This window comes from Falco cherrug, chromosome 2 (genome assembly GCF_023634085.1).
Source record: "Falco cherrug isolate bFalChe1 chromosome 2, bFalChe1.pri, whole genome shotgun sequence".
In the NCBI taxonomy this organism is placed as follows: Eukaryota; Metazoa; Chordata; class Aves; order Falconiformes; family Falconidae; genus Falco; species Falco cherrug.
The window spans coordinates 19,791,343-19,918,476 of record NC_073698.1 but is presented as its reverse complement, the minus strand read 5'-3'; the positions used below and the strand labels follow the sequence as shown (position 1 = coordinate 19,918,476).

Genomic DNA, 127,134 nt, shown 5'->3' with positions numbered 1-127,134 from the left:
TGTTGCAGTTTGGACCCATTACCCCTTGTCCTGTTGCTGGGCACCACCAAAAAGAGCCTGGTCCTGTCCTCCTGACACCCACCCTTCAGATGTTTTATGCATTGATAAGATCCCTCACAGTCTTCCCCAGGCTAACCAGGCCCAGCTCTCTCAGCCTTTCCCCATAAGGGAGATGCTCCAGCCCCTTCATCAGCTTTGTAGACCTCCACTGGGCCCTCTCCAGTAGTTCCCTGTCTCCCTTGAACTGGGGAGCCCAGAACTGGGCACAGCACTCCAGATGGGGCCTCACCAGGGCAGAGGGGAGGACCATCTCCCTCCACCTGATGGCCACACTCCTCCTGATGCACGCCAGGATCGCATTGGCCTTCTTGGCTGCATGGGCACACTGCTGGCTCATGGGCAACTTGCTCCCCATAAGACATTCTGCTGGGATATACCTCTTAAAAATTTACATTTTCCAGTTCATATACTTTCTAAAATTTTCTTAGAAAACTATTTTACTACCCAAGTCATGAAGATTTTTTGCCGCTTTATGTCTAAATCAACGCATTTCAAACCTGTGAAATTAATAATGCCCTGTTGCTGAGGCTCCAGTGATACACAGGGCCATGGGGAGTGGTTTACAGCTGGTCTCTGGGACATCCGTGACATACAGCTTTATAGTATTTTTCAGTTCTAATTTGATGCTTAGGGAGCAGGGTGATGAGCTGAGTAGTGCCGCTACCTGCTCCAGAAAGCTGTGGTGCATTGCGGACGGGAGGCACAACAAAGTCTGGTTTAGGATGGCAGAAGACAGTGGAAGTCAACGTAACTCCTTTGTACTTCCAACCAGGACTTCCAAGCCATTTAAAAGGCCGCCCAGAGAGATTGTGCGCCCAATTTTATTATCAAACAAGTTTACCTGGCTGCTGGCAACTGAAGTGAGTGCTTCCCACTGACATTCTCACTACGCCCTACCAGGAATTACTGCCATTTCCTAGTCCTGTGAATTAAACTAAGTAAGAAATGAACTAGATTAGTCATATAAGGCAGAATATAGTCAAGTCAGCTCTAGGATCTGGAGCAACGGGGGCGGTTGGGCTGACTGGCCCCCATGTTGGTGTCAGTGTTGTAACCACAATTTCTGAGTGATGTTATGGCACTGGAATGTCTCTCCACACACCTTCCCTTCAGATACAATACTTTTTGACTGTCTTAAACAGTAGAAACATTTTGGAATATACGTAACTAGAAGATTGGATGGAGAGTTGAAGACGTGTCAAAATTGACAGTAGTATTTTCAGACTTTTCCTCCTATATATTGGCATAAAACAAAGTCTATAGCTTAAGAAAGTTAAAATTAAATAACCACTAGAAATAATTTTAGAAAAGAATTAGAGTTGAACTTTTTGTATTTACAATTTTAATAACACATTTTGAATTCACTATTTAAATTTTTGCTATTTTTTTTTAGCAAAATAACCAGGTTTAGTTTTCACATGAGTTTAGAGATGGAGGTGGATACTGACTGCACGTCCCGTTTTCAGGGGATGAAGCCTCATGCCCTGAAAAGACACTTGTTCTAAATGAAACCAGCTGGAAATACTTGCACTTATTTTAACTTCAGTTTTTCCTGGTTATCTAAAAAGATCACACTGTACTTGCTTAAACAAAACATTTTAAAATGCACTTGTCAGCCATTCTATTCCTCCTGTAGCTGAACACTTTGTTGTTTTATAATAAATGGTGACATTAGTTCATATCATGTGATTAAAAAGGATTCATCACACATTAGAGCCCATAATCGCAGCCTATAGTCTCATTTTAACATTTCTCACTGGCATATCCTACTTGACCCTGCTTACTGCAGCACTTCTATTATGCTGTCTAAAAGGACAAGAGGACTGAACAGAAACAAAAATGCAGGGGTGAACATTGCTTTCACACTCACAGCTATGTGTTCAGTACTATTATAGCTCTAGATGAATAGAAGAAATCTGGAGTCTGGCCAACACCACTCGACAGAAATCTCCATCTTCCAAAAAAAATGTCCTGATGTGTTTAAAATACACTGAACAACTAAACCAGCGAGCAAGAACCTTCTTTCCCAGAAATACAGGACACCCTTCAAGACAACCTGATCTAACACAGTATCAGCTTCATACTTTACACACTGTCACTGTTTAGTGGTGTTTATGTTCTTTCTTGGCATGCTGGTAATATATGATGAGGATAAATATCAAAAGGTTGAAGGCTACCAATTAGATCTTTCTGTCTAGGTTTGTAATAGGTAATGCAGTGCTGACATATTGCTTAGGAAAGAAACGAAGCTGTAATGAAGCAAAAGTGCACCTTTATGGTTCAGCTTCGTTGATAACATCTGGAACATAGTTTTCATGTCTCTATTGAGTGACACAACCAACCAAACCAGATCTTTCCTGGTTTAGTTCTTTCTTTTTTCCTCTGTTTCTTTTAAGAGATCTGCATATCAAAACAACGTGAAAACATAAGGTAGCGAGGTGCTGCCTGAAGCTGAGCAAAACAAGCTTTGCTAGAGCTGAACTGCTGGCAGGTTTGTGCCATGGGCTCCCAGGGCCGGCGGAGGGGCAGGGAGGCTGCTGCCTAGCTTGGGGTGCTGGGGGGCGGGAGGGGGGCAGGCAGCCCTGCTGCAGGCGAGGGAAGGGGGCTTCGCCGCCAGCCTGTGGGGATCTGGCACCGTGTGCTGGTGCCACAGCCTGTTCGTCTTGTGTTTTGCCCCAAAAGCTTTCAGGTGGAGATATGGTAAGGAAGCCCAAGCTCCAAAGAAACCTCAGCCTGAGGTTTATCACAGATATTTCTGTTTCTCTGCTACTCACACTTAGTTATCAGTACTCATCATTACTCATTTAACTCCTAATCAGTCTTAACATTTGCACCTATCAGTTTTCTTCACTGTTGCCTTCTTTTACTCACTAAAAAAAGCCTATCTAGGAGCCTGCATTACCCTTTTCACATTGCCATCGTTTATGCTTGCTTTTCCCCTTGTGGCCTGTCTGATGGGTGTCACCTCCTGACAGAACTGAAGTGGCAGACTGTGACTGTGAGGGCCAGCATCTGATGTCCATGCTGCTTCCTTCCAGGCTCTGCCACCCACCTGTCCATTGCAGACCTGCTTGAGCCAGGGCTGGCTCGGAGCACGGCGGGTGCTGTCTGCCTGGTGCCTCAAGGCTGGGGATTTGGTCTGGGCTTTATTTTATTTACCAGTTTTAGAATCGCCATAGAGAGTAGCAGGTCTGAATTAAAGCTGTTGGGCAGGTGCATGGTGTGGTTGCGGTGAGGCAGTAAATGTCCCTCTGTCCTTGTAACCCTGCTTCTGGGCCCCAAGCGTGGCCACCTGCAAGCTGCCATGTGACACCTTTGGCTGAGGCAATGATCTAATTCATCTTGTGAACCAAATCTTCTCCAGCTTTGCTGAAATCCAGGTGCTCAATAACGGCCTGTGTCTACCTAAGAGCAGTTCCCCTTCCTGAGGAAAAAAATCCTGATCCATCTGAATCACAAGACCTCAGTTTCTTCATTTTAAAACCCTACTCTACAGGGCTTATCGCTCCTCTCTCAGTTGCTCATGTTTTCTTCTGGGATGAGGAGACAATCTGTTCCAGTGGCCTCTTTTTACTTTGTAAAATCAAGCTAGACTCAGGCTTTAACCAAGCCTCTCATAGTCTTCAAAAACTGATGTGTACAAACTCTGCGCACAGAAGAACCACGAGACATTCCAACATATTTTACACCTCCCCTGGGGGACTTTGCTTAGGTTTTCAAAATTAAACAAAATCTTCCCTGCTAATTTTGAAGAAGGTAGTTATTCTGGCTGGGACTTTTTTCACATTAACGTATTTTTTGTTATATCTTCAAAAGTCGAGGTTCCAGGGCTGCCTTACAGTGGATCTCTTTTATTTGTCCAGTGTGGCTGATGATATCCTTACCTTTCCATAGCTTTCACAGTTCTGTTGCATCATGGCTCTCTTCCTACCTGGCTCCAGCCCCATGGGCATCAGTCAGCCACCATCCCTTTTGGTTTGCACTTAATCCACAGAGCTTTAACATGTGAAGAGACTGGTGTGGGAATCAGTGTGACCATTCCTGCAGCTGTCGGAGGCTTCCTCCCCACAGAAAGGGAGCCCTTTCTCATCTCCTGCCCACCAAACCCAGATCCTTGTGCTGGCTATCACAAAGATCTTCCATTTCTTCCAGAATCCATACCCTGCTGGTGTAATTTTACCATTGCATCAGCATTTATTCAGTAGAAGTGATAGTTAAACGATCATTTCAAGCAGTATCTAAGTACTTATGTGATGGTAGTCATGGCAGCATCCAACCTCCTCCTACTCTGTAGCACCCAGGCAAGGAAGGGAAACTTCAGTCCTTTGGTTTTCCAGGGGGGTTTCTTTGTTTGTTTGCTCATAGCCATACAGAAAAGCCATAGTGCAGCCAGCTCAGGACACCCACGTTCACATGGTCTATGAAAACACCAGATGTGATATGGCTATTAACACGGAAATATTCCTCTAACACCCCTCCACAACAGCTTCTTGATTTTGACAGGTCAGAATATTACATATTTACATCTATTACCTTTAGAAAAAGAAGTAGAGAAGATAAAAGAAATAGAGACCCTGAGAATTATTTGGGTCATTTAAACACATTTGTGATGGGATTCAGCTTGTCTGCGAGGAGAAACAGGCACTTCTGCAGTGTGATTCATCTGATTTGCTTCAGCTGTCTGCACTGGGATTTGCAAAAGAGAGCGCTGTGCCCCAAAACTGCCTGTCCTCTTACTGAATTTGGAGGGAGCCAAGGGGGTGAGCTGTGATGGAGACCCCAGCATCGCAGGAGGGGACTTCTCTCCTCACAGCCCTTAATCACTGCTCTGTTAATGGAGCGTGGTGGTGATATAAAACACTGACTGATGTTCAACCTCTCTCATTCCAAGAGCCATCACCGTGCTGCGTTCTGGTCTGAAAAGCCACAATGTTTTTTCTGTGTATCTTCAAGTCACGAAAGGTATCTGTTATCCAAGTATCCCCCATCTGAGCCTGCAGAGAGCCTAGAGCAGGTCAGGCTGAACCCATGAGGTGGCTGCCAGCAGGCAGCAGAGCACTGGCTTTCAGAGTGATTTTTTCCTTTCATTCCTTTAGAATGATTTTCTTTAGATTTGGTTCTTCAGCTTTCTGCTTCAGTCACCAGTGTCACGAGCGCTGGATAGGCACCCCCAGCCTGAGACCCCATTCCCTCCCCAGCCTCCCCCACATCCTTTTCCCCAGTCAGTGGTTTGGGTGGCTCCAGACCACACTATTCCTTACTGCTGCTGTCCTGAGTCACCTGGGTCTCTCATCTTCGGTTAGGAGTTATACATTCCATTATAACTTCTTCCTGCACCTTTGCCTGAAAGACCCTGTTCCTCAGTTGTGATGGGTGTCTGTGGGGCTTGAGCAGAGACAACTGAAGGCCACAAACACAACGCTGCTCCAACAGTGATCCCAGAAGTGTGCACCTTCTTTTTATTGTGATAAAGTTCCTCTTCCCTGATGAAAAGCATTCCCAGCCAAGACATGCTCTCCATAAAACACAGAAGGAAACGTGGCTAAGGCTTCCTCTGGCCTGCAGACTCTACCTGCTCTGGGCTCCAGGGCCATGAGCATGGCCAGTCTAGGCCAGCAATTTCTCTTTGCAAGAGTACAATCGCCTTGCATGCAAGGGAGGAGGTGGTGATGCTGAGTGCGAGTCATCCCAATTCACCTCTGAACATTTCCCAAAACCGCCACAGACAAAAACTGCAATCACCATCCAAACCTGTTCACAGCGTTGTGCTCCCATATATGCTCCTGTGTGCATGTTGCTCCAACGTGTGGTGCGTGGTCCTCAGCGTGGTGCTCCTGTGTACAGGGTGCATGGTCCTCAGCATGGTGCTCGGGTGTACATGGCGCATAGTCCTTAGTGTGGTGCTCTTGTGTAAGCTGTCCATTGTCCTTATCATGGTGCCTCTGCAGTGTGGTCATGGCCCCTGGTGCAGCGCTCCTGTATCCGTGGCACATGGTCCTCAGCCTGGTGCTGCTGGGCCTCTGCACGTGGAGGGAGCTCGGCCCCTGTGTGGCTGCTCACAAAGGAAGGGTTGGGAAAACTGCGCTAACTTTCACACGAGATGGCAGAGCATTCCCATCAGGCTGGAACCTTTCCTATCTCAGACCCAGCCACCTCTCCCAGGCCACCAGGACTTGGTGCTGTCTCCCAGCACCTCTACTTCCATGCCGAGGGAGTCAGATGTCAAATCATCATTGCCCAGGTCATTCTCCTCCAGGCCAGGTGCCCCCATGGCCCATGGCTGGGGGGGGTGCTGCAGGTCTCCTGCAGGACTCCTTTGCTTTGCTTCACTTCTTCCTAGTCTGTCAAATATGAAAGAAAAATGTGCAGTGTAAAATTCCCACCACCCTTGCCCCAACTGCTTTTTAATTGTACATTTTTGTTTGAATTCGTCTGGTCAACACGGGCTGTGTCTTGTCCCGCTTTACTGTAGCACAACTGTATGCCTGGAAAACAGCAGCACTGCAACAGAAGTTCAGGAAAAGAAGGGAGCTGAAATTAGATTACTGTTTTCTCGCTCATTCTTAAATCAAATTGATTTTTTGAGATCTTTTGGTTGTTAACAGTACTATGTAATTAGTGTATCTCATTTCACTTTAATATGAAACCCTCTGAGAACTGCATTGTTCATGTTCCTGAGTTTTCACGGAGTTAACAAAAATGTGGTTACATCAAGCTTTCATTGTGTGTGGTGTCGACTATGCACCGCGGGCTTTGTTAGGCACTGGCTGTGCGTGCACCCACGTGACCATCTCAGACACTTCACACAATGGCATAAAAAGGCTCTCGTCTTGTCAGCAACACCAAATTTGTTGAAAAAAAAGAAAGAAAAAGATTTCAAACAATTGCCTCCTGTTGCAAGAGCATATACTTTAGTAGATAGCTCTGATGCATCATTTATCTTTTAATGCAATTGACACAGTATCATTTTAGGTGCTGACAGCATCACATATTATTTAAGAAACTGATTTTCATTACCTAAATTCATATATGAAAATAAAATCATCACCAACTGCCACGGACTTGTGTAATTCTGAAATTTTCCCAATCTGTTCTTGATCATGCTTGTCTGCCTCGCTGAGAAACGCATGATGGCCACACTGTGGTCTGCCTTCCCTTGTACATCACAACCTATTTTGCCTGGCACTGCCAGTGAGATTCCTGTTTAGCAAAAATCTCTTTTAAAACACTTGGAAGATTGAACAGCTGAAAATTATGTTAACAATGAGGAGAAATTACGAGTAGCATTATATGTAAGGTACTTGCCTGCTGACACACACTGTTTCTTCTGTGAAGATGACTGTTGAACTTCTTCTGACCTAAGTCAAATCTGGCAGAGACTGCAGCAACATATAGTAAACAGAGTTAATGTTCCCATAATACAGAAAAAATCTAACTGATTTAAGTCTCACTGTAACCAAGAAACATAATGACCATAATATGACCACTGAGCTATGTCCAAAGCTCATGGAAACCAATGTTACTGCTTTCCTTTCCTACAATCACCACTGGATCAGGACCTCCTGGCAGCAGGCAATGCAGCTGCTATGAGATGAGCTTCTTACAAAGGTTAAAAGACGTGTAGTATTTTTGTATTAAAGAAGTACAGTTTGATACTGGAGAGAAATATAATTATTTTGCCAAATGCTCAGTACTAAAAGAACATTTTCTGTTAAAAGAAAAAGTCTATTTGTCTCAGGTGTGTTATAGTTGCTGAGAGATTGCTAATGAACATGATCCTGGTGGGAGAATCACAGAATCATTGAATAGTTGGAGACCTTTAAAGATCATCTAGTCCAAACCCCCCTGCAATGAGCAGGGACATCTTCAACTACATCCTGTCCAACCTGACCTTGACAATTTCCAGGGATGGGGCACCTACCACCTCTCTGGGCAACCTGTTCCAGTGATCATTTCTGTGGCCCTCCTCTGGGCTTACTCCAACAGGTTAATGTCCTTCTTATGCTCAGGGATCCAGGGCTGAATGCAATACTCCAGGTGGAGTCTCACAAGAGTGTAGTAGAGGAGCAGAATCACATCTCTTGACCTGCTGGCCACACTTCTTTTAATACAGCCCAGGACACGGTTGGCTTTCTGGGCTCCAAGCACACATTGCCTGGTCACGTCCAGCTTTTCATCCACCGGTACCCCCAGGTCCTTCTCTGCAGAGCTGCTCTCAAGCCCTTCATCCCCAGCCTGTGTTGATACCAGGGGTTGACCCAGCCCAGGACCCTGCACTTGGCCTGGTTGAACTTCATGAGGTTCACATGGGCCCACTTCTTGAGCTTGTGCAGGTCCCTCTAGATGACACCCCATTCCTCAGGTGTCTCAACTGCACCACTCAGCTTGGTGTTGTCTGCAGGCTTGCTGTGGGTGCACTCGATCCCACTGTCTATGTCACTGATGAAGATATTAAACAGTACTGGTCCCAATATGGACCCCTGAGGGACACCACTTCTCACCGATGTCCATCCAGATGTCAAGCTGTAGACCACTACCCTCTGGATGGGACTGTCCAACCAATTCCTCATCCACCGAACAGTCCATCCATCAAATCTGTATCGCTCCAAATTGGAGAGAAGGATGTTGTGGGGAACAGTGTCCAAGGCCTCACAGAAGCCCAAACAGATGACATCCATAGCTCTTCCATTGTCTACTGCTGCAGTCACTCCATCGTAGAAGGTCATGAAGTTGGTCAGGCAGGGTTTGTCCTTGGTGAAACCATGCTGGCTGTCTTGAATCACCTCCCTGTCCTCCATGTGCCTCAGCATAGCTTCTAGGGGGATCTGATCCATGATCTTCCCACGCACAGAGGCGAGGCTGACAGGTCAGTAGTTCCCAGGGTCCTACTCTACCCTTTATAAAGATGACTGCAATGTTTTCCCTTTTCCCATTGCCAGGGGCTTCACCTGACTGCTGTGAATTTTCAAGTATTACGGAGAGCGGCTTGGCAACTACATCAGCCAGTTCCCTCAGGACTCTGGGATGCATCTCATCAGGTCCTATAGACTTAAGTATGCTCAGGTTCCTCAGGTGGTCATGAACCTGATCTTCTCTTACAGTGGGAAAGACTTTGCTCCCCTGATCCCCATCTTGTGGTCAATCCACTTAAGAGGTGTGGGAAGAGAGATTGCCAGTGAAGACTAAAGCAAAAAAAGTTGTTGACTACCTCAGCCTTCTCCTCCTCCATTGTTACCAGTTTGCCAGTCTTGCTGATTAGAGGCATACGCTTTCCCTGACCTTTTCTGGCTGACACACCTGTAGAAGCCCTTACTATTCTTTGCATCCCTTGCCAAATTCAGCTCCAGCTGTACCTTGCCCTTCCGGACTCCATCCCTACACAACTAGGCAATGTCCCTATACTCTTCCCAGGATACCCATCCCTGCTTCCACTGCCTGCGTGTTTCCTTCTCGCCCTTTAGTTTGACCAGTTGGTCTTGACCCAGCCATGCTGGTCTCTTGCCTTCCTCGTGTGGCAGTTTCCCACTGTGCCGTTCTCTGGTTTCACATGGTCAATCACCACCAGGCTCTCTCGCAACCAGCAAACAGGCGATGCTGTGGCAGGTACAGACCTCTGTTCCCCCTGGCTTGGAAATACTTCCTAGCTTGCCAAAGAGTGCTGGTTTTGGCTGGGATAGAGCCAGTTGTCTTCATAGTAGCTAGTATGGGTCTACGTTTTGGATTTGTGCTGGGAACAGTGTTGATAATGCAGAAATGTTTTTGTTACTGCTGAGCAGCACTTACACTGAGCCAAGGCTTCTTCTGCCTCTCACACTACCCCACCAGCGAGTGGGCTGGGGGGGCACAAGGCATAGGGAGGGGACCCAGCTGGGACAGCTGACCCCAACTGACCAAAGGGGTGTTCCATACCACGTGACATCGTGCTCAGCATATGAAGCTGAGGGAAGAAGGAAGGGGGAATGTTTGGAATGATGGCATTTGTCTTCTCAAGTAACCATTAGGCATTACCCAAGTAATGGAGCCCTGCTTTCCTGGGGATGGCTGAGCACCGGCCTGCTGATGGGAAGTGGTGAATGAATTCTTTGTTCTGCTTTGCTTGGGCATATGGCTTTTGCTTTACCTATTAAACTGTCTTTATCTCAACCCGAGAGCTCTCACTTCCACCCTTCTGATTCTCTCCCCCATCCCACCGGGGGAGGTGAGAAAGTAGCTCCGTGGGGCTTCGTTGCCAGCTGGGGTTAAACCACAACACAAAGAAGCAAAGGCAATTTGAGGAATTTGCACTGCAGTTCAAGTAAAAGCTCCCTGCCTCTCCCTTGTGAAACGCCTTCTTTTATCAGGTTTCCAGTGCTTGTATCATGCATCTGGTAACTAGCAGAAGGAATGGACCTGTTTTGTATTCCCAGTGTTCATGGGTCTCACTATCAGGGCCAAAGGAGGGTTGTCTCACTATATTCCCACTAGCAGAGGGGAGTATTAGCTCTTAGAAACCCACAGTGATGAAGGTGGGAGGTGGGTGGGTGACACAGGGGTTGGCCCCAGGAGCAGCTGTTTGGTGGTGGCCTGTGCTTGTATCAACACGGTGAGAGTAACATGGCAACTCCCAAAATCCCTGACTTGGTGCAGAAAGGTTTGTGGTTTGATGAGTGGGTTTGGCGGGTTGCTCTAGGCAAGTTTAGAGGAATTTCATATGCCTGGAAGAACACATGAAAAGAAACCAGAGCAGCCCTGCAAACGGTCAGGCAGTTGTGAAAAGGGAGACTATTTGGGAAAATAGTTTTGCTAGCAGTCACTTCACAGACTCCTTTTCTCCATGAGCTCAGGGTGAGCTCTTGGGAGTAGAGAAAATATGCTGAGGTCCCTGCTCTGTGGCAGCCAGAAAACGCCTCTGTAAAAAGGTGCTGACAAGTTTCTGTCCTCCCTCCCTTCCACTTTGGCCACCCAGGCTTATACCATACAGTAAAGCTGGTGGCAAAAAATGCTGATGCACCAGTCAGCAACTAGTCTAGTCCTAAAGGGCACGTCCAGGTGCACCTCGGCTTGGTTGGTAGTCACCAGCCAGTCAATTTTCTTTCAGGCCACATGGGTCTACAGCAAGGATGGACCTTCTCCGATTGATGGGGCTCCACCCAGTCTGTCAGAGCAGTCATGTTTTGGCATAGCGCAGGCAAAGTCTCTAGGACAGATAAAGTGTAAAATGAGCACAGCTGGGGGTCATAGCATGAAAATAAAGGAAAGGAAACCTGTGCTTTCTTCCCTATCATGGCCACCACTTACGTGTTGTATTCAGTAACAGTTTCACATACAAATTCCATAAGCCTTAAATCAGTTGTGTAATAATTTAGAAAAATTTAGGTATTTCTTTTGTTTGTTGGCTATTGGGTCCACACCACTGATAAGTCATGTAGATGCCTTCTCACAGAGAAGCTCAGTTCCAAGGAGTGATGTAAACTACCATGGGAACAACTCCGAGATGAGATTCCTCACTTGATGAAGGATGCACTTGTACTTCCCTCTGAGCATCAAACATCAAGCAGCCCAGGTAGCATTTCCTCTTTTTCTATGATACTGCAAATTACCTGCGGGGTGGGGGGTGCAGGGTAGGGGAGTGGGTGGGCAGGAAATGAAAAAGGGTAAAGAAAAAAAAAAATAGAGTTCCTCTTTCAAGATCAGCATTCCTTAGCCAGGCTTTTTTTCCCATTCACATAAGACATACCTCAGTTTGGGGTAAGCATAAAGGGCTGCCTTCTAAAAACATCATAAATATGATTATTTTTTTAACCAACGCCACATACCAGCTGAAGAAATCTGCTGCCTCTTATCCCTGTTAGAGGTACAGTTTAGGATGAATTGCTGCAAGACAGCAGCACTTCTGGTATTTCTATTGAAAATGAGGAGGTGGGGAGTCTGGGTTGCCTGGTGGGCAGCAGAACATCTCCAGAAGTGTGCAGGGGGCAAAATAGCAATCATGACTTCGTTCAACAAGTTTGACACTCGAGGCAAACAAAACAGCCCAAGTTCTCCATCTCAAAGATCTGCTGTGTGCTGGCCAGAAAAATACCAAGAGCCATAACTGTTTCTGACATTGCCTCCTGTCACATATTCCTTGCCCTGACCACAGAAGTTTCCTTCTGAGAAAATATATCTTAGTGAAACTGATAGCAAACATGCATGCTACATGTGTCTGCCATTGGGTGACACTTGCCCTCACAATGATATTTATCACCTGGTACGTCCATAGGAAATCAGCTTTTACTTGGGAATTCTGTATGACCAAACCCAGTTGCTCGTGCATGGAAAATGATTCATGAAAAGATGAGGTTCCTGTGCTTGATCTCCCCTCCTGTACCAAAGAGAGATTTTTCTCAGAAGTTAAAACATTGTGATGACAACATTGGGGTTTCTTGAATCGGACCAAATTAGTCTGGTACCTTGCTGGGCATTCTGGGATAAACCCTCCCTTTTGACTCTGGCAATATTGCCTTTCTTAACCACAGACAAACGGACCATTTATAGAGTCCAAGCCATGACTTGGTATAGTCATGATCTCAATTTGCAAAGCACTAAAGCCGTTTTGAAGGCCTTCACTACTGTGTTAGTTCCCTTTCTGAAACAAGAAGCTTGGATCTATTGATTCCTCTAGCAATAATTGAGCAAAATGACTGTCATGAACTAGAAACAACGGACTACAAATGCTCATCTTCAAAATGCCCTTAAAGGATTCCTAGCACTCTCCTTGGTACCTGTGTTTTCTGTAAGATACAGTTTGGGAAGCTGAATGCCAATTTCCCCCAGAAGTTGAGAATCACACAATCCCAGGCTGTGGCAGAGCTTTCAGAGCTGCATTCGAATGACCCAGCTCATGCCAAATTCCTTATCCCTCACAGGCACTCCTGAGGTCTGCCAGGGGCACTGCCGTTAGGGCAGGCTTCTCTGGGAGATGTAAAAAAAGACTAGAAGAGAGGTTCTCAGGCACGGCTGGTGCATGTGGCTACCCACTGCCAGAGACACCCATAAACACATTTTGCTTTTAGTATTTTGCTCTTTTTAACATTACGACACAACTCTAACAGGCACCATGATGCAAGTGAGAAATCACAGCAGGTTCTGGATGGATATAACCTTCAGGCTCTGCTGGCACAAAACATCAAAACCCTGCCAGGACCAGTATGCCCCAGGACTGCAATGTTAAGGCAGATCACCTCCTGCAAATGATATATAGGAGAGCAACACATCGACACTACAGCTCGCTGTCTTCAGCTCCCACCCTGAAATCCATTAACATCTGGGGCATCTTGAGATGAATCTGGACTAATGCCCAAATCTACCCTGGAGATTTTGGAAGGAGGTCTCACACCATTCACCCTCCTGGCCTTGCAGGCTCATGTGATTCCTACCACAAGCCCTGCAAGATCTGTGATGTCCCAAGTCTCCTGATGGCTGCTTCCACCACTGGAAGCCTGTAGGCAGGGTACACTGGTCACCCTGTGGCACCAGCGTGGAGCTGTCACTGCTTTGCCCCTTGTGAGTGGGAATCTCTTCCAGCAGGACATGGGAATTACTCCATTAGTGAGAAGGAACTAATGGACAGGAGCAGCCAAACACAAGAGAACACAACAGTGGGCTGGAGAGGCACTTTCCAGGATGGGCACCTGCAATCCTGCCGGCCAGCAGCATGGTGCTGCAGCTCCCAGCCTCTTCCACCAGCCCAAATGCAGCCCCTGTCAGTGCACCTCTAGTCCATGGTGGCAGTGAGGATGCCGATGGCACCAAGGAATCTTTTTCCTCCTAGTAACTCTCATCTTGGAAGACTACAGCAGCGCGAGACAGCTCCCCTTTGATGCAGGAACCTCCTTCCCTGTGCTGGGAATGGCTGAGCCCTTGGGAAGGCAGAGCATCAAACAACTCAATAGATGGTCTGGCTCCTCTGAGACCCTTTTGCACACCTGTTTCTCTCTGCACTACAGAAATCTGTCCCAGGGTGCTGCTGGAGGAGTAGAAGGAGCCGAGTTACTTGCTTAAAAAAGAAAACAACCATGGGCGTGCATTTAAAAAATACATAGTGATAAAAAACTACATTGTTTCTGTGATTTTTCTCCTGATGCAAAAAAACTATCCACCCTTACCTACAAGACTTAGCACTGCTCCCCTCCAGGGATCACATCCCAATGGATTTCTGTGGAGTAGCAAAACATGCTGTGAAGGGGGGGATTGCTTTTTTCTTGTTAATTTTGAATTCTTTCACTTCAACAGTTGTAGTAACACCCTTGTAACTCATTTCCTCCCTACTGAGCTTAAACAGTCTAAATTGCTCAGTCTTTCTTCCAGAAAATCCTTTTCACATCTTTGCTAGGCTCTGATCCTTAGAAAGTTCAATAACTGCAGCACAAAGGCCAATCTCTTGTTAAGCTGACTGCAGAGCTACCAAGGAATTTTATAGGATTCTCTCTTACTCTGGCAACGTACTGAAACTTAACTCACCTAACTATTGCCTGTGGTTCTTGGGATTTAGTTGATGTGAGGAGTTACGTGCTGATTGGAACCTCCTCCTCTCTTCCTTTGTGGGACTCTCCAGTTGAAGCTGAAGGAGAAATCACATTATTTCATGATGAGACACCAATGACACAGACATGAATGTCCACGCCTGGGGATGAGCAAACCTTTTTTTTTTTAAGCATGTAAAAATAAACGTTGGGCTTCACCTAAGAAGTACTTTTTGCCTGATGGTCAGCAGAGATTACTGCTTCAGCGTAATAGGGTCATCTTTCTGAATGAACAGTCATACATATATGAATACCTAGTGCAATCTATAGGTATTTAAGTATATCACTTCAAGTACATTGTCTACAGGAGCTGTCCCAGATACAAGAACATGCGTATGAACAAGCCTGTACATTGCAAAAGATACCTGGGCTCCCGTCCTCCAGCCAACCTGAACTCAATGGACACGCTGGTGGAAATTCAGATTATTTCCTTTTCAGTTCCTGCAGCCGACGTGAAGCCCATCAAAGACTGCCCTTCTTCCTGTTCTCTTTCAAAACTTGTCTTTTTTCATTTATTATTTTTTAAAACCTCCAACTTCAATCCCGATAAGATCACTGATACAGCCAGTACTCATCAGGAAGTTTTATTTCTTAAGTTAATGAATAATCAGACTGTAAATCTTTTGATACTTATTCTTTTGATTACCACCATAGAGTTGTTACATATTAATGTGGATGTCATGTCTGGGGCTAAAGAAAAAGACAAAAAGAACATGTTTTTAGATGTAATGAGGAGGGAAGACTTCTGGGATCTTTTTTTTTTTTTTTTTCCCCAGAGATACAAAGGCTGATGATTTTGCAATAATGGTGGGCCCCTTCTTCTGCCTTAGTCAAACCGCTTTATCCTAAGCTGAAAAGCTTTCTCTTCACTTCCAGGTAGGGTATTCAAAACAGTATGAATTAAAGATTAGAAATGCAAATACTACACTTATATTGCCTTGCATAATACCTGCTGAAAGCAGAAATCATTCTTTGTGACTGGAGGAAGCATACCACTTAATCAGAAAACATACTAAGAAATAAATAACATTTCATATTTTAAACCAGTAAAGCACTTTTAGTGGTTTGGCACAAATGAAATGTCAGCAATTTAAATTACACAGATGACAAGGATGTTCCTGTTCATTTCCCAAAAAGGACACAGAGGTTGCATGTTTTACGAACCAGAGCTTTAGTGTAAAACCAAAATATAGAACTTACAAGTATGTAGGTGGATTGTATGTGACACAACCCACTAATGCTCTGACCACTTCCCACCCCCCACGCCCACCCCACTGACTGTGAACCAGGAATGATTATTTAAATAAATACATACATACAGAAATAGAGGAAGAAGATGCTAATACATGTAACTCTCCTCGTACTGGAGAGAAGACCTATCCTTGAGTTCTTCTGAGAGGAATCTAAACAGCCTGCTTGTGTTTGGGAAGAACTAGCCATCAAAGCATTTTTTTTATGATTTTTTTTTAAGTGTACAAACTCAAACTCCGCAAACAACCGCAGCTCAAGAAAGGAGCTAGTTTAATGCTAGGTTTTGTTCTTTCCAGACCTCTCAAGCCCAAGGTGCTGGCTCCCCTGCTCAGCACCAGCAGGCCTGAATGTCCAAAGCTTTCACCCCCGCACAGCTGTAAGCACTGGGAAACAGAGGGACACACGTTTGCAAGTATCTCCCCTTTTGTCAAATTCTCACCATTTTGGGTCAAAGCAGGTAAAAACAGTACAATAAAGATTTAAACTTGGGAAGCAATTCTGGGACGCTTTCAGCACTTGTGTCAGGAAGGCAGACTGCAGCTTTGCTGCTGCCTTGAGATCACCCCCTGCCCCAAGGCACAGTGGTAGCCAGAAATGGCCCTCACCAAGTGCCACATGCCACTCCTCCAAGAAACACCACATCGCAGAGAGAGAAAAACTCAGGTCATGTTCAAGTCCCATTCATATTCACATGCTTGGAGGTTGAAAAATTATTTGAACAAGGAATCGAAATTGAGCTTGATCTTCCAATTTTCTTTATTTGCTTTTTGTGAACATCTGCAGAAATTGTTCTGCGTAACAGTGTTTCCAGGACTGCCACCAGCACTGGTTTGCCTGGGTAAACCCACACGTCATGAGGGAGCAAGAGAGTCCATGCAGCTCTTCCCAGCCATGACAAACAGGAGGGCTACCCTGTGGCTCCTTGCCCGTAGCCAGCTCTCACATCCTCCTGCGAGCAACAGAGGAAACAACCGATGGCGTCCTTGAAGGATTTTTCCAAGGACTCTGCTACCTTCAGAAATTTTCTTTCATTTCACAAAAAAAAAAAGAAGAAAAGAAAAGAAAAAAAAAAGGACACTGGAGATAGAAAAACATTTGATTGAACAACTTGTTGAAGTGCTGTGATGCCCAGCAGTATTGGTACCTGGGACGCAATACAGTGATTTAACTGTACCCTTCCCTACCTGAATTATACACTTGCAAATGTGCCATGACTGCTGCATCGGTGGCTTTGCTCCATAAAGACAACTAGTTCTTGGGTAAGGAAATAAAAATATTTCCCAGATATATGTGTTTAGAAACACCAACATATAGATATCCTGAAAATACAACTAGCCAGGCTAAGCCCTTTTAAATATATACCGCATCTCCATGTCCACTGACAGCATACAGCAGCCACCGAGTGAAATTCTTCAAGCCAGGCTACACGGCAAAAGTTGGAACAGGTGACAGAAGCTCAAAAGGCACCATCAGTGTGTGAATTAAACCTGCACTTCTAAACCTCATTATTGTTCAAAATGGATACAATCAATCTTTTCTGTTCCTTCCCGCATATGTGCTTACTCCCCCTGCCCACCAACATTCCTCACCACCACAGGTCTCTCCCCTTCCTCCCCACCCCAAGCTCTTCACCATACTAGCATCTCACTCAAATCTTTTCTGTTGTTTTTTTTTGTTGTTTTTATATTTATTTATTTTTTTGCCTGGGAGAAGGGAGGTTTTTGTAAAGGTAACATTAAGGTGCAATTATGCCTTACTAAGGGATAAGGAAGAGGTGAAATTGTCACTTCAGCTCCTTCCAAGTCCAAGACTCCTTTCGCACCCACTCACAAACTCTGCTCACGTTGCAGACACACATTTTCCATCACAGACCAACATCTAGAAACTCCGAAGCGCCCAGGAGCTCCCTGGCAGCACAGGGCAGAGCAGGGGAGACAGCAGCAGGCGCGGCGTGGGTCCTGCCCTGCCTGCGGGCAGCAGAGGGGCAGCGCTGCCCACCGGTGCCCGGGGCCCTGCCAGGGCTCAGCCGCTTGCCAGGGGCTGCTGGCTCCCACCGGGGCAGCACAACGAGCAGGCACTAATCCCCGCGTCATCTCTGCGCATCTGCAAGATGCCTGCTCTGTGCTCACGGGTGTCCAAAGAGATGGCTAATTAGCGTTGCAGGCGCTAACGCCAGCTTAAGCTTTGAAGCACATTCCCCATTACACGCTGGTTTCAAGCATCCATGCCATGGCTTTTCAGGTTTCAACATTTCAAATTTAAAAGCTGCCAGAGGAAATATTTTTTTGTCACCCAAGAAACTGGAAATGGCCACACTTCACCAAGCCCCTGGGGACAGCGTGTCCTGCCCTGCGGCCACACTCACAGCCCTCAGGAGACACAGACAAACCCTACGCCGTAACGCAAACGTTAATGGTTCCAAAACGTCGTTCGCGTTTGCTGTTACAGCCCAGAGACTCTTGTTTCACATACGATGACAGAACAGCCTCTTAAATCTTGATGACTTCTTGGACTTAGAAGCTTTCAATTTCAGTTTCATTGGAAGCCCCCCCAGTCCTCGGTGCAAGAGAAACCAAGAAGCTCCCACTCTGCATCATGCTCAGTCCTACACGTAACACATACCACATGATGCACAGCAGGAGTGTAACGAACTGAGAAGTGAATGTTTTCAGAACTGGAAATGAAAATATTTAACTGCAATTCCTAACAGTAACAGACAAAAATGGGAAAGCGTAAAAGAAAAACCCCAAGCTTCTATACAATAAACAAGGTCAGCAAAAATGGAAATGGGCTGAGTGCCCACCACCACTCATGCTTTTTCTCTTCCACTCCACACACCACCTCCTTTTGGGACCACAAGGTTTATGGGCCACCCGTTTTCCCCACCTATTCACACAGCCTCTCACAGCAGAGTCACACATACTAGGATTTTTTTTGCTTCATTATAGTCACACTGTGAGCATTTTAAAGATAATTGATACTGCAGCACTCTGAACTACTCCACAACCACCACCTTTTGTTGAATAAAATTTAACTGCCATAATTTATGCTTAGTTTAATAATTACAAAAAGCAGCACTTTCCTCAGTGACTGTACATAATTATTTATAGAAAAAAAAAAGATGACTAACAAAGCAAATTTATTTCCTGACAATGGCACGGATTTTCCACGATTTCTCACACTGAACTATATTTTCTATGTAATTTGCCTGCTGCTGCCACCTGATTTCCTTCGCGTCTTAAGGCTACCATTTCACCTGTGAACCGCTCAGTATTGTATCACAAACTGAAGGGACACAGAGCACATGCTGGCATGATTTGAGAAGTTTGGGAACTCCTGCCTGGACTGGACTGCACCGCCAGCACCACCTGCAGGGCTCTGTGCGGACACAGCAGCACGGTCCCCGTGCCACGTTTTTCAGGTGAGCCCTGCCAGAGCTGACAGGAATGGCCCAAACTGCCAGGATGCCACTTCACACCCTCCGAAGGCTGAAAGCAAGGCCAGGTTCCCGACACGTATATACTACCTTGGAAGCTCTGTGTAGAAACACGGGGCATCACGTTTCCCTGCACAGTAACCTGCAGGTAACTCCTTGATACCAACCTGAATCTAGACCAGCTGCTGACAGTTTTACAAAGAAAATGTATTTGCCCTGAACTCTTACTATAAAATTGCATGTCTTTGCTTTTTCAGAACTAAGGCCTTCTACTGCTTTTTGCATCACCATTCAAATTTAGGAACAAGATGCATACAGTGAACCATGATGCATTCTTGACTGTAATACCTCCACAGTTTACAACATCCCATCTAAATGCACCAACTGCTTGAAAAACATTATTGCTGATGATGGAATAGCTCCATCTTCTGGGATAGAAGTTATTTTCTTGACAACCACCTTCGTATTTCCAACACAGATATATATGCAAAACTTTCCCTTTCAAAACCTAACAAATATTGTTACTGATGGAAGGTGGAATCTTGGGTAGAAAATGGGAGGAATTTAGGATAATAATGTGATTTCTGATAAACTTTGGGAAGCATTATTTTCTAACGACATTCAAAACACATGTTCATCGTTCAACCTGCCATATTAAAAACTGACATTACTTAAGAATAGCTGTAATCTGATTATGAGAACAAGAATTCAACTCAATGTTTAAGACAAAACACTCAACACACTTTAGTTTTGATTTAGCGTGCTTTAAAGCTTCACATTAAAAGTTTGTAGTTTTACAAAAGTGTGTTTGTGGTTAAACATGGTCATGATCAGGGAATGACTGACACCCTGCTGAAGTACTCGAACTCCAAGCTACAGGGAAGGGGGTGCAAGTGATCCTTATTGCTATTTATCAAAACACTTAAACATGTGTTTAAATAAAATATTTCAAGTTAAGGACACTATGTGTTTCAGGCAGGTAATCAGTAACAATGATTCCCATATGTAAAATTTAACTTATGGTCAAGTCAGGTGTTCAAGTGGACAGACCAGAACAAAACTATGATTACAATTCCTGATTTCATACTTTTATGTATTATGGGCACATTCTGTGGCTGTTGCTTGAAAAAAAGCAAGTGTTAATGAAGTTAGTTTTGTGTTTTCACTCCCAAAGGGAAAAGGGCATTGAAACCATTAGTGATCTGCTCACTGCTGCTGTGCAGTATTTCTTGTTTTCACAGGAAGGGTAGAGCCACCAGAAAAAAAATGAAAAATTAAACATATACATCTCAATCTACTTTTGGAATAGTGGTATATCTAAAGTTAATACACACTCACGGACACATAAGATTAGCAGAAATTTAAATAAAATTGCTTAACCAAACAAAGCAACTGAAGCTTTATTTCTCTATATAGAAAGATGCATCCCTATGTGTGTTCTTTTAAGCTAAGGAAAATGAAAAAGCCATGCAGCCCTTGCAAGAAATAAATCCTCAGGTGGTAATATATATACATAGAAAGTTTCCCCTTTAGTAGATGATTCCTCTCAACAGATGCTTAATGCCATTTAGGAGAGCCAAACTTATGACTACTTTAGAGTGGAATATTCTACTACATTTTTTTCAGTACAACAGCAAACCATTGCATGAACCACCATACTGCTCGCATCAGTTAAACCAGACCAAGTAACAAAACTTAAGCAGCTAAACGTGTATCCGGAAATCAGACTCCTTATGCAAAGTAAGCACAATGAAAGGATATAGAACAAATGAAAGGACTTTTCTTCAAAAAAAATCATCTTTCCATTTTCTGCAACTTCACATCTCATATGGCTTTTGAACGGAGGCATTGGGTAAAAGAATTTTCCCACCCATAGTCAAGTACTGACTGTATTTACATATAACAATGCAAGGACAAACAACAAAAGTTAAAAATTTAGCATACTGTATTACTTTACATAATACAGCATAAAATCCCTTCTAAGGCTACAAAGGACAGATTTACAGTAATATGAGGTACTGGTATTTATGGTCAGAAAAGTAAAGATGGAAAAGAATTATGTAGCATTGTCATCAGACATTTCTTTTTCTTTTTTTTTTTTTCTTTTGGTTTTTTTGAAGGGTTTTTGGTTTTGTTTTTCTTTTTTACAAAATACATGTCTTGATGACCACATGCTTTAAGCTTATATTCATTTATTTTTTTATATATATATATGTTTATTTATTATTTGTAGGGGCAATTGAGAGAGAGTCACAAATAAGGAAAGGACACTAAGGTTTTAATAAGGGCAACAAAAAAAAAAAAAATGTTTTCACCAGAATAGATTCACATTACAGTACACCAATATCAACAGCATTCTCTTTTGTCTATTTTTGGTACATAAGATGGAATCTCTCTACATAACCTTATAAGGCTTCAGTAACTAAAAAGTAAAAAACCTATTAGTTTACAATTCATTTAAAAATTCTGAAAGACACAGCAAGTTCTAAACTTTAGTAGTGCTACCCATACACAACCATCCGGTTTAAGAACCCATTAAAAGAGCCTCCTTTCAAGGGAGCTTCCAACAGCAGATCTGTGCAATATGAATGTCTCTTACTACAAGGGAAAAAAAAAAAAAAAGACATGGAACATTCTCATTCATATTTTGCAATGTAAAAAGTTACAAACATATCTAATCAAATAAATAATAAAAAAAAGAATCTGAAATGTGTTTGTTATGTATCCTAAAACCACTATGCAGAATAATGGAAACTTTCACTCACGGACTATTTACATGGTAATACCCAGCTGAGGGTACACACTGCTACAAAACTCATAAAACAAAGGGTAAACTTGAAATATTTTCCATAGTAAAGGTCTAGCAGCATGACTATATCTAATGCTGTTTGTTTTCTTGATGGTTTTTGGAAGTTTGTTTTAATCTATGTCTTCATCCAGTTCATAATTGTCTTTATCATAAATATCTTTTACTAAAAGAACCCGTACAAGCATATTTTCCAAAGTGTTGCGGTCCAGTGAAGTCGCAGTGTACCAGATGGGACTCTCTGCAGAGACAGAGCACTCTGGCTGCAGATAGAACATGTCTGTCCTCTGATTCAGATTCTGTGGGCTACAAGGGGGAAAATACAGGGGGTTAGAAAAACACCCTCACAAGATAAAACAGTATTAGCAGTTTCAATATCCTGCAAAACCAAAACTCTTAACTGTACCTCAGCAAGTTACCAAAAAAAATTAACATGGAGAAATGTGGTCTCGTCCATAGAAGGAGCCCTGCTGGGTCTGGCCCAAGCCCAGCCAGTCCCACCTCCTCAGAGCAGCCAAAAGCAGGTGCCTGGGACTTAACAAGCACACAGGAGACCACAGACTCTTCCAGCTTTCAAAAATTTGCAGATCCAGGACTCGCTAAACCAGACAGTACTTGCTATCTATGCAAGAACCACTGATCGACATATTTTGATATCAGTAATTACTTGCACCACTGCCTGATATGGCTATCTCTGCATGTGGAGCCTGGGGTTCCCTCGAAAATCAAGGGCAGCAGTTCTGCACAAAAACACAAGAAGGTGGTAAAATCCATCCTTTTATTTTCCTTGAAAGGCTGGTCATTTTAAGTCTTAAAATCCCTTAATTCCTGATGCACTATACTTCCAGTTTGATCCAGCTCAGACACATAATCTAACCCACTACACAAGACTCCTTTAAGGAAATTCTAGTATTTTGTCCATTTAGGCAAGTTTCAGAAAATAATTTGGAACCCTGCCTGTGGAAGTGTTCATTCATGCTCCCTCCTTCATAAATACTGCAAACGTCAGGAGTCAACTCCATTTCATGTGTCTTTGGTAAAATTTTTACCAGCTCATCTTCCCAAACTGGCTGGTAAGGTATCGGGTGCTCTTCTTCACCTGCTAGGGAAAGTGTTGGCTTGTTCTGTTCCCACGTAAATCAGATTAAGAATCAGGTAAGAAGCAAAATATGACTGTTCAAAATATTCTAATAATTCAAATATTTTAACCTCCTTCCTACATTTTTGACAAGCCAGTATTTTTGTAGGAACAAGCAATGATACAGTCTCGATAGCTGTGAATGAGAGGATCTGGAAATCTCAGCTGCAGCTGTCCACTAGTTGCCAAGTATATGTCAAACAGCTAGCATTACCTTAAATTTTACAATAGCTTTACAGTATTACCTTAAATTACAACATCAGTTTAAATTTTGCAATAGCTTTTAAATTGTAAAATATTAAAATTATTTCATGAAAGGTGGGAGGTGTATGTTATTAGTAGTGGAACCAGGAAAAGCAGTCTGCTGCTCTAGTTAGCAATGGTGACCAATATCTGTAAGACAGCAGGACTTGAAACCGCTCCATAAACGATACTGCAAGTGAGCTTAAGTGCCTTCTTCTCCCCAATGTTGAGATGTTTCTAAAAATAAAAAAAAAATATTTGTTCTCTCCCCACTACTGGCTGTGTAAGTCAGTTCAAAAATCCAGCTTCAACTTTTTAACGATATACCCTCTCTGAACCATGACCTTTTGTGTGAAGGCAAAAAACCCCTCCCTGCAACAGTCAGAACTGAGTTTATGAAAAGCAGGTCCTTGCATTAACGGACCACAAGCTTCTCTTTAATTGCTTCTTTCTATAACATCACATGCTTGCACTTCTACCTACACTGTGTGCAACTTCTTCACCTTTAAGAGTAAGATGCTGTTTCCTAACACACATTGGGTCACACTTCATTTGATTTCCTGTGTTGTATACACAATGTGATTTTATTCCTTTGGTATCACTTGCCTGTATTTATGTAACTTAGAGTTACATAAAATCTACATTAAAATCAGTCGCTTGAATGGCTGTTCTAATTAAAGAAAAGTATTTCCCCTGAAATCCTGTTTTCAAACACTACTGAATTATTGGTTTTAAGAGTTGCCAAAGCTTTTCTTTTTAATGTATTAATTTCTGTGCAGATTGGAAAGTAACAAGCCATTCTAAATGCTGGGCTACTGTCAGTAGTATTTTTTCTACTACAAAATATTTTTAGCATGCTTTCAAGCTCGGTATCTCAAAAGCATCTAAATTTCAGATTCCTGATGACTTAAAATGAAGCAAATGCATTGTCTCAATCCAATTTTTACTGAAGAGACAAGGACCTCACAAATGTAACCCTCAGCAGTAAAACCTACCAGATCCCTTGCTGGTAATGCTCTGCAGAGACACTTGGTGTTTCCGGGTAAGAAAACTGAATGATACTATCACTGCCAGATGAAGTCCTTGACAACTTACACTGAAGTACTCTGCTGCTTCCACACCTTCTGCATGCCTTGTCCAGATACAGAACAGGAGATTTCAATGCTTTCATTTAGGTATTTTTCAGAAGATTTCAATCCATTCCCTTTACTTGGGCATCTTTCATGTTGCATAAAAATATTTGCCTTTTGTACCCAGGTCTCCCCCAGACCACTTGCACATCACCCTGTAGCATGCTTACCTTTTAGACAGATAGCACTCAAACATTTTCACAGGGCATCTAGCTGGATCAGACGTGTTTTCAATTTGTTCAAATACTGGTTCATCATCTTCGTGTTTCCTTTTTCCAGTAGTAATTTTATCTTTAAGAAGAAAATCAAGATCTAAGCTATAACTTGAAGTTACTTTACATTTTCAGTAAACTTCCCAGAGTGGGCAGCCCACCAAGTATATCGCAATGCGGTTGCCACAACTATGCATATCTGCACACTGGAAATGCAACCCACCGCCACAACAAAGTCACAGTATTTAGCATGGAGACCAGTGGGCTCAGGGGGATCATTTAACAGAGACCCTGCTGTCTCCATGGACCACGCACTCTGATTATAAAGATCGGGGAGCTGAGCTGCTCAACTTTACGCAAAGGCAGACCTCTGGCTCCTGGCAAGGTGCTCAGGTGTCCCTCACAGGAGCACAACGTGGATGCTCCTGCAATACTAATTTTCAACTGCCATAGTACCTTCACTATCAGCTCTGCACAGGGAAGACACTTGGTATCGAAGACAAGCTTTGCTTTCCATTGTTAGAGGATTTTTTTTCCACTGTCTAAAAACAGTGCCAAAAGAAAGTCTTAAGTGCTGCTCCACTGTCTTCAGGCCAAAGTATTTAGTGTTAAAGTAGAACAGAGTATTCAGAAGAGCAACTGGTGAATGTGATCCTAGCTGTTTAATCCTCCAAAGGTAATCTTCTTCAACTCGAGAGAATATCGATCCTTTAAAAAAAGAATATTAGAGAGAATACAATGGATTAGCACACCAACTGTCCAGGTGCAAGAGAATCAAGTTTCTGTTTACCATAATATTTAACAGAAGGATCATGAAAAGCCTCTAATAAGCATATTTAATTGTATGTTCACAGCCCCAAAACCACCTCTTAAAGACAGACACTCACTGTTTCAGTAAGAGACAGGTAATGGGAAATACGAGTATAGGCCATTTCACACGGAACGTATTTCTGTTTAATTACAACAGCATCGCTTACATGCAGCTCCATCATGTTACTACATAAAACCAAATGTTCAAGGGGCTAATCTTAAGCCCTTCATAAACAGCATATTTTTTAGTTCATTTTATTCTGCTCAGGCAAGGTGTTTGAATAGCTATACCTTCTTTCTTACTACTAATGGATATTTCACTTGGAAAGCGCTTCTGGACCATATCAGGGTATAGGGAGGACCCTATACAAAGGCGCTCTAGAGCTATACAGAGAAAAGACAGTGCCAAGGAGAGAGAGGAAAGGGGCTGTTAAGGACATGCCCTGAAAAGAGAATTGTGAGAAAGATGGAAGAACAGTGGATCCTGCAGTTCAGCACCAACACTGATCTGCTGGGGAAAATTCCTGTTTTCTCCATGAACTAATGATCCTTCTGAGCAGAAGCTCCATAGAAGAGAGTCCTCCCAACCAGCTAAGAAAGGCTAAAATACACAACTCGTTAGCCCTACCCACACACAGCCCAGCACCTGCCTGCCTACCTGCTTCCCATTTGGGAAAGGAATTGGAAAAAAAGTAAATTCTGCTCAGGTTTGAAGTACAGGTCAAAGAGCAGCTGTTTATCCTAACTTTCTTTCCTAAAAATAGATAGCCAATTTAAGCTTAACAGGTGGTGGCAGACTCAACTCTTGCAGTATGGATTACCAAGAAACAGGACAGTAAGAACATGTGCAGTCTTAAATGAACTCTTAGATGGTATCTTTATGATTTTTAATCAAATACTATTGCAATGCATAAAATGTTTGTATGTATCTACATGCTTAAGAATACAGAACTATTAAGAGATGAAAAACATACATGACCAAAAAGAAAATTACCATCTGGAAGTATGCTTGGTTGCCAACTTCTAAGGATTTTATTTAATTCCTGTTCAAACGTCTGGTAGATTGGATCAATAAATATGTTGTCTTTTCGATTACTTCCATATAAATACTACAGAAAAGAGAGAGACACAATATTTACACTTCCAGATTAAAACAGTTCCTGTGCTATAAGGTTCTTCTTCAGTGCAATGCTTGCACTTTTGTAAAAAAACCACACACAGTTAGCTATAAAAATAAAGCAATGACATTTTTCCAATATTTAGCAGTTAAAAGTTACCTCCAATATATGTTGTAAATTTCTGACTGAATACAAATAAAAAATTAATTACAACTTGACCATTGTTCTCTAAAATTTCCTAAGTGCAACACTGAGTCAGTGAATAGGGAGTTATTAAAAAAAAAAAAACAAACAACAAAAGAACCAACCAAAACCCACAAACCCCAAATCCATAACTATTTTATCTTTTCCTCCACCTAGATCTTCAATGAAAAAAACCCAACCATTTAGCAACAATCTGCCACTTTAAACGGGAACTCTGGACACTGACAAAAGCACCTTCAACACACAAGTGAAAGCAAAAAACCACCCGTGTATTTGTGGTAATGATATACAGCAGTGCAAGAAAAATGATAGGATGGTGCAAGGCACCCGCCTATTCTACAATCAAATTATCCTAACCCGCTTGATCTTACAGAAACTCTTTTGAACCTTTACCAAGAATTAATGGCTGAGGGATACACTAGTATTTGATGCTATCCTCTCTGGAGACATTTGTAAGAAACTGAGGATTGGCTCCTTAAATTTTCCACTTCCGTGTTATCTGTGCATGAACAAGCCTGTTAGTGAATACAATAAAAATGACAGACAAAAAATGTACTCACTTCTGGAAATGGCATCTATTTCTGTACATGTACTTGAAGAAACATTAAACACAGCACTTGTTTATACTAGGCTGCTCAGCATACCTTGACTTTCTTATCTTTGCATTTAGTTTTATAATAAGGAAAAACGAGTAAATACACTTTCCTACAAGTCTCTAACACATCTTCATTTAGATAAATATATATAATAAGTTTAACTAACTCTTCAAAGCGCAATATTCCCCAAGATGTGCTTGCCTCTACATACCTCAGTTTTGATTTTCATAAAGCAATTCTAAACCAGACAATACAACTCACTAAAAGCTTCACTAGGTTTGCCTCTCTGTTACCTGGCACATTTTTCCTCTATGAATTTTCTTTTTCTCTGGTTTGCATTAAAGACACTGAATGCTGGCAGTGAAACTGAAATTAAGACTGAAATTTGGTTCAAAAGTAATTCCCACACAAGCTTGTGAGAACTCAACTAAAAATATTTCCGTTTCCTGGTTCAGAATAAGTGTTTGGCTAAACCTCAACATCCCCAGCAGAAACCTGTGAAGCATCCTGGACCATTAGCACTGCAGAATCTACAAAAGAACGATGGCATGTTGCAGTCTTCCCTGGTACACAACACCTGACATGCATCCACAAACCTTCTTTACCACACCATAACGTTGTGCTCTGCTCTCTACAGACACTAGCGGACCCAGGATCAGCCTTAGTTGTTGCCACCTGAGATGAGTTCTGTGGAAACCGCAGACACCTTCAGGCAAACATCTGCCAAGCTCCATCAGCCTGAATTTTGCCCAGACAACCCCATTATTATGGGTGGGTGGGGGTGGGTGGGAACAGGGAACGAACAAAAAACCAAAAACCACCAAAGCCTCCCAATCTGTACTGGGATAAAGAACGAAGGCCACGATGCAGCAGGGGAGCAAGGCAGGCTAACGCCTTCTGCCAGAGGAATCCTCTCCACTAGATGCCCACCTGACCATGCAACAACCTTTTTCATTTTAAGTGTGCTGTTTTTTCAGGATCAGTACTTCAAAGTTACCAAAACCATTACTGAACCATTTCTGGCCGGAAGCAGAACAATTTCAGCTGCAAACGAACCTGAACTGAGAAAATGTATCATTTGAGTCAGGGACCAGTTTGCTGGAATAGATTTTCCAAGTGCTTCCCTTAAGAAAAAGTTATTTTACGAAGTCAAAAAGCCAACTGGAGATTTAAGACTCCTGAGCACCTCCCCTGCGCTCAAACCGTATTACTGCCATGAGGAAAAGCTCCAGCCTGAGCCTGTACTGGGCCACAGCAAGTGCAGTAATTCTGGCGGAGAGGGAAAGTGCTCTTTTTCTAAGGGCTTCCGCATTCTCTTCCTTCAAAGAGAAACTTACTCTAAGTCAGCAAAATATTGATGAACTTTGGCACAACTTTAACCTTAAATGGCATCACTTAAACTCCTCTGAGCCCCTTTGAGTTAAACAGAGCCAGTACCTTTTATGCAGTAGCAGACAATTTATTCTCTTTCAGGAGAGTACCCACGTCAGGGTTGTCAAGATGGAAAGAAGTACTAAGAAAATACCAGAAGGCAATGGACTTTTGTTGCACACTGCAACAACTGTGTTGCATTTAGTGTACCATTAACTGGTTTAAACCTGTTTCTTTGAGAAGGGTAACGCATAGGCATATACATCATACAATTTGCCATTCACACACAGATGTTGGCTGCAACCCTTGACAGCTCACATGCTTGCACGTTTCTGTCCCTCCCTCACTGCCTGCCCTTGTGAAATGCAAACTCCTCAGAACAGGGCACATCTTCCTACCAGTCTGAATAGCAGTGGCACAACTGGGCTGAATAAATGGGGCTGTTAACATCGCCTGAATTAAATACTGGACACTAAGAATAAGCATAAATTACAGTGAAACAACTGCAAGTTATTCCTCTAATGTTCCAGTGTTGTGTATGTGTATTACGGCACATGAATATTGTGTTGTGCTACAGGAACTTTGGTTCTGATGCGCTAGAAAAAAACAAAAGTTGTAAAAATAACTAGCTTTCACAGTAGACAAAACAGACTATGTCAAAGGCACAAAGAGAAAGGTGAAAAAAGAGAAAATACTAATTTAATTCCATTTTATAAACATGTACCTCACACTGTGTATTGTTTATCAGCTTAATAAGAGTATTTCCAATTCGACAGAAAGATACAGAGACACAGTTTGTCATGCAAGTGCAGAAGCAGAAAGCTAGTTGAATTTGAAACATGCCTTGTAGCAATATTGACTAAAATGCCAAACAATTGGTCGCTGCTCAAATTTCAATCATGAGGTAAAGGTATCAAGTAATTCCCTAATTTTGGATACTCGGGATATGGAAAAATTAGTATAGGTACTATTTATTTTAAAAATATTTTGATTAAAAAAAATTGTTATTTGATTCAAGTTCTCTGCCTTAAGTATGAAGCACTTTAAGCAGGACTGCAAAGCCTGTGAGCAGCTTGCTTTCCACATCATATGCAATTTTTAATGCCTTTTAACATGAATGAAATGTTGTGTTCTCAGTCCTGAACACTGCTTATTTTATCTATGATTTGCCTTACGTACCAAAAATTAAAGACACACTCTGCTTAAAAGATAAGTTGCAGAATAGCTTTTCTAATTATCTAGTGATATGTTATTGCCTTCACAAATGATAACTCTAAATTGACTCCCTTTATCTTTGAAATACAATGTAATTACAATTTGCGGGCAGGGTGTATGTCTAAGACAGTCAATGTAGCAGAGTCTCCTGCACTCTACAAAGTAAAGCCTGACTGCCCACAATCTGCAATATTCAGTACATTACTCTGCCAAAAAGACACTTCAAATAGCTCATTTCCACTATGTGCTAAGTATCTGAATTAGTAAAACATTTACAGATCATGCCTTGTTTCATTCTGTTTTTACGTTAAGCCATCTTTAGCAACCAAAATGAAGCACAGTATTCAGAAAACCTGTCATTTTAAACTGCAAATTCCTTGCTTTAACCCAGCAAGAAGCTTAAAATTATTACAGCATACCAGTTTGCATTTGAGTTTTCAGGATGGGTCTGCAATCCCATTCTCTATACAGACAGCTTTCTACAATGTGATTTACACAGCAGCCTCTCTGTGTTCCAGATCATAGCCATTATATTAAGAATAGCTCCTAGCCAATAAATCCACATTATCTCCATTCTTCCACTGAAATGGGTTAGTCAAATCAGTAGGTCTGCTTCCCAGCCTCTACTAACCTCCTGAATCCCAAGACACAGATAATAGATGCTGTCAGGTGCATAGTTCTCTCCATTTGGCCTTCGAATTTCATTGACAAAATGTGTCAAACCATAGTTTAACTCAGCTGAAGTATGTGATAATAGATCTTCCTTTAATTTCACAGACTTTACTGTAAAATAGAGAAAAAATGCTACATTACACAACAGAATGATTACATGGTGAGGGTAGGATGGGGTATTTTTGGACTGGAAAGTGGGAAACTGGCTTGTTGTCCTCTCCACTAACCAATGGACAAGTCTAAGAGCACCAAGTACTTGAAGCACTAGGTCTGTATTAAAATAAACAAGGCTACCAGAGTAAAGTCTAGTTAACCAAATGCAGTTATCACCCACTGACGAACGCACTGTCATGCTGACATGCACTTCTCTGAAAAAGCTGAGTGCAGAAGTGGCCCAAGACTCCGAAGCGAAGACAGTGCTGTAGAGGGAGACCTTCAGGGGAAATGGCAGTTTCCAAAGATCCAACAGTGTAATGCAAAGGTTCTAAGACGCATGTGGGAGCTGAAGAACAGCAGGAGTAGCAGCAATCCAGCAATCCCCTTTTCCCTCACGGTGCCAATGTACACACAGAGGAGCACTGCAGAAAGAGCAGCGAAGCTCCACAGGAGCAAAGGCCACCTCGTGCCAGAGCTCCACAGCCAGATAATGCCAGCCTCAGATGCTCTCTTTCCAGCACAAAGAACAGAAGAATAGGATGCCCCTCCCTTGCAATTCAGAAGTCCAGAAAAGCTGTGAACTCCAAGGCAAGTTAAAATATGAGGAAAAACAGGATACAAACAAACAAAATAATCAAAACGGTCCTAGAAAGTCAGAAGAGGCAGAAAGGTGCTGTCCTGGCTTGCATGAGAAGCATGAGACCCAGCACACTGAACCAAGTAGGGAATAGTAGTTAAACAACATAAAAACCCCAGACAAACCGAAACGAAACAAAACAAAGAGTTTGGCAACTCTGTGATAAAATAATCCCAGTCACTGTGGGAACATTAGGCACATGTGAAAACTTACATTAGAAATTCCAGCTGAAAATCAGACGAGTACAACAATTCTCCCTACCAAGTAAGAATTGGGATGCCAGATTTTTGGGAATACTTACTTGATTTCAGTTCCTCTAATTCTGGAAGCTCTTCATCTAAATACCGAGACTTTACCCAGTGCTTCCATGCATTTACACCATAGGCATATTTGAATGGAAAACTACACTCCGAGTTTTCAGAGCTGTCATCGTGAGACTGGTATTCTGACACTGCTTTCCTCTTCACCCCCTGCCATGGAAACACAGCGGTTAACACCACTGGCAGCAATAACACAGAAGCCGGGCAGAATAAGCAAGCTGCATGCAAAATTACAAAATGTTCAGTGCAAAGAAACACATGCTTCATTCTGTAGGTAGTTTCTGTGTTGAACATACTTCCAAGGACAGTGTTTACTTAAGCTGACAAATGTTTCTAATTCACCTTTAACACTGGTTCCTAATGCAGACAGAATAATTTTTGATAATGGAGCTGCTGCATTGGTTAGATCATATTAAGCAACAACCACATGATGCACCAAATAATTCAGTGTATTTATAGGATTTCATTGTGTTAATGTGCAGGAAGATAAAAGTGCTACAAATCTGTGTCAGAAAGTCAACATTTAGGTTCAACTGAAGCCATCAATGTAAAACCCAGCACTGGTCCCAAGTTAAAAGTATGTCCAGGAGTGGACATGTGGATAATGTCCAGTGGATAATACCAACAGTTTAGACTCCAAGTTTAAAACCAGAAAGATATATTTTTTTCTTAGAAGTTGGATGGGTCTTTTTTTAAAGCTGTGATACCCGCTGTAGTTACTGCAACAAAACTGTTTCTACTTTGTGCCAGGCACCAGAAACTTTATTTCTTGTTAGTTTCCTTCTAAATAAAAGAGTACGGCTTATTTATTTGCAGTATCTAAAATAAGTTTTTTGACTGAAAATAGTATCTGGGAAAATCACAAGCAACTAAAAAAGTGGGGGGTTTAAACTAATTTATACAGGAGATGCTACAGTTCCCATTATAAGCCATGGTAATGCAAACATTCTTCCATTTTACTATCAAATTAAACCAAGACTGTTTTGTTCAAACCAGAAGAGAGAAATGCATTACTAAGAATACAGAAATTATATACACACTAGCACATCACGTCAACAGTTCTACAATGTGAAGCAAAAATGGGATCACAATTTAGAAATGACACTCCTATTTAATCAAACAGTTAACTGCAACAGACAGGACTGAAATAACTTTATTATCTGAAACGTATCAACTTATATCATAAAGATAGGGTATCAGGTATGAATAGGCAGTAACACATTTTAGATCAGTATGAGAACTAAAAACCGAAACCCCAGCATATTATTGCCCTCTTAAATTTTGTGGGGTTTTTAAATTTTTTTATTAGCATGACAAAATTACCTTCTTTTTAGACCGAGGCCTTGGCTGTTCCTCATATTCTTCCCCAAAAACGGGAGGTAACAAAAACTCATTTTCTGTATCAAGCTCCTCAGTTGCTGAAAATACATTAACAGAAACTTATTTCTAAACATCTTTTGAATAATATTGGTTTGGAAAAAAAACCCCAATGAACTATATCAGTGTTCATTAACATAAGGGGTCCACAAAAGCACATCTGTAAACATCACCAAAGATCGGATTTCAGTAAGAGGAAACAAACCTATTCTTCTTTTGAAAGTAAGGCAAAGCTATCAAAATGTTTACTTCTAAACAAACTGTAAAGGACACAATGCTCAACATTTCCAAGCACTATCTCAAGTCTTGATGGCAGCATTTCTTACTACGGACTTTAAACAATTTTTCCTGCCTAGGCAGTCTTCAGTATTAAGAAGTTGAAGTTGTAGTGAGAATGAACTATTATAGAGAGAAATAAGTGGAAAAAATACACATTAACTTTTACTACAGGCACTTTTGTTCATTTCTTTCCATAATTTCTACTCATGTTTTGTATTTTATATAGCACTTTATACTTGGTTAAAAACTTTCAGGCAACACAGTGGAATGAGACAACACATGAATGGATTTAATGTTGCAAGTTTCACCTTTATTTACTTTACTCAAGATGGTTCATCCCTCATTTAGCCATCAAACAATGTCTTCATTCAAAACTGAATGCTCTTCTAACTGGCTGACTTCACTACCTTACTAAAGACACCATTCAAACCGGCCCAGAGGAAATAAACAGCACTCGCGTGCAAAGTTTTGAGAAATCCGCCCCAGACTAAACACCAGTCCTTCTCCTGCTACCACAAAGAATCGTATCTTGGAAGCACTTCAGTGCAATTAATATCTATTACAAACTGCTATTATTTAGTATTCAACTTTTTTTTTTCTTCCATGGCTTTTTTTTTCCTCATGTATTGAGCCTCACTTATATAGAAAGTTAAAAGTCTAGTATACATCTGGCTAATAAACTCCCTAAGACTAAGGTCAGACTAAGTCCTAGACTTGGCCTTTAAATTAGACATACAGCAAACTGGGAAACCCAGTCTGGGCATCTAGTGCAGATATCCACAGCACAAGGCAAAAGGAGCCTTTCAACATCAGCTAGAGAAGCTATCCAGGGGAGGTATGAGAGATACATGTCCAAGAGAAGCTATGTTGACGGAGACACGAGCTGCAGCCAGGAGCTTTCTCAGATCTTGGATTGATTAGAACATGGTATAAGGAAACAGTCACTGTTGCCTGCATTCGATAGAGTGGTAGAAATTGTAATACATAAACCCAAGACCTTCTTTCAAGAAAGATCTCAAAGTATTGATGTTCCTGCTAATTCAAATAAGGCTACCTTTTTCAAATACAGGTACAAATGTTAACAAGATACTAAAAGGCGACACCAATGATGTGCAGCACACCAGCTCACAATTTTCTACCAAACTTGAGTGGGAAATTTGCCCTTTCGCCATTTCTGCTCTAAAACACCACTTTCCATGGAAATACCTAGTGACCGAAGAATGCATTCGTTACTGTTACATGCCATCCGAGTCTTTGAGCCTTCAAAATAGCTTTGTTAAATCCACGTCCAAAACCAAGTGGTGCAGTCAAGTTCATCTGTGAAAGGTTAACTCCCCTTTTTCTTTGAATTCTGTTTCAAATACTGTATTTTAAATGATGGAGGAACTAATTCAGGAGTCTCCAGTCTTGCAAAGACATTGCAAAGCTTTACTTAACAGTCAGGTGGATCTTGCAATCAAATAAAGCTCCTCTGAAAGGATGATGAAACAAGGTACAATAGTTACCCACAATGTCTACTTCACAATATTTATTAAAATGACAGAAAAAATACCTCTTGGAAAGTCTATTTCAATATCAAGGTCTGGCTCATATGGAACATCAGGCAAGCTTGTCCGTGCCTCTGCTTCTGAGTTCAGAAGATCCGACTCTACTATTACACCTGTTTAAAACAAAACAAAAAAAAAACCACCACAAAACTCTTGTTATTTTAACCAACACATGCAATCCATGTGTTGGTTATTTTTCTACATGATTCTGCCTGCAACAGGACAGACTTTCAAGTCTGTGAAAGAGATCCTACAAAAGTAAACAAGGCAGGCAGAGGGAATCAAAAGCTTGACCTCTTTCCAACATCTGGCAAAGACAGATTTCTCCAAATTCAGTTCCCTGCAAATGAGCAAGCTCTGATCCCATAAATCTACTCATTTAGCTAGCTTGTACTTAACCAAAAGAGAACAAGGAACTGCTAATGGCAACCTTGTAACACTACCAGAAAAGCCCAGCTTTAGTGGGGGAATGGCAACAGTGTGGAAGAGGATGTGGCTCCTGGAACTGCAGCACCACTAGCCTCCTATACACCAGGCTCAAAGTGTAAGTTCATGTCATTTATCAGCATCCTTTGACACACATTTAGAAAGAGCTTAAAATAAACAAAAAAAAAGAACAACCCACCATACATCAAAATTTCCCCTGAGTCAAGCAAAAATCTTAAAATCTAGTTTTTGGAAGAGAAGGCAAATTCTCCTGGGAAGATACAGAAGAGACTTGAGGATTTTGGCAGGCAGAGACGGGGAAGAGAGGCAGAGGTACGTGCACTGCAAAAACAGCATTACAGATGTGCAGGATTTTTTGATATTCAGCTGTAAAGTTGTCTCAGACAGTTCTGTCCTTTTAGGTGACCTGGTTGGATGACAAGCCATTTCAGCATCACAACTCAAATGATGTATCAGCTGAAGCATTGCTATCGAGAAAGAGATGATCCTTGCAGGTCAGGATCAATCAAGAGCAAAAGCTTCACCAGGTCACCTGGTTTTGTTGATCACAGTTCCACTTGTGCAATTTATGTTTCTCTTAGTTTTAACAGTCCATGCTTCCCCATACCTAACAAAAAACGTGCCTAGTAATGTATTACTACAAAGGGGCGAGACCTCTGTACAGAGAAGTTGGGTTCACACCTGTAAGCCACAGCTACAGAGATCACTTTCCCTAAACTTCTGAGTTGAGTTTTTCTGGGAGGATAAACACAGTGGTTTTGGTTTGTTTTGAGTTATGCTGGGAAGAAAAATGTGTTTGTGATCCTGGATAAGTGCCTGTCATCAGCCATGGAGCTGGCCCAAGCAAAGGGAATGCCTGTGTTTTTAAAGACAAAGGTCTGGTACAGCACACCAAAGCCACACAACATACTTCGGAGAGTTTTCTGTATTTCAAATGCGCTAAAATTATCTTTTACAATATTTAAATAATTAAGATTTCCACTTAATATAACAACTCAATTAGGGCACAGTAACAATCAGAATCTTTCAGTAAAATAAAAAAAAACCCAGCTCCTCTCTTGATTCACACCCACACATACACCTCAATGCTCCAAAAAATCAAGAACTCAGCAGGAAACTCACTGGTCACATCAGAAGCTTCAGTTTTTCCATCATGTTCAGGTGCCATCTCTGACAAGTTCAGTAGCTCAGTTTCCAGAGGATTTGGGGGCACTTTTCCCCTCAGCTCTTCTATTGCTGCAAGGATTTGCTCACTGCTATCCAGAGTAGTGGGTAAAAAAACTGGAACTGGCACCTATGCAGACAGGGAAGAAGAGATTAATTCAAAAAGAAAAAAATGCGGCAGCAAAGCATCAACAGCAGTCAACAAACTCTACATCCCTCTTCTAAAAGACACTGTTAATACAGAGAACCATATTTCTTCAGTGTGGGCTAACAAAAGAATGTTCACAGGTTAAAAAATTCAATATGAATTATTGATAACACAAGTGAAAGCAGGAAAGGATAAAGTTAAGCATGACAAAATACAGTGGGTCAAAATAAGAACAGAAGGGACTTTGGAAATTCAAACCTGCCTGACTATAACTTCAGACTAACAGTTTGGACAAGTCAACATCCTATTTTAGTGGCTTGCTGGTAGAACACAGAATTTTAGGAATTCAAGGTTTTTTCCACCATGTGGATGAGATTTGGCACTTAAGTGCTAACAAATTTAATTTACTTTCTTTTGCTGGCACAAGTTTCTTTTTTTTACTTTTCTTCCTTCTGTTTATCCCCCTCTACCATCCCTTCCCAAGACAATCTTTCAGTTTCCCCTTTACCAGAACAAATCTTGCTATTTAATGCTTATTGAGCAAACTCAAAAGCATCACTCAGAATTGTTCCTAAAAATCTCAGCAGCACAAGATTTTCACACTGAAAGCAGGCAGATTATTTCCTCAATTTTAGTACTTAAGTGCCACTGTCACACTTCTAATGCCTTCCCACTGAACAGTGCTGCAGCACCCTGCAATCCTTTAGATGGAACAGAATGAGAACAGTCAAGAATACAAAGTGGTCCCACACAAGCATGTGGATGGATGCCGATCTAAACATGAAGCTGAAGTCTCACTTACAGGAACAGGAAGCGTCGTAGGAACAGGAACATTTTGACTATACATATTCATAGGCACCGGAACATAGACAGGTACAGGAATAGGCACTGGGACATACTCTTTTTTCCAATCATCTTCTATTAAAAGAAAAAAGAAAAAGGCAAACACTGCCAGGTACTTAAATATATTTTACACCTGCAGTTTAGGGAAAAAAAATTAGAATATTTGCCGTGTGTTCCAAGACAGTGACAGTTAAAAAATAAAAATCTGCAATGAAGAAATTAGTAGTTCCAGTACAGTTCAAGAGTTACCTGTCTGACAAGACTTCGTCTGCATATGAGGTTTACAGTATGTGGCTTTCGTCATTGTCAAAGGCTTGCAGAGAACTGCCTTGTTCTTCATTTCTCTGTTAGGTGTTGGAGAAGGTGGTGGTGCTGAGCCCTACAGACAAGCAAATAAGACAATGTGCTGCTGCACTACACTGATTCCAACACAACGTTCTTGATTTAATGTATCAGTTGATACTTTTCATATGAGATACTGAAGAGGAAGCTCACAACAGCATGAAACACCAGCACCAACTATTATTATTTAATTGCAAGCTACTCTACATTTCTAGTAACGAGCTGTAGCTACCAGGAATGTAACATAGCTGTATCTTGCTGTCAGGCCTAGCACTTTGACAACTTCTGGCTCATTTTCTTTTTTTTTTTTTTTTTTTTTAAAGTTTAAGATATTATTTTTTTATATTCTTGTTTAAATGGAATTGCAATTTAAGCTGTTTTATAACTTCAAATTTCATTTTAGCTGTAAAAAGAATTCACTATAAGTAGCATAACAAATTCCTGGCTCAAAGACTAACCTCCTTGAACTATGCTATAATCCAAAGATTGCATTTTTTTTTTTAAAAAAAAAGCGTTTCTGAAAATAGGTCCGATTTTTTAATCCTGAAGTATGAGCTTCGAGCTCCCCCTGCTGGCTCTACAATAGTGACAACAAATACTTGGGAATATCCCATAATGCTCAAACTGCATCCTTACAGTCAACTAGTAAAAAAACCCACATCTCGGTCCAGACATGTTTTTTGTCACCTAGCACCTGTTTTAGAACCTGATTTACGCAGCACGACTGTCACTTATTTGGTCATATGCAGTAAGACTAGCCCCACATATCCTTTTAAACACAGAAGGGAAGTCAAGTCACAAGAACAGCAGCAGGCTTTATTTAACAGGCGTACATTTTCTAAAATAAAAAAAAAATTACTGTATCACACATAGCTTTTATATGATCTTTAAAAATTTAGGGAATGAATTAACATCATTAAATACTATATGTTTGTAACAAGACAAGTTTAGCTTGTCTCATGTCTCTAGTTACCTAAGCAATCTTGTTTTGTCTTTCATTAATCTGTTTTATAATGCCATCAAAATACTTCCACTTAAATCTAAAATTCAGCTTATAGCAGCCTATCTGCATTAAAGAAACTAGTCCATTTTTTCATGGAAATACAGGCAGTTCCAAGATCTTCCATCTGATAAACTGAGTTTCAAACAAAATACACTAAACTAACTGAAAAAAATTATTAGTAGTAATACTTCCGACAAGCTGATAAAAACTGAAACGCAAAAACGAAGGCCGCTGCTCCACTGATGATTCCCACCCTCCCAGACAGTGATCCTGCAAAAGGTTATGCTTCCCTACTCTATCACCTGCAGCAAAGTCAATCAGACCTTGAGCACCAATTATTCTGCTCTTGGGAATTGTAATTTAAGATCTGAAGCTTTATTTTCAGCCTTTCATAGCTGAGATACAACCTTAATATTCTAACTGACCAGTGAAACTCTATTCCCTTTCCACACTCCATATTCACATATTTAGACTGATTAGGTGTGTTTAAGATACGCATAGTCGTGAATCAAGTTTTAAGCAACACTTCCATGCACTACAGATGTAAAATACATGGCTGATATTTTGGTTTTCCAAAGTGTCCAGAAGACACTGACAAGACAAAATATGAATATTTAAAAATGTAATTTCAACTAGTGATGTGAAAAAGACTAAAAGCCTCCATAAATTTAGCTTAGTATCATTCAAATATAATAACTTTTTTTTAATAGCATCGTTTAAGCCATCAGGATCTCACATTTTAAATACATCTGATTGTATTATATATATGTTAAATATATGTACTTACTGTTATTTTTGTTCGGGGGGTTTGACAGCCCTGATCTAAAAATATAAGAAAACATTTTTAGAAAATTTTTCCCCTTTTTCAGAATCAAAGTAAATTTCAGTTAAGCAACTCAGACAACTTCTATCATCAGGATAACATCAAATTAACAGCAGTGATTAGTACTGTATCACAGGCAAGAGCTGCATGGGAGACTTCTCATTCACAGGCACCTCACCACTACACAAAGACAAATGCTCATCAGTGCTCCATCCAGATGTGAATACAGCCTCATTCAAAAAAGTAAACACCGAAATGTTCAAATATGAAAATGGCTGTAGAAAGAAGTTGCATTGCTACAATTGCATTAATTAAAAAGCTGATTTATTTGAACTTTGCCTCACTTGCCATTTAAACCACGTAAACATGCATTCAGCCCCATCAGCAAATTTACATGGTACCTATTGCCAACAAAAATAAAGCAATGTATTCCTCTTATATAGATAATTTAATTCCATTCCCATTTAGTTCCATTTCATTTATTTCCTCTTAATTCAATTTATTTCTTTTTTCATTCCTGGTGCATTTGTATGCTCTCTGTGATCAAAACACATTTTGAAAATAAGTGCTTCCACAGAGCAAGTAATGACAAACCAGAGCACGACGAGAGGAAAACATTTTCTGTCCCCATGATAATACAACAGTAAAATTACACTTAACCTAAAAAGATGCTTCTTAAAAAGCGATTACAAAACTGTTTGATTACCTGACAACGTTTCAGTTCTTGAAAAAGCAATAAAATAAAGAGCTAAGATAAAAAATAGCAAGCAGCTCAATGATGCCTCTGATGCTAAAATAAAAAAGGGTAATCTCTAACACAGTTTATTACAACAAATAAATAATTCATACAGCTTTAAATTTTTCATTTAAAGGAAGCATCTTGTTTGCCATTTAGCATCCATAAAGCAGCACATACCATAGTGTAAGTTCTCGGGTCCTTTTTGGGTTGCCAGATTTGGTTCGTTTTGTTGACAGTAGAAACGGAGCAAGCAGTGCTGGTCACAAAAGTGTTTCATTTCACCACGCCACTGCACTTTCTCTTTGAGAGTTCCTTGAGACTTACAACAGTCACATCGTGCAGCCTTAATGCAAAGGAAGATTTTGACATTTTTAAACAAGCCTCCAAAAAAATTATTTCTACATTTTAAAAGGTTTTGTTTTTAAGAATACTGAAGAATCATTACTGCCACACAGTCAAGTTCCGCTCAAGCAAGCTCTATGATAGTTACACTACCTTCTAACCGGTGTACACAGGCACATCTGCCACTTTATTTTCAATTGTTTGCTGGGGGTTAACACCCAGAATGAATCATTAAATCTTAAAAAATTGCTCACCTCTAGACAGTCAGCCAAAAGTGAATTTTATGCATCAATTTTAATTAATTCTACTTAAGCATTCTCCAAAACAAGAGCAGAAAGTGACTGAGACTCCTTAATGGCTCTCTTGAACGGACAAGTAGAACTGGGTTTTATCCCCCCGAAGTCTGGTGGTTTCTTTGTTTTAAGTGGCAAACAGAATCACTTCTCTGGGTATCAAATTGAAGCACTTTCATGTAAGTAACTTTTATATTTTCATTCTTTTAATAGTTTGGCAACATGTAGATTCCAATTATTTAGTTCATCACAGTTTCTCTATGATTTATAAACAATAGCTTTCACACTGAAGAGGTTTCCACAAAAATCGTTAGCACATAACTTGAAACTCAAAACTTTGTTCATATGTATCCCTAGCTAAACATTTAAATAAAATATCTTTCACCAGCCTACACGATAATTTCATGACGCATCACTCAGACATTGCTTTTCTCCAAAATAGATTCCACTGAATTTTATCAGCCATGCTGTAAGTAATTATCTGAACAGCAGTAGCCCCAGTTTCAGACCTTCAAGTAAGCAAAGAATTGTTTGAACTACTGCTCCCCCTGATATTGCCTGCAACCTCCATCCTAAAGCAGTCCTTAAAAAAAATCCAAAAAGCTTTACGGAATCTCAGGAATCTAAAATAAGTCAACCTAATAATATAGCCAGGAGAGAAAGAGGGAAGTTATGATAATATGCAACATAAAACATTCATACGTAAAAGCATACACAACATTGCAGTTATGCACAAGGCTCTGATGGCTAAAAAAAGCCACGAAGTTCCAACTGTAGTTCTCATTACTCCAAAAAAGTACGAACAGGCCAATTAGTTCCAATTTAAAAGGTAATTAAGTGTTGAGTTCCTTCTCAACCTGATCAGTCTGGCACCATGCTCTGGCAACGCAGAAAATTCAGCTCTCAGTTGTAATCTTCCAATACTTAAGACGATACACCGAGAGACTTGATTCTAACAGTACAACCAGTTCTAAATTGGGAGCAACTGAAGCTGTAACTTCAGGATCAACTCACACTAAGTGCCAGGTGCCCCTGGAAGGGCAGGTATTTCTTCCCCGCTCCTCCGTGCAGGTGTCAGCAGTAGTGCTTATGCACCTGTAGGTTACACAAGGGCAGGGACCTTCCAGCACGGCATTTCCCTCATCCTCCCTCAATTTTTATTACATTTGTCACTGTGACTTTCTGCTGATGCTGACCCACAGTTCATTTTGCAGCAGAGATATTCTCAGTGGGATAAAAGAGCAAGTAGGTTGTATTCTTGGAAGGGAGCGGGGAAGAAGATGAAGTGTAAAGTGTTGCCAAAATAGCCTAGATTATCAGTTCAGGGAAACTGTGAATTCACACCTTTAATGCAAATGCATCTTTCAAAGCCACCAAAAGGCTGAAATACCAGTAGAAAAAAAAGATAATGTATAATTCACTCTAACTTTAAATCTCAAGCCCACCTAACCCTGATTAAGAATGACAGCTGACCTGTGTAGAGAAAAGCCCACATATTCTAACCTGCTACGCGCTGCTTGACTATCAAAGCACCACTATCTGCTCAACTTTCTCATTCAAAGAAAAAAAAAGGTGACAAATTTTGTCAAATGCAGCAACTACAGCCCTCCTGCAATTCTTTTCTCCCTCTCCTGTTCTGCTTTTTTGTTTAGATATTTGAATAAGTATTACTGTCTCTCCTAGGCTGCTACTAAGGTATTTATGTGAAAAATATTTTTGTTTGCTTCCACACAGAAATTACTCTTCCTTAGCAAGACCAAGATTCTTTTATAAGGATGCTTCACTTCGCATCCCTGCACCTGCTACACTGGAGTTCTACCACTTCCATAATCATGCTAGCAGTCAATACCATACATCCTTCCATGCAATGAACCTTCCTACAATCTGCCTGCTCTCCCCAATTTCCCTGACCATGAAAGTTAACTGAAAGCAGAAGTGTGAATTCATGATCTTTCTGCTTTTTCCTTCCTTCCTTCCCCTTTCCCTCTGGGTAACTAGCACTACATGTTAATTGAATCTCCAAAATACCTGCCTTCAGGTATTTTGCTCTATTTCTGTGTTGCCAGAAGTCCACCCATACTCTCTGTGATTCAATTACACATAATTTCTTTGCCACTCATGACTGCTTTTTAGCCCAAGACTTTTCCCCAGTCCAACTTCAACACATTCAAATGGGCATGGTGTTTAGTATAAATCACTAATGTTTTCCCCAAACTTGGTTTAAAAACAAGTTTTTCACATGTGGGGCTTTTATTGACATTTTTAATCCCCCCCTGACCTGTTCCTAAATGTTCTCCAATGGTTTGGATGGCTACTAATTTGACCTAATCTTAGCTGTCTACAGTAAATAAGCAGCAGGAGATGTTTCCAGAGAGTGACTGACTATAGAAGAAGGGAGATCAGCTGTACCGAAACAGTGCCTACTTGAAATTGAGATGCCTAGATATACAATGCCTAAACTTGGACAAGGTAAATTCCACAAGGTTGTCTTGCTACCTTTACCATTTAGATCAATGCTGGCTCCACAGTTTCAAATTGTACCCCTGCTGACAATCACTGCCATCTGAGCTCACCAGCCACAATGATTTTTCTATGCCTCAGACTAATTCCCCACCTCCTACTTGGTCTTTGCTGAAGACACCTGACCTCTGCTGGATACACAGTCATTGCTGCACATGCTCAGTCCAATCAATACTCCACTGTAGCCTGGAATGACCTGTAAGCGCACTTCAGCTGTGCTATTTTCAGCAATGTTTCACAATGTATATTTAAAGAAACATGTTTCTGCACTGATCTCGGAACTGTATACTTTTTCAAGTTACTTTCAATGCTCTAGTATAAGTAACATCAAATGATTGAAATTCTCATCAAACATGAGGCTACTAAAATATTTATATAGACATTTCCTAGACATTTTTCAGATTAACATCCAAACCATGGCATGCAATTGAAGTTTACAGGAGGAGCTCCAATAACTTGGGGAACTAACCTCAAGACACCAAAAATGTTACCTCTTGTTTTAAAAGATGCATGGACACCATACAGCAGAAACTTCCTTAGAACTTGGCACCAACTGATAACTGTAGCTGCCACCCAACAGACGATTAGGACTAAGCTATTCTTTTACATTTCAATCCCTCAAATTAGGTTTGGAGAACACTTCTAGGTAAGTTTGATATACTTATAAATAACCGTCTTCTACCACTGCTACCTTCTTCTGGCTTTTTGAGAATAGAATTTTGGCATTCAGGGATGTTCTCCCATAATACTTAATTATTTTTAAAAGTTAAGATGTTTTCCAGATACTATTACATGAGAAAGATGTGCCCATAAAAAAAGAGAGTAGACAAGGAAGATGAAGAAAACACTTGCTTAATGAACACAATGATGGTGTTAAAACATTACTACAGTATTGCTACTTATTTCTCTTCATGTATACATTCATTGGAACTCCAGAGTAACACTGGACATAGTATAGATTAGACAAAGCTCATACATATGTAATTTTATTCTTTTAAAAAGCTCACAGACAAAACAGCAAATGAAGTACAAGTTCAGGGAGTGGTTCGTATCTGTTCTGTCTTCCTATACTTTGATCATTATCTATTTATAGCTAGATAAGAACACCAGTTAACAATGCACTACCAAACCTAAGGTATATGGAGTGTCTTATAGAAGAGGGAGAAGTTACCAGCAAGGATGTGGAGGGGAAAAAAAGACAATTTTAGCAAAACATGCAACTTCCCAAAACCTATTACATGCCTTCCCCATGTAATAAATCCCAAACTTTTATAACCAGAACTGAATTAGGCAAAGGCCTTAAGAAGTATTTGAAAAAAAAATACTATCAAGAATTCATCATCACGTAACACTAGTCCCTCTAGCAAGTACAAGATTAAAGAAGTAAAAATACCTAACACTTCAGTATCATCAAAAGTATCAAAAGTCGTTACTCATCAGCACATCTCTTCAGATTAAACTGCCATCTCATAGCATCATGTCTAACTTTCCTCTACCACAGTACCAACAGCAGTACCTTAAGCAGACTTAATGGGCCAATTATGTTATTGCTTTATCCCACAGATCAGAGGGATAACCTGAAGTCAAGAGTTTTCAAGTGGTTCTCAAATCTGAATCAGAAATCAAAGCTTCCACAGAAGTTTATGTACATGAAACTAGTTTGGTAGGCACACTTCCAGACTGTATTAGATTTCTAAAGCACACCAACGCGTTATTCAGTTCCCTATCAGAAGGCACTTTTTAACCACACCCCAAATTTTAAGACATATAGATTAAATATTATTATATGAAGTTAACATTTTAGTAGGTTTAAGAACTTTGCAGCCAAGCTTTATCACCCTATTTTCACATGACACAGGAGAAACACATTCTGGTCTTCAGTAGTTTTCTTTCAGGAATGTCTAACAGGACCCTACATGTTATTCAAAATGAAGACTTTATAATGTTTGGCTGTAGCATTTCCAGAACCAGCCATTCTAAAATAACAGTATGTCTTCAGATTCTCTTCTTTTATGGTAGGCAAATCATCTTGAATTACAGGACTTCTATCCAGCCCTCTAACACTGCAACCTTCCAAGCTGTCTACAGAGTTTTAGTAAGATGATTAATTTTGTACTGCATTTTTTGCAATTGCATCCACAAGTGTAGTTCTTGTTTTAATATTAGTGTAGCTTTCAGGGATGTTCACACCAGAGATCAAATATTTTATCCATGACACTAATCGCAGGTTAAACCCAGTTCAATTTCACCCTTATTTCTTTCAAAAAATAAACCCAAAAAACCTCTTAACATGAACTCTTTGCTGGTTGAGCTTCACAAGGTAGTTAAGTTTCCAGAGGTTTAGAAATACCTGCCATCTGTTTGATTTAAACTTTTATTAGAAATCCATTTGGTCTTGCTTTTCCCTTTGGCATCCTTTCCACTGGGAAATACTGAACAATCAAAGCCTCTGCACTTCAAACTGAGAGAAGGGAAAAGGCAAAAAAGGAGGCAAAAACAGGAACAAGAAAAACTAACCTAGTTTATCGTCAGTCAACTCAAGGTATCATCCAGCTCCTATTAACAGTGTTTTCAACATTCTGAATACACATTTAAGAAGGTCTGACAAGAAAACTATGGTATCATTTGAGAAGAAAAAATTGGAATTGTAAAGAAACAAATATACATAGTAGTTTCTTGGTTTTCTGTAACTCAAGACTTCCTTGCCAAACGAATTAATAAAATCAGATGATAGAAACGCTGCTCTAAGATTTAAGAAAACTCAAGCCATGAAATTAATACATTTGCTTATTGTATAGCAAATGCTTTGCTGAAGTAATCCATTTGCTGCACAGTTCTTGAGATATCCTCATATGTGCTTTTTTTTTTTAACTGCAGAGCTCTCATCAAAAATTCTGAGTTACTTGCCTTGTAGTACCAGTCCTGAAATTTTTTACAGCACTCTTCACTGCAGAAATCTCTCACTACACCATCAAGTTCCTTAGTTGCTCCCTTTTTGCACAGCTGTGAGCAGTAATTACAAGAAACACATCTCAGTCCTAACCGTCTTGCAAAGTCTTGTTTATATAGCAGCTTGCAGCCTGGAAACAGATTTTAAATATTAGGAACAAAGGAATTTTTACAGAGAGATATCACAGTTAAGAATTAAAAATATTGAAAAGTAAATGAATACAACAACAGCTAACAATTGGGGCTTCAGACAAATTCAGGTTGCATAACACACTGTATTTCAAGACATTTTTACCTGAATACCTTTCCTGCACAAATCTATGGTTTCATGTGGCGTCCATATCTTTTTCAAAACACTACGCTTGAATCTGTGCTTATCAAACCCCAAATAAACAGTCAGAAAAAATACATACTTTTCTTTTCATGTAGATCCATGCAAAAGCATTGACTTGGAATTACATTGCTCAGTTACACATTCTCAGAATGCTAGATATCCAGAAAATGACAAGCAGAAATTTTAAGCCAAACACCACCATCCACTAAAACAATACCCTATCTTCAAGGACCAACTTATTTCTATTACTACTTTCATTCATATCAATACAACAAACCACTTAAGACCACTTCATTTTTAAGAACGCTAATAGGTACAAGATGACCTAAGAACCGAGGCATTTATTAAAAATTAGAACTATAAAGTAAGCAATGATCAGTACTGAGAATAATTATGCAATCACGGGATTTTACATATTAAATTTGTTTAGGATTTCTATGCAATTAATGTCTTATATTTTCTTTTCACATCAGGTGTTTGGTTTTGGCTTTTTGGTTTGGGTTGGTTTTTTTGGGGGGTTGGTTTTTTGTTTTGTTCTGGTTTAGATTTTGCATTTGCTATGCAATCATAATTTTATGGTTGCCATAATGAGAGCCATATTCTTCAATAATGTGATCCTCCCTCAAACAAATTAGAAAAGATATTCTAAGATATTAAATGCACTGAAAGATGAATACTGTAGCTATTGCATAGGCAATTTTGAGAATATAATGTATTTAAACTACCTCAAATCTAGCGTCTATTCAGCTGACGCCTGTATCATCCACTCTGTATCTCTTTAATTGTGCTAATTTTACAGAAGAAAACAGTATGAGAAGATGAAATAGCTGTTTATATTAAACACTGGAGGGATGAGAAAACATCTACACAGACCTCCAACCTAAGTACTGCACCTTTTTTTATGATCTCTCAAATACCACAGTACCACCAAAGACCAGAACTCAAGTCTTCCAAGTGCCCATTCTGCTATGGCATATCATCTAACACATGCAGACTTCTCTACTTCTGTTATGAAACTCAATATGTAACATACATGCTGCACCTCCTCTGGCATACAGAATATAAAAATACTATTTTTACAATGTATTCAGTAATTTCAAAGAAATTACTTGTACCGTTGCCTATTAGGATAGAATTGCCTATGTGTGCAACTGAGATACAATTTTTAAAATCACTAAAAGCACAAGAAAACAAATGGAAGCTGCAGCAGGCAGTTATCTTCCAAAAACAGGTTACTAAGGAATTTTAACTTGCAATGCTAAAAACTTTACTAACAAATTAGATTTGCTAGCAATGTCAGAACAACTATAGAATATCGTACAAATAAGACACTATAGGTAATAAGTATGTTATAAACTGGTGGGGTTTTTTTAGTTATGTATCTGATTCTTTAACAACAATATAAACACACAAAACAGGCAGTGCAGATTTCAAGTGCCAAATCAAGCAATCATCCTCACAGTGCAACAAATTTGGATGTTAAATGCGCCATTCTGAAGGAAATAATAATCCTGAAGATAGTAGTGTATGCAAACTATGAAAAGCACCCCTTAAAGCACTGAAAATTTCTTGCCAGTATTTTTTTCTGATAGCTGTATCCCTCATTATTGTACGGGGCACCAGATTCTTTTCAGTTCTCTACAGTTCGAGATAGCTCAGCACGGCAATGTACCCTCCTCTTCAGCTTTGTCTTAGAAGAGCCATTCAGTGCTGCACCAACCTTTCAAGACTATAGATTCGTAGTACTCTACCATCAATGAGGTGAGCTATGTGCACCCGGCTAAATAGTCTACAAAAAGGAATTGACCTTTTTCTTGGCCGCTAGACCACAGGGAATAAAACTGAAGATGATACCACTGTTAGATTAAAAGAAAAAAAGAAAAAGCAACAGGTAAGAAATTTTCCATCTGAGAGTCAAATATCTTCCACATCTCCATGACTCATGGAAAATAATGAGCAGTGAATATTAAATAAGGGGAAACAAAATGTCCAGAATTCCAGCCCTTAAGACTAAATGCCTGAAAGCCATGGGGCTCTTTATAGACTGGTGACTGCAGGGCTTCTTGCTGAAGGAAGCCTCTACAGAAGACAGAAAATCCATCTTCAAAAAACTTCATGTTGACAGAAGATTGTTACAACCCTGAAGACCTCCAAATTGGGTACAGGCCTTTCCTTCTGCGACATCATGAGCAAAATTCTTCATATTTGTCTGATATTATTTTATTTCTTTGTAATAGGTAACTTAATCCACCTGATCACAGAACATTTGGTTGCTTCAAAATCTTGCCACTTCAGACAAAGGGAAAACAAAATGCCTTTATTTTTATAGCATGTACTTTAATTAGGTCCTTGGTGCTCTGTGCATACCTAGGATGTAACTTTTTACTATAATGCTATGGTTTTGATTAGAATAGTAAGACGTTCTTTGAAGTATGGAAAAAGGTATCCATCTTTGGCAAAACAGATTCTAAGCTTAAACAACTTGGTCTTCATGGTACACAATGTAAATCCTGAATTAACAGAGCAGCAACATCCATGCTGCCTTTGCAGATGTGACCAAGAAGTGGGCTTTGGCTGATAGTAAGTTGAGGACGAGCAATATCAAAAGCACCAGTTTTCTGACCTTGCCAATATCAACACCAAAATCCTGAGGGTTTGGTGAGCCTAACCCCCCTGGTGACTTGAGTTTTGTGAGTATAAACACTGCCTAAGACAAACAGGTCACAGCCCCAACATTTTGAACAAAAAGAAGTAAAAGCCTAAGTTCCTCAGGATTTCTGCTATAACACCAGACACAAGTTACAGTGTGACCACATGGAAATCTCTAGTGCTTTACAGTGACACTAGGAGAAAACAGCTCTTATCTGGAACAAAAATGTAACTGCAGGTCATTTCATTCAAGCTACACAGGTAATCAATTATGTTCTTTAGCAACATTCTAACAGACCACCACCCTGCAGGTCAATTGTCTCAGACAGAACAATAAGGAGCATTTTCAGATAAAGTATTTCCAACTCAAATCTGAACAAAAAACCAAGCAGCTGAGTACCTGCTAAATCAACATAACACATCCTTAATTGTGCTATTAGAATTCTGCCTTCCAAGCAAAACTCACCTCAAAACCTACCCCTTCCAACAGCCCTGAACTTTGGCTCCCCACATCAGCTCTAGAGAGAGGGTAAGGACTGGAGCACATGCAACAGAAGCTTACTGACAGGACAACACACGAGAAGTTCCTCCAAACCTTTTCTTCAAGTGTGTTCCAGGTCAAGAGAGCATCCCTTCTCTTGGCAGACCCAAGAACTGTCAGGTCCAGTCCTGCAGAGCTACCCACAGTAGGAAACCTGCTTCACTTGACTGTCTGCAGACTCAGAGCAAACAAGCTACTAACAACCTGACCCTACTCTACCAGCAGCAACTACCTGGATGAGGGAAGTTCTGTACATTCACACATCAAACAGCTGTGAAAAAGGAATGCTGAACTAAAAACATCTCCCGAGTCCTCAACACCAGTTTCTTTTTAGAAGATGTTCTTCTCTGTACTATAGAAAGCAACTGTTCCATCCTAAAAGCAATTAATTTTTTACCTTGGAAAGGCTGTACTACCAGACTCCCTTCTTCTCCTTCAAGCGACATACAAGACTTGCTGCTCTCTCATCTTGGAATAACTTCAACTGTTACCCTTTAGCAACTTCATCTAGAGAAGAATAACAACAGGCCTGTTGTATGCCAAACCACCTGTAGTATCAAGCAGCCTGTAGCATCACAGGCTAGGTCTGGAAGATTTCCGGAGCTATGTTCCATCCACATCTTTATGCTGCCTCCATCTGCATTGATTTGAATGCAATAGCCCCCTCTTCCATACCCACATTCCTATCACCTGCTGTCTGTGGCTTCATGATAAACATCACTATCCTTAGGAAAACAGATGCAGTGCCACCAATTTCAGGTCCTGCTTGGTTTACCGTTAAAAGAGACTCCATCTTCTCTGAATAACAGAAAGGCCGTGTATCCCACTTCCTTCCTCGTCTTCTGCTTAAGAATATTACTTTATTGTTCAACTCAACTTTTATACATCCTCAGTTTATCCTACTATTTTCTGATGTTAGATACTAGCTCCTTCCTTTCTCCTCCCTCCTACTCCCCTCCAGTTAATGAGTTTTTGCTTGTTCCTAAGTCTTTTCAAGTTGATTATCCTTTCAGGTTAATAAGAAATATCTTTATAAGCTTTCTTCTTCGTGTGCTTATAATCTCAGCACCTTAAAATGCCATCAGTCCTTATCTGCAATATTGCATATTCTCTTAAGTAACTGTCTCAAACCTCTTCAAAGACTTAGTGGAGTTGACACTGAAGAACACCAATATAACAAGAACTCCTGCAGTCAAACAATGCACAGGATTTCACTTTATATTCTTTACCATGTTAGAAATTAGCTCTCCATCTCAAGATTCAGCACAGCTTGTACTCAAAATTTAGGTGACATGACATTAACAGTATCAACATTCTCCCTCTACAGACAGAGGCAAGATAAACAATCTCTTCCTCAGCATAGTTCTGCCTTTTGACTTTTTAAACCACAAGAATGCTGTCAAAAGTATCAAAATCCAGGTTAACAAGTTAAAATTTTCAAGTAATTCCAGAAGATATGCATCCAACAAGCACTCATTGGAAACTACATCCACACAATCAGACTCTTCCGTAAGTGAAACACCACAAGAACCAGCTCTTTCACATGTGCTTGTCTGGAAGGTGTAGACCTCTGCTCCCCTTCAGCACAGCCAAGGGCCTTCACTTGGTGCTTCTGCAGCAAGGGAGCCTGTTAAATGTTTCATAAAGGACTCTTCCCATTTGAATATGCTGTCTTTTTTTGTTGGTTTTTTTTTTTTTTCTTCAGTAACTCATTTTCATCAGCAGAAAAGTAACTTTGAGCTTTTACAGTAACACAATTTGTTCAGAATAGTCACCTGCAGCTCAACAAATTAATACCAGGCTACTAAGACTACATGGCCTGAACAATGCACTGTGCGAGAGCTCTCCAACAAAAACTGCCGCAGCTCAAACAGAAGTCAGAGATTTCCTGTTGTAACTGTTGTCCATAGCAGACAAAGGAGATCACAGTCTCTCAGAATAACTCAAGAACCTCAAAATCCTTCCAAAGTTGACTCCCACTTATCTACTAACCTGATTTGTGGGAAAGGAATACCCTCCCTCAGTAACAACAAGACTCCTGCAGTTGTGAAGAGCATTTTTATGGATCATACATTTTACAGTATTTAACATGTTTTGCTTTTCACTTGTCTCCTTTTGCCAGGATATTCCAACTCAGCAACAAATAAACCTTCAAAAGAAAGCCACAAGGAAGCTGATACTTCAGGTTAGAATTTATCTCAAGAGGGACACCGCCAAAGAACGCGGTCAGCAGCAGAATAAAACTGCCCAACACAGGAGGCTACAGTTGAAAAGGCACCACAGCAAGCACAGGAGTTTTTTAACATGGTAGGCCAAGATCAGAGCTGCAGAGAGGTAGGTAATAACAGGTCTGTGAAGCACAAACCCAAGAGCTTGTAACAGAAGATTTTCATTATGTAAAACACTTAACTGTGATATGAAATTTTACATATACTAAATAGAATTTCTTTTCCCTCTAACTACATTCTATACTATTTATCAAACCTCAATCGCTTTATGAGGTCCTATTACAAAGTAGCATGCAGTTAGGGAGTAGTAATTACGCCATAAGATTTTTCATAAAAATGGATGCTTTACTACAGTCTTCAGAAAGTTCTAACTTCAGAAAGTATGCTAACCCAAATTCTGCACATTTTACTTTTATAAGGTTTGTCAGTGTCTCTAAAAAGAGGTAAGTTGATAATGTAAACTACAAAAAAAGCTGTGTTTAAACAATTTCTGTTGCTCTCACATTTAACAATAACTAAACCAAGAAACAGGAATTAAGAGGTTCAAGCAGGCTTGATGGCAACCCCTTCACGCAGGGGAACGCAGGAGCTCAGCACAGCCCAGCATATCAACTTTTCCTCAGTGCTGTTGTTTCTCCACCTACTGGAGAAGCCCAGCAACCAAGTTTTAACAACACTTCATATCACACATCAGTTTTGAAACCAGTTTGTTTATGTTTCTAGAGACAGCAGGAACTGCTATAAATTTCAGGTTATTTCTTAACTGGTTATGAAACATGACCCATAAGCATCTGTATAAAATTTAATGTGCTTGTGTTTAGGCTCTTTCCAGTATCTGTAGTGTTTTCATATACATCCAACAATTAAAACCTAAAAATTTAATAGCATACTTTACCAAACAACCCACTGTGTAGCCATGGTTGGAAAAACGCCACTGAAATCTACACTGCTTTAACTATATATACACCTTTCCTAGACATACTCATTTCTGAAGTCACTTAATTTCCTAGATTTCTTTTTCTGCTTGTCAGCTCTACAGTGTTTCAAAAGGGATTATCTCTAATTAGATGAAACATCGGAATAGTCTACATTGAGTTTCACTTGCAGAATCCCTAATTCTATACTACCAAGATGACAGTACAGTGCTAGTTTCATAGCTGCCTTATCTGTATTATCCATTTGAAAGGAACTCCCAAGGATCAGATAACCGAGTTACTCCATAGCTCACTGCCTTCAAGCAGCAGACTACTGGATATAGTGTTATTAAAATTCACATTATAAAATTATTACAAAGCCTGTGTTATTTAAATCATAATACTTAGTTCTATTCAAAAGACTGACGAAATGCAAAATCAGTCTACAAAAAAGTTATGGTGATACTCACCATGAAATAGTTGCATTGCTGGACTGCCAAAGACTGACCTATTCTAGAGCCTAGACCCTCAGAAGGGATATATATTAAAAAAAACCAACACTCAGTAACTTTAAGAATTCCCCAGGATTAAAAAGTTGCAGAGCCAGTCCTCAACTGTCACTCATGCACCTATACGTACATACATAAAAACCCACAAGCAACTTTATCTTCTTGCTTTAGCATATACAACATACACCTTATTTATTTAGATACTGGTATTTTGGAATGAGGCATTCTAGTGGCAAAACACCAGGGCAGTTTAACTTCCAAAGCCTCAGCACCAGGGGAACAGATTGAACTCTTTCACCTATTCCATTCAGGTTATTCTACCTCCATGTAGCATCTCAGTTTTGGACAGAAAAAGCATAGTTTACCCCACTGAAGAATTAATAATCCTCTTCAGTACAAATGACAGGTCAGTTCTAATTACACCTCACTGCAATGGAAGTTTCAGCTGGTCACTGCACATGTTTTTAAATATCTGAAGAGAAACATATAAAGAAACGGAGTTGAAATGAAACTGCACAGAAACACTGACCCCAGAGACTTTAATGTGGGTGCCAGGGGTTTTGTGTAAATATATACATATTTGCATGTGTAAAAAAAACCCAGGTATGAAGAATGCGAGCAGAGGAATAATGACATCTTCCGTACCCCAGCTAGTCCAGCTAGGGAATCATAAGCAGTCAAGGGGTCTTTGTGGCTGATCTTAATACGCTTCCCCATCAATCTGCTTGGAGACCAACAAATAAGCACTCTTACAGAAACTTCCAACACCTGTTTAACTTCTGTGGATTTCATCTAGGAGCCTTCTTCTAAAAACACATACCTGAAATTTTCCAGTATTTTCCCTTTAGAGTCCAATTTCTTCCAAAAAATGCCAACAACTTTTGTGACTAAACACAAGATTATTTCTTCTCCAATTGTAATATTTTTGTCTTCTGGGGTGAAGAATAATTCCATGCTCAACAAAATAATCTATGTTGGTAAAGTTTCTTAAACACTTCACAATTATCAAAACCAGCATGGCTTCCATATCCAACAAGTTTATTTGTTACGTCTACTAGTTTTTCTACTTTACACAGTTGTATATATTTTTGGAAAAAGGTTATGACATCAAGGAAGAACAGTGGTATTTGGGTGCCTGGAAAAAGGGGAAGAGAAATTTATCACCTCTGATGATGGAACTTCTATTTGTTGACATCCACTCAGTCCACCTAAAGACCTGGCCCTCTCCTCCCCACATCAGATCTAAACACTGTTACCTCTTGGATCCCACTATTTCTGCAGCAATCAATGACAGCTCTTGGTTTTCCCTTAAAATACAGGGCCTAGGCTGTTTGTACAGAGTTTCTGTCCAGGTCAGCAGTTTACCTTCCTTGGATAACACAGCAAACTTTTTTTTCATATGCATCATAAAAAAGTAGACCTAAGCTACAGCTAGCAGATGTGTGCCGTATTTATTCAAGTTACATTCTATTTCATGGTGCTTTTGACTACCTTCTCTCTACTATTCAGTGGTTCAGATCATCACAGTAAGCTGATAAAACTTTGTTTTAATGGTAACATTTGGTGTATTCATCCTCACAGAGACCATCTCTGCTCTCAAGGTGGCAATCCAACAGATGCAAACTCAGGATTTGCACTAAGACATCCAGCAACAGATTCCTCCATTTAGTAAATGTATTTACGCAGGAGAGAGTGTTTTTATTTCTTTCCTTCCTCAAATCTTTGAATAGGAAATACAAGTCCTCACTTATTTCTAGTCTCCTCATACAAAAATATATCTATGGAAGTAGCAATATGGCATAGCTCACATTATGAATCTTACTGATTTCACAGCCTCCAGGCTTTAAAACAAAGGAGTTACAAGTATTCACACTCATACTGGCATATACTTGTAATCTCCAGACCAAAAAGGTTTGCTCTTGTCATATAATATATTCTGTGAAATTGTTTTATTCATAGAAACAATTTCTAGCTAGATGCTACTGAGCACTGCAATGATAGACTGTAAAACCAGAAGACCTGGCTTTGTCCTTTCTTCCTCTCCAGATCTCACTTTGCAGTCCATAACGCAAGAAGAAAGTAATGATGGCAAGAAAACTAAGCCACCACACTCCATTGAACAGAAATACAAGACTGCAGAATCCATCGCTATACGGAGAAGGCACAGAGGGAAGGCTACCTCCAGCCCTGCATCCTACCTCTCCAGTTTAACAGGATCCTGCTACAAGTAAATTGGCACATGCAGCATTTAATCTGCTTGAAAGCAGAGATCTTCAGCAAGGTTTATCAAATGATAGTGAAAGCACTGTTATTATAACTAAAGAAAAAAAATATTCACTATTATCCTCCAGAGATAGGTCATCCAAACTTGCAGGTAAACTTCTAAGATCAGGATTAAATACCATTATTTAAAGACAGCTCATCAGAAGTGGAAAAGATAGGTTCTTGTCAAGACTGTATTTTGCTGTTTCTATTAACACAACATTTTAATGCAACTTAATAGAATCTTATGCCCATATACCTCCTTTTTAGTTTGGTTTCTCTTTAAAAATCCAAATCATTAGTCAGGAAAATTATAACAACAGTAACCAACATACACCAACAGGCATCACTGGAGTTATTGCTTAAATAACCATTCTAAGCCACACAGAATTTCCACTGTTGTATCAGATTTTGAAAATACTAATCAAAGAAAAAGCTTGGCATTCCTCAATGCATTTAGTGTTGGTATAGCTCCTGCATAAATTTCAAAAAAAGAATTTCTGTATAATTTTTTTGTGCATATTTATATATGCATGTACACACACGCACTTAAAAGTCTTGCCCACTCTTCCTTAACCTGGAGTAAGTGGTGAAAAACTCAACAAAAGACCACAGAAGCAGATCAGATAAATTAATGGGAACATGCACACCACTAGTAATAATGAAGAAATTTCTGCTTCAACCTCAAGTACAACAGAGTTTTTTACCTTGAATTTTAACGTTAAATATTAACATAGTAAGTCAACTGCAATAAAGCTACAATGACCAATACCTTAGAAAAAAAAATACATACATACCTTCGCTACAAAAGGGCCTTTTAATGCCAGAGAAATTCACCGTCTCATGCAGCGTTTTCTCTTCTTGACAGTATTCACAGTATGTAACTATGCAGTGCAGTTTCTTATAATCATCACAACATGCTCTGCTGCAGAACTGATATACTTTGTTCTAAATGCAAAGTTGCAAAGCATCACAAATAGGGTTAATGATAAAATCTTAAGGTCTGGATAGTGCAACTCTAAATCATTAAGACATGACTTGAACAAGCAAAGTAAACAGAAGTGCAACCACACAATTAGGGTATGATTTCTAATGCTAAAAATTAACAGCTCTCACTCAAGCTGGCAGCGAGTGCTTCAAATACTTACCATTCCATATGAAAATTCTCAACAGAAAATATGCCAATCTTAGCATATCCTCTTCAGATACTTCTCTCAGTTCATGGAGAAGTGTAACAATGGTCTATTATATCTACAGTCATACAATAACTGAAGATGAAAGCAGATTCCAAACTTATAGCTGATCTGAGAAATTACATTCTTCTTTAAATTCCACAGATGCATTTTTATTTTTTATTTATGAACAAAGACTTCTGCTTTTATCCATACTGAAGTTAAGTGGTATTCTACAGAACCAGGTAGATTTTATTAAGTTAACTTTTTAAGCTTCAATAACTTATAAAATAGCTATCTAGAGAAACTGTATTTGAGTTAAAGGTTTAAACTTTTAAACACTTCATCATTCTAAAAACACCAAAAGCCCCCTTACCTCCCATTCCAGTACTTCTGGCTTTGAACAAAAAGAACTTTTGCAATAATTACATTTCAACTGAATATCAGTGGGAGAAACAAACTGACCATTTGTTGAAGACTGCACACTGAGAGTCTGAAAGACATAAATATATATACACATCACTAAAAAAGTTACTTTTAAAATGTGTTTTTTCAATGAAGCCTATAGCGTTTGAGAATTTGACAGGTTATAAATAAATTTGGAAGCGTTTCTGGCAAAAGCCCAGCAGGTTAGTCTTCTCCCTTGTCATCTTAGGTTTTCCAAGCTCGAATCTTTACCCTTGCTTCCACCATAATTACTTTAGGTCTTCCTTCTTCTACCTTACTTTTCTAATGGCTGTTATTTAAGGGTAATGACAAACAACAAATGCCAAAAAAAGTCTCCCAAAACTGAACACTTGTTAATCACAAAACATGTATTTGCAGATAAATGCATTTCACTTGCCTTGTTTTGGTCACAGAAGTTCAAAGACCAACAAACAAGTATTTTCTAATCCAAACTTCACCAAGGTAGATCATCTACACCTTACTTAAGCATATCACTTAAAAATACAAATGCCAAAGTAAAATGCCTTCAGTGAGAAACCCTGCATTTACTCAGATTAAGAGAAAACTAGCTCACAGTCCTAGCTGATCTCAATCACTAAGGCAGGAAGATGCAATCATTAAAGAGCCAGCCCCTACAAGATTAAGGGTTTTCAGACTGAGAAAAATACTATAGATTGCATTTGTAGTAGGCATAAGAATTTAATTCTGGACCTAATTCACTTATGTATTTTTGAGGCAATCGGTAGATAGAGAACTCAGTTTTACAGTATCTGTAGCCTTCCTGTAGGTCTTACGTGCCTATAGAACATTGTCTTTTGGACATTCCTTAAATCAAGCAACAACTATTGGTGTATCACACATACAATGTTCAAGACAAAATCTGAATCACTAGTTATCACAGTCACTTCAAGCATCTAGAGGACAAATTTCTTACATTCGCCATCTCAACAAACTTTCCCACATCATTTGCAACAAGACAAATATATTTAAAGACAAGTTCTCTTCAGACAAGATTTGTTACCACCTCTCCAACTCGTAACAGTGAAAATGTACAACACTCCTGTTACAGGATACTTTTCTTCAGACTCTCATGTTACTAAGGGTTCACCTACACTAAAGAAAAAAACAGTATTGCGATAGCACTGATTACTCACACAAACCCTCATGTAAGTGGGCCGGTACAGCTAAGTGCTAGCTAGCAGTGCGGAGTACCATTTTATGCAGATGCACTAATTCTGTACCAGGGGGTTGCAGGTATTAAGCAGGCATGCACATTTCCCAATCACAGACAGGACCCGAGAACAAAATGCCATATACAGCAGAAAAGATGCCACCTTTATCCCAACAGCCCATTGTCCCATAATAACTTTAACACAGTCTGATGCCCACATACAGTATTGCCATATTTTCCCCACGATAACCAGCAAATGTCCCTGTGTTTGAGAGAGGTTTGCTAGACTCTGGCTGCTCTAAACAGGCAGCTGAAAACTTGTACTAACAGGGGAGCCACAAAGGCATTTTAAGTTCAAGGTCCAACCTGATTTTTGCAAGGTTCTTCCCAGAGCAAGCACCATGCTCAACACGTGCTGCCATGTGGGTTATGAAAGCACAATGTGAGTCCTAGGAGTTCTGGCTGAAAACAAGAAGAAATCAAGAAGCAAGTATACCCACCACCCCCAGTTCAGGAATGATTAAAGAACTAGCAGATGTGACAACTTGTACAAAACACTGAAGACAGAGGGAGGAACAAAGACTAAATGCATCAAATGCTCATCAACTGAGGAGCAACCATATTTTCTGACGTCTGTAACCACCTTTAAATATGGGACAAAAACAGCCTATTGTGAGGGCTAGAAGTTAAAAGCTACATGTGGTTTTTTTTGTTGTTTTCTGATATATGACACTGTTGGCTGCTTTTATTTCTTTTCCCAACTGTTTGCTGTGGTAGCATTTCAGCCCTTATGTAGTTTGGGGGTTAGTAACTGAACAATAACTAAAGCTAGTGATGAGAGAACAACAGGACTTGAGACTGTTTAAAACTTGTTTTGAAGAATATTTACATCTAAAGTAGACCCAGAAAATCTCAACAATTAAGCATTACTATTTCTAAAACAAAACCATTTTATCATAAACTCCTAAGCTCAACTAAATATTTTCCCACAGAAATTAGTAAAGAACTGAATTCATATTACTGAAATCTCTAAACCAAGTAAAAGACGGCTGTAAAACCTAGTTAATCACAAGATGATTCTGTATACCTCCTTAAAGTTCCATTATACTGCTTACAATTCAGAACTGCTTCTGTATAGTATTTTAATGAGTCAAAATGACATGCACACTATTTTCATCATCTTTGCCTCTAACTTACAAGGTGCTTAAAGAGTATCTCTAGGAATTATTTGGGAGCATTACTACACACAGTAACACAGCAAGAACATCATAAATTCATAAAAATATTTCACAGGTCACCCCACACAGCAAGGTTTTATCAATGTTGTGCTTTATCAAAAATATCTGTGAAATATATGTATGTGTGTGTACATGTGTCTTTTGTGTATCTTAAATTCAATCAAAAACCAGTTGTTTAATCTGACTTTTTGAGTCTGCCCTGAACAAGAGCATGGGAAGTGCCAAGCAAAGGGAAAAATTGTAAAGCCCTTTTCAGCCTTTAATACAACCACCTCAAACTGCTCTCGGCTGCCAAATTACTAATGAACAGTAGGCAGGCACAGCCTAGGACTCGGCTGAGAAAGCCAGTGTAGCAGCACGGCTTCTGGCCTGCCCCTGTCCCCACAGCACAAGCGACTGAGGGGCTATCCTTGCTCACAGCAACACAAAATCAAATTGTGGAAACATTTCTGTACATAAATGTATACGTGGGTAGTAGGTAACCAGTCTGGTTTGGTTATTTCTAGTTGAGAAAAAATAACTTTGAAAGAATAAAGTAATTCTTAGTGTAAAAAGAGAAGCAACTACATACAAGGTATTTTTACACGTGGTGATCCGCTATGACTGTTCCACAGGCAAAATCAAGGGCACTAAATTAAGCAGGGAAGGAACCAAACACTTCCCCTAATGCGTTCACACACAGAGACCACCTTCCAGCCTCAGTGTGGGAGCCTCCATTATTTTTATTATGATCAAATTTGGAAAAGTATTTCTGTGACAAGAACGACAAGCTTCCTCCATGCTCCCTGCTGCAAGATACTCCTTTTTTAAAATACATGTATGTGTGTGTGCAAGAAAGATAGAAGGTATGTAACAAAGAACACTTACAGATACCATAATGATGGTGAAAGATAACACAATATTAGTGAATAACTAGAGTGAGTAACTTGTTAAAACCCGCTGTACTTAAAATTCTTACACATATTGGTCCTACAACACTCTAGATACACCCATAAATTGAAGGGGGATGGGGGTGGGAATCAAATCTTTAGCACACGTTATCTGAAAAATTTTGCATAGACTTGTGTTTTGCAAGATAGCTTGACTTTTAAGACATTTACACAGTTGCCAACTTTGGGAAGACACTCGTAGTACAGCCTCCATGTTTACAATAAAAAAGTGAGTAGTTTATTTTTTCTTAAGAGACAAGTTCAGAGCAAGATCTTCAACTAACCCAGTAAAGGTACTGATGCTGGCTTAAAACAATACAACTTTGGAACAGTTCTGTCCTTAACTCTGCTATATCATCCCCCAATACAAAGCATGAAAGACAAGAAGATAGTCACACTATTCTACCACCAACTACCAAAGAAAAACCACATCAAGCAGGCTATTCTCCCTATTTTACCCTTCTTTCTTACAAGGATGAATGCTCTTGCAAGCTGTCCACACAAAGGAGAATATAGGTATGGATGCAAGTTGCACAACAAGCAGTTCAACTGAATCTTTCAAACATTTTAGTACGTTAAAACAACAGTTAGCTAGAAACAGAAAAGGTTTTTCCTAAGATAAAATGACAATCAACCCTAAAGTATTGCGAACAAATTGGGAATTTAAACATTCCAACTCATTTGTAAACCAAAAGGACTAAAATTTTTGCAGAAGGGAAGAGACAGACCTAAAATAGCAGTTACTCTGTTCTGAGAAGGTAATCCCTAACAAAAAGAATTGTCATTCATAACATATAGGAAGAACAGGCCCAGAAAGAAAAAAGGATTAATATAATGCCATAAAATTAAAACAAAAGTTACCTGCATTAGTAAACAGTGAAAAATATGGAGCACCACAGCAAATCAGCCATTCCTCAAAAGACCATTACAGAAAGCATTGCAATTGACCAAATGGATTAAACCATTTTCTCAATTTAGGTTCAATCTCTTAACATGTCACTTAAGATATAAAAAAAGCCTCAAGGAAACACTTACAGTCCAATGCTCACATTGTGGTATACTGTCCTTTCCACCTAAATACTAAATGAACGGAACAAAGAAGCTGTTGTCATACAATCAATTCTTATCTAATTGTTAATACATTTTATTCTTCTAGACAGTGAATATATGAAAACTATCAAAAGTTAGAATCTGGTAGAATCGTTTGAGCAAACTAAGCAAGCAAGCGACCACCCCATCCATTCTTGGTCTTTACTGAGAACTCACAGACTGTATGGCTGCTCTAATTAAACTCCACTACAACACGGAAGAGACAGATCTACATGTAGCACTGAAACCGCAACAGAAGCATCAGAAAGGTCTCAGTAAGATCAGAAATCCATGATCAGCACCAACTGATCTAGCAGTTATATTCAAAAGTGTTGTTTATCTGCAAATCCAAGAAGAGCCAGGCTGTATTTGTCACTCATTAGCTTTATTTTTCTCACTCAATTAACAGAAAGGTTTTGTTCTGAGAGTTCTCAGGGCTGCAATCAATAGTAAAACCACGTGGAATAAAATAAACGCTGAATGAGTTTGCAAGAAGTATTACAGATTTTTCATTACATACCAACAATCTCCATCCATTTTTATAATCAGATGCACTGACAGACATCTAGTCAATTACTTAGGATGGAAACAGGGAACAGGGCTACATGCTGGACATCCTATCCAGAGTATATTAAAAAGAAGTGATTAAGAGATTGCTTTGCTTTCCAGTTAAGAGAAAACAGTGAAGTTTAACGACAAATGGGAAAACCCTGTGTGGGTGTAACTGTTCCTCAACAACACGTGAGGTAATCACCAATTACATAGTGCACATCTGGGAAAACTGTTTTTACATACAAAAACTGAAACATTTTCTTTAAAAATGTTCTTTGAGCACCTAATCACTGTAATACATGTTACATGTGTTTTGACCTTAAGTCATATTAAAAATATGACATCTTCAAGAAGCATAGTAGCCTCCTCCATTGTGCCTATCATCAGGCTTACAATGCTCTGGTTTCTGGATGTACTTTAAAGGGCTAGCTTCACCCACAAATGTTCTAATAGCTTAGGCTGTAACTTCTTATTTTGGATACAGTCACTATTCCGCACGACACACCTTTGTTAGTGTAATGTTCAACATGAGAATGTTATTGTGTTCAGTGTAGAAGAGATTGAATTTGTTCATTTTCAATGCAAACCAGCAAGGCTCATCTCCATAGGGAGGCAGGGGAGGTAAAAATAAGATGAGCAGTGATATTGCTTTATGTTTACTTATGATATCAAGGAGAAATGGACTGTTATTATCCAATTTTATAAGTTTAAGACAGCAGCTAATATTATTATGAAACAGGACTTTGATCAAAGAAACTGTTATGAGCCAGAAGCATTTATGTTAATTGTAGCTCATAGACATGTATATACAAACAAGTTAGTTTAATATTCAAATACTTAACACAAACACAGGTACACAAATATTTAGGGAGGAAAAGATTTAACACAACAGCTAACCTGAAATTTAGCTACACAACTGGAACTGCAAAAGTTGTACAGTTTTCCATCAGGCACTGTGGCTTGATATTGAGGTAAAGAGTTTCGATTACAAAAGTGGCAAATAATTCCCATACCTAAAAGAAAAATGTAGTTTACAAACAAAATAAACACAAAATAGTAGCAAAAAAAAAAGGGGGGGAAATATGAAATTGCACCTTCATCTATAAAATTCACTAGAGCATGTTCAACTTTAAGTTTGTTGAACTGATCTATGCCTGCTTTGTATATTGAAGAACACACGTTTTGAGTTATATACCAGATCCTTTCACCCAGATTAAAAATTTTACCTAGAGAATATCATATACGTTGTAACTACCTCTATCCTCGCACAATTTTTGCTTGAGGAGACAAAATGGGGCAGGTTTGGAGCACAGACAAGAGAATATTAATCCATATGCATGAAAATTGCACTACCATTCTGTGACACATCACAGCACATTATGTCTCAATATTTTTTCCTAGGGTGCCTTAAGACAGTCGAAAACTGCTTCTGACATCAAGCAAAAAAGCCAGTGGTTAAAGTGACCCCCTACGGGGCCATTTACTAGTGCTGAATAAAAGATGATATTTTTTTTTTAAGTAAGTTTAAAAACCCTATGAAGTGACACCTGCATAGATGAATTCTAAAACAAAACCACCCCTCCCCCAGTGTTCAAACTTCAAAAAAGTCTACTCTTGTTGATGATGAAAAGCCATCATCCTTTTCACTTACTTTGTGGTTTTGCATATTTTGATTTGTGTGTGTTCATGCATACAGTTGAGCAGTATGGCTCCATATATCCATTAGGTCCTATGCACTGAGTCATGTCAAAAAACCTGCACTGAGCTCTGCAGCCAGTACAAGATGTTAATTTGCCATATTTCTAAAACATAAAACAAAGCAAAACAATCAGTTAAAACTATATTTGGCTTTTGGTTTTAAATTATGGCATAACGAACACAGAGGAAGATGTGCTTATTTACTTCTGCAATTTGCTCCCCCAACAGAAACTTCCTACACCTCCCTCCCTCCCCAACTAACCTTCATGATCATCTTCTGAAGAGTATTCAGCACTATGGTGGGGTCTCTTACTCCTGAGGGGAAGCTGGCTAAACCTGAACTTCCACGTAAAGACAAAAAACAAATACACACACCCCCAAAAAAATACCCAGCCAACCAACCAACCAGAAAACCCATACCAAACCACCATATGCAAACTCTGAACTGTGGTACGAGTACACAGCGAGTTGTGCTGAGCTGCAGAGTTTGAAACAAGTCTGCCTTTCTCCTTGTTGATGGGACAATGGTTGTAAGAAACGGAACAGGGAATCTGGCACAGCAAAGTTGAAGAATAAATAGCAGTGCTAAACTTTTTTAAAAAAGGGTACTCTCTAAATGATACCATCTTTAATATTATCAAGTATGAGTCAGACATAGCAGTTTCTTGCTAACAGCACTGTTGGGAGAACCTCTAACTTCTCAACTCTCCTAGTTCCAGTCCTCCAGGCAGGAGGAATGCTGAAGAGTTCCTATGCTCCTCATCAGATCCAATGAGGAACTGTGATTCCATGAACCCAGTAACACACTCAATTTTGACATCTCTCAATACAGCTGTCAGTCAACCAACAGTTCTCCACAGGAGGGAACAAGTGTTCTATAAAAAGCACAGAAAAGCTGCATCAAACAAATACCAATACCACAGTCGACACACAAAATCAATAGCTCAGATTTCCTATTTGTATTACATACTTCAGTGTTAAGGAAGTATATCATGCACCACAAAGCAAGGGGAGGGTGGATAAAAATAAAAATGCCTATGTGCCTTCCCTTCCCATAGAAATAGTATCATGGTTTTGACAGTGATCACACAGAATTCCTCATTTGAACAGTGATGAGTGTCCTGTCAGACAGACTCTCCTCCTATGGAGTATTAAAAAATAACCTGTTGAGACTTAGGCACTTAAGATTTCTTCCCTTCTGTTGAGGAATGATTTTGGCACTACCTCTCCTTCTTTCCCTTTTCTCAAGGGCTGAAAGAAGAAAGAAAGTTAAAGCATGTTTCATAGGTGCTTTACTTTGTTCAGAGTAACAGAAGCTTCAGTGGTTATCTTTGCTCTTCCTATTTTTAGCCACTTACATTTCAGAACCAGCTACACCCACAGTCTTACAGCCAGCCAGAGAAGAAACTTAGGGTTCTATAACATGGATCATCTTCCCTATATTAAAAACATGTATATAAAAACATAGAAATACACATGTCCCTGCCACAAATTGGGTGTAGCACCTTACAGAGACCAGCAAAATTTGAAAATACCACACAACTTCACAATTTTCACATGGTGCTTTGAGGAAACCTTTTCTGTGGAGTTCCTCCAAAAAGGAGTATCTGGCAACTTAACAAGCTCCTACCTAGAGAAAGGCATTGTATACAACTCCAAGATCCTTCCTTCCCATCTTACTTCATTTTTTATGTTTGCCTTTAAAAATGTTACCCCCAGCACCTAATAATCCTCCTAATCAGCCACAATATTGACAAAATTCACGCTAAGTTCCAGGACCAAAACGCAGCAATTACACTGTTCTGTGACCTGGAGCTATTCTACCACTAAACATTCATCTCCTCTGTCAGGCTAATAGACAAAAGCAGGAACCAAGATTACTTCAAATTATATTACCAGTGAGAATACAGAAGCTCACAATTTACAAAGGACTTGACTTCTTGGAACAAGCTCAATGGACAACAAACACCAAAAAAAATCTCTGTGCACAAATAGCCCTAGTACCTCTAGAATAAACTAAATGTAAATCTAGAAGCCCTGATGCAAATATGCTGACAAACAGCTTAACAAAGAGCATTCAGGGATAAAATCAAAAACAATGCACAGGTAAGTGAAGCTTTCACAAGCTCTATGTCTAGAAGAAAAAGCAAACCGAGGCCATGATGACTTTGAGAGACTGCAAGATGAAAATACAGGCTAGAAGAGATTAATTAATAATACACTGATCAGAACATAATTGGAAAAGATTCACTGTGTCAACAGACTACATGTTTTGAAAAAAATCCCTTGAAAGCAGGAACAGCTTTTGCTAACCAGCATCTCAAGTATCTCATTATTTAACTGATGGCCAGAAAGGACCATGCACACAAAGTACAGCACAGAAGCACGCTCATCACTTCTGAATTTCAAATATCCTTACAATACTGGACTTGTTCACCGATTTCACCCTAGATCTTTCAGACTCACAAGCAACACGAAGAACCTTTATTAATATCTAGTAATAATCTAGCAAACTTAGACCTAAGTTATCAAGACTACAAAGCACATGAATTTCAAAAAAAAAAAAACCATCATCAAGGATACAGAAGATTCTGTGGGTAGAAACAAAAGCAACAGCAAAGTTCTCACTTTACTCTTGTTACAGCAACTGACAAGTTTGAGCATTTCTGCATTATTAGAAGTTGCACAAATGAAGGAGCTAGGATGCCAGTGAATGAAAAGCCAACAAATTAGAAGGCCCAAAACCTCTTCAAACTTATTACTGCTCCCAAAACCTCATAATCATTATCTTCAAGCTGAACTGTCTTCCTGCATTTTTATTACTCTTGCCAGCCCTCCGCAATCTTACAAGTTTGAATATTAAAACCATTCAAAAAGTGAGTACAAGACTATTTTTAAAAAAAGATTAGTCCATACCTGAAAGTTTTCATCAATCAGCATCATACAGGTGTCTCAAATATTTATTTTTTTAATAGTCTAACTCAAAGGCTTCCTCCATTGACAACATCAGAGAACTTTGTACTGTACCATTCCGTATGTTTTTAGATAGCCACAATGCAAACCAAGAATTTTCTCTTGTTCTAAAGTGTCAAATTTCCAGATGAATCTCTCTCTTCTCAAGATTCTCGGGTAACTTACATTTCTACTCTCACATTCATCACAACATGTTACCTTTCATCTCTAAGAATCTGCAGTATTAATTTCATTCCGTAGAAAAACTAACATTTGAGAATCCTTTCCCTAGAAGTACCCTTCTAGCTGCAATAAACAAAACTGAAGAGTCACTAAAACTAAGGAGAAGTACAGTAATACATGGGGTCAAAGAGCATTCTTATGAGGCAGAGGGGGGTTGGCCTGGAAACAAGATGGTTTAAGAGGGTAAGGACAGAACCAAAAATGGCATAACACAGGGCACTATGGAACGATTGTTCATTGCCTTTTCTAGTATTAACAGCTATGGGAAATCACATGATTATCAACAGAAGACATTTCAAAAGAAGTAACAGGAGGCAGCTCTTCACATAACAGAGCAGGTCAGCAGAACTTCTTACCAAAGAGCATCATGGATGGAAAAAACGCTTCTATGTGTTCACAAGGAGATTGGGCAAGCACTTTTAAAGAGATTTGCTGAACGTAGCATACAGGAACACTGTGTAAAGTTCAAGACATCTCATAATCTCTACAGACTCTTAAGCTAAAAGAATGCTCAGGGGGAAATATCTTAAGTACCTGCCCTGTTGTTACTCTGCCCTGCATGCCCACTGACTTACACTGCAGGAGTCTCAAACTCTGCTTGGAACCAGATCAGCTGAGGCATGTTCTTACTACAGAAACCCTCAAGGAAAAGCAGGTGTTCAGAAAAGAAATTAAGGAAAACATAAAGATCTATCGACATTGTTGGTATTTCATGGCAGGAGACAAAAGAAAAGAACTTCATTGGTAGAGATAAGCAAAACAGAGAGTACCAAAATCTCCTTTCTGGTTAAGTAAAAAGGGAACAACAATCCCTTTTTAAAAAAAAACCCCAACAAACAAAACTTCCTGACTCTTTTAAAAATCACTGCTTCATTCTTCATTTTGGAGGTACAGAATCACAGAATCATGTAGACTGGAGGGGACCTTCCAGAAGTCAAGTGCAACCTCCTGCTCAAAGCAGGTCCAGACCTGGCTGCTCAGGATCTTCTCCGGTCAAATCTAGGCATCTCCAAGGATGAGCATTCCAAAACCTCTCTGGAGGATTTCACTGCCCTCGCAGAAAAAAAAAATATCCTTCTAATTAAATCAAGTTTCTCCTTGTTTTCAAGTCGTGTCTGTTGCCTCTCCTCCTTCCACTGTGCATCTCTTCTAAGAAGAGTCCAACTTTGCCCTCTCTATACCCTTCTCCCATCAGATAACTAATCCCCCTTTAGCCTTTTCAAGGTTGAACAAAGGTCTCCCAAGCCTGTCCTCCTATGTCATGTGCTCCTGCTCTCTAAACGTCTTGGTAGCTCTCCAATGAATTCCATCAGTATGTCAACACAGAATCAGTATGTCATCCCACAGAATCCAAAAGAGGACTCAGTGTTCCAGATGCAGTTTCCTAAGTGCAGAAGGATGGCGGGGGACAGGGCATGGAAATCACTTCCCTTGACCTGCTGGCTATACTCACTAATATATCAATAGGTTGCCCAGAGAGGCTGTGGAGTCCCCATCCTTAGAGATATTCAAAACTTTGATCAACACAGTCCTAGACAATCCATTCCAGGTGACCCTGCTTGAGCAGGAGGGCAGACAAGATGACCACCAGAGGCCCCTCCCAACCTCAAGCATTCTGCAATACAACTTAGGATGCAGTTGGCCATCTTTGTTGCAAGGGAACACTGCTAACTCCTGTTCAACTCATCACCCACCAGGACACCTGAGTCTTTCTCCAAAACTGCTTTCTTGCCATTATCTTCCATTTCAGATTAAGTACTGGCTTCATCTTGTGCTCCCCATGATACTTCAAATGGCAGGGAAAAGTGATTATAAACAACCTACACATTCAAACTAATCTCAGTTCCAAGGTTCCTTCAAAAACAGAATTAACTCAGAATAAAGCCACAAGAGAAAGTACCAGGCATTTTCCTTCTATGCACCATTTGCGGGAAATTCAAGTTTACAGTGTCCTATGAAAATACATGCGTTTTTAAGGACTGCAATTTTAAGGGAAAATTTAAGTAAGAACACTGCTATCAAATTAGTAAAGAAAACTATATCAATTTCTAAGTAAAAAAAAAAGAAAAAAGTTAATGCAGAGGCAAAATTTGCACCTAGATTCTGCACTGAGATGACCTAATTTTAGCTAGATCATATTGCATTTTTGACCTCTTCCAAAACATAAAGTCTAAGGTAAATGCATTAGCCTGAATATTCCTCCAGTCTTACATTAGATTCTAAACTCACTCACTCTTTCACAATTTGTTTGTATACCCTACAGTTCTAGAAATCGGGTCTACTGCATTGCAGAAATCTCATGATATATAACTGAGAAGAGATACATTATACAATGCTTCAGGAAATTTGAAAATTCTTACAAGTTAGTAGTTCTATATACATTTCAAATCTTCACAGGACAGTGTTGAACTCAAACTGGCAACTACAGAAGTGGCTATCAAGATGCAAGACAAAACAGATGAATGCGATGTATTCCAGAAATACAAGCACTGTTGCAACAGAAATCCAAATTCCTGGAAATAGAAAATTCACTTGGAGAGTTTCTGACAAGATTTTATTCTTGGCATTATCAGCAACAATCATTTTAGAAGGAATCCTGATCTTCCTTTACATCTTACCGAAAGGATCATGAAAGCTGAAGTCTAGAGCTCTTCTTGCACATACCCGACCAAGAAGATCAAGCCTCAAAATAAGTATTAGACAATACTGTAACTCCATAGTATTTTAGTAGTAAGCCTCACTTCTGTTTGCAACTGACACTAATGAAAGTCTCTGTTCCTGAACCTTCTGGCTGCAGGAGTATTTCAATAAAGCTATTAGTGCCTTGAATGTAGGCATCTGTGCTACAGACTTATTTTGATTGAAAAAAGCAGTATGATCTGCTTCACATTCCTTACAAAGAATAGCGAGCAGGATGAAGACCGTGCCTGCAGTATAAGAGAGCATTCTGGCTACAACTTCTCCCATGCAAGGGCCAGTCGACAGAGGACACCAGAATACCAGTTGATTGCTGCAACACTATGTAGCAGCCCAAAGATCTGTTTCAAGCTGAAGGAAATGCTTTGCAGTTAAACTCATGTGGTCCATTGTAAAACAGATCAGTACATACTTCTCGATCCAGGCAAACTGCTCTCTGGTAGCTTTACAGAATAACAATTTCTGATTAGAAGTAAGATAAATACTGGAAAAGATTCTAGAAAAGAATGTTCAGGGACTGAAACACAGTCAACCTGTGTTCAAACAGAAAGGTAAAGGAGAAAGATGATGGAAATTTTCTGTAAGTAGAAAAGCAAAGATATTCACTACATGGAATTCTACAATGACAGAGATCCAAGTAAGGCAATCAAGAAAACAGCAGCAAGACTACTTCAGATTTATTTGAAATAAGGAAGGTCCGGATGGATCCAGCAGCAACACACAAGTCTAAGAAAAGAACCAGATGTCAGCAGAATCTGTAACAGCAAAGAAAGAAGAAACCTTATTATTTATTCAGTTTTTTGAAATACCGCACCCAAAGCATCTCTCCTCCAAGAATAACCGTAAAACCATAAACTCCGGTCTGCACCAACAAGAGATTAAGATTTGTAACACCTCAAGAGCATTTGCCCAAGTCTTAAGAGCAAAAGCTGAAGTAATTGCTTCAAGAGATTGCCAAGAGATTTGTGTTAACATTCTATCAGCTGAACTCTGCAAAAAGCCAAACCAGTAACTTGTCCAGTAACTTTTCTCTAGCATCTCCAAATTACCAGTGTTCCCTGTTTTTGCCACTTTTGTTCCAGCTCTTAAGACACTTGCCTTCACGCCTTCAAGAAAAGCAGAGCTGAAAACTCCTGCCTCAAAAAGCAAGTTACTTTTACATTTACTGAATGTTCCTGTCATTTCTGTTTTGCCTTTTCTCCCTTTATCCTCAACCCTGTCCAATTATTCTAGGTACAGCAGTGCACGGATGTGGTTATATCCATCCTAACTCTGATGTCACATCACCTCCTTGCTTCCTCTTCCTAAGTATTTCCTGTGCTCCCAACACAGATGACACTTCACAGTTTTGACCACCATAAGCACTTGTCTTCAGAACTACAAAGCTGTTTTAACATCTCTGATGTACCTACCTCACTTTATCTTCAAAAATACAGACAAAATTACATCCTGAACACTTACTATGAATGATATCCAAGTGCCTAAGGAAGTTGATTATATAGTTTTTATTGAAAAGCAGCAAATTCTACAGTTGAAGGCAGACAGCTGAAGCAGAAATAGCAAAATAAATGGTTCCAGAAAACAGAAGTAAAAGGTAGAAGATAGAACAGTTTCTAGAAGGACTTGATTTGCATCACAGATTCAAGAAGCTGTGGGCATAAATACCAAGAGGCCTCAAAAAAACAACCCACACCACTAAGCAGCGAAAAAGGGTAATTTATTATTTCTTGGTTGATAAAGATTCCTGTCATTTAACAACAATAGCTTGGGTAAAAGCATCTAGTTATCTCCATTTGTGGAAGTGTACATAGTATCAGATGTCAGCATTATCAGAGTGTACTTAATACTAAACTAAGTATTACCTGAAGTGAAACAGAAGTGGTTTACCGTATGAGGAAGAGATTCCACTATTAAACCACAGTTTGAACTGGCTGAAACCACAGAACTTTGAAATGACCAGATATTTTTTTAAAAATAAATGTTTTGAAAAGTCAGTATTTCTAGTATTTGAATGTAAAGAGCCTGTTCAACTCAGTTACTGGGTTTGTCACAATATTTACTCTTGAAACCAGAATTTGGAAATTAGTTTACAAAGCAGTAACAACAGCACAAAGCAGCAGATTTTGTAGTTAATGGTACTATCAAAATAAAAAGGATGGATCTGTCTCAATGGCAAAGCAGCACAGAAAAAGAACTAACACTGCATGGGGGCAAGACAAAGTTGAAAATCCTACATGATTCCACCGAAGTACTAACATGACAACACATTCTATCACAGCATACAGTGAGATTTAAACCAGTAGATAACAGAGCATTTTGTGAAACTGTGCTTAGTCTCACAAAAAAAGTTTGTATTTAAATTCTAAATAAGCAATGGATCGTATGCTGCAGAACTGATACAGATTTCATTCTATATGGTGAAAGCTCCTAAACTTCTGCACAGATAAAGCAGATGAAAGGAGTTTTAAGAAAACTTCACAAAAGCAGCTGTTTGTTAATAAGCAGAATTCAAAATAAGGAAGCACAACTACCATGGTTGGGTTTTTTCTCTATTGGTTGCAAGTGAACAGCTTACAGGGATGGCACAGCCTGGTTAGTCCTGAAGCACTTATCAAGGAAGTCAATCAAATGCACTTTCATTCAGTACTGAAAGAAAATTTTCACTGTATGAAAAAACACTGCAAGCATCCTTCCCAACTCAGAAAATACTCATCTGGCTTGCATTCACCCCGTACTCACTTCATTCCAGACCTATTAAGCAGCCTACAAAGGAACAGTAGAGCTCCTTCCCCGCTTTTTTTTGACAGCGCATGAAGACAACCGCTTTAAAGAAGCGCCTAAAGCAAACAAACCCCAGGTCATACGCTAACAAGAAGAATTTGTTACAGAAACAAAGCAAAACAAGTAAAGGAACACTTTAAGCTAGTAAAGCATTAAATACTTTTATAGCAGAATCAAGAGCACAGAATCAAGAACACAAAATCAAGCCTTCCCTGTGGACTGATCAGGCCAGTAAAGCAAAGAAGTTAAAGACTGTATTTTTAAAAGCAGACAGACTCAGCTTTGTCTTAGTAGAAAAGCTGAAAATTAAAAGGTATGGTTGGTTGCACAAGGCAAGTCACAGAATACACTAGTTCCCAAGAACAAGGTTGTCAAGCCTGTACCCAAATTCGGCAAACCAGGACACAAACATTGCAACTGCCTTGAAAAGGAAGTAGACTTAATTTTGTAGAGCTAGAAGAGACACAATAGTACCAGAAGCACTGAAACAACACATATATGTGCTTTTTGTTACTATGTCTTCATGGCAGGCATATTTGGGTCTGTTTCAATTTGTTGCTACAATCAATAGATACTATTTTTTAAATAAATCACTACAGAATTTTTTTTAATTGTTACATCCTCACTTTATATGAAATGCCTTCTCAAGCAAGTATTTTGGCATTTGCACAAATACAATTTAGCCACCTCCTTGTCAGATATGATTCTCATTCTCTTCTAACACTGTTTTTTGTTTTGTTTAATGTCATTAAGTCCCTCTTGCCCCTCTATGTATGAAGAGTTTGAATGAAACTCAGTGCAACAAGTAAAGAATTTATGATCTAGTCGTAGTAGTAGCCATTGTCTTCTTCAGGTTTAAAAAAAAAGCAACCTTTCAATCAGGGTTTTGACATTGTATCTAAATTATCACAGTGTTTTCATTTTTGGAGGAAGAATTTTATCATTGTTTTCTCTTTTTTTAAAAAAGCTTGACTTGCACTTACATCTTCATGAATGGCTATTGTGCCATCAGAAAATTAACATGCTTTCGCATATAATCACAGTGAGCATCAGTAAGTTTGTTGTTTTTTTTTTTTAGTTCTTACACATTTTATTATTTTTCACAGGTTTTTTTTTAATATGAAAGAAATATAAGCTCTGTAATCACTTCAGTTTTAGGTAACAAAGAACAGCCATCACGTCTCAGAAAAGCAGAACACAGGATGTGGTATTCAAGATTATTTGCGTCTCAGTTTTAAAGCAGGTTCTGAAACTGGTACATGGAAAGTTAAGTGCATCCACCACCTGGAAAGGTGACTGACATTTCAGAAAAAAAACACACCTGCTCCTCATCCCAGGACTCACACTAGATCTTACTCCCACCAATGGTCTAAAGCAGAGGAAAGAGACTCTTTGTAGCCGATGGATTTTTTTTGTATTCAGTGCCCATTCCAAGAGCACAGTAATTTTTGTTACCCACAATTTTAATTTTTTAATTCCAGGAAGAAAAGATGTCCATGATAAGTTACTGAAAATTAACTGTTCAAATCAGTGTAATATTTATTAAAAAAATAGGGATTAAGTATATAGATAGGTACAAGTAATAATCAGTTTCCATTTATTACTACTACAAATGTATAGCATATTGATAGGTGTATGACATTTACAATATAAACTGCTTAATACAAAGCTCATACCAAGAAGACCTATGTATTTTACAACTGTTCGTAAGAAAACATTTGCTAAAACTGTTATGTGATACACAGTAATGACTTGTACAACACAATGCTGTAATCAAATGATACATCCATCTTTTCCTATATTATTCATTCCATTAAGTTTATTTCAGTATGTAATAGCAACTCTTCCATGTCCTCTCCTTCACCAGTTCTCCTTCAAAAGCAAGATCTAATTAAAAAATTTCCAAGGGAACATGGTTACGACTGAACAAAGCAACCTACAATTTACCAACTGTGGCCCAGTAAGTTGTCATTTTCCAAAGTCTAAATTCCTTTTTTAAAAACAGAAATCCTTGAAAACATTCAGTTCAAAAAAAACCTTAATGCAAATGAAAGTTCAAACCTAAATAAATCCTGCTAGACAGACAACTAAACATTCTCAAATAATTGCATCCTAAGCAACTTCAACACCTACAATACACACTAAAAAAAACCCAATTCCTTGTTTCATAGTTTGAGTTTCTCTTAGTAGCAAAAATACCCCAAAACCCCCACACTCCAGGAACATTTGAAACCTACCAATTAAGAATTACACTTAACTACCACTCCAAACTAGATGCCCATGAGCACTCCAATTAAGCTTCTCACAGACTATTACAGTTGCCCAGTACCAAATATTTCCACAAAAGAATTAAGAACTTGCTTGAATAAAGTCTTCTGTCAGAACTGAATGCACCAAAACCAATGTGTCTCAATTTTAAAGGCTGTCTTAAGGATCCTCGCAATAATGCACAATACCCAACACTGCTTGTGAAGATGCCTGGTACTGCAAACTGTTCCTCCTCCCCAGATCAAACCAGAACATACAACCTGCTACCAATATCCTTCTCATTCTCAAATACATATCTAAACACAAAATACAACAATATCTGAACAAACAGAGTACAGTCTGTAATGAGAGTTAAGTACAGATTTATCATTTGACCTCTCAAAATTCCATGTTCATGTCATAATTCCATGGGCAGTGCATGTTATACTGGTTGTGTGGGAATGTTTCAAGTTCAAAGTTAATCTCATGCCTTTTTGTTTCTTCGAGACAGTATTCAACGTTTCTTCAAGTCTTTCCATGGCTTCTGGGCATGCCTATGTTTTTAGTATCTTGGAAACCTATCCTGTCCCTTTTTCGTACAGCTGTGACAAAAGAATAACGCTTGTGTTATGTTTTCAGTTACGCTGTTTACATAAGCACTTTTCCAGATTTGCTGTTTGCACATTGCATATTGACAAGAACAGCCATCCCCAAAAGCATCAAAACTGAATGTCCAAAGAGAAAATACAAACATATATGATGCAACATTAAAGAACTTAAAAACATTCAGCACTGCACTCCCTTTTCTCTTGGATCATTGGTTTCTTAAAAATGGAAAGAGATGAAGAAAGAACCCAAAGCCATGTGCAGCACTAGGGCCACTCATATTCAAGTGTGAGCTTCAAGATCAGATAAAAGAAATTTCTTGCTAGTAAAACAGTACTTTGACATTTCAAAACACTATCCCCTACAAACTCAGAGCAGAATGTATTGGGGGGGGGCGGGGCGGAATTCCCTAAATGTCATATCCTCCCTCAAAATATAAAATATTTAGTATTTCAGAGCTATCCTATTATACCATAAATACTGTGATTAACATTTAAACCTTCCAGCCAGCACTAGGAATGTTCAGAGCTAAGCTCCTTTGTAATATGTTAAAGACATCAGCATCAGATTTATTGATTTGGAATTATTTTTAACCACAACAATTATTACTATCTTAACAACCTTAAGAATAAATATACAAAAAAGGTAAAAAAATGAAAGCACAAAATTTAACACATGAAAGGATGAAAGTAGCAATAATTCTAAAATCCTATGCTGTACAGTGAAGGAAATTAGACACAGTACAGGTACACAGCCAACATGTAATCAGTCAGAGCACGCTCACAGTAATGTCCAACCTGTATGCTCTGCACATTCTTGAGTGTTTTGATTGCATACAAGTGAACTTTATAGCTAAGAAAAAACATCCCTTAAGGATCAGCAAGTCTGTGTGTCAGACTTACTATTAATATACTTATGATACACCCATTAGAAAGAATTAACAGAAAGTTTAATTTATGGTATTTTCATTAGTAACAAATATTACTCTTACAGCAACATCAAAAAAAGCCAGTACTAAAAGGTCCAGCACTACAAGGTCCATTCCAGCTAGTTTGCCCTCACTGTCAATAATTTAATTTTTACAAGTCTTTGTGATTTAAGACTTCTAGTAAGAAGTAAAACTGTGTTATGAATAACAGGATAGATTTAAGGAGTATAATGTTTATTTAAGTCATAGGTAAAGAAGTAATTACCTGCTTGTATTCACCAACGCAGTTCTGACAGCAGAATCTTTTCTGCTGACCATCAATCGTAAGAATATTGTTTCCAGCTCCTTTGCTGGGCAAATACTCCCCACAATGCTCACAGCAATTCATTATTAAACCATTTGCCATCCTGTATCTATTGAAGCAATGGTCACTGCACAGCTTATGAGTCATATTTTTAAAGCTAACTTCATGACGAATCTAAAAGATAAAAATAATAAAAGTATTCTATCACCACACAAGCACAAAGTTGCCTGAAACTACCAGACAAGTCTCACATTGAAGTACAATAACTAAAACCAGATTATACTAGCTCACGATTTAAAAAAAAGAGATGCTTGAAATGACCATGAAATACAGGAAGAAAAATTGGTTTCTGTTGTCTCTAAAGTTCTAGAACAGAAATCTTGGACCTATTTGCCCTTGTAGCCTAGAAGCAAATATCACAAGGAAGGATGTAATAATTGTATATTAGAGCAGAAGGTCGATTTATGTGATTTTTATAAGATACCCAATTTGCAGGCTAACACCATGGCATATCAACACACATGGCCAGACACATATACTGTGTAAAGTAGTAGCCTGAACTACAGTGGGCCCAGTAATGGCATCAAGAGTGAATTAATACATCCATGAAAATTTAAAGTTATGTATATTCTATGTATCTCTAAAAACATTTGCATAATCTTTCAAAACATACAGTAAAAAAAAATATACAATAGATCTTGGCTTTTTTCAACAGCAATTCTATGTAGGAGATCCCAGTTGTAACTACAAGAATCTACATCTAATAAAATTGTTGACAGTAGCAACAAGGTAGCAGCAAAAGGCACTTTAAGTTTTTGAAACAAAAATTAAATATTAACCTCTCTGAATTCTTCCTTCCTTCAGTTACTCTTTATAAATATTAAGGCAGCATATTATAATAGCTCACTGTATACGAGAACACTGAATCATATTTTAAATATCCGTATTTTCAGCTTGCTTATTTCAGAATGTAAGTTATTATTAGTCATTACTGAGAAAGACAAGACAAAAAAAGTTAACCAGACCTCAGTTAGTTTACCACAGATAGTGCATCTTGATTTATTCAGAACTCCTTTCGAGGGATTCTGTTTGTCTTCATAGAAGGATAAACATGATGTACTGCAAAACTCCTGGAAAGACTCACTTGAATCAACTTGAGCAACAATGGTACCTTTCATTGTTGTTATATCTCTGAAAGAAAAAAAAACCCTCTAGTGTGCTTGTGTATAAATATGTTTATGTTTTTAAACAAGAACACTTTACAAGATCCATACTTCCATTTAACGCTTACATTTCAAACTGGTTTTGTGGGTGTACAGTTGTTAGTCACATGTCAAACACCAAGTTTCCTATTTCTACAAGTACTGTAAGTACTGCACGTACAATGTCTTTCCTGTGTAAAAACTTTTTTCTCTGAATTGTTTTTTTTTTTTTTCCGCATTACAGTATTCTAGAACTAAGTGACACTCATGTACCATTAGGTACCAGCTGTAGCAAACTCAAATCTTACACAAAAAAATAACACAGCAAATTTGAACTAGCCCTTTCACAACTCTCACAAAAGTTATATTTAAGTTTCACATGAAAAAATCAGATTTGTAGTAAAAGGCAAGAAATGGTCTTTATATGTTTGTAACCCCACCATTTCCAGTATTAATGGCAGGACAGGATCAGAGAAGGTTGTCTTCTTGTACTTATAAATACAACAAAAAAACTTAAAACTTACCACAAACTTGTCTGTAAGTTTTAGCATTTAAAATTTTTAAAAGTAAATTCCATCATTACTTTAAAGTTCCAAAGCACTTGAACAGTTCATGCAGTTGCCTATGAAACTGCACCAGTTTAATGCATTAAACCAATAAACCATCAATAAAATTCATTTTAAACAGAATAAACCTTCTTCTAAACAAACTGACTTACGCTGCTTTTCACTCAAGTTAATTCTAGTTTTCCTTTATCTTCAATTGTATGCTGCACACACTGCAAACTTAGCAAAGTCACTAAACACCATGCTTGTCAGTGCACCTTTGTAATGTCTACCAAACTTCTAACGTTATACCATAAATTTGAAGCCGTAAGGAAAAGAAACAAAAGCCTCCCCCTTCGCCTTCTAAGCAAAAAAACCAAACCTATTCTTGGCATACAGAAAATGCTATTGGGCAGAATAAATAAAAAAATTGACTGGGCACATCTGGATCTCTATTGACATCACATGGATCACTGGTTGGAAAAGACATGCCCCAACATTCATACCTAGGAGCCCCAAAACTAGGACGAGTGGAAAACATTGGAAAAATGCTGTATGCTTTCCTAGACATACTCGCTTGAAAATAAACTTGTACCACTGCTGGATATTAACACTTACAAGCCCGCCTTCTCTCATCAAAGGAAAGCCAGCAGATTTTGGCTTACCCTTTGGCAAGCTAGTATGGATTTGCACTGGGGAGTGTTATCACTTCTGCTCTGCAAAACAAAGCCAGAGCTTCTGCCCTGAGGAGCTTACAGTTTCTGCTGGATTCCACTAGGACTTATAAACACTTATAAATATGTACCAAAGTACATATTAACTTTATCAAGGGAGACAAGTGCAAAGTCAAAAAAAGTAACACAAGTCAATAAAAATAAACACTAAGGAGAATGCCAGATACTCCCTACACTTTCCTTCTTATAATTCTGCATTGCTTACATAGTTACAAAGGTTCAGAAGAGTGCTACAAGAGTGGTTTATGATAAAATACATAAGAATTCTGACTTTTCAGATAGGGTTATGTAATAAGTTACTATAGGCTTCACTTTTCCACTTAAAGTATGTACGTATTTAAAGATAAAACTGAGCACTACCTCCGAATTTCTGACCTATGACCTGTCAACTATTATCATCTATCCAACCTACATTCAAGATCTCCTGGATTTTCCTAGAGTACCCTTATCCTTTCAGTGAACCACAATCTGACAATATTATGTCTGCTTTAATAGGAAAGCACACAGATGTAAGTACAGAGCAGAGAGCACCTGGTTTGCCACCATCAGGTAGCAAAGCTTTGGCAATGAAGTGATAAAGGCTGGGTGAGATTGGGCTTCACTACAGAGGAACAGTTTCATGCATACACTGCTTTCCAATTAACTGTGATAGAGTAAGCAACTGCATTCTAGTGGACGAGTGAAGACCAACATCGCCTCAAAAATCATCAAAGGTGACTTCACAGAGGCTCCCTAGAAATCAAATACACTAAACATATTTTAACTACCTCCAAAAGCTACAAATAAAGTATTTTCCTCATCATTCAAAAATAAAGCCTTTTCATTTAGGGCAGGTTTTTTTACGTAGCCTCTTACAACACACAAATAAGTACCTCCCAGGTTGCAAGAAGAGCACAGATTCAGCCTTAAGTTTTCAAGGTTTCAGTCAAAAAGATTAGACTAATCTTCATCGTTATATATAATACAGCTAGTTGAATATGGTAATCACCAGATTACTTCTGGGGGAAAAAAAAAAACAAACAAAAAACAAAAAACACCCACCAGTGTATAAACATGTACAGGCCAACAAAGAGTGCAGAGTGTTTTTAACTAGCTCTGTAGGGGTGAAGGTTGAGAAATTGAGCTTCTACATGTATTCAGAAAAAGCTAAAGTAAGTTAAATCTGCTAGGTTTCCAGTGTACCAAGGTATACGCAGGATATCAATATATCAATACTTTTTATAGTTTATTTTTACCAAGTCTCAAGAAAAAAGAAAAAAAAAGACACACTCATAACAATAGTTTACATCTCAATACAAACCAGCCATTAATCCACCGCACTGCATACCAAAGTAAAATTTTTTCACCAAGTTTAAATCTGCGATCGAACAAAGATCGCTCTCTCCAAAATATACATTAATGAAGGCTGTCTTTACTGCAAGCCTTCTTTAGTTCAGCCACATTTCATCATTAAACCAGTGTTACTACAGGGTGTAGTGGATTGAGACTTTACTGAAAAATACGAAAAAGTGGTATCTCAGTAATCAGTACACTGAAAGAAAAAGATAGTACAGCTATTTTGTACACCTAACGCTAGAATAGTATAATTACAGAAGACTTCCCTTTGGCAATTTTAAGTTTGGGAAATAATGAAAAATTACAAGTCAAACCAATAATTTAGCATAGGCCACTTCCAGGTATGCTTGTCACTCTCTGTACTGCTCATTTAGGGTTATCTTCAGCTTCAAAAATTCCCATAATTGCCCCAACCATGGGGAAAGTCTATGGCTTCCCCTCTCCCCCGCACTGCCAACAGTGTTTCTTTCAGCGTCTTGCAAGTATCAGTTCCTCCTTCTAAAAATCTGAAGATTTTGTATCTTCATTTATCAAAATGAATGCTTTCTATACAACACAAGGTCCACTTTTTTTTTTTCATAAAAGACTTCAGATATAAAGAATTTATGTTGTCACAAGATGACTACAACTTGGACACCTTGTCTTAAAAAAAAACCCCACAGTAATTTTTAGTGTATTGGCTCTCATAGAAACAATCTGCCATACTCCAAATTCAAAAGCTGAGAGACTTTTCAGTTTGTTACAGCAGACACAGTGAATTCAGCGTTTCCAAACTACATTAAAGCGACACTCTACAAAGCGCTTGTGTAGTCAGATTCTGTATCATTAATGGAGCAATTTTTATACATGCATGAGAATTTCAAGTATTACTGGATTTAGCTGCTAATACGAAACAAAATTAAAAAAACCTTACTTTCTGCACATAACACAAAGTTTCTTTGGAGTGGGTTTGTGTGAGAATGATGAGAGGCAGGCAGTAGAACAAAAAAGGTGAGCTGATCCTTTTCGCTGATATGCAGTCTGTCCCTTTTGTAAAGGTTTCTTGCAGTTTGCACACGTGACTTTAACCTGTTTAGAAGGCTGCTGCTGAGCAGAAGGCTGGAAAATCTGTTTAGGAAGTGATGCTACAGGTGACAAGGAATCCACACCTGGTTGCTTCTGATTCCTAGGGAAGGAAGCTGACTGGGATATCCAAGAATCTTCAAGACAAAAAAACCAACCAAACATAAAAGTGAACAGACATGTACATATATATAGTAATATACACAGATGTATCATAATAAAATATTTTTTCTGTTTTAACTGACAATTAACAGAAGAAAGATTTCAGAAATGCAGGTTTAAAGTAAAATGCTGTTTGATGGTACCAATCTCCATTGCTACAAAGCTTCAGAACATGAACAAATTGTTCCCATCAATGGTCCCATCCTACATCCAGTGACATGCTCTTCAGACCTCCATTCAACTGCACTGGGTTTGCAAACTGGCCATCTTATCTTCAGACAAACAAAACCACGGTTACCAACGGGGGGGTTAAAAACAAAAAAAAAAAAGTGATACCAACAGAGAACATGGAATTTCTAAACTAAGGTTTGAGATACAAACTGCGCAAATTTCTAAGAACATGAAATCTGAGATTTTCATTACTTATTTTGTTCTAAAGTTTTAACAAGCATCATGTGTCCGGCCTCAGTGATAAACCCTAGAATTGCCGTTCTCCATACTAGTTTTCTAGTCCAGCCTGCAGCCAGAACAAACCACAGTGACTCCACAGCTGTGATCTGCATTTATGTCACTGATTCCTGTAAGTGTTCCTGGTTTTGTCAATAACCTTTTCAGTACAATGAATACCACTTAATGTGCGAACTGGCAGTGTCATGAGAGTTCCAAGTCTTCCTCAGTAGAAATCAGTGAACCTAGAAAATAGTATTTTATTAAGTTCTGGCAGTACACAAACCCGTATTGCTCTATTCCAGATTCCACCAGTCTTCCATCTGTATTCTTGGACAAGACTACTAGAGAACGAAGTCACCTCTGCCCAATCTTTTGTAGCATAACACACTACAAAGTAACTTGCATAACATGAACTTCAGTAAAACTTTTTCCTCCACCAAAAATACATCTCCAGAAATACATCTAGAAAGATCACATGCTTCTGTTAAAAGACATGCCTGGTATCTTGGTTTGGAGCAGAATATACAGTTCTGGGGGAAAAAAAAAACCACACAACAAACCAATAAAATGCAACTTCTAGGCTTTTCTTCGGAACATAAGCTTTCATTTTAAATAATTATCATCAGAATGTAGAAAGTTGAGCTTCTGAAGAATGCCAGAAATCATACATTACTTAAACGTGAATTAAAACCTGAACAGGAACATCCTTCCATCATAAAAAACACTGACACGCATTTTCAGTCATATGTGTCAGCTATCCCAAATACTGTCACAGCACTTGGGACTTGTCTTTCAAGCTTTTTACTCCCAGCATTGAGAACAGTACTTCACTGTTACTGAATAGTTAAGACCTGCATAAATATTACTGTATTAGGTAGTACTTTTGCTACTACTTCTAAGTAAAGAGTAAACACAGCATTTACCGTAACTAAAAATACTCAAGTCTTGAATGTCTTAATACTCAAGTGTATTCCTGGAGTGTTATCACAACTAGTATTAACAGCCAAATATAAGAAAAAATATTTTAAATTCTAATTTCAGATAACAAAAACCTTAACCTATAGACTTCAGCAACTGCCCATACCTTGTTCGTAAGGGACGTTATCTTGGTCCATAATCACTCATTAAGTAGAAAGCACCCTTCCCTCATCCTATTTTCTGAAGTCCTGTCTTTCCCCATGAGAGTTTTATTAGCGACCTATTCTGCTGCATAGTTTTACAATTAATTTTAGAGACAAAGTTCCAAGAATCCTTGTTATAGCAACAAACAACACACATTCCTCTAGCAAGTACAAGATCATTTTCCAGTGTGACTTTGTAGCTGCCAAGGCTGTCCTATTTCTCTGACATGTAAAACAAACTGGAAATTTACCCATTGTAATGCTTATGGGTAAATATAAGAGTTGGAACAAAGGGATGAGAGGAAGAGGGAAGGGAAGCAGAACAAAACACATTCCTCTTGAAATCATTATTACTTTTGAAGGTATGAGTATCCATACTGCCAAACTAAGGTATGTTACACCACAGCTTAAAGTTAAAATCCAATTGAAAGTCCTCTTCAAACTTTCCTATACTGCTATGTCTACTACTTCAGATATATTCATATCCTAGTAGTACCTTAACACCTCAAAGTATTTTGAGATTCTCTTCTTTTCTCATAGGTTTCAGCTGGGAGAACACTGCATCCCTTACCAGGAACATACAGCACATGCAGTAAAGTTACACATGCTTATATATCCAGTAGCACTCAACTGCCACTCATGAAAACCCAAATGAGCCTAGCAAACTCAGGTTTGAAACTTATAATGACTTCCCAGTACCTCATCAACACTATTTCAGTATTTCCTTGGTATCTTAAGGCTACAGGTGGTCTCCCTTCATTAACATTTTGTTGCATTTCTCCTTCCACAAACATACCACAACAGTTTCTTGCCCCCTTTTTTTTGCTTTCACTTCTTCTACACCACATGTTCATAGATATTAATTTTTATATTGTGACTTTTCTTCACATCTTGATTTTTAACCATGTTACCTCCCCCACTTGGCATTCCCTACAAATGTGTAAAATCTGTTTTTCCTGTCCTTGAACTGAGGCGGTGTTTGATTCCTGATGAGTTACCACACCTCACTGCCCTTATGTCTTCATCCTTCAGGTTCCCATCTTCAATTCCTTAACGGCCAGGTTTATGAGACTGTACAGTCTCACATTCCATTTCTTCTTACTATAACGGCTGTTCAGGGTGTTCCAATTCTTTCTCACTCATTCCTGCTCTAAACTGCTATAAATTACTCCTTATTCTCTTTTGCACCAAAACATTCATTTGTGGAGCCATCTTGAAAAAAAAGTCTCAAAATTATGCCTTTTAAAAAAAGCTGAAAAAACTATCAGCACAACTAGGGACAGAGATGGGAAGAAAGACAGTACTAAAGTTTTACAGAGGTATGCAGCTGCTGAAACATAGTCAGCTACATCTGCATTAATGACCTGGTTCATATCAGGGCAATGTGGAACTGCATCCTCAATTTACTAGGTGTTGGTTCTGGTTTTGGAGCAGTTTTGATGCAAAAAAACCAGATTCCACTCAGAGAAATAAAACCTACGTTTCAGTCCAAAAGCACCTGAAACTCATGTACACAGACTTCTCTAAGGTCTTTGATATGGTCCTCCACATTCTTGCTGCTAAACTAGAGACATGGATTTGATGAATAAGGAATTGGATGGATGGTTGCGTTCAAAGAATTAACAGTTAATGGTTCCATGTCCAGGTGGAAACCAGTAAGGAGTTGTTTTATTCCTATGTGCGATGAAGACACTATTTAGTATCTTCATCAACGACACAGGCAGTGGGATTAAGCGCACCCTCAGCAAGTTTACAGATACCACCAAGCTGAGTGGTGCAGTTGATAAACTAGAAGGAAGGGATGCCATCCAGAGACCTTGATAGGCTTGAGGAATGGGCCCATGTGAAGCTCAACAAGGCCAAGCGCAAGGTCTTTCACCTGGGTCAGAGCAATCCTCAATATCAATACAAACTGGGGGATTAAGGGATTGAAAGCAGCCCTGTGTAGAAGAACTTGGGGCTACTAGTAGATGAGAAATTGGACATGAGCCAGCAATGTGTTCTTGCAGTCCAGAAAGCCAACCATATCCTGGGCTGCATCAAAAGAATGTGCCAGCAGGTCAGAGGATGTGATTCTGCCCCTCTACGCTGCTCTGGTGAAACCCCCACCTGGAGTGCTGCATCCAGCTCTGGGGTCCACAGTATAAGACAGACACGTGCCTGTTAGAGCAGGTCCGGAGGAGGGCCACAAAAAATGACAGAAGGCTGGAACACCTCTCCTGTGAAGAAAGGCAAAGAGAGTCAGGGTTGCTCAGTCTGGAGAAGAGAAAGCTCTGGGGACACCTTATTGTGGCCTTTCAATATATAAAGAGGGCTTGTAAGAGACATGGGGACAGACATTTTACAAAGACCTGTAGTGACAGGGAAAGGTCAACATTTTTAAATTGGAAGAGGGTAGATTTAGATTGGACATGAGAAATAAATATTTTATGATGGAAGTGGCAAGACACTGGAACAGCTTGCCCAGGCAAGCTGTGGATGCCCCATCACTGGAACTGTTCAAGGTCAGGCTGGACAGGGGGGGCTTTGAGCAACCTCATCCAATGAAAGATGTCCCTGCCCATGCCGGGGTGGTTGGACTAGGTGAAAGATCTGTTCCAACCCAACCCAATCTATCAAACATCCTCCAGTGCTTACAGGGGACATTCAGTTCTGAATTAATATGTTGGAGAGAAGTTTCTCTAATACACCTACTGCTTCCCATACAGTAGAAGCACTTAGCAGAGGGGAATGTACTAACACTGATCCAGAAGAAGTCTTCCAAACGTCATACAGAATCACAGAATCATTTAGGTTGGAAAATACCCTTATGATCATCGAGTTCAACCATTAACCTAACTCTACCAAGTAAATCCACCACTAAACCACGTCCCTAAGCACCACATCTAGACATCTTTTAAATACCTTGAGGGATGGTGACTCAAGCACTTCCCTGGGCAGCCTGTTGCAATCCCTGACCACCCTTTCAGTGAAGAATGTTTTCCTAACATCCAACAGAAAGCTCTCCTGACACAGTTGGTGGCCATTTCCTCTCATCCTATCACTTATCACATGGGAGACGACACCAACATCCACCTTGCCACAACCTCCTTTCAGGCAGCTGTAGAGAGCGATAAGGTCTCCCCTCAGCCTCCTTTTCTACAGACTGAACACCCCCAGTTCCCTCAGCCGCTGCTCACAGGACTTGTGCCCCAGCCCTTTCCCCAGCCCCATTGCCTGGACACGCTCCAGCCCCTCGACGTCCCTCCTGCAGCGAGGGGCCCAACACTGAACCCAGGATTCGAGGTGCGGCCTCACCAGTGCCCAGTACAGGGGGGCAATCACTTCCCTAGCCGTGCTGGCCATGCTATTTCTAATATGAATACATGTAATGTATTTGCCAAAGCCTCACTATCAACAATTTTGATCTACTGTTTTCTAACAACATGCATATGTCGTTATGTCCTACATTCTTTGGCACTAGGGGGTTGGAGTAATTATAATATTATACCTACAATTCCCCCCCTCCAAGCAATTTCACAACAGAGGGGAAAAAAGAAGTATTGGAAACAATAGGTGTTTGCATCTTCAATACTTAAAAACTCAAATATTCTATATAGGAAGCAAACATGAATGTTCAAGATGCAATCTAGAATGTCTTCAGATAATGGACTAGTTCAGAGACTTGCAAAACTGCTCTGTAAATTGATGTATTAATTCCTTACACAAAGTTTTGACATTCTGCAAATGCTAACTAGTAAATCCCTAAAGAAAGCTGAGATACCTGTGCGAAAAAAAAGTTTCCCATCCAACTTCTTACATTCTATTTCTGAATTATAAGCAGTATTTTTCAATCCATGATCTTCCAATCATACAAGTCAAAGCATTTTATCATCAGTAGGCTTAAATTAACTAAGCAGGAGTCTCCACGTCCATTGACAAGATTTTAAAAATCTGAAAGTCAGAACAGATGGAACACCACCACTGATCCAGAAAGATTAATCTATCCTTAGCAGTCAGACTGGAACTGTGTAGAACGTACTAAACATATCCAAGATCAAATGCTTCCTGTCATATTGCCAAAGTTTCAAACAGGCAGAGTTAACTTCTACTGACAAGATTTTCTAGAAGAAAAAGGAGGCAACTTCCAGGCAAAAAGAGCAAAACTGAAATTCTTATCTTGAGAAGTTGTCCATCTTTTTAAGTACAAAAACCTGTAAACGATCTGCACCTACCGTGTTTCAGGCTTTCTCTTGTGTAAAAGCCATTTCCACTATAGCTGTCTTCCCTCTTCCCTCTTGTTTCTTCTTATGTTCTTTGTCATTTTTCCAGTTCCTCGTTTGGCATTTTTCTTCTTCCCTTTTACCTGTGACAACCTTTCCTGCTTCCTTTTGAACCTACTGCTCCTTATTTTTCACATACAAAGACCACAGTCATAAAAAAAAAATCCTATATATGTACATCTTGAAATACTTCTCTCATATCCACTTCTAAACTTATTTTTCCCTCCCTTCTGAGGGAGTCTTTTTCATCAGGTCCCTACAAGGGCTCCCAGACACTACTCCTGTCTCTCTGAACTCAATCTATTTCAATACTGCTATGGTCCCAGCCTATCAGACTTCATACTGGGCAAGAGTCTGGTGTGTCTCTGTTATTCGCACCAAAAAATAAAAAGTTCAGTTGTTTAAAGGAAAGCACACACTAATTTTCTTAAGATGTACTTTCCCCAACAAAAACAAAAGCACTATTTTAAGGTAATGTAATAATTTCAAGTTCTCAGCCACAACTACTCGACTATCTGTGATAACACAATAATCATACCCCATGTCTAAGGGATCAAGTAGCAGTAACAGGAATGCTGGTTTTAAAAGATTACAAACTGAATTTCTCAGTTATTCAGTGAGACATCCAGACTATAAAAACTTCCCAGCTTTCAACTTCAGAAGTCAAATTCTGAAATCAGTTTCAAGATTAACACAAAAAACCCACAACCTAAACATCCAACTTACAAGTTTAGTTTCACACTGCCATTTCCATAACACAATATGAAAAGCATTGGTAATTGTGCAAAGAATACATTTCCTAACATATGACCAAATTGAACTGTGCTATTTAAATATTAGTTGAAAAACAGCTTTAAAAAAATCCACGTGTTTTAATCAGTGTATAAGTTAAGAAATTGTGCATTAGCAAGGGTCTATTTTACTTTATAAATTTACTTTACTTTAAATTTTGAAGTAAAATTATAATCTAGTCTGAAGTTAAACCTGTAGCAAAAGTGGTCATTTGGCTTTTCCCCCCACTTCTAGCCTACCAGGGCAGCAGAGTACCATGTTAGAACTTGGAAGGTTTGAAATTGCTTATGTGAAAGCTTAAATTCTGTAGAATAACAATTCCAGAAGACCACACATCACTGCTCCATTTGGCTTTTAGCAAACTTTTACCTGTTTACTTGCTAAGTCAGGAAACAATATGCTGCTATATGCAGATATCGAACAAACCCAGCCAATTCAAACTAATTAATATTCCATAATACAAATACATATTATCACAGGTGACTACTTATCAATTATAAAGCGTGTAAAGCTTACTGCAAGAACAAGCAAGTCTACAAATAACTTGGACCTCATTTTGTTAAGCATTGTAAATACCAAGAATTGCTCAGTATGCAATGAATTATGACAGCTAGCTACTTACAACTTATGATCAGACTTTCAAATTCAGGTTTTTTGCATGACAAATTATATACAGATGGCAAGACAACAGATCAGTAAAGTAATACTTTATATAACTTTGATGCATTATACTAGTCATAGAACTCCATTAAAAAGTTCAAAAAAGGTACAAAAGTTACATATATACACTAACATTTATTTGCGTCAATTAAACCAGTACACTTAAGTCACCAAGAAATCTTTGCTTTAGATACAAATACTTGTGTCTCAAAACATCTGAAGGTATTGCTAACTGTTAAACCAGGATAATTTACACTACCTGATACATTATATCATGGAGTATATTTCATTCCAGAGTCATAGATAAGGTTGTAATGGGGACGAAGGGAGCCACGATCTTCTACATGAATTAAGCTAAAAAACCAAACAGTGCCACTGCCAAAAATATTTTAATCAATGGTTCTATTATTTATTTTCAGCTTTTAAGGAAACGTTCAGAATTGCAACTTACCAGGATTATGATGAGTCACAGATTCTCCATTTTGAAATACATCTCCAGCCACATTCATTCTACCAGGATTGAAAGGTCCTACACCAGTCTTGGTCTGTGAAGTCAAAGATGGGGTGTATGTTTGCATATTAACACCAAAATTACTTGACTGCAGTCCGTTAGACACATCTCCCAAGTTGGCATTCTGCAGTGACGTTACATGTGTAATCATTAAGTTCATGTCACGCCCTTGAGCATTTTCTAAATGACCAGAGCTCACAGCACCTGTTTCTAATGTAGTAACATTAGCAATCTGAATTTCAGAGTCTGGTTCTGTGGTTATACCACTATTACCTATTCCTGAATTTACCTTACTTCTTGAAAAACTGGAAGCTGAGAATTCCGTATCGTTGGTTCTATTTTTACACTCTGGAAGTCTTCGTTCGTTAAAACTGGAAGCATTCTTCTCTTGTCCTTGATTTGTTTCAACATCTTCTTCATCATCAATAATAATAGTTTCACTTATACTCCCCTTCTGAGAATTTAAGTCTTTTGGAGGAGGAAGCATTTTGCAATCATTCCCTTGCAGTTCTTCACTTTTTGATGATGTAAACACAACATTCCTTTGATCTGCTATCAGTGATGTAGAATTTTGCGGAGGTTGTATAGGTTCAATAAAAACTACATCATCGTCATCTTCTATAGGCGAGTTTTGGAATTTATTAGGTCTAGATACTAAAGAACCTGGTGGGCCTCCAAACGTATTTCCTACATTTGCAAGACCTGTTGCCATGGTGGTATTCCCTAGTAGACCAGGAGTATGTTCAGACAGTTCTAATCCTCCCAGAGGACTCGTGTCCATTCCAGATCTGCTGTTTAAAGAAAAATATAAAGCAAGAAAAAACACACCCAACTTCAGAGTAAGATACAACTTTTCAGTAACTGTTCTTAAAAATAACTACAGAATTAATAGTTCCAGATTTTACTCTTTCTTCTTCCTGAGATCATGTAAAGAAAAACCCAAGTTTCTCTGTGCTCTTCTTTGGATGTCTTAACATTCATTTACTTTCTAATCCTATACTGGGCAAAAAAGTACTGCCATCATCAACATTTCCCACACAATAGCTACACATCATTATGTTTAGCAATACACACATAGGAAATAGAATTTTTCATAGTATGTATTACATGATCCTGATTTCTCAGTCCCCTTCCCACTCACATCTACACACAGTGATCCTGTAACTCTGCTTTTGCTAGACTGCAAAGCAAGATCAAGTGTTAGACACGCAGAAAGAAAATTTGAATTCCTATTAAATTTCATTCCTATTAAAAGTTAGTTTCAATACAAATAAATTTATACAATAAAAGACTGATGCACATAGCAACCTAGCAAAGAAAACCAACTAACCAACACCCAACAACAACCAAAGAAACTCTCCCAAGCAACATCATTTTGCGTATTAACAACTCTGAAATTTGACTGATTTTCCCCCAACCCTACACTACCAAAGCTCCTTAGGTGGCCCCAATATAAATCAAATACAGAAGTAAGCAAGAGATACAGAACTACTACACATAACAATAATAGATAATTATTGAGCATCAGAAGGTACACAACAACCTCTCATTTATAGCCACTACCAGAGGCAGCTCATTTGACATCCTGACTTACTACCTCATGTTCCACTGCAGCTTTCAACAACTTTCTGTCTTTTCTTTTTAAGAGCAAACAGTGCTTCCTCAGGCTCCATCACAACAGCTACTTTGCCTGGGGGCTTTGTTTGCTTTTACTAACTGTTCCGTTCAGGGAATCTGTTGTTTATTGTCAATTTTACCATTAATTTACAAAATTATAAAAGGCAACCCGAATATACTATTTCTGTACCTGTAATTTCAAACTGGTGTATAATTGGTGGTAAAGGACTTAAGACTTATCTAAAAAGCATCTGTATTAAAAACTGGTAAGTTAAATTGATCTTGATATACACAAGAAAAATACAGTTACATGATAATTTGGGTATGCCTTAGAGTATACAGCAATGTGTGACATCACTGAGCTTTTGTTGAAAGGCTAGAAGTAGCTTTCTGTGCTTTTTTATAAATTCTTTATAAGGGAAGGTAAATAAAGGAAGTAGAAATATCCTGCTCATCAATACTTACCCATCCAGAGATCCACTGCAATCTGTTTACCTTAATAAGCTGCTCCAAGAACTTTTCTTTCCTTTGAGGAACCCGTCTTGTATCGACTTGCTGCCCTCCACAAAAGCACTGTGCTCTGAAACAGGGGTAAAACAAACATTAGGTATTCAGAACAGTTTCTTCATCTCAAACCTCTTCTACCAACTAAACTGACTTCCTTCTAAATTTACAGTTTAAGTTCAAACCTGACTTTCAGCACTATCATCCTACAACACTAGAAAGAGAATGTCAGTCTATTGCTGCCACGTGTAAAGCAGCAACAGTACTGTTTGAGATTTTCCACTCTGTCACATCACATTTCCAGAATTCTTTGTTTGATGATTTATAGATAGATGGAAAAAATACAGTGTTTGGTAAGAGACAGACAGACATACCTGCAATTAAGTAATCAAGCATTAGAATTAAGAAGTATATCTGCAATAGACTATTAAGGAAATAAATGGTTCAACTAAACTGAGCTACTGAGAAAAAAAACCTTAGCAGATATGTTTCTTTGCTTTTTAGCATGTCAACCTCCTTGATGCTTGTAGCAGAACATACTATGGTAAAATTAAGATAGAGCAATATGAAAATTACAGAGCATGCATTAAAAATCAGGCTTTCGACGCAATATAAACCTTAAATTGCTAATAATTTTCAAATTGTATATATACACTGCAGTGATACTTAGCACAGATTTAGGCATTCATAGCTTATATTAACATGTGATCATTCATAAAGAGACTGAAAATGTTCAAAGTCCAGACCAGAACAGTTGTTCAGTTTCCCACACATGGCAGACATTTTTTAAAACACAGAGTATCAACTTGTGTAATTATATACTGTTTGAGGACAGCCCTTAAAAATTCTTCTATGCATTTACATTATTCACATCCTCTTGTCTGTTAACTGCAGGGGGGGAAGGGAGGGGCACATGGGACAACAACCAAACAGCAAAGCTGTGAGCCAGATTAATCCTAGAAGAGAGGCGACCACCTTTTAATTCCTTCCTATGTTAGCCTTACAGCCAAATGCCATTATGTAATAGCATTTGAACTGCAATAAAGGTAACATTCAACTGGAATGAAAGAGGTTTTCTTACAAAAAAAAAAAAAGTATTATCAATGCAGTTGGCTTGTACCTCCTTGGAAATCAGTCAGTTACACTAAAGATTAATTGAATCCAATATTCTCTTTTACCTATCATCTTTTTCCCCTCTAGGGCTGAATAACTCAAAGTTAGATTTTCCTACATCTCAGCTTTTGCTGAAAAGAATTAATTCAACTCATTGATTCTTAAAAAGTTTCCCAGGTTTATTCCATATATTTTCTTTCTCTACAAGGACAAAAGCATCACAAACACATAAAGCTTTATAAAAAGTTTTAAATATACCTGAACAGATGGGAGCAAAAAAGAAATGAGACTATGCCAAGACTGTACCTCAGGCCTGATTCAAACCTTTGCTATTCCTGTTTCTACAGATCTTTACCAGAAAGACAGACTCAGGCTGTATGACAGTACATCCACATAATATGTAGCAGGTAAGACCCAAAACATGTATCTTTTTGCCTAAATGTATTTACTTTTTCCACAAAGGCTCTTAAAGATTTTAATGACTTGTATTTGTTAGGTATGACATAAAAATAAGAGAAGTTTGTGCTAAACTGTTAGTGCACAGTCATAAATAAAATCTGTGTATTTCCTCACAACTATCAACTCCTACCACTGCAAGATTCAGCAACAAAACTACCTCAAATATTTTTTTTTCCAAAAAATTTACAAAATTAGGTAGCTTGTTTTCTAAAAACACTAGTACCCAGAAGAAACACAAAAACTACATAAGCAATATCACGGTCAGTATTTCTAAATGAAAAACCACCAAAAAAAGAATGATCTACATACAGAGTGAAAAGTACAGGTTTAGAATTGGAAACCGTGAAAAACCTCACACCTGTTAGCAGTGAATGATGTTTAACAATAGAAATACCATTGCTAGAAGCCTGTAAGATTGATTAGACTGATTACTGGATGTATTGTTGAGACTTGGGGAAAAAACAACAGAACACAAGCTGGTGAGACTTAAGTCTGCAGAAAATACATGTTTCAACACTGCTGCAGAATGAGCTCAAGGCTTCGTAATAGCTCACAGGCACCAAAATTACAGCTGGATGGAAACAGATGCACTACCAATATACAACTGCCCTTCCTGAATCAGGTTTTGTGTGTCCTCCTTTTAAATTAGGCTACATCACTCATGTATAAAAGTCTTCAATGCTGAAATAAATTACAATCCCACAGCTACATTTCAGGCTTAATTGCTAGAAAAAATAAAAGGCAAAATGCATCCTTTCTCTAGAAGGATGGCAAATACTACAGCTTTTTAAGACAGCCAGCTAGGTAACGCTCCATAGACCAAGTCTTAACTCCACTGCTGAATGATAAAATAGAATTTTAAATTAATCATGTATTGCGAAGATTTACATGGGGGGGGTGTTTACCCCCAAAAAAATTAATAATCAGCTCCACTTTAAGTAAAGCAGGAACTGGAATTTAAAAGCCTTTACAGTAAGTGCCATTAATGACACCTGGGATAAAGGTGACAGAAGAGCACAGTGGTTATGTGCACTTGGAGAAAAGTCACAAAAAAAAAAATCAAAATAAGTCACTAAAATCCAGCCAAAACTACAGTTCCACTAACACAAGGCACTTGAAACAGATATTCAAAGTAGGACCAGCATGTGCAAGTGCTTCCACATAAAGGTTAGAAGCCTATGAATAAAAAAAGGAAAAACTGAAAAACTGCTTTTGAGATAATACAGAAATGAGCCATCTTCAAAACATGAACAAAATTCAGTAAACAGTATTAACTAAGGTACAAACACAGGAACAAGAAGAGAGGAATTTATTTGCCCTAGTGCATGAATACCACTTTCTGCTAGGAAAGCACAGTATCCTAACTAAATTATTTACCTCAACAGGTACTGTGCTGCATTTAAAGCCCATATGCAAGCTAGAAGAAATATCATATTCGGGAGGAGAAGAGAAAATGCCCACAAAAACACACCACCACTGAATGACAACTCAGTCAACGGCAACCAGCAAGTAGGAAAGCCAACTCCTCCTGATCTAACTCTGAACCATACAACATAATTCAAGATGTAATTATCCAGACAGCACTCAACAGAGGAATTAAAAAGAAAACAAAAATAATAATTGATTACTTCAACATTTGACTTAAAAAATGAGAAAAACGTTAAGTGTAAGGAACGCAGTTAACGGAAACAAAATGGAGCAGCTAGGACTTTTTGAGAGCATGAAGGCCATTTAAAAACTGACCAGATGAAGTCTACAACCAATCTAAAAAGACCCCCAAACCCCATAAAGACAAGATCAGGAAGTCTCTGAGCTAGAAGATGTTGGAATTATACACGAAACTTCCCCCAGTACGTTTGCCCTGTTATTTACCTTTTGCTAGGTATGCCTCTTCAAGACAGGCTGCTGAGCTATATCACAGCAAAGGTTTGTCTAAAATGTCATTTCTTGCCAATTTTACAATTGTAAAATTTTCTTAAAGAGTACCCAAGAAGCCTGAACCACAGCAGAAAACATGGAATAAACTCGTTGCATTGATGTTCAAGTAAGGAAAAGATCAGGGAAGACCACATCTAAGCTTTCTTTCTAGGGGTCAAGTCAGAGGAAAAATGTCTTATCAAAGTGCCAACAGAAGAGGATTTTAGAGCAAATCACTAAGGCAACATGGCATTCACTTGAGATTTCTAAAGTCAGTCAGAAATTTTATATTTCAGTATCTGTAACCAATTACTTAAGCAGAAAATGATAACAATTACCCAAATAATTACAGACTGCAGTCCTATCTCTATCACTAAACAGCCTGATAGAAAGTACAACTGAGTAAATACGCAAGAGTAGTGTATGGGGAAAGAATTAACATGAATTTTGCAAAGGAAAGGTAATGCCTCAGAGGACTACTGGAGAAATCTTTTGAAGGATTCACGTACTTGTTGATCAGCCTTCATTAAACCAGTATACAGCACTTAAGACTTCCAAAAGGCATTAAAACATGTTCCTCACTAAAGACTGCAGTGGAAATTATCTATATTAAAAAGATTTGAGAAAGGGTTCTCTGGGGAATTTTTAATTATATAAAGAGAAAAATATCACGTGTTGTTTGCCGTTATCACAATAAAGAGAAGTTACCAGAGGGGTTCCAAATTAAAATTATATAGGTCAACATACATAAATCAACCATAAGAGACAGTGATTACCTAAGTGACAGTTTCCTAATCATACAAAATTATTCACAGCAGCTGGAAACAGAAACTGGTTGTAAAGAACTACAGAAGGCTACCACGGTGCTGAATGCTCAGATGGTATGGTAGGCAAAAATCATTAGTGATAAATGCAAGGTAATGAACAAGGAGAGAAGATTAACTACATACATAGAAATTCCTCCAAAGTGGAAGTTTAAGATCCAAGTTGTAACTCTACACTCTTTCAAATCAAACCTACTCCATCACCAACAACCAAAGAGGAAAAACAATATAAAAAAAGAATCAAGAACAAAACAGAACACATTTGTCACTAAAGCGAGATGCTGGTAAATTTTTTATCATGAGATGTTCAGGTCACCCCCTTTTCAGAGAAAGAGAAAAACAGATGAGTTACATGAACAATTTATTCTAAAGGCAAAGTCTTCTTATTGGAAGAGAAAGATGATAAATCTGCAAGGGGGGGAAAAAAAAAAAGATACAAAGCTATGCCTAGTGTCTTACCACACAATAAAACAAAAAGGCACCCAGTGAAGTAATTAAGTAGCTTTGATAATATATTGCACAGGAAAACATTTTCTTTTCTCAATTGTGACAGTCGCTGCTGTAGGCAGCTACAGAGGCCAGAAATGCACCCAGCTCAAAAAGCATTAGGGGAAACATGAAAATAAATGCACTGATGACTGCTAAACACTGCGGTCCAAAAGCAACTCCATGAACACCAGCCAGCTGCCAAAAACCAGAATACATACGCAGAAAAATCATGCTGTAACTGCCAGATTTCTGTTCCTAGACATCACTGTCGCAGACAGGATACTGGACTACCTACTAACTTAGTACAGCAATTAATCTAACCTAGTAGAGGAATAATAATATTTTTATATGTAGAAGAAAAGTCACTAGCCTCACGAGGCTTTACAAACCCAACATTTGAATTTTGGCCTATAGCTGTCAGGCTGACTTCAGTTGAAGGATGGGTGTCAACATTTAGGCAAAATAATCAAGCAAAAGACTAATGTGAACAAACCTCCATGTTCTGTGAGGCTATATGGTTCTAATGATCAGTTCATGACCCTGGTATTTCTTTGACCATAACATCATTTAATTCCTTAATTCAGCTACTCCAAAGAATTCTTATCCTTCTTTATTAGAGAAAGTAACTTTTTATCACCAGACTTTTTGCAAGTCTGATGATCAAAAAGTCAGTTTATTGCAAAGACTGTATGCTGCTATCAAAAAGCTTTCTAGCTTAGTAATATGCTGTAATGTCTTGCTACAACTCAGGAATGTTCATTCCCTACGCAATCAGATGCAACCTATACACCATGGCTTTCTTGGGGTATAAACCACCAACTGAACCCCAGTGCCTGACTGAACATATCCCACAGTTCATCCCAAAAGCGTAAGTAAACCAATTAAAATCACCTTTTTATAGCAATTTAACACTACAACTGAGGCAGTCTAATAGCCCAACTAGACCAACCCTTAAGTTCTTAAAAGTGCTAGAAAAGCAGAAGTAATCCAACATTTTTAAAGGGCTGCTATTTAAAACAGCTTGAAGCTAAATCTGAATGCTGCTACTGCAGTCCAGTCTCAATTTGGGTAGAAAATAATATATACTGCATATGGACAAACATCTACCTATGTGATCAGAACTCTACGTTGGGGGGGGGAAGGAGTTGCAGGGCCCTTCTGGGTCATCCGGCACACATTCAGCATTTTTTGTTGTGGGTTTTTTGTTTTTGGTTGGTTTTTTTTTTTGAGGGTTTGGGGTTTTGTTGTTGCTTGTTGTTTTGTTCTGGTTTTTTGTTTTGTTTGGGTTTTGGTTTTTGGGTTTTTTTGTGGGTTTGTTGTTTGAGTTGGGTTTTTTTGTTTGTTTGGGTTTTTTTTTTTTGGGGGGGGGGGTCCCTCTTTATATCCTTCCTGAGGGATTATCTAGTCATCAGTCAGTGTTTTATGCTCAGATAAGACTCAGATATGTGGTGGCTCTGATTTACTCTCAACTCGTACATCTTCAACTTCAATGGAAGATTTCACACTTCTGAAGGTCCACTTAGTTATCAGGCCCACAGACTTATTTTGTTATGCTATCACGTGGCACAGCTATTTCTGCAGCCACACATAAAACAAGACAAAAGTTGATCCAGTTGACAAGAGACTTGCCTGCTAGAGTCTTTTCCAGCCAGATCAGTTCCCCAAAACAAAAATTTCTGTGGGACAACACTAACAGCTGTGCTGTACAGAACCTGAATGTAGCGAAGTTCGTGCCACAGCTCTGAACTTCAGTATGGAGATCGTTTTAGCAGACAGGATTGTAGTGACAAGCTGCAAGCCACAACCGAACTGCACTACCCTGACAGCAAGTACTGTGTAAAACACCCCAAAACACACACGCCAACTGACAATGCAGCAAGCAGTGACAGACTGAATATTAAAATGTATATATCCACTGGTCACAATCAGTAGGGTATCTGGAATGTGAAAGACTTTAAAACAAATGAAACATATTACATCTAAGGCCTCCATGAATCAAGGATTTCATCACTCTACCAGCTTCACACACAAATCATGCTAGGGAGTTCACCGTAATTTGCATATTTCAAGCTAAACTCAAGCACAAGTATTCACAACATCAAAGTAAAACAAAGGTCTTTCTTGAAGTACTACACACGTTAATTATAAATATTAACCAAGAGTCTGAATAACATTTAACACTAATCCATCAATGTATTTATATTGCTGTTTCATCAGAACATAGGTAAAAGTTTTCAGGAACAGGGTACTAAATTGAGGTCCACAAATCTAATCTATCCCTTCTATCATTACAAAAGCCTGAGATCTCATTACTTCAGCATAGACACAACTCTAGATTTTCTAGAACATTTGGAGCTGCTTCAAATTTCATTCTTTCCCCAGATTTTCAGGAGTTGCATGGATGGATTGGAGAAATTAGCTTACCAAAATTCATTATGTAACACCCAAAATGTGTTGTTACACAAATTTCAGAAAATTTAAGGTAAAAAAAGCACACGCCCACAAAGACCTGTAATCCAGCAAAGACAGCATCTAAGAACAGTAAAAAGCCAAGAGCTACATAGTGAAAGAAGTACTTTGAAGCAGCTGAGGAAGTTTTGGTTTTATTCAGAAGATAAACTATTTACACACAAACTAAAGCTTACTGAAAACATGCAAACTTCTACATCTTAACTGCACTGCAGCCACCAGCGTTACATGTGAATGCTGACATCTGGTTTCTAACTGATGCTTCCAGGGACATTTGAATACCTTTACTTAATACAGCCTCTTCCTTGAGTCTTCCTACTCAACTAGTGCCAAGAATTGCTCCCCTGTATGCATGAAAAGAATCAAAATTCAGGATCAAACACAAACTTGATTCTGTGCAGGGTCAATCTTGAATGCAAGCATATCCACACCAAGCACTTACCATTTTCAAGATTACTCATAGGGGAACAAGCAGCACTTGGCATAGCAATTCATGGCAAATCAAAATCACAATGTTGACATGTAAGTTTTAGGGTAGCCATACTGACATGTATCTCCCCCTTATACACACACTTAAAATATATTTTATGGCTGTTTCATCATGAAAAGGTGCTGATCAGCAAGAACATAGCTCCACTGCTAGCCTTAAAAGCCATTATATGTAATGTGGTCGACAGTACATTTTATCTCTCTACTATTCAAGCAGCAACATGCTGCTTAAGGATATCCTTTATTGTAAGTGGAATAGAAAGGTGAAACAAGACAAAGAACCAAAAGGAGCCACAGAAGAAGTTAAATCTAAATGCTTATCTATTACTTATATCCAAATGCATATCTATTTCCAGGAAAGGAGGTAACACTAGACCACAGCAACAGACTTGAAAGATGACCTAAGTGGAAAGGGAGCAGTACAGTAAGAGCAGAGAATGGTTACGCTAAAGATAGGAAAATAGAAAAAGGGCAAGTAAAATACTGAAAAATAAGAAGGAATAGTAGAAAGTGGCCTCAATACAGCATTCAAAGAGGCCAAATTGTCATTTGATGTATCTTAACTTTTAAAAAAGTAACTTTTATTAGGAAAAAAATACATACTGAATGGCTAGATCAGAAACAGATCTGAGAATAGTAAAATTATTTAGATTCTGGACTGGGCAGTGGAATACAGGCCACAGATAAGCGTCAGTGGGTCACAGCACACATTTCAAAAACATGCCTCACTGGCACCACAGGGACCAATGAAGATTAATTGAGAATTCCAATCTATGAAGTCCCTAGCTTTTGCCAGCATTCAAGAAAGTAAATTGAGATAGTAATACACAAAATAATCTTTTTAAAACAGCATTTATTACAGGTTGTAGGAAGCACTCTGTTAACAGATGTATTACAGCAAATGCTACAAATTTAGTACAGATACTAATGAGAAAAGGCTCTGTAACTAAGCAAATACTCTATTTCTCTGTCTTTTGTAAGACTTATAGTTGCACTGGCTATACTTTTGATACAACTGTATCACGATTATAGTGACTATACTAATCTATAAGCACCCAATATACAGAAGTAGCAGGTAATTTTCGAATTTGTAGAATTACAAGAAACTGGGGATACAGTTAATCACATATAAACCAATCAAATCTGAAAAAAAACAGAAACAGGAACTCTTAAGTGCGAGAGGATGAGGTCTACTAGATCTCATGCATCCTGTACAACACTACATGTTCAGAAACAGACCAATTTATTAACTACAGTAATGCTGATTCTTTTAAGACATTAGTCTTCCCTGTAAAATACACACACACCCTTTTTTTTCCCCAGTCAGTATACAAAGTGTAAATTAAAAACACAGTTTTAAAAACAATATTTCATGCATTTACATTTTATTAATAATTTTACCCAAACAGCACAAGTTCTTACTTTTTGTATTAGTTTTCTTCAAATTAACTACAGTAAAGCACTGCATAAAAATGGAGAGCATCTTCCTGGTCACTAAATGGTATCAGATTTAGCTTAAACACTGCAAATTTAATAGAACTGATGTTGTAAGGGACCTCTGGGTATCACCTTATCAATTCCACCACAGCTTAAAGCAGTGATAACTTAAAAATTAGACCTGTCTGAAGTTAAGTCAGGTTGTTAGGGTTATATCCAACAGAACTTTGAATATCTATCTACAGGGACACGGGTTTCCCAGCCTTTGGACACCCTCTTCCAGTGTTTGATTATCTTAGCTATTCAGAACTTCCCTTGTTGCAACTTATACCCATTACCTGCCATCCTATCAGTGTGCATCTCTGAGAAGAGCCTGGCTTCATCTCCTCTATACTTTCCCATTAATTAGTTGAAGACAGCAGTAACATGTCCCTCCAGCCTTCTATTTAGACTGAAGACACCCATTCCTCTCAGCTTTTCCTTCCTTGTTATAAGCTCCAGCCCTTGAAGCTGGTGGCCCTCCACTGGGCTCACTCCAGTGTAGCAGTATCTTTATTATAACAGGTTCTACCCAAAACTGGACTAAACACTAATGGTCTCCCAAGTATCAAACAGTGGGGAACAACCACTTCCCTCAAACTGCTGGCTACAGTATTGCTTAATGCAGCCCAGTATGTTGTCTGCTTTCACTGCTGCAAGGCTGCATTATTCATCTTCAACTTGCTGTTTGCCAGGACTACTCAAAGCTGCTTTCCATCCCATCCATGCCCAGCCTGTACTATCCCCATACATTTTGGAAACAAAGACACTTTACTACTTGTCAACAAGGACTTTTAATCTTATTCTTCATTAGTCCTTCCTCTTAGTTCATCGGGATTTTTTTAATTTTTATTTCAAACTAGCATGCAGTTTGCATTAGTATACAAACAGCCCACGAAACAATTAACTGCATGGGTAACCAGTAACAGTCATGCCTAATGGCACACCCAAATTCCCAGTGCCTGATCACACAAATCTTTTTTACTACTGTTTTTAAAATCCTTTATTTTCACTTTTGCATGTGCTTAGAAAGAGGGAAAACTGTCATGCCATCATTTTTAAATGAGTAAGAAGTTTGTAGACAGACCATTTTCCTTGCCTTTAACAGTAACTAACATCAGTTAGTAGTCTCAAGCAAATTTTTCATCCCTGAAAAATACCCAAGCTAACAACCCAATATTTTGGCCCAGTATGCACAAGCTTCTTCAACACAATTTACCTGCAGTGATTAACGTGCAATGCATCTAGTAATTCAGAACAAGGAACACCAAATTTAAGAGACTACGTGAATACTATGCTACATATAGAAGGGAAACTCGCGTATACTATGGCCAAGTAAACAGCCAATGAAGCTAAAGTGTAACAAAGGAAAGAAAATCTTATCATCATAAACAAAATGAAATAAAAAAGGACGTGAAACGAAAGAAAAAACAACCACAAAATAGTTCAAGTTATATGCTGAGGTAAGGCTGATGGAATATGGGATCCAAGACAAGAATGGATGCAGCCAGCAAGACAAGTATGATAGGTTTTCACAGCTGCACCTGCTGGCTGGCTGCAAGTTACATTATGCAGTTAAGACTCCAGCTTATTGAATCAGCGTTAAAAAGTAAAAGGTGGCTTTATTTTTAAACAGTAAGATGCATATTGTATTTGCTGCAGTTCCACAACAATGAAGCACACCCAGTCTAGGAAAGGACTACTGTGGTTTTGAATTCCCACTCCTCTCTCCCACTTCCTCCAGCACAACTCTTTCTCCCTATCTGTTTGTGGGTCCTAACAGCCAGTCAGTCCATCATAGAGGCTAACATGGTAGAAAGCTAAAATACAAAGACCAGAGCAAACAGCCACACCTACGCAGCTCCCCCCCAATAAAAATGTCATTGTGATGATTCATGGAGCTACACTGACTCCCAAGACAAGAAATAGAAAAGGCCAGTGTTGGTACAAATAATAGAGGACAACGACAACCCTAAGTGAGGCTGGTTTAAACATTATGCAACCAAGCATATATGCTTATTCAAATTTAACCCCATGAAAAATACACTATATTGCATTTGTTCTAAGCCAATATTGTCTTTTAGGTCCAAATCTGCAACTGGGATAAACACCTGCAGAACATAAAATGTACTCCAAGCCTTAAAACAAAAATCCTAAGCCAAAACAAAAAATCTATTTAACCTTGCTAGTGGGTGGGAAGCTTTTCAAATAATCTTTAAACTTTTGCCTACAAAGAAGAAAGCAATGCTTCAATAAAGTATTTCAACTTTTAGTTAACCCAACTCTTAGTTATCCTACCTGCTTAACGGCTACACACTGTTGCCCATCTGAATTTGTATTGCTCAAGTAATAGTCAGCACTCAGAAATTAAGCCTTTAACATTGGGGAGGCAGGAAAAGCACCCTGTTATCTAATACTTTATTGGGCACACAGTCTCCTAGACCAGGATTAAGTCATACCCTAACCTATTCTCTTTTAACTGAGGAATCAACTGCATTTCTTAAGTCTGTTAATAGCAAGTTTTCCACTCCTTAAGTCATTCTTGTAGGTCTTCCCCAAACTCTCCAATTCTTTTTAATTATTAAAAAATGCTGGCCTTAGTTCAGATCATAATTGCTATACTATACACAGTATTAGACCATCTCAGTATTTCTATTTGTTAATTCTTTGGCTAGAAGTATGCATAATGATGGCCAAACACAGTAAAAAGGGCAACAATTCCAAGATACGTCCAACATTGATGCCTGGTAAAAAACAGCCAACCAACTCCTGTTGCGCTTTCCATTTTCAGTCACTTCTAAATTGCAAGTATTTTTTTGTTAGATGTATGATAGAGAAATTCTTACCTAGCCTTTCTACATGCTACTTGGCTTCTTTAATGAGGCACTATATTATATATAGTGCCTCATTATACATTATATAGGGCTACAGCTTGATATATCCTCACTACCAGAACAAAACTTCACCTTCTGAATGACCATTTTCCAAAAATAACACAACCACCACAAGGCAAAACAAAACAAAGAAAAAAAAACCCAAACCCATGCACACAGAAACACTAGCTTTTAATTCAAAAGTTGTCTGGTAAATTCTTCGAGCTTAGGAAGAATTCTTAAATGTATACAGGTTGGTATATTAATCATTCATTCTTACTCAAACAAAATGTTATTTCAGGTGTAACAGGATACTAGATCTTGTTCCCCTTTCCACACACACATATGTTAAAAAATAAAAATTTAAAAAAACACTAATACCACACCCAGATATATCACAACTCTTATCACAGGCTCCTAGGAGCCAAAGTTGCAGACCACATTATGCTAGCCACTGTACAAACACAGAGTAAGACTGTTCAGAGCAAACAACCTAAACATAAGGGACAACAGATGGGAGAGAGCCAAAAAGGATAATGCAAGGAAAAAGCACTACCATAAACAACAGTTAAGATTTAGTTCTTTTTCGAAGGATGGTGTGTTCCGAGTCCCAGAGTGACAGGAAATGTGGTGGTTTGGTCTTGGTTTTGGTAGGCTTTGTTTCCTAAAGTTAGCTTCTTCTGCATTACCTAGCTTGCAACTGCTTTAAAGGGTGCACACAGGGAACTTCTCCAAGCATGAGGAGCATCACAGGAGAATGAACAACTGTTTAACTGCCCATGATCTCACTTTATAAACAGCACTTAAAATCTCATCAACAATGCAAAAAAATGTAGGTCAAATCCTTCACAGCTAAACCCCAATTTTAAATTAAAGGCAAGTAACCCGTTACTTTTACAACCATAAAATGTAAGATGCAAAAAACACAGACAGCCAAAGCAGAAGGCAAGGAAAGCACCCTTGTTCAGGATTCTGAATCCATTATAAACAGAGCAGGATCATTTTTACCGCAACCATAAGGAAAACTTTACCACGAAATACAGAGATCAAAGGCAAGGTATGAGATTTAGTCATGTGATTTACTAACATAACTAAGTAACGAACAATTTAATAACAACTAAAAGACAGCTTAATATGTGGAAGGAATCTGCAGTCTGTAGAAGAGTAGCATGTGCTGTGTTCAAAACAAGGCTAGATTACAGGCTCAAACGAAAGATGTCATGACAATGCTGTCCACAAGTGGCAGACAGCACTGAGAGGTTTCCTTTTGGGGAGGAAGGATTGCCTTTGCCATAGTAGTCTGAGCTCAAGGCCAGGCATCCACAAAGAGAAGTCATAAGCACACAGAGATTTAACTGGTATAGAAGGCAGCAAGTCTAGAAGAGAGAGATTTGAAGGTCACTCACACTGAGATGATAGCCGAGTTTATGAATGAGATTAACAAAGTAACTTTTAGAGAAATTTGATGTAGTACTAGGGGTAAATGCCGAACTGGAGAGGTCTTACAGGGATCTGACGAAAAGGAATTCCAGAACAAAGTAAGGTTTTCACCAAGGTTAAATTTCCAAGAGGACCAATAAGAAATTAAAAAAAAAAAAAAAAAAAAGAAAGAGAGATGGCTGCATTCATGAGTGGGCTTTTGTTTAAAGTTCAGTATGGTTATATTGCACGAAAGAGCCTAAAGGAACACAAGATGCCAATATGCTTCCAACAAATGTCTGCAGGAGGAAAACAAACAGGTTAAGAGTGACCACAAGCCATAACAGTCCTAAATTAGGAAACCGTGCACAGTTATTCTATGGGTTATGCCCAATTCAACCATCTTCTTCCAATGCCATCTTTCACAAAAGAACTGAGGAAACTGCACGCAGAAACCAATACCAACACTTCCATAATGCCACTGTCACCTCCTAATTATCCACTTACTTTGCTGGCCGCCCAAGAGTTAGATTGGCAAGCTATGGATCAAGTGTCTAAGCAGTTGTTGTCCTATCAGTTAACAGACTGTGCAACCAAGTGTACATCGTTACTTTGCACAATCTATTAAACAGGGGGAAAGGCGGAATTAAGATGACATCCTCCTTAGCATGTGTCAGAAAGTATTAAAACTGATGAGTAGGGACTATGCCTTGATAGACTTTTGTACAGCACTAGGTGCACAAATTTAGGTATTATGGCTTTTAGAAGTTAGAGAGATACAAACTGAATGATTCCTACAGTCTTGTAAGAGTTAAGGAAAAAGTTTATGAACCTTCACATACAGTTAAGTACAGAGTGTTAATTCATTTATTTTAGGTAAAGTGAAGCAGTAATATACTAAGTGTTAAGTATTTTAGACACCTAAAACTATTCCTTCTGCGCAACAGCAACGCATGATTGAGTAGTCTCATCTCAGACAAACAAAGCCAACGAAAAACACACCACAATCCCCTTGTGCTACTGACAGTGTGGTTAGTGAAAGCACTGGTAATACCAAGTACATTTCAAACCATTACTGCAGCTACTCTGCTCGGAACACTAAACACTTGCTTCTGCACCCTTGTCTCAGTGATGAGGGGGCAGAGAAGGAAGCTATGGTGAAGGCAGCTCCAAAAAACTTGGGAACCACATACAAAGATTGAGTGCTTAAGCATTAGGACAAACTTTAAAAGCGTAAATACCCTCCAAACACAGAGCAGTTTGAAAAACACATTGGTGGCAATCACATCACTGGAGACTCTAAGTTAACCTCACAAGAATTAATAATCTCTGTTAATTTTATTTATGTTGCACTACTAAAACCAGAATTTGTCCTATGAATTATAATCACTGATTGAAATAATTTGTTTCAATAGCAAACTGGATTAAGAAAACAACTTTCATCATTGACATGTCCAATCCATGAGCTACCTCAGATGAAAGCATGAGAATCCCTCAGTGGACAGTTACGATCTAATCTGTCTATAAAGGACAGTCGTTGATCTCATTATTGCAACCACTGATGTTCTCATCCTTACAGACATACAATCAATACAATCAAACTTTTTGTATGTGTGCGTGAATCCTATTAAAGTCTAGTGACACAGTGTTTAAATACAGTTTTTGTCTTAAAATTTATAATTTCTGGAAGCTCACAGAAGACAAAAGCCTTAAACTGCCGAAACAACTGAAGTATAAATAAGTGGCATTGAAATCACAGAATCATTTGGGTTGGAAAATATCCTTATGATCATCGAGTTCAACCATTAACCTAACGCTACCAAGTAAATCCACCACTAAACCACATCCCTAAGCACCACATCTAGACATCTTTTAAATACCTTGAGGGATGGTGACTCAAGCACTTCCCTGGGCAGCCTGTTGTAATCCCTGACCACCCTTTCAGTGAAGAATGTTTTCCTAACATCCAACAGAAAGCTCTCCTGACACAGTTGGTGGTCATTTCCTCTCATCTTATCACTTATCACATGGGAGAAGACATCAACATCCACCTTGCCACAACCTCCTTTCAGGCAGCTGTAGAGAGCGATAAGGTCTCCCCTAAGCCTCCTTTTCTACAGACCAAGCAACCCCGGTTCCCTCAGCCGCTCCTCATAGGACTTGCTCTCTAAACCCTTCACCAGCTTCACTGCTCTTCTTAGGACATGCTCCAGCACCTTTATGTCTTTCTTGCAGCGATACCAGTTCCGAGTATCGCTTCCCTAGTGCTGCTGGCCACACAATTTCTGATACAAACCAGGACACTACTGGCCTTCTTGGCCACCTGGGAACACTGCCACCTCATATTCAACCAAGCCAACCAGAGCAGCAATGAACGTTCCTTAGCCATCTCAGTGGGATTAACAGATGGAGATCCACACTACAGCACAGACACAAGGCTTGCTGATGCATTAGAAACCACAGAAGCACCTGGTAACAGTCACATAGGAATTAGGGCTTTTCCCCAAAAAGAGGCGGCAGGCTCAACAGCCCAAGTGAAGTGCATCTATACCAGTGCACACAGCATGGGCAACGAAGAGGAGGAGTTGGAAGCCATCATGCAGCTGAAAAACTATGATATAAAATCAATATAGTCAAAGCGTTAACTGAAGAGGACATAGCACGCAAGTGCATTCCAGAAGTCTCACACTGCTCCCAACTACCTAAAATTTCTCTTATAAGTACAAAACACTACCTGATAAACTTATAAATCTTTCTCCAAATGAAGAATTTTAATACTAACAACTAAATCAAGCAGATCATTCATATACCAAGTCAGCATCTACTGCCAGCCATATTTGGCAGCAGCATGTGGGGCAGGCTACAAGTATGGAAGAAAAGCTAAGTTTCCTCCAAACTCTAATGTCTCAGAAACCCAGTTATCCTCCTGGAGCATTCACCTAGCAGAATTAAATCACTAAAACAAAGGTAAAAAGAAGTTGCGAAAAAGGCACTTTCAGCTGTTGAGTTAAACTCAAGAATTCCAGCAGACAACAAAACTCCTGTAACATACAGGGCCTTAGGAGCCTCATAAGGCAAGCACTACCTCAGACTTCTCAGGAAGAACAGCTTACTAGTCTTTCGAACTCTTCTGAACTTCAAATCTCAATCCCTTTCCACAGCTAGGCTGAGTTCATTGTTATTTGTGATGTACCGGTCTCCTGGAAAAAAGAAACAGTTATCCATGAACCATGGATTTTCCACTGGCAACTATACTTGATATAAATTCCTCACAGAACTCCTTATTCTGCTTTTGTTGCAGGGTATATAAATTGGTTGCAAACTCTGACACAAAATGATAGAACTTCAGTAATTCTGTATTTAGTCCTTGAAACCAAAATGAAAGCTACTGTAACAATGCAAGACTGTTCATAATGCTGCTGGATGAAAACACACGAACAAACAACAACAACAACAAAAAAAAGCCAGAAAAAATCTGAGAAGTTGTACTGATTTTGGTTCCACATCCCTCTGTATACTTGAACAAGCTCTGTAGAAGACAAAGAAATTTGCTTTCACTTTTTCACTGGCATTTGTACATACTTGCTAATGCAAATCCCTCTTAGTATATTATCCCAGGGTAAGCAACAGTAGAATGTGATCATATATTTGGGGTCAAAGAGGATTAATAACAAATACAAAGCAAATTTATTAGATACTCCAATTAAGAGTCTTTTCTTAAAACATGTTATTTAGTTAACTACCTAATAACATCCCATCATCGTCTTCTTTTCACAAACCGTGGCAGAGGAGTTTGGTTCCTGGAGCCGACTTTGCAGCAGTGAGCACTAAATACACTCCCTCACACAACAGCATGGCCTATCACGTGCCATAGATACACTTTTTACCTCCAGCCCTGTGCTAAAGAAAAGACTGTACCACCACCACTATAATTGGAGGAGGACAATGTGCCATCTACCAGGATGCTTTTGTGCAAGATGTTAGTGTAATTCACAAACCAGCTGGCAACTGCTTATTGAGGTTTACTGAATCTTAGCTATACAGCTGTTCTTGGCAGTATTCTCATCTTTTCATAGGCAGTCACACAAAGCTGCAATATTTTTTTTCAAACCAGCTCCAGTACACAACATCCTTTTTCACTCCCTTCCAGCACAACAGCTTTCCCCCTTCCAAAGCATTATTTGCCTTGATCGCTCTCAGGAGTAACTTTTTTAACATGAAGAAGCATCAGAAAAAGCAGAATAGCCATTAGACGGGAATGAATAATGAATCGGAAGTAAAATCAGATGGTTGCCTTACATTCAAGACATGGCACAAGTCAAAAAATTACAATTAAAATTTAAAAATTACAGTAGTAAGTCAAGGTTTAGGACAGACCACTTTAATAATGATAACAGGCCATTGAAACTCTTAGTGTCTTTAACGAGGTCAGTAATTTTAGCAGCTCAGAATAAATCCAAATTTGACGCCTTCCTCCCAAGGTTTTGCAGAGAACCACTTCTTCTTTGTATATGTAAGCCACCAAAAAGTGACAAAGAAAGTTGCAAGCTATGCAAATCTGGGAAATCTACTATGAAATATGGTAAGGGAGGGGGAAAAAATGTTTCAAGATATAAGTGGTGGGGAAGACTACAATACCCGAACCCTGTAGCCAAGTGAAGAACCCAAAGCGCAAGACAGGCACTGCCTTTTTGTTTTGTTCTCCGGCTGCACGTTACCCACCCGACCTGCCGGGGCCGGCTGCGCTTTCCGCGGCGGCCTCTAGCGGCGACAGCCCGCGGACGGCGGCCGCATCCGAACTCAAGAGCCCCTAAACCTCTCCCCATGCGCACACCGCCTTACTTTCTCCTTCGATGCACTACTCCGCGATTTCAGAATCCCCCGTGCAGGAAAAGAAAACCCCTGTCGTTAAAAGGGGCACAAGCGAGAGTCAAATTACACCCCAATCCTACGGCATGGGACCGGTAATCTGCCTCTTTAGCCGAGATCAACACCCAACAGAGATCACAACCTGCTCTGAAAACCCCACACAGGTGAAACACCAAAAACGCCCACTTTAAGAAGCTATGGGTTTCCCCAGTAACCTTTTTGGGGAAGGGGCAAAACAGATGGCTCAGAAACCCCACCAAGGCACATAAACTGCCAATGGCGACCAACAAAATCACCCAAGCTAATCTGCGGGTGTAAAGAACCAATCTCAACTCACAAAGAGAGGACACAGGCGTACGCTCCACAAACTGCTGTGTTATTTTAAACCTCTCATTCTTCTTCTTAGCTTCAAGATATGCAGGGCACAGGATCGGAGAAAGAGGAGGGGAAAAAAATTAAAAGATGGCTAAAGGTGTCTCGTCACGGATTTTAATACACGCTCTAAAACTCTAGAGGGCACCCGAAATATGCCCTCCCCCTCCCTCCCGAGCCGGGTAACGTGAGCAGCGGCAGCAACCCGTCGTCTGCTTGCCTGCTTGCCGGAGTTGGTATTGCAGGAGCGATGTCTGCAGCAGCAGCGCCCACCCCGAGGAGGAGCCGCCTCACAGCCATTACTGGGGCTTCGCCCCAGGGCAGCAGCTGCTGGACCCAGGAATTTCCCCACCCAAGCCTGGAAGCCCCTCCTTCTACCCCTGCCCCCGAAGAATATGGGGGGGTGGGTCAAGCCCTCTCGAAGCAGGTCTAGCAGAGGCAGAAATGGATACATAAATAGCACTCACAATGGAGCTCCCTCTCCTTGTTGGTCTCTGCCAAGGCTGCACCAAACTGGGCTGGAGCCTAAGGGAAAGACATGGGGTTAACAAGGGGCAGCGAGGATCAGGCAGCGCCCCCGAGCAGCGTGTCCTTCGCCTCGCCAGGGCAGGTACCGTCTGCATCACCCACCACTTCCCTCTAATCCCAACCCTTCAATAAATAAATAAATACATACTGCCCTCCCGGGGGCGGCGGGGTACCCCTCGAGCACTCCCACCGCCGTCTGTCCCCGCTGAAGGAGGCGGGGGGTGGGGGGGACACGACGACGACAAGGAGCGGCCCCGGGCGCAGCTGCACCGGGGGCTTCTCCGCGCGAGTGCACCCACAGCGGGAGCGAATATTACCTGCTAACTTGCCTAAGGGGCCCTGAACCGGCGCCCCGGGGGGTCGCGGGGCCCTCAGCACCGGCGCCTCTGCGCCCTGCGAGCGCCTCGGCCCCCCACACGCTCCCGCGGCAGTTGCCCCCGGTCTCGGGTTTGCCCCCCTGCAGTCGGCCAGCAGCACTGCCGCCTCCTGTCCGCCATTAGAGAGACCCAGCCAAACAATACGGGAGGGGAGCAGCGACGGCGGCAGGATCCGCGGAGCGCCGCGCAGGGGAGGGAGGCACCCGCGGGGGGGGGGCGGGAAGGGGGGGCGAGGGCGGTGGGTGGGGGAGACACCGGGGCAGAACAACAGCCGAGGGCCCGGCGGGGAAGGGAGGGAGGGAGTTAAAATAGGAGGCGCTAAAACAGACCCGGCCCTTCCCCCAAATGCCCCCGTCCCCCCCCAGGGCCGCCCCCGGGCGCCCCCCATTTACCCCCATCGCCCACCTCCGGGCCACGATGGTTACCCGCGGGACTGCCGCCGCTGCCGCCCGCGTCCCCGTCGCCGCGAGCGGTGGCGGCGCGGCGGCGACAACACCGTGGGGTACTTCACCCGGGTAGCTCGGAGGTACGGCGGCTGCTCTCCCATCCCCGCCCTGGGGGCAGTTCCGCGCCGCCAGCCGCCCGCCAGCCCGCCCCTGAGGCGCTGCACCCCGCACCCCCACCTTACCCGGCTCTCAACCGCTCGCAGGCACGGACCCCCCCGCGGGGAGCGCACGCACTCTGCGCTACTCCTCTGGCGTCTCAACTCTAACTCGGTCCAGTCCCGGGCGAAGCGCAGCTGCTAGCGAAGGGGAGGAGGAACCGGGCCAAGGGAGCTCGGGGGAGATCCGCCTCCCCGCCCCGCCATTGGCTCCCCCAGAGGGCGGGCTCTGGCGCTGGGCTACCGGAGTGGGTGGGCCGCCAGTCCGTCAGAGCCGCCCGCAGCCGGTTGACCCTATAAACTGCCAATCTTCCTCCTGGCCATGCCTGGGGTTCTTCCCACTTTGATCCATCAGGTTTGAGAAACCCGGATCGTTGCCCACCGGCTCATTACCCGCCTCCGAGGGCTGCGCTCGCGCTCCCCGTGCTGCCTTTTTTTTTTTTTTTTTTTTTTTTTTTTTTTGACAGCAGCAACTTGCAGAAGTTTGCGCCGCCGCCGGGCCGGCCTCGCGCTGCCGGCGGGGAGCTCGCGCTGCCATCCCAGCCTTGCGCTCGGTCCCTGTGGGCGCCACGGTCCCGGCCGCGGGGCGAGGGCTCACCTCTCCCCCGCCGCCCCCCGCCGCGGGGCGACGGGGCTGACAGCGCTCCTCCGTGGCCTGCCGGGAGGTCCCACCCCGCTCCATCCCTCAGCGGGGCTTCGAGCCTGGGGCCATTTACATTAGGGACGAAGCGTGGATAATGGAAGCGCTCCCACAGGGAAGAGGGAGAGCGCACGTATGCCAGGGAGGGCGCCTCGGCCGCGCCCCCGCAGCCTGCCCCGCCGCGCAGCGCCTCCTCGCCGCCCTCGCCCTAGGACGCCCTCCTGCCCCCACCCGCTGCGGGGGAGGGCGCCATGTCAGCCGCCGACATGGCTCCTGGAGGAGCTGGTGGTGGTGGTAGCAGTGGTGGCGTCCTCCATTTTGTCGGAAGCCGCTGCGGGGAGCTTGGGCCCAATTCGAACCAACGTGAGGCGCAGCGGGGCGTCCATTTGAAGCGCCTGTGCCCGGCTTCCCGCGGGAAGAGGAGCCGGCTGCCCCCGGCGGTGCCGCGGGGTGGGGAGGAGCGCTGCGGCCGGCGGCCGGGTGCCGGGAGCCAAGCTCTCCGCCCGCCCTCCGCCAAAATGGAGGATGCGCACTTCCCTTGCGCGGCTCCTCACCGCCGCGCTGGCCATGGCACTCACGCCCGCTCCTTCGAGGACCCGGCGAGCTCAGCCGCCCGTCTTACGCGCTGGTCCCGCCGTGCCCCACTTACTCATTCTCCTCTGCCCAGAAGAGGGAGAGAGAGAGAGCAAATACCCGCGCTTGCCTCCTCTGCCCGGTACCGCTCCGTGTCAACCACGCGGAGCAGTGCCCCTGGGGAGCGCCTCTTGCCTGCGCAAGGAGCCGGGTCCAAGCGGCCGGCGCCATTTGCAGCCCCGAGCCGGGAGCCTCCCGCGGGGCCAGCCTGGCCAGCCCGCCGGGCAGCCTGCCTTGTCCGGCGGCACGCAAGTCGCCCAAGGGCTGGCTCCTTCCTCCGTCACCCTTGACGTGTCTGGTTAATAATTTTCACGTGTGGGAGAGACCAGATATTTTCTATCGTCTATTGTCACAACAGTACATCTAATGTCTTCCTAATACTCCCACCCTGAGACACAGGCTTCAGACAGCAACTCAAGCCAAAAGCTTTTCCAATGTTGTACGACGTTGATGAGAATTAATGAGTGGGGTTTTTTCCCATGCCATCCTAGCCATCAGATGAAGCTTGGAAGGGCTACTTGGTGTGGGGGCAGAGAGTTACTTCAGGGCTGGTGGCAGCTTGCAATGCCGTTGCTCGTTCCTGAAAGCAAGAGGTGAACTGGTGGTGGAACAGTTCTGGTAGGACCACTGCCAAGGAAGGAAGTGCCGTGGAGATGAATCAGCATCACCTGTCTGGAAGGTCTTCTCAAAGTTGCCCTGTAAATTCATAAACTTTGTCCTACAGCATCACACCATCCAACTCATTATGATCCTAGTAACCAGAAAGCTGTTGAAATTTCAGTATTGAATCCCATACACTCCGTCAGGTCAGCTGGCTCCTGACCATTTCCATTACTAGCCTTAAGTATCTTCTAGGCTGCTAAAAGTCAAGTGAAGTCATCCTCCACATTACATATTTTCCAACCCTTCTAGTTGCACGTCTCAGGAAGACGTCTTTTGTTCTACAACAGTGCTTATCCATGAACAAATTAAGTTCTCATGAAGTTCAGAAAGAAATTCAAGACGACTTAAGCACATGTATTTGAGAGCTTTGATGCATCCAGAGATGAATGGTAGAAAATGAGTGCTTTTCTAATCTAGAACACGTTAAGTGAAACCTATCAGTCTTATTAAAAAAGTAACCAAAGAACGCTTTCCTCTTACCACAGATCCCTAGCAATAGATATTACCTAAGAGTGCTATCTAGAACTTCTATGTAGCAATAGACCATTTTCATAAATGTTTTCAGTTATACAGTTCAAACAAATTTTAAGGGTTTTGCTTGCATTTATGGAACTGTACCGAATTGTATTTAAACATAGAAGTCTCTAACTCCAGAGAACCCTTGTTCCCCTATAGATATGTTAATATCTATATCTATATATAGGTAGATAACCCTATTTTTTTTAATTTGTATGTTAAATTGTAAACAGTGAATTTTCAAATATTTTTTTCAACTGACATCAGGAGAAAGGAGAAAGTGTTCAGACACCTATGTAAATTCCTCTTCATCTGTAAAGCCATGTATAATTCAGATTATTTTTAAGAATAATCCAGATCAAGTAATTATTTTTTTAAGGTTTGAAAGAGTTAGCATTAGCTTAAACACTAAGCAGTAAAATCTCTTCATGAACACAAGAGATCTGAAATGGATGTATTTATAGGCTCCATACCACTGCTTTCATGGACAGGCCTGATGTCAGCAACTTCACTAAAAAATGTCAAACGTATTGACTGGCAGTAGATAAATTCAACAAAGCTGAACCAAGAGTATGCTCAATGACTCACAAGAAGAGTGACATCTTTCTATCTGTCATGAAATAAAATTATCTCAAAAAGCAGTCAACTGTATTTGAACTGAGAAGCAGTAATCCGATGTATTTTAAAGTTTGTGTTTGAACAAGAATCTTAAAAACACTACCAAGCCAACCTTCAAATGATGCATGGTCTATTGTAGGAACAGAATTAACATAGTTTAAACCTACCTCCTATTAGTAATATTTATCTATGATAAAGAATAGTGGCATTTGTTCAAGATTTAGGAAACACTTTCCATTGGCTGAAGGACTTCTTCAGCCTGAACACTGTTTAGGTTTATATCTATCTATTTGTCCAGGTGTCTATAACAGACTTCTGAGGAATGAAGAGGACATGCTTGAACAAGGTGTCTTTCCCTGCTTCGTATATGTAACACTTGGAAAGTAGAGGTTCATGAAACCCTTTAGGACACAGGGTTTTTTACAACTGATTTGAAGATGGGCTTGGGAAAAAAAAATGGTTTTGGAATGCAGCTAAGACTTATGTTTATAGAAATGTCTGTGTGTTTCCACAACCTGTGGAAGTGAAGAGTAATCCTTTGTAAAGCGTGTGACCCCAAAATTTCTTTCCTGTCATTGTTCGCTTCTATACTGACCCACCCCAAATACCTTGTAATCTCTGCCTTACACAGTTCTATTTATCTTATTCTTTTCTCTACTTTCTTGCCCTACCATTTCTACCAATATTTCTCTTTCTTTTCTGTCCTTAATCTCTCATCTTTGCCTATTTTATCCTCCATTCCCCTTGGCCATCACAAAAAGGAAAGATGTGGGCAAAGTGTATTGGTTGAAGGAACATGTTGTGTTTTCATGGTCATGGCATAATGGAATTCTGGTCTACTAGCTGGTTGCCCAACACAACTTCAAGAAATAGTAGTGGAAGGAAAAAGATTAAAAAACCAAAACCAAACAAAAGAAGTAGACTCTTAAAACACCTATGATCAGTAACACCTTGATAATTTTGGTTTTATTATATAATATTCCCTCTATCGGTGCCCCAATTTTTGAGTTTCATTAGGCATTGCAGCTATTCTTTATAGCCTAAAGCTCTTAATGAAAAGTTACCATATGTGTGTATATGTTTGTACTGTACATAACAGAACCCATACAATAAAAAAACTGGGGAAAAAATGCTTTCTAAAAAACATTACCTGTGGCTTTCATTATGGTTGTTGAACTAAATATACTTTTCATAATATTTATAAACAAATCAATATGTATCTCTAAATTGCATTCAGCTGTTTAATTTTCAGCTTATTTAAACAGAATTGATCTTTCAAAGGGTCAAATAATGAGACAATATACACTATCCTATAAGATTACTATCATTGCATGATATGATATGTCTTCAAATGACCTTTATGCCACATCCCATATTTCAGTTTTGAAAAAGTAAAGAACAACTTCTGTTCTAAACTGGGCAACCTCCCCACAAAAGACATTCCAATACAGTAAATACTAAAAATGTAACACCCAATAAAGTGTTACTCTGAAAAGTGAGTTTAACAATAATTGACAATTTTTACTTGCCAAATATTTTTTATTAGTTTTTAAACATTTGGGGGGTTTAGTTGGATAAATCTCTTGTCTTTATAGAGAAGAAATGACAGTGCAAAACAGAATATAGTACCTTAAGACTGGAGACTGACTCCCTAGGTCACTCAGTCCAGTTTCTTGCTATTACAGGAAACTGTCATTTAATCCCTTCCAGAAACTTTTCAAGCTCCATCTTAATGGTAGTTTGATATGTTTACCCCCTACTCCTGTTGCAAATCTATTCCACAACTTCATTGTTTTGGTGGTTAGAAACCTTCTTCTAATTTCCAGAGTAAATTTATTCAAGAATCCTTTTGCTTTTTGCCAGTGTTTGTCCTTTGGTTTAAATAGTTCTTCTCCCTCCCTGGTGTTTACCCCTGATATATTTATAGGCAGTAATCATATTTCCTCTCAGCCTTCCTTTTGCTAGACTAAACAAAGATCTTTTAGTCTCTTCTCGCTCAACAGATCTTCATTCCACTGGTCATTCTACTAGCCTTTATTGCCACCTGTCCCAGTCTGGACTGATCTGTCTTGAATGTGAGTTCAAATTCCCACAAAATTTCTTTTTAAATTGAATTACTACATTGGTACAATACATTAATATCCCCATATCTTGATGAAATATCACAGTCTTGGGTGTGCAGTTGCCTTTTTGCACAACTCCATTAGATAATCACCATCTATTCTACTAGTACCTGTGTTCTTTTCTACACCACTAATTTACTGGGAAAGTACTCTGTTAACAGCAATATTTTTATTAGCCTCCAAGTACGTGACCTTGCATTTTGCATTATAGCAGTTTGTTTTGGTTCCATTAGTTCAATCATCAAGGTCATTCATTGTTTTTCCATATGATATCCCATTGCAGCTGTGTTGATGATGGTGCCTAATTTGGTGAAACCAGCCAGCTCAATAAGCTTATTTTCCCTTCTTCGCTGAAGAGTAAGATCAGTCCCAAGAATAACTCCCGGAGACATCTTCTAGCAGACACTCTTCAATTTGACACTGTCCTGTTCAGTCCTACTGACTGCCATTTTCCCTCATTCTGCTCTGGAAAATATCATCTTATCTCTGTGCTTCTCAGTATGTAGCAAAGCTTTTTTGCTAGTCAGTCCCTCTTTACCTGAAAGCTCTCTGCTTTATCTCAGTTATCCTTTTTATGCACTGTGTTAGCACCTGCCCCTTGAAGAGACAGTAAGTCATTTCCATTTCAAACTCTTGACTTCCTCAGTTCAGTTGGCTTGATTAACTAAGTCCTGCAGTTTACCAAAATTTGCTTTGTGAAATCAAGAGGCTTAGATACAGACTTGCTTTTGTTTTCTTTCCATGCTATTTACACCAAATCAATTTGGGGATAATTTTCTACAACTAACTTTTCTATACTGTCCTCCAACTGTAAGTCCATGTCTAAAATAGCATCATTTCTTCTTGGTTTAGTGACATTTTGCTGTGAAAAACTGTCAGCTATGACATTCAGCTATATTTGGGGCCCTGCCACCACTAATAGCATTTGTTCTCCAACTTACTAAACCAATAAAGGAAAAAAAAACCACGCAAAAGGCTTTTTGCCACCTTAGTGAGTTGAAATGACTTACCTGTCAAAGAGGTACTGAAGCCCCCACAAAGACAGCACAGAAAAGCGTACAGCCTGAAGGAGGGCATTACGACTCCATTTCAGCAGGAGGGAGCTGTTGCATGAACCCAGCTTCTCATCTTACCATAACCTGTCTTGGAATGGCATCTCTGTATACATAAAAAAATTTGCTTATTCTTTCTAAGTCCAATTTCTTTCTAGGTGTTCATTAGTGGATCTCAAAAACTATTTGATCACAACTATTAATCAAGTGCTGGATTTGGTAAATCAAACCTTTTCTAGTCTCCTCCTAAACATAAGATCTTTCTACTTACAGGTTGAGGATCTCCTCCTGTGGGGTCTGTAAGAATAGCATTGAAAGAGCGAGCTTCAGTATGCAGGAACCTTCAACTCTGTTTCTTTCCATTAAATCTGGCACATGGTATTCCTTTATTTTCCTGGTATTTCTGATACTGAGGACCTTGAATAAAATCAGGCTCCACAAGGTTTTAGTGTGTGGTTTCACCACGGTCAAGTTGCTGCATGATAAAGCTGCTGCCAAAAGTAGCAGCGCTGTCCTGTCCTCAATGACTGGATATAAATTTCTGTCACCTTTCTATGCTGACATGAGCATTCATGTGGCTGAAAATTGGCCAATTTTCAGTTGGACCAACACGTTGATCTTGCTGCATGGGCAATCAGATGAGTGAGAGTGCCAGGTAAGGGGCTGCAGTGGGAAGCACAGGGGAACAATGTCTATTCCATTTGTGAAACTCTAATGCCAGCCTGCATTGAAGTGATGCTACATATATGAAAAGGAATGAGTATTTTTTGACTGGTGATCTGGCTGCTGCTTTATCTCAGTAAGATCCACAATGTTGTTTTTCATTGATTGTTAGCATTGCTTAGACCTGACTGAAAGAAAAAACCTGCAAACTATGAAATTGTGAAGTTAATTCTGTTTCATAAAGCTTAAAATTGGTCAGTTTTTAAAACATTCTTTAAGAACTTTCTTCTAGGAAGTCTAATTTTTAAAATTATTAAAAATCGTAATAAGATTCTCTTACTGCAAGTCACTGTGATGATAGTTTTGAACAATATTTTGACACATACGTCATGGCCAAAAACTGGGAAAATGGTAATTTTTTTCCAAAACTTCTCATTTTCAAAGCAAAGCCATTTTTCTTTGGTTTCATTCAGTGTCTGAGCCTGTTCTAGCAATGAACCAAGTTGCTTTTTTAGGCAACTTGTCCTTTCCTGTTGGATGAGGACTGTTCCATGGTCATCAGTACCTTCAGACTGGATTAATGCATTGCTGTTTTGTATGCTAAAAGGCCATTTGGAAAAATGAGTTAGGGCAGGACACAGTCAGGAAATTTACTGCAGGATATTTCTGCCAGGACTTCATTGAACTGTAAGGTGGATGGGAGAGTATGCTAAACAGCACAGTCCCTCCCTTGGTATGAGACTCAAAATATGTGCCGTACAGAGCCTTGCAAATGGGAAGGATCCAGCCCTACTTTCCACAGAGACAAGACTGTGTGATGAGACTGTCATGAGACTCCTTACTGACCTTACCATTTCTTCCTTTTGAATGCATACAAAATTAGACTTTCATTTGTGTCCAGAAAACTATAACTCCTGTTCTTTAAACATCTGTCATCATATTGCAGCTTATTTTCCACATACCCCAAATTTTTCTTCCTTCTTCATTTCATTAACCAGTGCTTGATCCTCAAGTTCAGTCTCCTTATTGTGCACCCCCCACCCCCAATTCTGAATCTGTTGTGGTCTTCTATTTACTTCTGTCATCCTCCAAAGATCCATTATTCCCTTTTAACTTTCTAGTGTCTCTTAAGATACCTTCCCTTCTTACTCTAAAACTACAATTTTCTTTCACAAACATTTCTTCATTTTGTTCTAAACTGTTCTTGTGCTCTCCATTATAAATAAATGTTACACGGGAAAAAGTAATTGAAGCAATATTAAGTTTGCAAAGTCAAATGTTTACAGGTCAGGAAATGCAACATTTCCTACACGGCCATGCAACTTCAGTTCAGTTCTAAAAAGCCAACTGAAAATCACAGCCTATTCATGACATTCTTTTGAGAAATGCCTCCCATGGTCTCCACTCCCTGGCGTTGCTATCTCCTATCCTTGAGTCTCAATGCCTACGTTCAGCTCAACAGGCAGCTCTTCATCCCACTTTGTCAGCTTATGCTGAGTCAGACTCAAAAATCCCCACCCTATGATCCCACTTGCAGACCCGCCTTATGCTTTCCACCTCTTGAACTAGATATTAATTGGCAACACACACTTGAGTGTATGCATTATGTCATATTCCTAAATTGCACTAATACTCCTTTTTCCGATCATCTCTGTCTCATTCAGCATATAAGGTGAGTGACCTTCATGAATACCCTTCAACACTTTGTTTTATCGCCATGTTAGGGTATTCAGTTCATGCTTTGTTTAAGAAACACCATTCCATGCTCGGAATAATTTTGCTTGGGATGGTGTAATACTGGATGTATGTATATACTAGGAGACAAGAACCTGGAGTGAAGGCACAGCCCTGCAGAAAGGGATCTGGGGGTTATGGTTGATGGGAAGCTCAATATGAGTCAGTAATGTGCCTTGGCAGCCAAAAGAACTAGCCATATCCTGGGGTGCATTAGGCACAGTATAGCTCACTGGTCAAAAGAAGTGATTGTCCCACTATACTCATCATTGGTGTGGCCTCACCCTGAGCGCTGTAGGCAGCTTTGGCCTTCACAACATAAGACGGATTTAAAAATATTAGAATGTGTCCAAAAGAGGGCAACAAAGACGGTGAAGGGACTAGAGGGCATGACTTAAAGGGAGCAGCTGAGGATACTAGGTTCATTCAGCTTAAAGGAAGCTGTCGGTGACCTCATTGCTGTCTACAGCTTCGTCATGAGGGGAGCAGAGATGGAGGTGCTGATCTCTTCTCTCTGGTGGCGTGTAAGGGAATGGCTTAAAGCTGTGTCAGGGTAAGTTCAAGTTGAGTATTAGGAAAAAGTTCTTCACTGAGAGGATGGTCAAGCACTGGAACAAGCTCCCCAGGGATGTGCTCATGGCCCCAAGCATGTCAGTATTCAAGAAATGTTTGGACAATGCCTCTAGATACATGGTTTAACTTTTAGGTTGCCCACTGTGGAGTCATCAGTTGGACTCGATGATCCTTGTGGGTCCCTTCCAACTCAGGATATTCTATGATTCTATGATTCTTCTGACACCTGTCACTGGCAGATGACAGTTTCCCAAACATTAGTTATTTATCCCCATTTTATACACAGAAAACTAAGGTAAACTATATTAGTGTAAAAATTCTGTGGTATTTTGTCTGCCTGTTTTGGACGGCTACATTTTTCAAGGATATAGCATTTATTTTTACACTTCATTTGGCAATCACATCTGACATCAACTTCACATGCAGTTGAGAAGGCTCCAGAGCATGAGGTGGGTACCTAGAAAGTAAAAAATAAATATCTCTCATCGCCTATCCCAAATCTGAATTAAATGAGTTTCAGCCTTACGCAGAATTCATTGAAATGAATCAAGGAGATAATCCAGTTGTTCAGGAGATACTCTGTCCAAAAGACACAACCAACTTTTTCTTCTTGAAATCTTCTGTCTCAGTCACTGTGCTGTGTAGCTTTTGTACTAGATGAGGAAAGGGTCATACAAACAACAGGCTACTTCATGGCTTCACACTCTGAACGCTAGGTATCCTGTGTACTGAAGGAATGGCCTGTGGTAAAAATAGTATGTGATCTCATAAATAAAAGATAATATCATAGTACATATATTCCAGGAGTTTGAATTAAGTGTTCACAAGCAGCTTGAGTTGGAGGGCTGTCTACTTTTGAATGTTTTAGTTTCTGTAATCTTAGTACTCCAAATTACTTGAGGAGGTAGCTTCCTAAAAGGCAATCTAGCAAAACAACCATCAGAAATTCTACCTTGTTGAAGCAAATTCACATCCCTGGGGCTCATCCAAAAAGTTCAGAAGTCAGGAGTTTGTAGAACAAATTCTGGTGACATGAGCTAATAGCAAATAAAAGCAGGAGAAAATTATCATCTGTGAATTCTGTGCAGCTCAGTCATTAGAGAGAGATAAACTAGTATTTTATGTTGTCTCTTTACCAGCTAATTCAGGAATCCTGAATCCTAATCTGCATTCAAACGGACCATGCATTCCCTTTTCTTCTCCATCACCACCTGCCCTGCCTATGTCCCAGTCTTCCATCTCCTCACATGCCCTAACTTTCAATCTGAAGATGCACATCCTGGCAGATCTGAGGGTTGTATCCTAGTCCTCTGCCTCTTTGAAACCTTGTTCCAGCTCCCCTCCTTTCCTCATCTCAGTAATCATTCAGTCACCTCAAGGATATCTTCTCACTCACATTTCCATACTCCAGTACTGCTTCTCTGCTTTTAGTTCTTGACATTATAGCAAACTGTTCAGGAACACTTACAGAGTTTGCACCTCAGATGGGGTGTATAGATGGAATCTAAGACTTTATCTATCACAAGCTAACTTGTGCAAACAGAGATCTTTCAGGCTTACAGGAACACAGAAACATAAAAGCAGTCCAACCAAAAGTCTTTTTAGCCCAGGATCCCATCTCTCGCAGTGGCCAATGGTGGACATCTAGAGAACAGCAAAAGACAGCATTAGGGTGATAAATACCCAGGTGTTCTCTCAGCCTCCAATTTTTAACTTTTGCAAATGCAGGTTGGTGGATAGAAATCAGGAAGGAGAGAGGTGGGAAACAACAGGTTGCATATATTACCAGGGTTCATAATTGTTAAGTAAGTAGTTTTCAAGGTTTCTTTTGGAACAAATAGGAGATACTTATGGATTTCTATGGGCTCTGTCCCATGACTTTTGGATAATGTAGCTACCCATGTGTTATGTTTTAAAGATTCAGGATTTCAAGACGCCTAACATTGACCATATTATCAAAACAGACACAACCAGCCTGAAGTCATTGTTCTGCTAGAGAAGAGATGACCCACTGAGGTAGGTAGCTTGTTTCTCTACTCAGAAGTGAGATACCAGTTAATTGCTAGACAAGGAAGATGTAGAACTCTGATGTATCACATGAGAGATGAAGCTTACAACCAGATGACCTGTAGGAGAAAGCTTTATCTGAACTTAAAATATTGTGTGATGGGTCACTGATAATAGCAGCAAAATTTAGGATTACATAATTTAGAGAAACTCTTGCTTTATCTTCTGTGGGGACCAAAAATAAGAGATGAGACATCACTTTTCACTGTATACAGAAGCAGCACATAACACAATGTGATCCATAAAATGTAATTGGGGTGGGGGGTGTCTTCCTTGTTTTTTGACTATAAGCCAGTTGATTAATACAGTTAATCTGTAAGGGCATGTCACATATAGAATGATAGAATCATTTAGTAAGAAAGTACCAGAAAGAAATAGGCATTTAAATATTTCTACGTGCAAGCTCATCAGCTGGGAAGACTTTTTACCGTCTTTAAGAGTCTAGGTGCTCTATCCTGTTCAGTGCTAACTGGGTCACAATGAAATATGATCCTTCGCCACTGTCTTGTAGGCAAGAGGACCATTATGATCCTTAAATATATAAAGAACAAAGTATTAAGAGGTTGTAGGGAAATTATATTACAACAGTGCTTTGCAAAGTTGTGGACAACTGCTGAAGTCCATGGTCCAAAACAGAAAAAAATAGACAAAACAAATGAGAAAATTATGGATAATAACTAAGAGAGTGAAAAATTTGACTTACGATGTGGTTTTCATCTCACAAAACTGCACTGGTCTGTAGATGGTGCAGTATTTCTGCACATGCTTTCCTCTCACCATTGACTGTTTAGGGTAGTCTTGATGCTTATTTATTCTAAATGCCCAACTTTTTGATGTCTGAAGACAGCAAAGCCAGTCTGTAGTGAGAGACACCATTGTACTGAGAAGATCAGATTACTTTAGCTTTGTATGAATCCTAACTGTACTTAAGATTTCTCTCATGGGAAACTTATATTTGGTAGTACTAGAGCTCCTTGTTTGTTGCCTAGAACAAAAGAAAGGCACAGGCTGCACTGTAAATACTTACTGAGCTTCGGTATGGATTCTTCATCACTACAAATGTTTTAATCACAGTTAACTCTTTTTTCCTAAAAGTTACAGTGTAACTCACATGGGAATTAATTCTGAGAAAGTCTTTTATTTGTTGTTGTTGATTAGGCAGCCAAGGGTCTATTTACAGAATCAATCAGGAGAGGGGACACAACAGCCCTTCCTAGCTTTCCAATCAGTGAAGCCATCCTGGATATCCTTTGGTCATTAATAGGGCCCAGGTAGTTTAACTGGAATGAAGAATTAGGAAGAAAAATGGAAAAATGTCCAGTGATGCTTAAACTATATGTGGTCTGATCATGTTGTCAGAGGAAGACTGATGAGTTTCATGTCACTGTTTATTTAGATGTGATTATATGTAAGTAGATGGTACATCAAGGAACTGGGGAGAAAGGAATTCAGAATGCAGAACTGCTGGAGAAGAGTTGCCATCACTTTCTTTTCTTCTGCTATAGAAGAAAGATAAATTCGTTTATATGTTCCTAGAATATATCACTTTTTCTTTCTTTGGAAATAAGTGGCATTGCATCAAACACCTGACTTTATTATCTGTTTCTCTTCTGGAGGAAACAAATCAACACCTAAAGTTGTTGGGAAAGCCACTGAGACTAAAGAGACGTATTGTATTTTCCGCTAAACAGCTTTTTGGGTTTTGTTGTTGGTTTAGGGTTTTTTTGCAGCAATTATTCGTTTTGGTAAGAGATCTCTTCAAGGATGGTTAAAATCTAAGATAAGCATGACAGGAAAAACGTGTTTTATTTACAAGGAACAGTTCATAATAATTGACCAGTTATTCCTCCTGAATTGGTTTTTATTTCTTAATTCTGATTTTCCTCCAGCAACAAACAGCAAGGGCCTTAATTTTCTTCACATTTACCTAGATGCAAACTTAGATAGATATTTTAAATTAATAATTACATTGTTGTCAACTTCTATATTTGCTAGAGAAAATAATCTTTTTCAGACTTTTTTTGTGGATTAATGGGTGCATTCAGAATTTGTTGCAGTTCTATTTCAAGTCTGTCACTGTTGGGAATATCATCATGGCAACAAATGTATAAATCCAATATGATGCTTTCAGAATTAAAATGAAACAATTGTACTAAAAGTAGAAGCAGTTATGTAAACAGAAATTTGAACAGTATAAATGAAATTGAATGCAAAACCATTATTTTTATATTGTAAGATGTGCACTTCTGTAGTAAACATTTCTCAGTTATTGGAGTAAGAGTCACAAGTGTTTAAATTTTCTCTCTTTCACTGACTCAGAAGGGTTCAGAAGCTTCCTACCTGAGTTTTCCTCAGTTCTAGAAACTCTAAAGCAGGTGGTTCTTCAGCATGCATCACTTTTAAATTTCAGACTAAATGTGAATCATGTAAATAAGAAAAAAAGAGGGAGATACTGTAGCATTTTCCTGGTTATCCTTTTCTAGTTGTCACTTAGAAGTTGATGTATTGAATATTTCCAGGTATATACTAGCTGAGGTAGTGGTTGTCTTGTACATTTGGCATTGACCCAGGGAACCATTATGCTTCTTTGCTATGAAATGAAGGAGTCATGTACTATTGGATAGTAAGTGATTGAGGAATATTCAGCTATGTTCATCATTTTAAAAAAGACTCCAGAGAAAAACAGAATTAGCTAACCTTTTAGGAAAAAATCACTATTTTTTTTTCTGCATAGAACAGGACTTTTAAACACAGGAATGCGATATTGTTTGAATATACAGCAAAGCTAGTCCAGTATATTTTGCATTATAGAGAAAGAAACATAAAAGTTAAGTACTTGAGAGTTTTCATTTCATATGCAAGGTTAGTAATACTTTCTTGAGATTAACCATTTTTGTCTAAAATACTGCATGTATTTTCCTTATTAGTCGTTGACAAGCAATACTCCAAGATGAGTCTAGCCCAAGCCAATGGATACTGAAAGCAGTTATAAGTAGCTTTTTGAAATTAAAACACTTAAAACCATGTATGTATTAATAGCTGAGAATATGTGCACCTACTATTTCTCAACAAGCAATAGACCATGCAAAATAGGCCACAGCAAAACCCACAGGTTTTCACTGTAAACAAGGAAGATGCTGAGCTCAGGAAGCCACAACTGTCAAAGGACTTACCATTCAAGTAGTCAGTCAAGAGTATATCCACTGACAAAGCTAAAAAGAGCCAAACGAGGTTCTAGTGTGTGCAGAGGACGGGGATGATCTTGTCAAATACCAGTGCCACTACTGGAGTGGGAGTGGAAACAATACAGGGCCAGAAAGCAGATCTCTAGAATATCAGTAAGGGCACAAGAGAAAAAGTCAGGAGTATGATTACAAGTGAAATGCAAAGAGCAG

At 39.6% G+C, this 127,134-nt stretch overlaps 1 protein-coding gene across 17 annotated transcripts; it reads right to left on the bottom strand.

The window, feature by feature from the left end:
• Nucleotides 1–20,665: 20,665 nt before the first annotated feature.
• Nucleotides 20,666–112,626, bottom strand: ZMYM2 (zinc finger MYM-type containing 2). 17 transcript variants are annotated; one of them, XM_027815677.2, is made up of 26 exons: nucleotides 112,485–112,622; nucleotides 111,419–111,476; nucleotides 108,796–108,910; nucleotides 92,144–92,258; nucleotides 90,002–90,852; nucleotides 81,955–82,240; nucleotides 78,251–78,416; nucleotides 77,187–77,399; nucleotides 64,421–64,571; nucleotides 63,667–63,782; nucleotides 57,720–57,836; nucleotides 56,969–57,119; nucleotides 46,693–46,865; nucleotides 40,808–40,973; nucleotides 39,856–39,890; nucleotides 37,973–38,102; nucleotides 37,683–37,798; nucleotides 36,691–36,862; nucleotides 35,127–35,234; nucleotides 33,242–33,336; nucleotides 31,900–32,068; nucleotides 30,765–30,916; nucleotides 26,624–26,738; nucleotides 25,276–25,527; nucleotides 24,778–24,898; nucleotides 20,666–22,402 (listed from the first exon to the last, which is right to left on the bottom strand). In XM_027815677.2, exons 5-26 carry the CDS (start codon nucleotides 90,840–90,842, stop codon nucleotides 22,210–22,212), a joined length of 4,038 nt encoding a protein of 1,345 aa, XP_027671478.1. In that variant the 5' UTR covers nucleotides 90,843–90,852; nucleotides 92,144–92,258; nucleotides 108,796–108,910; nucleotides 111,419–111,476; nucleotides 112,485–112,622; the 3' UTR covers nucleotides 20,666–22,209. The 17 variants fall into 17 exon arrangements, 13 of the variants coding, with proteins under 13 accessions (XP_027671478.1, XP_055557157.1, XP_027671480.1 ...); XM_055701182.1 differs by having other exon boundaries at nucleotides 92,174–92,258; XM_027815679.2 differs by lacking the exon at nucleotides 108,796–108,910 and having other exon boundaries at nucleotides 90,002–90,095; nucleotides 90,351–90,852; nucleotides 112,485–112,621.
• Between the last annotated feature and the right edge of the window lie 14,508 nt (nucleotides 112,627–127,134).

What these genes read in the sequence shown, in the direction of transcription:
- ZMYM2 (XM_027815677.2), bottom strand. Translation starts at nt 90,842, where the DNA reads ATGGACACGAGTCCTCTGGGAGGATTAGAACTGTCTGAACATACTCCT. An exon ending in GCGTTGGTGAATACAAGCAG is followed by an intron (nt 64,572 to 77,186) that starts GTAATTACTTCT and finishes TTTATGTTTTAG; the next exon opens with AAATATGGCAAATTAACATC. An exon ending in GAGTGCTATCTGTCTAAAAG is followed by an intron (nt 22,403 to 24,777) that starts GTAAGCATGCTA and finishes TCCCCCTTGTAG; the next exon opens with CCCACAGAATCTGAATCAGA.